The sequence below is a fragment of the Desmodus rotundus genome, chromosome 9 (assembly GCF_022682495.2).
Source record: "Desmodus rotundus isolate HL8 chromosome 9, HLdesRot8A.1, whole genome shotgun sequence".
Taxonomy (NCBI): Eukaryota; Metazoa; Chordata; class Mammalia; order Chiroptera; family Phyllostomidae; genus Desmodus; species Desmodus rotundus.
Window position 1 is genome coordinate 47,835,362 of NC_071395.1, and position 101,225 is coordinate 47,936,586.

General features: G+C 49.3%; 4 protein-coding genes and 1 pseudogene across 7 annotated transcripts; 2 read left to right on the forward strand and 3 right to left on the reverse strand.

The window, feature by feature from the left end:
* Nucleotides 1-3,649: 3,649 nt before the first annotated feature.
* SLC35E1 (solute carrier family 35 member E1) lies at nt 3,650-16,102 on the reverse strand. The gene is made up of 6 exons (XM_024560690.3): nt 15,648-16,102; nt 15,269-15,339; nt 13,001-13,138; nt 11,381-11,506; nt 7,046-7,291; nt 3,650-6,566 (listed from the first exon to the last, which is right to left on the reverse strand). Exons 1-6 carry the CDS (start codon nt 16,057-16,059, stop codon nt 6,336-6,338), a joined length of 1,224 nt encoding a protein of 407 aa, XP_024416458.2. The 5' UTR covers nt 16,060-16,102; the 3' UTR covers nt 3,650-6,335.
* A 1,983-nt stretch (nt 16,103-18,085) lies between these two features.
* On the reverse strand, nt 18,086-60,458 carry MED26 (mediator complex subunit 26). 3 transcript variants are annotated; one of them, XM_024560729.4, is made up of 4 exons: nt 60,127-60,205; nt 38,266-38,379; nt 21,256-21,330; nt 18,086-20,837 (listed from the first exon to the last, which is right to left on the reverse strand). In XM_024560729.4, the coding sequence occupies exons 2-4, from the start codon at nt 38,308-38,310 to the stop codon at nt 19,182-19,184; spliced, it is 1,776 nt and encodes a 591-aa protein (XP_024416497.1). In that variant the 5' UTR covers nt 38,311-38,379; nt 60,127-60,205; the 3' UTR covers nt 18,086-19,181. The 3 variants fall into 3 exon arrangements, with proteins under 3 accessions (XP_024416497.1, XP_045051558.1, XP_024416496.1); XM_045195623.2 differs by lacking the exons at nt 38,266-38,379; nt 60,127-60,205 and adding an exon at nt 25,269-25,874; XM_024560728.4 differs by lacking the exon at nt 38,266-38,379 and having other exon boundaries at nt 18,087-20,837; nt 60,127-60,458.
* A 3,832-nt stretch (nt 60,459-64,290) lies between these two features.
* Nucleotides 64,291-81,862, reverse strand: SMIM7 (small integral membrane protein 7). 2 transcript variants are annotated; one of them, XR_006655489.3, is made up of 6 exons: nt 81,776-81,862; nt 81,653-81,694; nt 81,163-81,215; nt 79,165-79,255; nt 74,373-74,509; nt 64,291-72,194 (listed from the first exon to the last, which is right to left on the reverse strand). XR_006655489.3 is itself a non-coding variant. In XM_045195658.2 (5 exons), exons 1-5 carry the CDS (start codon nt 81,799-81,801, stop codon nt 74,494-74,496), a joined length of 228 nt encoding a protein of 75 aa, XP_045051593.1. In that variant the 5' UTR covers nt 81,802-81,862; the 3' UTR covers nt 71,442-74,493. The 2 variants fall into 2 exon arrangements, 1 of the variants encoding a protein (XP_045051593.1); XM_045195658.2 differs by having other exon boundaries at nt 71,442-74,509.
* LOC128779187 (large ribosomal subunit protein eL20 pseudogene) lies at nt 74,899-76,372 on the forward strand (annotated as a pseudogene).
* A 971-nt stretch (nt 81,863-82,833) lies between the features above and the next one.
* TMEM38A (transmembrane protein 38A) lies at nt 82,834-97,566 on the forward strand. Its single transcript, XM_024560851.3, has 6 exons — nt 82,834-83,023; nt 91,758-91,914; nt 92,168-92,352; nt 93,350-93,437; nt 95,134-95,251; nt 95,955-97,566. The coding sequence occupies exons 1-6, from the start codon at nt 82,900-82,902 to the stop codon at nt 96,192-96,194; spliced, it is 912 nt and encodes a 303-aa protein (XP_024416619.1). The 5' UTR covers nt 82,834-82,899; the 3' UTR covers nt 96,195-97,566.
* The last annotated feature ends 3,659 nt before the right edge of the window (nt 97,567-101,225 follow it).

Genomic DNA, 101,225 nt, shown 5'->3' on the forward strand with positions numbered 1-101,225 from the left:
GGTTACCCCGTAGCGGGAGCCAGCCCAGAGAACAAGCGAACACAAACACTCCAGATGTGATGCTCAGTCATATGGATAGTATGGGCATTTTTTCATGCTAGTAAAGATCTATATCAAGAAGTTTTAACTTGTGATCAGCCGTGGACGGACTTCAGAAACAGCACAGTATCATGCGTATATGCATTTTTGTGAATTGAAGATACACCACATTTTTCACATTAACAGGTGAACCGGAACAAGTTGATGAATCTGTATTGTCACTTTTTAATGACTGCATGTGACTCTGGTGTGGATGTATGGTAACTTACTGAAGCCAGACTATGGAGTCTCTTGGGTTGGCTCCATTCTAAACAACTTTTAAAAGTGTTGTAGTACGTAGTAGTGTATATAGCAGTATGTAACATAACTTAATATATAGCACAAGTAATGCCTGTTTGTGGTTCATAGGGTACGTGAATGTCTTGCACGAGATGGGCAGCAATTTGAACATTTCACCTAAAATATCATATGGTGTGCTTGAGCCTAATATTGTTATGTTACAGAATTACATGCTTATGGTTTTATAATAAAAGAGTTTGTAATAAAAAGGGGGTGTTATTTGTGCCAGACCCTGTATATAGATCTTGTGGTTAATTAAGGGTGCACATTTAATACAGGTTGTTCCTCAGTTGCCTCCCACAAAGATTGTACACCCATGACCACCACATTCATGATTCATTTCGTAGTGTTTCAAATGCATTTATCTGAGACTGAAAATTTAAGCATCACAGGGCCTCACCCAGGCTCATTTCAGGGAGCCAGTCAGAATCCACTGGTCAAAAGAAAGCAGTAGAGGCTGCTTCAGTGATGGTCTTTAAGGACTTGGAAATAAGACTTAAACAAGTTATCTGCATACCCCTGGGCAAGATGAACTTGCTGAAGAGACCTACCTAAGGAGCAAAACTGGAAAGAAGTTTAAAACCACATGCATGCCTGCTTGGCCCTGCAAATATGCTGTGAAGAATGTATCCCAAATCAGAAGTGTGTTACCCTGTGCACTGTGAACTGCTCCCAGGGTTTAATGGTAGTGCTTCCTTGTAACGGAACACTACACCACCTTGTACATGGACACGCACAGTCAAGGGAAAATGTTTAATGACATGGGGAAATGTTTCTGGCCGATTTTGTTAAAGCGTATTACAATATGCAGCCCTTTCTGGGTGGCTCTGTTGGTTGGATTGTGTCCCATACACCAAAAGGCTGCGAGTTCTATCCCCAGTTAGGACACATACGTAGGTTATAGGTTTGATCCCTGGTCAGGGTGCATATGAGAGGCAATTAATGTTTCTTTCACACACTGATATATTTCTTCTCTCTCTCCCCCTTCCTTCCTCTCTCTCAAATCAAGCATGTCCTCAGGTGAGATTTTAGAAAAATAATATATACACTGTAATTCAAGTGTTTTTTACAAAATGTATGTATATCCTGCCCCTTCCCCAGATGCAACTGCTGTGTTTCTTCTGTAGCTTCAGAGATAAACTGTTTGTATTCACAAGCACACTTATGTATCTCGATATATTTTGGAAATTTTTCCCTCTATACAGATCTTTCTCATTATTTTTGACATTGTAGCTTTAACAATTTTTTCAAACTTAAACAAATATAAACAAAAGTTATTTAAAAAGTAGGGAGTTAGAAGAAATCCAGGCCCAATGTCCAGGTCTGTAGTCTCAATAAAGCCAGAGCTTGGTGTGGCTGTCACCTCATTGCAGTAACTGAGCCCCATGTGTTCAACTAGTCTCAAGCCACAGTAGGAGCAATGATACGGGAACAAAGGTCCTGTCCTATGCCGGAGCACAGAGCATTCCTTGGGCTTGATCACATCACCAAGCAAACCTCCGGTCACACAAGAGTTGCCCTGAGACCAATAGGTATTCCAGTGTCTTGAGTAGGAGTTCAGACTCTGATGTCTGAAAAGTCAGGCCATCACTAAACCTGGTCCTTGTATGGCAGTGACCATATCCCAGATCAGAGCTGCTTGAGGCCCCACTGGAATTGCAGTGGCAGACCGCAAAGCCTCTTGGGTCAGCCAGACATGAGGGCTCCCTCACGATCTCACCGTAGTAACATGGTCCAGGTAAGTAAAGTGACAGGATACACCCTTGATTGCACCAGCTCCTCTTAGGGGTATATGACAAAGGTGGAGAAAAAAGCTCACTGTTGAGGCTTCTGTTCTGGGCAGAGGGCCCTGGGCTTGGAGTCAGAACTGCTGGGTTCCAGGCCTGCTCCATGGGCTAAACTTTTATTTCCCTCTATAAAATAGGGCTGATATATCTCACTTGGGTTCTGGTGGTTAGATGAGGCATGTATAATACAAAATGTGCAAGAATTACCTTGTGAATTATAAATACAAGTCAAAATATTCCCATATGCCCCTCAAATAATTACCTGGCACTTTCCTTCACATTTTTTTCATGCACCTTTAACATAGCACCTGTGTACTACTTAGTGTGATGCTTCTATAAATTAGATGGAGGATTCTGAGGGTCAGCTTGTGTATCTCAGTTTCCTGAATTTGACACAAATTAAATGCTCAGTAAATCATTGAACAGAAGGTTTATGAATTAAAAAGATGTGGGTAGTTGTTTTAGCAGAAACATACCCTTTGAAGAGTGAAGAAATGAGTCAGTGTAGTCAAGCTGCTAAATTACTCAAGTAGGCTGAGGCATGAGGAAACAGTTCTATTCTTGCTTTAACTAGGGGAGAACTTCCACTTTTAGACTTTTCAGTTGTGCATCAACGCCTGGAGATGAATAAATTCCCATAGATAACCCTTTGAAAGGCGTAGTGAAGAATGAAGCACGTGGGAAAACTTACATCCATTGTCCAGACCACACGACTTCTGGAACGTTACCATCACACACCAGTCCAGATGCTTAGAAGGCAGGACCGGTTCTTTTCAAGAATACTTTTTACTGTAAGAACTTTTTCTTTCTTCTTTGGAACACTCTGGGTCGTGCCTAGCTGTATTTCCCATTTGCAAATCCTAAGACACTACAGATCTTAGTCGTTTATTTCTAGCCAAAGCCTCCAGAGCCTCTTGTGAGCAGTTGACACCTTTAACTGCAATTGAAGAGAACAGTTTCTAAGTCATGTGGAGGAAATGGGCTTTGGAAGCAGATGTAAGTAGTTGTGTGATCCCAGACAAGAGACTTCACCCCAGTACACAGCTCCTCTGACTTACAGGTCAAAGAGCCAGCCTCTTAAGAATTCACCCCCTTGGGCCTCATTTTCATCTATAAAGTAATAACACAAAAGGACAAGAATTGTGTGTGAAAAACCACCATGTCTGGCACGCAGAAGGTATTACTCCTCAGAAATACGCTCTATAAGCACAAGCTGCCACAACATTCTTGGGTTTTCCATGTTCTGCTGTTCAGTAAAGGCATGCCATTAACTGTTATGCTGTGATTTCTATAGTTTTACTATCTTATGAATTCACAAATCACAGGTCCTAAATTTGACTTAGGTAAAAAACGTGTGGAATACTCCGGATAGGAGAACCAGGTCAGTTGCTCTTTCTACCTCTCGTTCGCCCTGTTGCTGGGCACACTGAAGACGGGGTCACTCAGAAAGAAACCCTCAGTGACAAACTGGGACCAGGCTCGACTCCCTGGACACCGTCATTTATTTTTGGTAAAATGCCATCAATGAACATACAGTGTCATTCCCACCGAATGGTCTATAGCATTTAAGTTTAAAAATCAGGTGGCAATTAAAAAAAAGAATTCACAATTTCCAGATCCTTTAATAATTTAATGTTCTCTGCCCTTAAGGCTGTTAGACCCTTAACAATCAGGTATGGATGGTTCCGTCCCAGCGGTAATAAAAGGGCCTGTTGCATAATGTATGCCAAATACATAGCAAAATTCAGAAATTCCAAGTGCTTCTTCACTGGAACATTTTCTGGCTTCTCTCCTTTGTAATAGGGATTTTGCTTTCCCTATGACGAGTGACTTAAAATATGGTGCTTAAAAATTCTACACCAAGTCTCAACACAGTGATCAAAACACCATTCAAAAATGCCCTCTGAGCCTCAGGTCCCCCTTCTGTGAAATGAAGGAGTGGGGTTAGTGTCGCAGGCCGACCACACCACAGATGGATGAACTGAACCTGCTGCCACAGAGCCCCGTGGTGAGTGTGAGGAGAACAGCTGCAAGTGTGAACATGGGAGTGCAGGGCGGGGGTGGCAGACCAGGCCATTAAGTGGCCCGAAAACCAGCCTTCATGGTGCTGGTCTCAGCTCTGACCCATCAAGTCTCAAAAGTATGCCTTTTGTCTTTTCACTTGATGACTTGGTCTAATATGATTGTCTCATTTATTCCAGTGTGTGTACTTACTGTACATTTATGTACAGAATTAAATATCCCATTTATCAATTTATAAACCATAATAAAACCAGTCATTCCCCCTCACCAGCAGATCTTGCACTGGGAAAAGAAACCAAACTAATATACAAATTTCAGCAATATTGGCAATTTCATTAAACCCGAGGGGAGGCACAATTCATTTTGGAGTTCAATGATATGTTCAAGGAGTTAGTTACTCTAATCGTAAAGACAAGCACTGTAATATCTTTGCAGTGCAAAATTATCCCCATTTGTGACTCAACAGAAAAAAATTCAGCTGTAGGCCTGACTGCCTCTGGAAGGCGGGCAGTGAGCTCACCACCAGCGACACCCTTCAGGGACTGCCATTTGGGTTTCACATAGCGATCACCTCGACACTTGGGGCCAAAGTAATTAGAAAGCAAGTGAACAGCAGACAACAAACAGGGACTCCTGAGGCTGGTGGTCGTAACCTCACAGGCGAGAGGGCATCTGAGACTCCTCCAGGAGTGGCGCAATGTGAGCGGACAAAATGGAACCTCTTAAATACAAAATTCCAATGATGAAAAACAAACCAAGAGTCAAGCATAAGCTACATTACTTCCTCTCTGAGCAGGAAAATGTCTCTCACGAGGAGGTAAAGGATGACCGCTGTCCCATCTGTTGGGGATAGTGCTAAAAGAAGAAAGCGGCCATCAACAAAGACCCCACCAGCCTAGCCAGTGATCCCTTCTGGGATGGAGGACTCAGTCCTTCACGATGCCAGGAAAGACAGAGACCCCACCCAACCTCGGCACACAGGTCATCTTGACACGAACCTGCCAGAAGCCACTTTTTCCTGATCAAAGCATCTGATCTCACAAAGCAGGTCCTAGCTTGGTGCTTGCCTCTTTCCCCTCCCCCAGGACATGATTCAGACCCAGTGCAACCGTTGCAAGAACAGGCCATGGACGTGAAGCACTCTGCTCTTGTCTGTCACACAAACTGTCGACATGATATTCTTGATTCATTCTGTTTTCAGTGATTGTGGTCATCTGAGAGGGGCTTCCCAACACCTCATTATTTCCTACCAAATGTTGGTACGTGTCAAGATAGGCATCAGCAGTGGGAACTTTTCTTGCTTTCAAACATTTAAAAACAAAAGGGTTTTCAATCTATAAGTCAGTCCTTATGCATCCCCTCCTGGGGACCAAGGCATAAATACACACAACTATAAAACATTCCCTACAAAAAGGAGAGATCTTCCTGACATTACCATCTCCCCGACATCCTGTGAAGTCATCACAGCAGTGAAGACCCACCAGAAAAGACAAAAAAGACAGAACTAGAGCTCGGAACACTGAACATGATTTCCTAACGATCCCTCTCCCAGCCCTGCAGTCTCTTCCTCCTCCCTGCTCTGAGAAGAGAGTGCCCTGCTCCACTCTTCCCTCTGGACCCCAGCACACAGCTCCACTGACTGACAGGTCAAAGAGTCGGCCTCTAAGAATTCAGTGCTAACTGCAATAGCTGTTCACTTGGGAGTGCTTGCTGGTAACTGCAAAGAGCCATGGGGCTGATGGGGAAACTGAGTCCACCTTGCCCACGCCAGGGTCTGTATCCACAACAATTCCACCTTCCCAGAGGGTCATCTGGAAATGCTACCTGGGAAGCAGAACGAGAATTCTGAAATACATGACTTGGGGAGTGAGTCCACACAGAAAAATAAAACATGGCCAAGATATGCGCAGTGCTGACGCCCTCAGATGACAGCCTCCAGGAAGGAAGAGCATGAAACACGAGTGGCGGTCCTCACTGCAGGGAGAGCATCCCAGTACTCCACGGGGCCGAGAACCCCAGGGTCCTCTGAGGGTTGTGCACTGTCCCTCGGTTGGGCTTACATTCACTGGTTGTCAGACGTTTCTGGTACTGCTTGGGACTGGGGTGGGGGGAGTTGCAGAAAGGCCCCCCCCCCCCATCCTCTAGGCTCTACACATCATAGCGGTTCAAACTGTATGAGTTTGGGTAGCTCTGCCGGCTGTACTGGAAGTGGTCTGTTAAAACGTTGTTGCGGCCATATTGATAGTCTCCATGCTGGGGGAAGAGGGCGCCATTGTGGGGCTTCTTCAGGGGGCTCCGGTGGTGCTCCTTACTGCTCAGGTCCCCTGTCGTGATGGGGAGGAGGTGCTTCTGTGCTTGCTGATTCGCATCGTACTTGGTCTGCAGGGTCGAGAGAGCGGTGGGACACTTGGCTCCTTCCCCAGGACATGCACATGAGACGAAGGGGAGCTCAAGATTCACAGCCAAGCAGCCCTTCAAGGCCAATGTTAAGTGTTGACCCACACAGGGCTAGACATGGCCAGTGAACAGTTAACGGACTGGCCTTCCCTGTTGGCCATTCTCTGTCCTACAGGGGCCTAAAAAGGGCCTACGTCAGGAGACAGTGAAATCCCAACAAAGCCCCAGTAGACCCGAGAGCCGTGGCTGGAGCGAGGTAAAGGCCAGAGTCACCCATGTAGGAAAAGAAAGGCCAGGATGGGAGGGGCTGTGCCAAGACCATAGACCAGTCTGACAAAGGTGGGAACTAGAACCTGGGCCTCTTGGCTTCTGGTGAGGCCCCTTCTTTTCCCCCCTCCACCATCTTTTGGTGCCTCCCTGGGGATTGAGGAGACAGACAGCCTCCTCCACCCCCGACTTACCTTGTTGTACAGGAAGACCCCCAGGATGGCTGTCATCATGCCCAGGACATTGGTGCTGGTGACTGGGTTCCGCAACATGATCAGGGACACCGTGATGACCATGATTCTCTTGGTGGCATTGGCAACTGAGTAGCTCAAAGGGCTTATGAGGTTGAGGATGCTGAAGGCAATGACATTCTGGGCAAAGTTACAGAAGCCGCTGACAGCCAGAAGCAGGAGCGTCCAGGGCCACTGGGACACGTAGGTCTACAGATGGGAGCAAGACAGCACCGCGGTCACACACCTGTCCTGGCAGAGGCTGGGGGTACAGAGTGGTGTATTGGGGTCATTCAGTGGGGAGCAGACCCAAGTGGGTTCTATCTAGTGTGATACACAGCCTCTAACCCTCACGACACTGCACGACACAACAGTCATCACCATCACCACCATCGCCGTCTTAAACATTACCATCATCATCACAATTACCACCAACCATCCTCATTACTGCCATCAACACTACCACCACCACCTTCCCTGTCTGCTGAGAAAGTGGAGGTGTGGAGATGGGAAGTCAGGTGTCCAAAGGGCGCAGAGCGTGGTGTGAGCCAAAGCCTTCATCATCCCTGTATAGCGAGGGCCTGGGCTCTGGGGTAAGCACAGTAAGGTCTGCTTACTGGACATGGTCTCAGCCTAATCGGGCTCCTATAACAGACACCACAGGCTGGGGGCTTAAAAACAACAGACATTTATTTAATTCTGGAGGCTGGAAGTCTAAGATCAAGGAGATTCCATGTCTGGCACGGGCTTCTGGGTTTATAGGTGGTGTTTCCTCATGGAGTTCTCAAGTGGTGGAAGAGATAAGGGTGCTCTCTGGGGCCCCTTTAGGGCACTGATCCCACTGATAAGGGTTCCACTGTCCCCATGATCTAGTCACGTCCCAAAGGCCCCACCCCCTAATACCATCCCACTGGGGGGTTGGGTTTCAACATGTAGATTCTGGGGGGACACCAACATTCAGACCATAGCAATGATGATGCATTCTACAATGCACCCGGGTCCTGGGAAGGCTGCCCGAGTTTAAGAAAAACCTGATGGGTGGGAGGGGGAGCTAGAGGCCCTGGGCCTGCCCCATCACTGGAAGCCCCAGGCAGCTGCTTGACCTCTCTGGTCGTGGTTTCTTGTCTCTGCAACAGGGAATGATGCCCGCTGAGCCTACACAATGCCACTGCTGTGGGGATCAAATGTGGTCATGGTTCCCAAAGTGGTTTGAAACGATTCTAAGCCAAACATGAGAAGGTGACGTATCATCGAAACTGCGCGCAGATTAAGGAGGCCTAGCAGTCGATAACTCACAACTAGCACACATGTATGTGTATCACAGAACCCCCTAAAGATCCCAGGCTGACCCTCAGACAGCAGAACGGGGGAGAACTAGGTAGGCCCTGCTGTGGCCAGGCGGCAGGAGACACCCAGCACCAAATATTCATTGATTTGTATCTATTCAGGGCTGGATGCCAAAAAGCACACAGCACGGCCTCCACACTTCCCCACCCTCTGTAGTCCCTCCTCAGCACCAGTCCTCCAGGCTGAGGAACCACAAGGCTATACAGGTGGGGCTGCCAGGCCAGTGAACGAGCTCTGGAGTTGGCACGCCAGCCATGGACAGCCCCGGCTGTGGCCCGGACAGCAGTGCTGGGACAGCGCTGTGTCCCAGTGCGCCAAGGGCAGAGCAGTCTCCAGACCCAGCGAGGCTCCATCAGGCAGCAAAGCCACAGCTGCTGAGTGGCAGCTACTGTCTGCAGGCCACTTCCCCGGCCACACTGGCCTTGGCTGTGGGAGGACACAGCTGGCTCCCCCAGCACAGTGGCCCTGCCAGGATGGGAATGGGAGCAGTCTTAGGATGGCTGCTTGATTCCATCTCACCACCTTCTTGAGAGGGAGGGATCACGTGGTCCTCTCAAAGGTGCGCCAGACACACTTAGGGGACTTGCACAAGGTCACACAGACATTTGCTCCCAGTTGGGGTGACGGCTCCTGTAAGGCCCCGTACAGTACTGTGTGCTCCTAGGGCTGCTGTTAGAATGCACAGGGTGATCTCGAGAAGAAAACTGAAAAAATGTCCTCAATACAAGAAAAAGCAAGAGAAGAGATGAGAGCAAAGCCTACACATACATGTTTGTGCACATATATACACAAGGCACCAAAGAGCTGCAACAGGGCGGTGCAAGAGAACCGACACTCAACCTACTGACAATGTAATGCGGCCAGAGAAAGGAGACAGAGAGGCCTAAGATGTCCACATGGAGTGATCTCCAGGACGTGTTACTTTTCTAAATACCTAAGAAGTCACTTCTTGTGCGAGGAGGAGGGAAGTTATGGATATATCTTTGAATAAACCTTGCCACATCATTTGGCTTTGGAAATACAAAGATTTGACATATTCAGTGGGGGCGGAAGAAAGCAATGCCTAAAAACTGAAAAGAAACACAAGTAAAGGAACCCAATTACACAAGTTGCTGACACAGGCGCATTATGAAAACAGCCCTTAGAACACAGTATTTCAACTGTATAGCAAGTCCTCAACGTCATCGACAGGTTCGGAGACTTTAAGTGAAAAGACATTAACGAGGGTTAAGCTCTAACAGTAGCAATGCTGTAACGAAACGACATTATTCAAGGACCTGCTGTACATTTTTCATGGAACACATTCTAAGGACAAGCAGAGCTGCACAGAAATCTTAAAACTTTTCTCATCGCCCCTGGGGATCCCTCCTCTGGAGCAGCTGCATGTGTGTACAGTAGAGTCCTGTACGTGAATAAGTGGAGTAGGGTCAGCCAACAGAAAGTGGTGCAAGGAACCAAGCGTTTTAGAAAAGATACAAATAAAAACATTTAAGCAGTAATAAGTTCTGTGATGTTAAATGGGAATTGGAAAGTTGGTATGAACTCTCCTTCCTGCCCCCAAATGCTTCTTTCCTGGGTGTTTCTCTGCAAAGGCTCAGAAGCAATGATGACCCAACAGCAGGGAGCACACCTGGTGCTGGGTCGTGTTTCTAAACACCGCTCTCCCCAAAAGCAGCCTGGGTCCCCGAGGAGCGGCCCGCGGCAGGCCTGGGGCGGGAGGTGCACAGATGGAGGAGGAAGTTGTGGTGGGCCCAAAGCCGCTGATGGACGTGTGCTGTCAGGGGGGCAGGGAGCCAACAGGATGGGCTCCATCAGGCCAAGGCAGGCTAATTTGAATATGAAAACAGTAATATGTACAACTGGCATGACTTCGTAATAACACTAAAACACATAAAAGAACTCTCCTTCACCCCCCAAAAAGGGAAAAAACCCTTAACTTACTGGTTAATATTTGCAGTCAACACTAACTCTTCACTCTGAAAAGGGTAACTGAAAGGAAAGAGAAGCACTGAACGGCCTCTCGTGCACTGCACTTCAAGGTAACAGGCTGGTCCTGGTTCATGATGAAAACTTATTCACAGAGAAATCACAGCCAGTCAAGTGTGGAAGGGAAGTGAGAACATGGAGCCCAGTGTCTTATCTGGTAATGGGAGACAAGCTCCACTGCATCCACAGGTGGTGCTAAGGTTTGAAGACCAATGTCAAGAATCCAGTCAGATCCCATTAAGCCCTAATAAACATCCCCTCCTTCTCCCTAACTCAGGCCGGGAAGAACCGCACACGCCTCCTCTTCTCACTGCCGGCTGCAGTAGTTTCTAGGGTACTCTCTGGAGGCCGGCCTGGCACAGGTGGTGGGAAGATGCTATTCCTGCGCTCAGAGAGCTATGGCTACCCCTGGAGTACATGGAAACATGTACAGAAACGACACCAAGAAAGGAAATGAGCACAGTTTAAAAAGTCAAAGTGACATCTGAACCAGGTTATCAGGACAGAAAAGTCCCCCATGCTGGCAGTTTTTTTCTTTCATGCCACTGGTGCAAACGTGACTGCCATCAGCAGCGGGGATCTAGCACGCTAGAGAAGGAAATGCAAAGGAAGCCGACTTGACTTCCTTGACTGCACACAACCTGAGTCCTGACAGAGCTGCGTATTCAAAGACCGGGCCATCAGAGGCCCTAAGTGCCCCCAAGTCAACACAGAGGCGTAACTCCCTGGCAAAGCACCTACTTTTTTTTTTTTTAATTTTAAAATTATTTTATTGTTGTTCAATTACAGTTGTCTGCATTTTCTCCCCACCCATCTACCCCACCCCACCCAAACCCACCTCCCTCCCCTGCTTCCACCCTCCCCCTTGGTTTTGTCCATGTGTCCTTTATAGTAGTTCCTGAAACAAAGCACCTACTTTGGAACCAGTCAAGAAAAGGGATGTGTTCTCGGTGCTAACCAACTCACCAGGTCACTGCTGACTAGGAAAGTCGAGAGGTCCACGAGGACCCACGTGGGGATCATGAAGAAGACGGCATGGCAGCCCAGGATGTTCAGCAGCCGCAGATGGTGGATCCGTGAGTCTCTCAATACCTGAAAAGAGAAAATCTCTTTAAGGGCCTATTGACACTGTAAGTGGCAAGGACTCCAGTTACCCAGTTCCAAACACAGTGACTGTACATTAACACTGACATCCGACCTTGACTGCCAAACCTGCAAGTGTTCATGTGATGAGACACACAGCTCATTCCTGAAACAAACAATGTTTTACATACAAAAGACCTAGTAAAGAAAACAAACAAAAAACCCAGCAACAATCAATGCTGGTGAAGCTGCAGTGAAACAGGCACTCTGACATCCACTAAATTAGTGTATCCCTGTTTTTGCATACAACCAGGTAAAGTATGTCAAGAACCATAAAGATCTGCTATTTTCTGACTCAAGAACTATATGCCAATCATAAGGAAGTAACCTGAGAGAAAAACAGTATAAATTATTGCACTACTTACAATGAATAGTTGGAAATAACCTGCATTTGCATTAATTGTGGTACCTGAAAAGTGTGATTGTTACAGAAGTTAAAAGCCGTGATTTTTAATAATGCAGGAGAATGAGATGTTACAACAGTAAATGAACAAAGCAAAATTGTAAAATGTATGTATAATATTACAACTCTAAAAACTGTGCAAGGAATATCCCTAGCATTACTAGTTCTCTTTAGGGCATGGTACTGGGCCTTCACTCAACAGGGTGGAAACCCCTGGGCAGGTGGGTAGGTCTCTTTCCTCTTCATCTCTAGCACCTACTGTAGTACCTGGCATATAGTAGGTGCTCAATTCTGATTTTTTTCACTAAGCTTTTCTCTATTTTTTTCACACTGAGCACATGCTAACTGTATAATAAAAAAACCAATCTCTTGGCGTGCTCTTTCTCACACCTGTACCTTTCCCCACCCCCCCCAGGGGCTCTCACACACACAGGCTCTCCCCACCCCTCTCTTTGGAGCACACCCATGCCTTGCCCCTCTTTTCCCCTCATGGCAAGCCCCTGTGCTCTCTCCCTCTCTCCTAAGCTCCAAGGGCCCTGCTTCTGCTTCTGTAACTTGCTTCCTGAGCCCATGCAGCCCAGCTGGTTCACTTTTTCTACCTCTGTGACTTTCCGAATAAATTTCACTTGTATTTGAAAATAAATTAATTAATTACTTAAAAACAAACAAACAAACAATCCCCGCCCTGGCTGGTCTGGCTTAGTTGGTTGGGCATTGTCCCTGCAAAATGAGAGGTTGAAAGTTTGGTTCCCGACCAAGGCACATGCCTGGGTTGTAGGTTCAGTCCCCGGTCCAGGCATGTATGAGAGGCCACTCATTGATGTCTCTCTCCTCCCTTCCCCTCTCTCTAAACATAAATAAGTAAATTATAAAAACCCCATAATCTCTTTTAAAAAATTAAACAACAAATAGAAAACCAGCAGAATGACAACACAATTTTTTCTGCTCCAACACCAAAGAAATCCCTACTTGTCCACATTTTCAAATGCCACCCGCGTGCCCCCCAAACACCAAGCATACCATAGATGGTGCCCTAATACCTTTTTAGAGAAAATATTCTGAAGTGAGAAGCACAGTGTGGCAGCAAGAGCACTGATGAGCCCCCACATGTCGAACGACAACTCGGTGACGGTGGCCAGCAGGACGCCGCTGATGATGGGGATGAGTGACAAGTACACCTGTGGAAGGAGAGCGGGAAGGGCTGATGGTGGGCCGGAGTGGGGCTGGGCAGCCCAACAGACGCAGGGGAAAGCCCCAGCTGCTCTCTCCGCCCTCACCAGAGAGACATGACCTGCCCCTTCGGACAAGTGTTAGTTGTGACAGTAACACTGGGAGTTGGGGGAAGGCGCATGGTTATCAGAGTACCTGGGGTAGGGCTCTGTCACTGTGGGCAGCCCTACTTCTTACACTATCACTCCCATTAACAGCCCCTGCTCAGGGCCGCAAACTGGGGCTGCTCCTCACAGATTTATTTAGCTGCTGCCTCCAACACACCAGGGTTTGAAATTCTGATCTTCCACAAGGCTGGCAGGGTCCCTTTTCCAACATGCATTTACCACTGGCTAGAATATTCCCCCAAATGCCTTCTCTAACTGGAGAGCTCCTACCCCTTCAGGCCTCAGTTCACACACCATTCAAGAGGAGAACTTTCGGCACTCACCTTCCTGCACCCCTCTACCCTGTCAGGTTCCTCTGCTGGGTGTTGCTGGGCGCAGAGTTCTCCACCACTAGAAGTCTATGTTACACTGTCTGTGTCCCTGCACTCCTTTAGGGCAGGTTCTTCTTCACTGCTCTATCCTGGTGCTCGGCACACACCAGGCACCTAGTAACTGCTGGCTGAGGGAATAGGAGGCCTTCCACAACGTCCAAGCTTTCCAGGGCCTGGTGCATGGAATGGCTCCTGAGCTCTGCTGGCTCAATGGCTTCCAATTTCCGGAGAAATGGAATCCATTCCTGATGTTTAGCTCTTCTGACTCCCAGCTCATCTCTCTCCTCCAAAGAACACACTTAAAGTACTGTGGAGATTTTAGGAGGGGGTGGTGAGGCCCTGCCACCCCTCCCCCCAGGGCAGAGCAAGGCTCTGAATTCCAGCTTCCCCACTACTGGCTATGGCCCTCAGTCACGTGACCCCCCTTACCTGTCCAATTTTCTCCCCTGAGACCTGCAATGACCTGCCTTATCTTCCTTATCTTCCTCACAGGGTGGATCCATACTTATTCCCTCATTATTAGACTCCTGCCCCAGTCATTCCCTTCTGTTTCCTCCCTGGGTGAAGTTTCCGGCTCCTTGCCCAAGCTGGGTCCAATGTCCTGTACCACGGGGAAACCTGATAAACACGTTGTGATATCGGGTGATGCAGCTGCACACCTCCCGGGCAACTCCGACTCAGGAGACAAGTCACACCTGACATAACTCTGGAGGCAGGCAGCAGAGCACACCCAGGTTTTGCAGGGGAAAAGGCTGAAATAAAAAAATCAGCCAGAGGTGGCCCAGTTTCTATAGGCTGATCCAGGGCACTGCTGCTCTGAGTTACATAAAATACAGAATGCCAGAAACCAACCACGAAGAAAAGAGGAGCTCTGTCCAGCATGAAATGGATTCCAGCTGGGAAAACAGGAGTCCTACTTTCACTTAAAGACATGGGCAAGGCTGTCTCTGGCTAAAGCCACAGCTTCTCTCGCCCCAAGCCAGGAAATATCCTGGCTTGGCATATTGAACAGACACTGGATTGTGCCCAAAGCATCTTCCTTATGCAGTCCTGGATTCTGTGTGTTATTTTAACTTCCATTCTCAATTCTTGGCTGCTCTTATTTCGAATACATTGATGAATTTTGCCAAAATCAGACACCTTTGACTAGCATCTCACTTCTGACCCCAGAAACCTCCAAACTAACCACACTGTTTCTTGCAAAGAAACGAAACGCCATTCCAGCACAAAGTCAGAAATTCTATCCTGGGTCTCACTGGAGGAGGATGAGTGCCTGGCTAAGATGGGACCAAGTCATCATATAGCAGATACTCTGGGTAGGGAATCAAAACAAGAAGGACAATGGGACCAGAGAGGGAGGGCAGCGTCTATGAGACCGCATAGGACAGACAAGTCAGGAACACACACCCCTTTCACCACTGCCCCCAGAGTGATTTGAGAAAGTTAGCAGCAAAAGGGCCACCAGAGGCATCTAAGCTAATTTCCTTATTTGACAGGAAGCCAGGCAGCCTGCAGGCCAGGAGTGTGGACCACGTCACCAGCTGGGCAAGTTCCGGGAAACCCTTGGCGTCCCCACCTGCCCAGAGCCCTCCTGGGTTACCTTTGTGCTCTGCTTCTCTTTCATGATGATCCGGGACAGGAGGACCACCCAGATGGGCATGGTGGCCTTGACTGCAAAGAGAAGCAGGGGGCGCTAAGGTGGCCGCCCTAGACCCGGGATCCACCCTGGGAGCCTGTACCCACTCGTCCGAGGGTTGGGACAGCTTGGCAGGCCCTCAAACCTCTTCAGCCCTTCTCTTTCTATAGGGCTCCCCCCTAACCCAACAGTTGTGGTCCGGCCTGCTAGGCTCTCAGCTCCCTTCTCAGCCCCAACCCCCTCTTAGACACCAGTGCTTGTCCCACCCCTGCTAACAGCCTTGGCGACTGCCAGCCCAGCGTTCCAGGTGGGACACCACTCCACGACCGGTCGCGGCACCCACCGGTGTGCGCGTAGGACACTGGCACCTTCCAGATACTGACGTGCGCCGACACGGACGCGAAGTACTTGCCGAAGGCGAGCGGCAGCACGTAGCGTGGGTAGAAGCGCGGCGGCAGCAGCGGGCCGGACGACGGCTGTGGGCCGGGCCCGGAGCCCGAGACGGGCGGCGCAGGGGGTACGCGCCAAGCGCGCAGCAGCGGTGGAAGTCCCGCGCACAGCGCCAGGATGTGGCATAGCGATACGGTCACGGGGAACGGGAAGGCGCTCAGGATCACCTTGTTGACTACATTGCCACCAGCGCTCAGCGCGTACCACAGCAGGCACAACGCCGCCACCCGTGCGCCCTCGCGCGCCCCGCCGCCGCCGCCGCCGCCCGCCGCGCCGGGGCCCCCCGCGCCGGGCGCCGCCGCCATCCTACCCCAGTGGCCACCCCTTCCCGCCCGTTCGACGGCTCGACGCGGAGCTGGGGCGGGGACGACAGGGGTGGGCACACCAGCCAACGCCGCTCCCCATAGGTCGTCGCCTCGCGTCACCGCCGCGCCCGCCAACACGTAGCGAGCGCAGGACCCGCCTCTCCACGAGTGGGCTTCCGGTGGAGGGCAGGACCTATCCCGGAAGCGGAAGGCGGCGCTGATCGGGACGGAGCAGGGTCTGTAGAACGGTGAGCTGGCCGTGGAACCGAGAACAGGAGCCCGAGTGGAAAGGGTGGGCGCGCGAAAATCTCGCGACGCCGGAGTGTATGAGCCGGCCGCTTAGCTCGGGGGCCACTCCTCGACATCCGCGTTATACCGGCGCCCTCAACCAGATTCCTGTTGGGCGGGCGAGCGGCGGATAACGAGGGTGAAGACCAAATTGTGAAAAGCTAAATCCTTTCTGCAAACTAGGAGCTGACTCCCGTGGCCGGTCTTCGGGAGCACGTCCTGGGAACTGGCGCAACGTGCTCTGTGCAGTAGGTATGACCCTCTCCATTTCACGGACGGACAAACCGAAGCTCAGACATGGTAGCCTCCTAGGGCACTCTCTCCAGGGCTCTGTGGGAGAGAAGTGCCGCGCGCCCTGGCTGCTGATGCCCCAGCAGCGGAGGACAAGAGGTGTTTTCAGCAAGATGATCATGCATTACTTAAAGGACTCTCTCATTTGTCCCCAAAATCATGTACTAACAACTTTTGGGGGGAAAGGGTGTTGAAATTCTTTTAGTGTCCTTGGCAAACTAGAAAGTGGCAATCCTTTCATCTCCAAAATGTTGAAGGGAAACCTTAGCTTAAACTTGGTCTCAAAGGTAATCGGTATCTACCCTGGGACTTACTGGATACTCAAACAGGAGAGGTGGTCCCTGCAGTGGGACAGGGATCAGAGGGACCTGTCCCAAAACCCACGTCTAAGGAGAGGAGATACTCATTGGACACCAGCCTGAATCCTAATGTCTCCCAGCGGTGCAGACCATCTTTTGTCACAGAGTAATGTCACTTCCTCAGACACCAGCATGGCAACAGGGCTGGCCACACTGAGGGTGGAAAAACAGGCACAGTGGAATTCAGGAAGTAGTTATTCCACAGCACAATGGTTCCAGAGGTACTTTTTAAAACTTTTAGTCTTCACTACTGTGGAGTAAGCACTTACATCTCCCAAATAGGGACATGCACACAGGAGTAAAGTGAGCCACACAGCTGGTAAATGGCAGAGCTGGAGTTCAACCTGACTGTCCTCAAAACCACTTCACCCACTGTCCATCCTTTTGCGGGTCGGTGTGTCCTGCACGAAGGCTATTTCAGGTATCACCACTGGCTCTGAAACTATTGTTCTGGATGGACTTAATGTATTTGGACCTCTTGGTTCGTCCAGTGGGGTTTGCCCCTCTTAAAGGGTAGCTGCTTCCTGATCTGTGAAATTTAAGTAGCTATGTCCAAGATGACCTATTCTGGAGTGAAAAAACTAGAAAACAAAGTCAGCGTATGGTTCCAGGGACAAGGGCAGAGAATTAAATTATAGCTTTATAGTCAAGGGAGAAAAGATTTTTTTAAAAAAAAGAAAAAGGCAGCACCAGCCAGATCTAAGCTCCTGACCTGTGTGGGGAGTTGGCAGGCCCGGGCCAGGGCCAAGAGGAAAGCTGCTAGACAGGGCTCTGTACCATGCCATGTGAGAACTACAAATGTTTTAGGGGATAAAACAGATTACACAGCCTTCTTGGGAGGGCTTCTCTCTTGGGCAGGTGAGCCTGGATGGATAGGGTAACATTCCTTGATGTGGACCCTTGGTCTGTCACCCAGTTAGTAGTAGGGAGTTGGGAGGCAACACGTGGCCTAAAATGAATGAAAGGTAGGTGGTCAGTGTTCATGAGGAACACTAACAGGCTGACTCAGTCACTTTGCCTGCCTACTGCCCTGCAGTCTTGCTGTGGGGCCCAAACTGTGGACACATGGTCCAGGTTTTCTTGGCTTATGTAGAATCCATGAAAAGCTAATCTGGCTGTAAGGGAACAATTAGAAATGATTCTCAGACTGGTTTGTGCAAATGTTTTTTTTTTTTTTATTTCCACATTTATATCACAAGGTGTCCACTTACTGGACCATATAGCAAAGTTGCTCCCTTCTGCATCCTGAGAACACAGAAGTCTAGGTACTGTACATTCACTAAGGCTCCTTGTTTTTGCAAATCGCGTTATGACAATAACCATAAGGCAAACGAATCTAAAGGAATGGTCATGAGTGTTTCCAGCGCACAGACAGGTCTCCTTGCCAACAGTACAGCTTTACACACCAGTAGCACCTGCGGGAACTTTGTGTTTTGGGGATGGGACCCTAGAAAGACGGAGTTTTCTAGACATGTGCAGGAAAGGGAATATGAAAAGGAAAATTATTTGGCTGGTGGTAAGATGGAAGAGGATGATAAAATAAACTCTAGAAAACTCAAACTTTTGCAGCATTTCTTTAAAAACTGGGTTTGAACTGAAAACAGATACTAATGTGTGGATGCCCATGGAGTGTGGGTCAAACTGACCAGCCAGGAGGTCCGCTTGATGCCAACAGAAGCTTCTGGCACCAAGATGGAAACACTTGGCCGGGCGAGGTGCAGAGGCCTTGGGACTGCCCACTGCCTCAGACACTCAGGGCCAAATCAGAGAACAGAAAATGCAGAGAGATGAGATGCGTGCTTCTGTTGCTGTTTTAAAGGTAATGTCTCCCACAGGTTTTCTGTGCCTGCCTACAACTGAGGTCCCAGCTCATGGGTGCTGGGACATGTCTGCACCTCTACTGGGCTGGGGGACTGATGCTTTTTATAGCTGGTTTGCTATAGAGTTCTGAACTCACTTTGCCGGCCTTCCTTCCATGTGGTCCTTCCTTTGTAATATTGTTAGTAAACTGGTAGCAGCATTTCACAAAAGAAGGAAAATTTTGAGGGAAGAGCTCGGAGAGACCTCTAGACCCCTGCCCCTCCCTTCTGCCTCAGCTGGGCTCCAAACCAGTGGAGGCTTCCAGGCCCGGCCACCCTCCTGCTAACTGCAAGGTGGGAATGCACTTAGAGGCTGTGGGGCCAGTCAGTCTAAGCAGACATAAGGCAGAATGTTCAACCGCCCGTCATCACCGTGCGGGTCGAGCGATATGCACTGCGTCCAGTCATACCAGTTACCCTGTGTGTCCTGACACCCGTTCACCCCTGGCCACTGGTGGGCCTGGATTCTGTCCAGATCGTCCTGTGTGACCTGGCGGCTCAGCCCTGGGAGGTCAGTGGGTGAGCCTGGAGGCAGTAGCACATGTGGCGTCCTGGCCCCACGCCGGGTGCTCTCCTCCTGCTTCAGGTACTCAGACATGAAGTGGTGGGCCCCTGGGGTCTGTGCGCCTGATGAAGAGAGTAGGCTGCTCTGTCGGCTTAGGTAGGACTGAATGATCTCATTGCGTGACAGCTCTTTCCAGTTCGTCTGCTCAAAGGGGCTTTGGAGGCTGGCCTTGGCCTCGGGTTTGTCCAGCTCTGTCCTGGGCTGCTCCGTGTGCACAGGGCTGTCAGCCCGCACTGGCTCTTTCTGGGTCAGAGGTCTGATCTGTCTTGTCATGGGGTCAAAAGTGAGCTTCCGCTCTTTTAACCGGACAGGCTTGACGCCCGCCTCAGCCACTTGGCCATCCAAGTTCACGGTGTAGTCACGAGGCCGGTACCTCTTCTTCTTTTTGCTGTCCGAGCCACCAGGGGAGGCCGTGTCACTGTCTGCCCTGGAGGAGTCCGGGGAAAAGCCAGCCCGGGGCAGGACAGGCTCAGCCGGTGGCAGCCCTGCCTTACAGCCTGGCCCAGAGAGCCGCTGGTGACCCTCAGGCTGCTCCAGCCAGTGCACAGGGCTCTCAGCGGCACTGGGCAACAGCTCAAGCCGCCGCACAGGGGGTGTGGATGGCTGGGCCAGTGGTAGAGGTGATGGCACCTGCGTGACATCTAGTGACTGGGGCCGAGGCAAGGGGCTGGGCACAGAGCCCTTGGGTGTGTATGGGCTCCGCTGCCGGGCAAAGGAGCCCTCATGCCGTGAGTTCCGGGGACTGAAGGAGCAATGTGGAGGTCCCTTGGGGTGGGGGGGTCCGGGGGTCTCGTCTGCCCTGTCCAGCTGCTGCAGCACTGCAGCCTTGCTCTGTAAGCAGGGCCCAGGGGGCTTGCCCAGTCCTGGGGAGCTGGTATGCGGCCTCACGGCATTGATGGGGATCTTGCCGCTGTGCTTGTCATTCTCACCCTGCTCCAGGCGGCTACTCTCCGGGCCCACGTGCCTGCTGCTGTCCAGGGCACCCAGGAAGCTCTCGGGGCTTCCACCTATCCCATTGGTGGGGAGAGGTGATGAGTTGGGGACCAGGGAGTCATGGCTTGCTTTGGAGACCTTGGGAGGTGGCCCAGGGTGGCCAAGGTCACGCTGATCCCCCCGGCGCTTGCGACTGCCCAGCCTGTCCAGCCGCTGCCCAGGTAGTCTCTGGATGTCGTTGCGGTTCTTCAGGTCATGGATGCTCTTGGGTGCGCCGGCCACCCCCACCTCTGGCCGGCAGTTGTGGGCACCCCCATTAGCGGAGCCAGGAGCACCTGCCAGCCCCCGCAGTGCCGCCTCATTCTGGTGCACAGGCTCAATGAGCTTCTGCCAGCTCCGCAGCAGCTTCTTGGCCCGCTTGGCGAGCTCCTCATTCTTGGTCTTTTTGCGGACGTCGTTGATGAGCTTTCCAAGTCGCGTCTCCTACAATCAGAGAGAGACCATGACACCCTGTGACCCCTAAACCCCAGACACAAAACCCACAGGAAAAATGGGTCCTTTGTGACATCTAAATTCTCAAATCCAGTCCTCAGACCCTAGGGTCTCAGGCCAAAGGCAGCATTCTCAGAAGCACCATTCTGTAGGCTGCTGACTCCAAGGCCACTTTGTTATGGAAGTTTTTAGGGCGAGAGCACTGTGGCAAAGGCAACAGCAAACGAAGAGCCCAGGGCCTGTGTCACTCACTGCAGCCTCCCCGAGGAACCCCTCTCACCTCCAAGTTGCAGAGCATCCTGCAGAGGATGCAGCTCCAGCTCTGGGACTGACTACCCACCCCAGGCTCTCGCAGTGCCCATGGAAAGATGATATTCTTGAGCATGTACTGCAGGCTGGGGACACTCACCTCTAGTGCCTCTTTGGTAATGGGGTATTTCTCCAGGCTGGAGATGACTTCCAGCACCGCCACCATGTTCCGGATCTGTAAGACAAGAGCCATTCATCACATCCCTGCCCTTCTAGCCCGCTCCACCTCTCCCACACCAAGAGCCAGTGGAGCTGGCATCACTGAAGCCCCCGTCCCCACACCTGCTCCAGGGGCCGACATGGCACTCACCCTCCCATCCACACACATGCCCACATGCCTGAGTGGCTATTAGACAACTGAAACTCATGACGTTTATGAAACAAGATCTGCCCTTGACCCAGGAGACGCACTCTACTCTGCCATCTGATAGGGTGCAAGGATAAAGTGTTTATTAAATAAAATGCACCAAGATTAAAAGATCTATATACAATAATCCAACAGATTTGGCTACATTACCAAGACCTTTAGAAGTCATCCAAAGACACCATAAAGTGAGCAGAAAGTCACAAGGTGGGAGACGACAGAAGCCACAGGGCCCCAAGGATCCAAATCTGGACCATACGGAGACCCTGGGCAAAATGCAGTAGGTCGCAGCACCAGGGCTCAAGTCTCCTAGTAATCAGGAGGTGCAGGCTGAACCCTTAAGTGGACACACTGCACGCACCCACTGGCAGAAACAGTACCTGACAATCCAGGGAATCCAGGGAATTCTTGGCACACCCGACTGGGGAACAATGGGCTTTGTCCAGTACAAATCTATGTGTGTATCTTATTACCAAGCAATTAAGCCCCTTTATGATACCTGCTGCAAGCCAGACCCTACTCTACTAATACCTGTTTCCATGTGTTACCACCTTGTTCAGTGGTCACATCAATCCCAGGGTAGGTACTAGCATTATTCCATTTTACAGACAAGAGATGACACGGAAAGTTCAAACGTTATGTTCAGATGTTATGATGACACCACTGTCCTTTAGGAATTGAAGAAACAGAATGAGAAATTCAAGAGCCATAGAAATAAGCAAACCATAGCTTTTGTGCACCAACAAGATGGAGCTCAAACCACGGGGAGGGAAGCATGGCATAAAATATATATGGCCAATTCCACTTACACCAAGCACTACAACAGCATATTCAAAATGAACCACAGACCTCAATGAGAGAGAAAACTCTCATGCTTCTACAAGAAACAAGAGAAGATCTTTGCTACCTTCAGGTAAACAACGAGTTCTTAGGAGTCTCAAAGCACTAACTAGCCAAGAAAAAATATGGACAAACTGGAAAATGGCTTCATAAAAATTAAGAACTCGAGTTTAATACAAGACACTGTTGATGAAGAGGCAAGCCTTGCTAGGGAATATATGTTGACAAAACATTCCCTCTGAAGGATTTGGACACAGGAGAAGTAAAGAACTCCTACCCTGACTGGTGTGGCTCAGTGCGTTGGGCATCAGCCCACAAACTGAAAAGCTGCCAGTTCGAAACCCCGTCAGGGCACAATGCCTGGGTTGCGGGCTAGGTCCTGGTTGGGGGCATGCGAGAGGCAACCAATAGATGTTTCTCTTGCAATTAGATATTTCTCTCTCTCCCTCCCTTCCCCTCACTCTAAAAATAAATAAAACCTCCTGTAGCCCCACAAATCCAGCAGCTACAGATTTCTAGTAGGCGGGTTTCTAGTGGGCAGACTGGCTGGAAGGGAGAGCCCATGCCCAGTGTAAGCCCCCCGTCCCCTCTGAAATCACAGCAAGCATATCACCCCCCACAAACACACACACTAGAGCAGAGCTATGCAGGCACGATACAGTACGGAAACGTACACCTACCACCCAGGCACTGCAGCATCTCCTTGTACCTTTCCCAGAAATATTCCTCACACCCACAAGCCTTATCACATATTTTAAAAAACAACACATGGTTTTATGCCTTGTTCTTTCTAACATCTGACACGTCCAGCAGCACAGACCTCACCTTTTGCTCAGCCTTCTAGTGACGGAAGGCCCCACTGAGCAGAGCCTGTTGGGGGACGCTTCGGTGTTTCCACTGGCTGTTACAAACAAAACCACAATCACCACTCTGACCAGACGTGACTGTGGGCTAACAAACAAGCAGCCAGTGGGGCTGTGGACGCCAAGGCCATGAACTACTGTAATTAGCCCCCAGGAAGCCTTGCCGGCACCATGGCGTATCAGTTTCCTCTTGCTGCCAAAGTGTCCATGCGTGATCACAGACTGAGCAGTTTAAACAGAACTCATGGATTATCCCCGGTTCCGGAGGTTAGGAGTGTGCTAGGGTCTCCCTGGGCTGTGACCCAGGTGTTAGTACACTGTGCTCCATTTGGTAGGCTCTCAAGGACCCGTTTCCTGCTCCTTAAGGTACTGGCAGAATTCAGTTCCTCAGGGCTGCAGACCTGAAGCCCCCATTCTCTTTGTGGCTGTTATCTGAAGGCCATTCCCAGCTTCTGGAAGGCACGGCACTCCCTGGATTGCTGTCCCCACCCCATCCCCACTCAAAGCCAGCAATGTGTGGAGCCCTCACATCACACCTCTGACCAGTCAGGAAACAGTCTCTGCCTGTAAAGATTCCATCGTGCTGGGCCCATCAGGACAATCCAGGTCTACACCCTTAGTTACAAAAGTCCCTTCTGCCATGTAAGGTGCCATGTGCCCAAGTTCTGGGGACTAGGATGTGGACATCCTTGGGGGCTGTTACTCTGCTGGCCTTATGTATTCCCAGGTAAGAAAATTGTGTATTTTCTTATCTGTCCCATTTCCAGCTGAAGGCAGCACGTTGACCACAGAGCAACGACAGTGGCCCTCACTGTGCCTGACAGAGCTCTCACAATGCTGACCCTCTGCCAGGGGCCAACTTGCACCCTGGTAACAATGGCCTCGTCTCATGATGTTTTCGTTTGGGGATGTGGCCATGAACACATCCAGCTGACTCTAAAAAGCTACTCCAAGCTGCACCGAGGGAGTGGGTATGAGAGGAGACACAATCGACACCCTACACAGCTCTAATGTGCCGTGAGCAGGGATGCAGTGCCAGAGCAAACTGTGCGGTGAGGAGGCCAGTCCCACAGAAAGAGCAAGGCCACCAGCTCCCTGTTTCCGGCCCCAACAGGGTCCTGGGCTTCCCACATGGCCTGTCTCTACCCCAGTGACCTCACCCAGGTATATTTAGAGCTCTGGGTCCCCACACAGCAGGCCCAGTAGCACAGAGTGTCCTTGTCCTTGGGCAGATGCTGTCCCACTGCCAGGCAGGAGCGGGAGGCAGAATACCTGGGCAGCCTAGGTCTGGCAGCCACCTGGTGCCACTGACACCCCACAGCCGGGACCCTCTTTGTAAGCTGCACAGGAGCTGAGAAGGGACAGGTCTGTGGGCCCTGCCATAACTCAAGTGGCGTGCAGAGGCCCTCAGACCTGTGGAAAATGCTGCCCTCTGTCTCCCACCTTCTGCTTCTGCTGCATGGAAGTCCAGGAGTCTGGCCCCAAGCCCTGGCCACAGTGGACAGACAGGAAATCATGGGGGTCTGTACAGTGTCAGACCAGGCTTCTGGTCTCAGAACCAGTAGGCAGTATCTCACCCCATCCAGCCTGTTGGCAGGCAGTAGCCCTGACCCCACACACAACCTGCCTTACCGATCTACATAGCCACCCACTCAGGAGTGGCAGGACTCCCATTCTGGATGAAAGAGCCTGTGGGTAGCATAGACACCAAGGTGACATGGCCAAGGGGAGGCTCCCATCCAGGCTCCAGGACTGCAAAGCCCAGCATGGGTCCTCAGGGCAAGGAGAGGGGTGTCAGCTACAAGACAGGCTAGGCACGCCTATGGCAAGGGCATCATCTGAGCAGGGTCTCCTAGCATGGACAGCAGAGGTCCCAAGGCCCTGGGAGATGATGAGATGGCAAGAAAGCCCTAGAGAGGGGAGAGGGACCAGAATGAAGACAATGGCATGAGCGAGGATGCCAGGAGAACACAACCTGCCTTCTCCCAACTCCGGCCCCAGTGGGAGCTGACTGCTGCCACCACCCCAACAGACCAATGTACCCACCTGCATGAAAACACGTTCTCATCACCACAGCGCACACACTGCTCCATCCTGCAGGCCAGGGTAAGGCCCCAAGCAGCCTCCTGCTGTCAGAAACAGCCCAGCACATCGTGACCCCCCACTCCTCTGACTGTCTCCCTTGGGATTCTTCCCAGTAAAAAACACCTCAAAACCATCTGCCAAGTGGCTTTCCCGAAAGAGGCAGAATCCACACACCAGGGAACCTGAGTACCAGCAGCCTTTCATTTCCTCATTAGGGCTCCCTCAACAGATGCAGATTAATTTGTATTTCTTAAACAATTAGTGAGCATAGTATCACCTCCCCTTACTACCAATGACTTCCTGTGTGAACTGCTTATACCACTCCAGCCCACTCATCCAACCCATTTGTTTTCAGTATTTGGCCTCTTTATTGGAAATAAATACTGCCCAGCCGTGGAGCCCACAGAGTGGTGGCATTTGACCCACACACATGTATACCTAAATGTCCTCAGGGGAGGTGCAAGATGGGATGGAGCTACTCCAGAATGGCAGCAGGCAATGGGGAACACTCAAGAGAGGACCCTAAGGTGTCCACTGCAAAGGCAGGGCAGGAAGTCACCTCGGGTGTGATGCAGGTGTCTATGAAGTCACCCATGACTACTGGTGGGACTGACTCCATAACCACCTTGCTGATGGTTCTTATACTGAAGACGACTCACGGGGCATAATCAGGTACACTCGGTCAGACGGCGTGAACGTGGGCGTCCATTTCGGGCAGCCAGTGCCTCCAACGTCACACTCGCAGGCACCCCCTGGCAAGAAGGAGAGAAAGAACCCTCCTGGCGAGAGGAGAGAAAGAACCCTCACTACGCACATCCTCATTAGGGGCTGGAAACGGGATGTTCTTCACTCCTGACCCAATTCCCAGGGCTCTTACGGGGTCTTCTCACCATGTGAAAACCAAGAGCAGGCACCAAGGAAGTAAAACAGCCCTCGTTCTCAGAAAGCCCCACAGTCCCTAAGTCACTAACCCAGCCAGCCTAGCTGGGGATGGCTGCTGCTTTACTCTCAGGGAGCAGGAAGAATGGGGTTGGACATATTCAGGCAACGGCCCCAGGAAGGGGACGGCGCCCCTCAGAGCAGTCTGGGAGAGTTTGGACCATGGCAGTGCAGGCTGCCACCACTCCTGCTCAGGTGATGTCCCCATCCTCCCACATCCTGGGTCACGTGGGAGCAATGAAGGAGCCTGTGCGAACTTCCACAGCACAGCATGCTCCAAATGAACGCTCAAGGTGCACTGCTCACCCTAATCTTTAATGGCACATTTTAGACTCTTCACTGAAGAAATGATGCTGCCTGGAAATTGCTACAAAAGAACCCACTTGGGTGTCTGTGGGGGGTCAGGGTAGAGGAAACAATGTTGATCTGGTAAGTAGGGTTTTGAGTTGATATCTACTGATGCCAGGATGGTTACATTATTCTAAGTTTGTTTGAAATTTACCACAAAACAGCAAACAAACCCACAGGTTATTAAATACACATATTTCCTTACATTTGGATGGGGCACTTCACTAGACCTGGAATGACAGGGCAGCTGTGTGGAGGTGAAGTGAGCAGATATCTGTTTTCCAACTCTTCCCAACGGCTTTGTGCTACACACTTGATGCGTGTCGGGGGAAAAGGCCAAGGGCTGGGTGGTTCCACAGTGAGCCTGTTGCCAGTCCCTTTACTCTCAGCACATGGTGGCAAAACAGCCTGCACTCCTGGAGTAGAAAAGGGCCTGGGGTCCGGGTCTCCCCGCTGAGGAGCACAGAAGGCCAGAAGCTGGCTGTGCAGGAAGTTCATGCAGGAGAGGCCCTCCTGCCCTCAGCCATCATAGGGAGGGCGTGTTCCAGGGTCCACAAGGGGCTCTCCAGAGGGCATTGGCCACGGAGGGGAGAGTTGGCAAGAGAGGTCCCCAGGGCTTTTGATGTTATGGCCGAACACAAGACACACCAAAGCTCTTACCCATCTGTGGATGCCATAGCTCTATTTCAAGGGATACGTAGGTAAAGCCCAAAGCTCTGAATAATTACCACCTGGGGGGAAATTCCACCCTGATATGAAATAAGGAACCGAGACGACAAGTTCAGAGTTGGTGAGGCCCCTGGTTCGTGGCTCTTTTCTCCATGCATCAAAGGGTCTCACTCTATCAGAAATACCCAACCTCTCGCTAATGAAGCCGGACATGTGCAGCCATGGTGAAAATGGGGAAACCTTGCACTCCCTGAGGTGTGAGCACTGGTGGGTCCACCTGGACGGACTCTCACAGGACCGCCACTTGTTGGCTTCCTCCAGGGACCAAACTCGAGCTTTTCATCCTTAAAACCCCACTTAACAGGTAAGGAAACTGAGGGTCCAGGGCTCACCGTGCAGCTAGAAGGTGGTAGACTGTGGCCTTACATCAGCATCCCACCCTCGTCCCCTCCCACCAACCTGCCACAGCAGGGAAATAGGTTACAAAGAGCTCCTCGAAGCCACACGGGGGGAGGCAGCTTCATGCCTAGCAGCATTTTCAGATGGTCTTCAGGCTGCCTTTGCCTTCCTCTCTTAGAGCCAGGGAAACCCTCATCCTCCCACCAAAGCAGAGGCTTCTGCTCACCCCCAAGCTTACCCAAGAGCCGCAAGCCACTTAGTAAACGATGGTGGCCCTGGAGTCTGCTCCCCTCCTGGCCCTAGATGGTGCACACGGAGGGCAGACTCACCTGCCTCACTGTCTGGCCAGTGCCCTGACCACCTGTGGGCCTGCATCTGTGCAGGGCAGCCCGCACCAACTTGTTCAGTGGGCTCAAGGAGGGCTGACCAGCAGTAAAAACCTTTTCAGTTTAAAAACCAACAATGTGCAAGTCACCTTTTTTTCTTCTTTTAAAACACAGAATGGTCTAGACAACAATGATGAAAACCACTTAGCTCAAAAGACTTTGGAAGTGTTCATCAGCAAGCAAGCTGTCCTCCCAAACCAAAACATGCCGCAGATGGCACCCAGAAGCAACCAGACTTTGAGCTTTTCAATGTGCTGAGCATTCTAATGCCATCCTCAGCTGAGTCACCGTTCCCTGCCAGCCACACAGCAGGTGCCGGTCGTGTCTGCTGAGGGTGCTTGCACAGGGTGAATGAAACAGGGCTTTGCTGGGTGAGTGTGTGATTTTTGTCCCAGCATCAACCACTTTCAGCCACTGCAAATCTTCTTGCTTCTGAAAATGCCACACTTGTTCCCTGGCGGATGCTGTCCTGTGACCTGAACTGCCTCAGTCACAATTTGGTGCAAGAGCCCAGCCCATGTCTCATCCAGTCTCCCTGAGTGAGGAAAAGAAGTCAGTGCAGCTTGATCCTCCTACTCAGTTCTGGAAGGTACAGCTTCCTTGGCCCTGCTCTGCCTTGCCTGGTCCCACAGCCAGACAGAAGAAGCAAGGGGAACCTCCCTTGGGCTAATGCCATGCCAGTGCTCTGTCTGGCAAAGGCACCATCCTCCAAAGTTGTGGAAGCCTCACAGCCACAGGAACAGAGTCTCTTGCAGAGGAAGAATAACACTGGGGTGCAGGGTGGGGGGTATCTCTCAGGTGCAGCAGCCAAGCTCACTGCTTGCAAAAGCACAAAAGCACTTCCTCATCAATGGGGCCCATCTGCTCCCCAGGAGCATCCACAGCTGGAGCATGCCCACCGCCTGCATGGCCTGCCTGCCCGCAGAGTACCCACAGCCGGAGCATGAAATTGCAGCTGTAACTGGGCCCAGGGGATGGAAACTCCCGCCTCTCGCAAGCAGCAGACAGAGCACGGAGAAGTGGGCAGGGGAGGCACTACTCCTCTCTGCAGCCCTAGTCCCCAAGCTGTCCCCCTCTCTCCTTTATATCCCAACAGCTCTTTCCAACAAAACTGCGAACTTAAAACTCTCCTGACCCCTGAATTAGGTCAACAGAAAGTACAACTGACGTAATTCGGCCATTTTTGAGAGCTCTCAACATGTCATCTGTGAACTGGTTCATTCCTACACTGACACAACTGAAAAGTCTGAGAGCCAAGCAGAGCACTTATGTCTGCCAGACACGCTCAGAGAAGGGCCTGGCTGGCAGTGTATCTGATGACAGCACGCCGGGGAGGGTGTCTCTCTCCCAGCCCCACTCCTCTAGGAGTGGCCAGCCAGTAAAAATGCCAGCTGTGCAAGACAGAATGACGAGAACTGATGGGAAGGGCATACAAGTGCTCAGCCCACAAGCACATGAAAATGGGCTATCCAAAACGAGAATGAGCCAGCCTTGTAGGAACTGATGGGGGCTGACCTCCAAGAGACTATTAAGTAAAGCAGCAAGGTGAAAACAGTACACTCCAGTGATGCCAACTGAAAATGCCCGGCCGTGGGGCTGGGCAGAGATGCAGTGGGGCCCAACTCTCATGTAAGCAAAATCAGCCACTAACCTGAGCCCCTTCTCCATCTGCTGGGAAGCCCAGGCAGAAAGCTGGGAAAAGCTCAGATCGTGTCTGTAGGCTCTGAATGGTGCACTGACCACCCTTGGCAACTCTGTATCCTCAGAGACCAGGCCAGGCATGCCTGGCACATCACTGCCAAGCCATTCCACGGCCCTAGTGCAGAGCCAGGAGGCCACCCCTCCCCCCTACCTGCTACTCCACAGTCCTGGGCTGTGTGTGGGGTTGGAGTAATGGCAGTGGCAGAAGGACTTTCTCAGTGGTCATTCCTGCAACAGAGGGCACACTGGAGAGAACCAAGGACACCATCACCCATGAACAGGAGGGTGAGCCTGGGCATTCTATGTCAGACATCACATAACGATGGACACATCACTTTATGTGACGGACACACACCAATGTCCATCACATAAGGATGGACACACCCTACAACCCAGCAATTCCACTCCAGGTCACGCACTAACAGAAACAAGAGTATCAAGAATGGTGGGGGCAGCTGTACTCAGAACAGGCCCAAATGTAAAACACCTACATGGCTTAAGTGTAGGTGGTAACTAGATCACAGTTTAGCTATTCAACACAGAATGAAGGAACCACTGCTAAACACAAAGATAAATTTCCAAAATGTCAAGACAGTGAAAAGCCAGAGACACAAGAATACATTCTACATTGGAATGCAAGACTTCTTGATGGTGACAGTCAGGGAAGTGGGGGTGGGGCATGACCAGGAGATAGAACAAGAGTGGCTTCTAGAGAAATACTCTATTTCTTGCCCTGACCGGGGTGGGGTTACTTGGGTGTGTTCACTTCAGAAACATTCACTGAAATGTGTAACTTACGACTCTAGCACTTTTCTGTATGTATGCTATACTTTAATAAGAAGCTGATCTTATGCAGAGGTCATCCTGTCCTGGAAACAAATGCCAAAGCTGCTGCGGTTGAGAGGAGGAAGAGGCATTGGCAAGCCAGCCCTTCACTCCCCTGCCCTACAGAGGCACAGATCCTCTGACTCCTATAGAATAAGGCCTGAGACCGGCAGCACCTTAGGCCTAGGCTACCCCTACGCTTCACAGCTCACAGAGAAACACATCCACACGCTCCTCCTGTGTAGGGGTCAGTCTGGGGAGGAGAAGGGCATTCTAAAGGTTCCAGAAAAGAAGCACTCAGTAAGCAGCTCAGTGTCCCCAGCAAGACCAAGTCTAAGGTTACTAGAGCAAGGCAGGCAGGTAGCACCCACTGCCTGGGCGTCGCCTACCAGTACTGTGCTGGGCGTCTGTTGCCTACCACGTACAGACCTCCACAGTAAGTATTATGCTGCTGCCCCAACAAGGAAGCCAGGACACCTGTTACATACCTGGCCACACATTCATTTCTGACCTCACCTGTGCAGTCAGCCCAGGCCTGCCTCCATGCAACAGGCCATTAGCAAGCCACACTGGTGACCTGGGCAGAAATGGGCAGCTGGCTCAAGGGAAAGCAATGGGACAATTAGGATAAGGAGTCTGCACGCCTGCACAGGAAAAAGACAGCAAAGAAAGGGAGACTAGAAATTAAATTGGGGAGGCAGGTAACACTTAAAAATTGATATAATTCGTCAAAATAAAAGGTGAAAATGAAAAAGCTTTATGATCATTCCAATCAATATAGAAAAACATTTGACAAAATTGTAAATCTATTCCAAATAAAAACTCTCAGCAAACTAGGAATAGAAGAAAACCTCCTTGGCTGATAAAGTGCTTCTATAATGCCCACAGCTAATGCTATACTTGATGGTAAGAGGCTGAATGTTTCCCCCCTAAGAAAAGATACAAGATGCCCTGGCTGGTGTGGCTCAGTGGATTGAGTGCCTGACTGCAAACCAAAGGGTCATGAGTTGGATTCCCAGGCAGGGCACATGCCTAGGTTATAGGCCAGGTCTCCAGTAGGAGCCACTCAAGTGGCAACCACACATTGATGTTTCTCTTCCTCTCTTTCTCCCTTCCTCCCCCTCTTTAAAAATAAATAAAATCTTAAAAAAAAAAGAAAAGAAAAGAAAAGAAAAGACAGGACAAAGATGTGAGCTTACCACTCCCATTCAGTCTTATCAGGAGGTTCCAGCCAGTAACAAAAAAAAGTCATCCAGCTTGGAAAAGAGGAAGTAAAACTGTCTTTATTTACAAATACCAAGTGTATATGAAAACTCTTTCAGAATCTACAAGTTCAAAATATGGCTGAGAGAAATTAAAAGAGGCCTCAACTGATGGAGAGATACAGCAAGTTAATGGACTGTAAAGAAGAGTCAAAATCTCTTAAGATGTCAAGTCTCCCCCAAACTAATCTACAGAGCCAATGCGGTCCCAATCAAAATTCTATCAGGGTCCTTGGGAGAAATTGACAAGTTGATTCTAAAATTTATATGGAAACACAAGGTCCTAGAATAGCCAACAAACTTTGAAAGAACGAAAATGGAAGACTCACATTATCTGACATTAAGACTTACATAATCAAGAAGACAGTCTGGTATTATTTGTGCCAAACAGATCAATGAAACAGAATAGGGTCCTTTAGCAGACCCACACATACAAAGTCAACTGATTTTTAACAAAGGTGTTAAGGCAATTCAATACGGAACAAATAATTTTCAACAAATACTGCTGGAATAATTGGATAGCCATGTACAAAAACCAACAACAAAATATCCCTTTGACCCCTACCTCACCAGATAAACAGTGATACAAAACGGATCATAAACCTACATATAAGAACTGAAACTACAGAACACCTACAGCAGGGGTGTCAAACTCATTTTCACCGGGGGCCACATCAGCCTTGTGGTTGCCTTCAAAGGGCCGAATGTGATTTTTAGGACTGTATAAATGTAACTATTCCTTAACAATTAGGCGAGAGCTTAGCGCTGCTGCAGCATAGAAACAAGGTGCCGGGCCGGATAAAACAAGGTGGAGGGCCAGACTCGGCCCGCGGGGCCTTGTGTTTGCCACCTGTGCTCTAGAGGAAAATATAGAGAAAAATCTTAGTGATCTTGGGTTTGGCAAAGACTTGTAAAATATGACAAAAAGCACAAACTATAGAGACAACATAAATTGGATTTTAACAAAATTGAAAATCTTTGCTCTTCAAAAGATGACATTGTTATAAAAATGAAAAGGCAAGCCACAGACTGGGAAAAATATATATAAATCATGTATCTAAGAAAGGACTCGTATCTAAAACATATGAAAATTGTCTCAACTCAGTAATAAATAGGCAACTAACCCAAGCACGGGGGAGTATGGGCACACGATCTAAACAGGTGTTCAAATCTTTCTCCCAGGCAAACACACACACGGCAAACAAACACTTGATGAGATGCTCAACCACATTATTAGACATCAGGGATAGACAAATTATTGGGTTGGTCAAAAAGTCTGTTTAGTTTTTCTGTAAAATAAAAGATACATTTTCATTTTCAGCAATAACTTTATTGATTTGGATACTGAGTGTGTCAGTTGTCTCCTGCTATTGGCTTTTAGTGGGTAGAGGCCAGGGGTGCTGCTAAACATCTTCCAATGCATAAGACAGCCCCACAGCAAAGAATTATTTGGAAAAAATGTCAATAGTACCAAGAAACTTCACTAACCACTTCTGACATGTTTTATCAGTCACAGCACCTTCTCCATATACTGCGCAAATCTTTTCTTGCACTTCAGTTGTTTTTACCTTTCTTGAAATAATAAAGTATAATATGCTGAAAATGTTACTTATTTTCTTCCATCTTCAATATTAAAATGGCTGCACAAAAATTTACCAATTTTGGTAAGTTTTTTTTTTTTTTTTTACAATGCACGTTATAACAGCTGTCACAATACAATCGAATAAAATTGTTTTGAGTAAGTTAAAGACTACTAAGCACTGCTAGAGCCATCATATGGGGAAAAAACAAACTTTTTGGCCAACCCAATAAAAAAGACTAACCATACCCAGTGATGGCCAAGACATGGAGCAACCAGAATCCTCATACACTGCTGGGTGGGAGTTTAAGTGGTATAATCACCTCAGAAGGTATTTTGGCAGATTCTTAAAGCCCATCAAATTGTGAATGGATGAATTGAAGTATACACATAAAAGAAACTACTACTCAGCAACAAAAAAAAGTAATGAACTACTGACACATACAACATGCATAAATCTCAAAACAGATATGCTGCATGAAAGAAAAGCCGAGACCAAAGTAAAATTTAAAAAAGAATATATATTTCATGATTTCACAAAATTCTAGACTAATCAACAGTGGCCGAAAGATCAACAGTTGCCTGGGGACAAGGGTGGGCTGGAAGGAAGAGTACAAAGGGGGATGACATATATCTATAGGTCAAACTGTAGCAATCTGTACACTTTAAAAGTGCACAGTTTACTGTATGTCAATTACACCTCAATGAAGCTGTAAAACTTCTGCGGAGTCAGATGATAGGTGCAACAAGGTCCTAGAAAAAGTAGGAAGGTGGTTGGCAAAGAGAAGGAAGGCTGTTTGCTGGAGGTGAGGCATCAGATCCCCAAGGAGACTTGGCCCTTCCTGGGGGTGAAGGTGGGGCAGGAAGTTCCTTCTCCCCTCAGTGAAATGAAGAGGACTGGCATGGCTGGGCATACCAAGGGCATCATAAGGATGAACGACAACTGTAAAGTGTGTGTGACACACTCCTCATAGCCGATGGGGCTCCGGCAGGCAGCAGTAAACATCAGCTTTTCCCTCTGGGACATTCTGCATGCCCCCAAAACACCTGTGTAGCCAACATCAGGAGACTCACCCCGGCTGGAGCTGCGTAACAGTGTCTCACTGGTTGTCAAATATTTGTACAAGGCTCACCGACCATCAAGGGCTGAATTTAAAGACACGAGCTCTTCTGCAGGGTTTCGTCACATTTCAACTGGAGACTCAGGAGAGGGTGCCAACTTCCCATGCACATGGGAAAAGCCAGTGCCCACAAATATCTGCACAGAGTCTTAGGCAAACGGCCGTCTGAGTGACAGGTGCCCATCCTCCTGACACGTAAATAGCTTCAGTGCTTCTTTCCCCTCTGACCTCTGCGTAGTTTTTTTCAATGGAAATTAAGCTCTTGTGACTGAATTTCTCTCAAGTCCCAACTTTCCCCTCAGAGAGCTGAGCTAGACCCTTACTGCTCTCAAGTATGACCTAGGGTTCAGCACACCAGTGTCCTCAGGAGCCACCTGGACTCACACAATCTCGGCTCCAGCCCAGACCTCCTGCATCAGAAGCTGTATATGAATAAGCCCATAAGGATATTCACACAGAGAGATGGTGGGCAGAACCACTCTTCCCAAAGCTGTGGGTTCTGCTTGGCACCTCGTGCCCAGCCAATGCAGATCCTCCCCAACAGTAATGCCACAAGGACAACCTTCACCCTGCTATCCAGAGCACAGGGCCCTTCCCAGGTTGACCTCATTCAATGACAATCCTAAATCCAGGCGTGTGATGTACCCAAGACTGGACGTATGTAGGCCAGACAGGTCACCATACTGCCCTGGTGGAGGTGGGCTGCAGAGCCCACCCCCCACTAGCTGTGACCCTGCCCATTCTTTGTCATACCAGAAGAAGGCTTCACCCAGAGATGGTGGTGTGACAGGCCCAGATGAACCACCACAGGTTGGAAAAAGGACAGTTAATGGCTAGGCTGGTGGATGCTGAACAATGGCACCTGGCAAATGTAGGCTCCGAGGCTCTCAGCCCTGCACACTTAGCAGTCCCTCCCAGCAGATGCTGTTAGCAAACTGCCATATGCATCCCTTACAAACAGGGGTCCCACCGCAACAAGCCTCACTCGCTTGACACTTGGAGCCTGTCATCACCCCCCACAGCAGCCCTACAACCTAGGCTGCCAGGACCCCGGCCTCATTCTCTCCCAGAGCTACTGCCCAAAAGGCACCTCTCCTCTTCCAAAGCCAGGGTTTCTAAGATAATTCTGCTTCAGTTCCAACAAGGACCAGACTGATGACTGTTACACCACCAATGACGTTTTTCTAAGGGGAAACCACACTTTTCCATTTTCCAGTCAACTACCTACCTATATACAAACCACTACCTTGGAACACAACTGTTCGAATGACGGCAGCTGTTGGGACATCACTAAACCCTGTTTTGAAAAAACAAGTCAACTGAAATAAAAACTCACACATACACCCCACACTCACTGCAGAGCACTCCACATGATTTAACCAAAGTTGGCCTTGCCTGGGCTGGTGCTGCCTCTGCCAGATTCCTACCCTACCCAACTCCACCTTGGGGCTCCCGCAAGGCCACCAGCACGCGCCTGCAATGAGAATGGCACAAGTCCCCAAACGGGAAGATTTCAACAGCCCTCAGCAACCCTCACAGATCAAGAACCTGGGGCCAGGCAGCCCACCTGGAAGTCACGGCAAATCTCATACGGACCCCTCCTCTGCTGTGCAGAATGACTAGCCTGCTCCTTTACATTGGCCAAGAGCTCTGGAAAGCAAGCCCTCACACCAGCCCTGCCTTTCCCCACCTCTGACACTCCACTCAGCTCTCTCCCTATTGTCTGTCCCACCACCTGCAGGTATGCATCATAAGAGCAGGGACCTTGGTCTTGTTCAGTCACCTCATAGGTGCCTGGAACAGTGTCTGGCACAGAGCAGGGACTCAATAAATGCTAACTGATGAATGAATGAACAGACGGATGAACAGAGGAATGAGGTCCCACCTTACTGTGCTAGGTCCCACCATGTTTACTCCAAGTCAGGGTTTACAGCCACCAAATTAGTATCTAGAGAGCAAACATGTCTTCACCTGTTTCCAGCTGTTACCTGCACTGTTCACCCCGAGGGTCATGGGAACAGCGAGTTGATTCTCAGTGGTCCTAACACCCCCTTGACAAAGGACAAGGCAAAGGATGCCACATTTGAGCAGCCAGGCAGAGGGAAAGTTGTGGCCAGGGTGGCACAGCCTCTGTTACTCATCCAGGCAAACATGCTTGCTCAGCAGGGCCCTATGGCTTTGGGGCAAGTCTTCCATTTTCAACGCAGGGTCTTGAAAGTCACCACATATATCTTCTCCAACTTACCATCTTGTCAACCCTGAAATTATTCAAGAGGGTTCTATAAGGAGGGAGAAAGGGAAGAACCACAGGAGATTTTTGCAAAGCCAGACAGAAAAGCAATGTAGAAAGCAAATCTCACAATCCACGTGGTAACTTGTTGACAAGATTATCTGCCAAGTGACAAGCTGCACTGCTAGGCATGGCAGGTGAGTGGCAGATTGCTCATAGAGGAAGAGGGCACAGCAGAGTCCCCACAGCTTGAGGCTACTTGTCACCAAGAACCAACTCAATCACCTCCTCCCAACTTTCCCTGCTTGGAGCCTGTAGGGGAGCTTGACCTGCTAATGGATTATTCCTTTAGCCTGGGTTCCCCACAATCCGGATTCTGGGAACACAATGGTGATGGTCTGGCCTGCCTCCCGTGTATGCCTTATCGTCCTCATTAACCCAGCGGCACCCGCTGGAAGCATGCCCCGTCCAAGGGTCTAGACCTCGAATTTCTTTCTCTCCAGCTGAGCAAATAAAACTCCACAAAACTTGTTACCATTAAAAAGTCACATCGACCCCTGGCTGGTGTGGCTCAGTGAATTGACTGCCAGCAAACCGAAAGGTCACTGGTTCAATTCCCAGTCAGGGCACATGCGTGGGTTGAGGGCCAGGTTCCCAGTTGGGGGCGTGCATGAGGCAACTGATCGATGTATCTCTCGCACGCTGATGTTTCGTTCCCTGCCTCCCACCTTTGCCCTCTCTCCAAAAATATATATTTTTTAAAGCCACATGGACAATTATCCCCTGCACACCCTCCGATGGCTGCTAAACTGTGCAAGCTGCATAGCACTGGCCAATAAGCCTGGTCTCCTAGACTGCTCCAGAGCTGGGCACCTTGCTTGCCGCCCTGCTACCCTGCCACCCCACAGGTCCACAGTCCCTGGGGCATCTGCAACACTAATGAAGACCACCTCACTTCTAACACTAGTTCATCAGGCCTGCTGAGCTATGCCCATCTCTATAATAAGTGTTAAGACTAATGGGAAGGGAGAAAATGTGCCAAGATGACAAGTAAATATAAGTTCACCAGTAGCTGAAAACTGGAATGATGTTACTGAGTATAAATCCAACAGCTACAGTGAAGTAAAGTAAAATTAAGTAAAGCTACAGCTAAGCAAAACAAAAGTAATAAGAAACACAGCACGATGACTGGGAAAACAACTAATACCTAATCTTCGTACCCACTCAAACCTTCTGATTCTGCCCCACCCCCAATGAAGAATAATACACATCCCCATATTTTTCACTTTACTTCACTTTACCCTTGTCTTAAGCCTATTAATAGTGCCTGGGCTTTGAGGTACACATTGTATTTTTTTAGTGCCATTAAAATAAATACATAATAATCAAAATACAATGGGATCCCCTTCAAGCTAGTAAAAGTCCTTTTGCATGGCAGGCAACACTGAGCCTCCAGCCCATGGCCTTCGTGTGATGTGCTGGCAGCCTCTTCAACTCACCGATGAGCTTGAGTCTCTGCCCCTCCAAACAGATGCCACTCTCATCTCACAAAAAGATCAGAAATAGACGCAAGGTGTCTCCAGGCCTCCAGGAAGCAGATGTGCGAGCCGCAGCTGGAGAGGAGAGCAAAACCATGCTTTCCTAAATACTATTTTTCCTGACCCTAAACCCCACATTGGGGGGGGAGGGGGAGGGCAGAAAAGAACCCCTCAGAGACTGCTGTGTTTCTGCTTCTGCCAAGCTCCTCCCTGACCAGGGAATCTTCTCAGTTTCCCTGTTTCTATAGGACTCGGGTGGGGGCCTTCTCAGGGGGTGGCAGGGGGTTCATCCACTCATGTTCAGCACCTACTAGTGCCAGATTCTGTGTAAACCCAGGAGGACAGTGCCATCCAGCCCACAGGTGCTCTCAGGACTGGAGACAGACTAACCAGTGCTTGTCATAGGGACACTGGCTCTACTTCTGCCCTCTCCTGGCATAATCCTGAACTCCCACTATGCTAGGTGGAGGGACAGCAGATATCACCCTGCTCTGCACCAACTTTCCTCCCAGTGATAAGCCTACAAGCACTGATGTCTGTAGGAGCTTAGCTGAAAGATGCACTAGGAAAAAAGAGTTGGGTTTTTTACAGCTTCAGTAAGGCTGAACAGGCATGACTTTGTTAAGAAATTCTTAAAACTAGCTCTACAAACTATCACCTTGACACTCTATGCTCTATTGCCCCCTTTTACAAGGAGGAAGGTATGGCAGAGAGAAGTCACCTAATTTGCCAGAGGTTATACATCTGGGTCTGGGGCCCAGGCAGCCTTGCTCCCAAACACTGGCTCTTCACTACACGCGCAGCAGCCTCACACAGAAATACAGATAAGGCACAGTTGTAGCCTTGAAGGCGCTCCCAGCTTGGCTGGGTGGGCAGACTGTGATTAGGGAACTTCAAACAGTGTGGGCTAAGGAGGCCATGAGATATTCAGTGTTATGGGGTCTCCAAAGAGGAGGACAGAAGGTGTCTCTGAGGAGGCCTAAAGAGATCACAGTCTGCAAGCCAGACCAGGATGGCGAGGACAAGCCAGGCTTGGAGCAGGGGATAAGGGCCAGGGGCACACAGCAAGTGCTGAGAACACCAGATGAGAGTGGGAGAGGGCCATGGGCAGGCCACGTAATGGATCCCAGGCCATGCTCAGAGCAGGGAGTGACACGGACAGATTGTGGTTTTAAATAGCCAGCTCCAGCTGCCTGGCAGAGAGCTCACTGCTGAGGCAAGGAGACAATTCTGCAGGTGATGGCCAACTCCAGAGAGCAAGATAGTGAGGAGCAGGATGGGGTGGGTGAGATGAAGGGGAACAATGATGCAGGGAGAACCCAGGGGCTCAGGCTGTGGAGCCTGCCACGTGGGGCTGGAGAGGCCATCATCAACAGGAAGGAGGGCAGGGCGGTCACAGAAGCCAAGGAGAGGTGAGGCCTGCCTGAGAGGAGAGGAGACAGGGAAGGAGGCCAGAGCCTGCAACTAGATGCCAGAGAGATGCTGTGACATTGTGTTACTGATGTATGCCCCTAACTCATTTACTCTGCAAGGTTCTGAGCAAGGACTTCCCATGGGTCACCATGTCTCACCCACTCTGAGATGCACCAGCGTATCACTGACCACTAAGAAAGACAAATGTGCCAACTGCAAGACCAAGCCTGACCCAGAGCTACTGAAGTACGACTGAAAGAGACACCTTGCTCCTCCTCACAGTGACCCTGAGTGCTCAGACGCACATGGTCTCCCTTACACTCAGCACACCATCTGGGAATAGATGTCACCCCTAACTGTCCCCTCCCCTCAACCATGACTGAATGGGTCTCAAGACTGGCAGACCCAGCTTCTCCCTTCCCACCAAGACTGGGGCAGTAGAAGTCACATCTGAATGCCATACCTCCCCGCACAGCCCACCCTCAGCTACACCGGCAACCTTTCCAAGCTCAATTCAAAGTAGCTCTGGGGTCCTGGTGGAAGAAGCCTCTCTGCACACTAGGGGGTCCATTTGTGGCCCTACCACAAGGGGCCCTCCGGTGACCCACTTTTGCTGCTCCACCCACCAGCACTGCTCTGCTCCTTTTCTGCAAAGCCACTGTACCCTGCCAACCTGTCCCCGTGCTCGTGCTCACCCAGCACTGTGGCTGGCAGGACCACAGAATTGCTCTAGATCTCAGCATGGACAGGTGGAGCCCCAGTTTTGGGGCAAATGGACGGGACAGACAAAGGAGTGAGGGAATGGGCTTGGAACCCAAAATTTCCTGCTATAAGGTCATGAGCAAGTCACCACCCTGCATCCCTTCCATGTCTCTAAGATAAGGACAGCAATGGCTCCCCTGTGGGACTGTGTGAGAATCTGCCCAGCATGTAGTCAAGTGCTGGCCAGATGGGGTCCTAATCTGTTAATGGGAATCACTGCGTTCACCACCTCTTAGGGCTCCTGCTGACGCAGATGTGATCCTGCAGACTCCAGAGTTCTTCTGAATACTAAGGCGACACTGATGGGAGTTATAGAAGATCCAGCGCAATGGACTTTAGCAGTCTCCCCACTGTGAGCAGCAGGGCCCTAACACTGGCTGCCTCTGTGTCTGGGAAAGACGTCCTCTGGTGTCCCAAAGCTCTGCCCCCACGCTCAGCCCAACAGGCCTCCTGGAACCAAGACCAGCTCCACTTGCACTTTCCCTCACACACCTAACCTCAGATTTCAAGAAAGGGAGTGGGGGTGGCAGTGCTGAGGCTTCAAGGAAAGTCTCAGGCCCAGAGAGGGTCCAGGTAGTGCTGGCAGAACCCTGCGGTCAGTGCGTGATGCTGCCTTCCTGACCCCCAGCCTCTCAGCACCAGCTCTGAGCAGAGCTATGGAGAAGCAGGAGGCACCCATGGAAGTGCCCCTCCATATCTGCCACTGGAAACTACCACTCCACACTGACAGACCTATTCAAAAAGCATCATTTTATTAGCAAAATTCTGGAAGCCCGCTGCACGGTAACAAAACAGCTCCTATCGTGGAATACTAAGCTATAGTTAAAGGACTCAGTCAGACTTGTATGTAACAAGGACAGAGAGACGCTGAGGGAAATGAACTGGCTGCAGAATAAGACATGTGTGCCAGAATTTATTTAAAAACGATGCACAGTGTTCTGCTATGTATCTCTACATGCACAGGAGACAGACTCCAGACCTACAACAGCAGTTCTCTCCAGAGGGACAGAAGAAAGCGCATCAGTGACAGAGGCCAAAGGGACCTTAGCTATAAGTAAGTCAAACATGTAAATTTTTAAAGAAGGATGGTGTATTTATTGTTTGTGAGAACATAAAGAGAAATGCCACATTTTGGGCAGAGAACAGAGCGGAGTAAAGCCCCAGAGTGGACTATAAATTAAGATACCCACCTAGATGTGCAGACTGGGGTGGGCTGCGGGTCTGAGGGAGGTGGGAGACTGGGAGCTGCTGGAGTCAGCTCTGTAGAGGGGCCTAAGGATCTAAGGGGACCACACATGGGGATGCTGGGGTGTGGGAGGTAACCTTAGGCCTAGATGGCCGGTCACACATTTGCACCTGTTGTTGGTATAATTTTTAATAGTGTTTTGTTCACTCTGAGTGTCTTGGTCTCTGTAAGACACAGGTGCCCTGGCTGCGAGGACAGGGAGAGAATAACTGCTGCACCTCCTGATGCACCCAATATAATGCTCCCACGTGTGCTGCATGTTGCACGCTGTGCCACCGCTGTAAGGTCCCACAGAGTCCTAGAGCTGCACTGGGGTGGGGCACTTTACAGATTCAGAAGCTGAGACTCAAAAATTAGATTCTGCCCAAGGTGACACAGCTCACACGAAGTTTGAGACACCAGTTTGAGCAGGACTTTGATGGGGCCCTGAGGTCCTCAGAATGAAGGCCGTGCTACCCAAGTGAATAAAAAGTAGAAAAGGGTATAACACAGACAGATGTAACGTGGATGTTAACACCTCCATGGCGGCAGGGAGCGAGGTGCAGGAACTCCACTGGCTTTTGCTGCTCCCGTCTGCTGTTGTCCTCACGTATCCCCCACACGCCATGAGAAACAGAGAAGGGACTGGCACGAAAGCGCCCTGCCAAGAGGTGGCACCTCTACACCGCCAAGGCCAGGAGTAGAGTCTCCAGACTAATGCTGGTTGGCACGGTGGGAGGAGGTGAGAGGCTTAGATGAATGGTGGGCGGGAGAAACAGGCATGACAAAGGCACATGGGAGGAAGGGACAGGTGGAAGATGCCCAGAGAAAAGGGCACCGGCACCTGACACACAGTTCCGGGATGGAAGGCACCCAGGGCTCATCCTGTAAATGGGAGCCCCTTGGAAAGGAAGATCTGAAGGCTGCGTGGAGCCCTCAATAACAAAGTGCCTTTGCACATCTGTCTTCTTATCCTCTCAGACTCTTGGTGAATCTGTCAGTTGGCGAGCTTCCTTCCTTCCTTCCTTCCTCACCTAACTTGCTCACACACTTCCTCTCTTCCGCCTACTGCAAAGGGATGGGTGTCAGGTCACTAACCTACCAGGCAGCTCAGAGCAAAACTGGGGCTCCACCTGACCTTTATCAGATCACCTGGCACCATGTACCTGGTATGTCATAAGGCTGCAACGTCTGGACTCTCCTGGGCTATTTCCCTGCTGCCTTTGATGGCTTTTGGTCTGGGTCCCCAAAGGTACAAACCCCTTCATCTAATCAGGAATAAAACAAGTCTGCACGCTTAGCTAGTCCTTCCATCTCATTGACTAGCATTGTGACTCTCAGTAATGTGGCGGTTCTGGACACCATCCCGAGCAGGGGAGAGGCTACTGAGACTCTGGATTCTTCAAAGACTGCCAGGTCCCATAAATGAGGCCCACGTGATCAGTACAAAGCAGTCTCAGGATGCAAAGGGTATGGATTTCATTCAATTTGAGGAGAAAGGGGCAGAAACAAATATAGCATTAGCCATGCTGAGATCTAGAGCAATTTCATGGCCCAGTGGTGAGGTCAGCAACAGTGACTCCTCAATATGGAAGGAGAATGCAGTCAGAAGATGGAACTGCTCAAGTTTCAGGGGGTGGTGGGAGGCACATGAGCACACGATGTGAGCATGTGTGTGTGCTCACATGCACACACACGAGGGAACGCTTGTCTCTAACGTCAGGAAAACCTTGGACGTGGAGTCCAAAGCCATCTGGACTACACAGTGCAACCACTGCAGCCAGCAGAGAACAGACACAAGAGTTCATTTAGCAGCTATTAATTTACCAGGAAAATAAAAATGTATTATACATGTACTGAGGAGGAAGATAGGGAGAGAGGCAAAGGGAACAGGTGACTGCCCTGAAAGCTTTGAAAAAAATAATCAGTGTGGCACCTGAGAGAGAGGCTTCCTCCTAACCACTGGATGAGGAGAGGCGGTCAGCTCTGCCCCAGAGAATGGGCAGCAAAGGATCTGTAGCACAGTGGCCCCGTCCCATTCTCAGAGCCGCTAGCTCAGCACATACTCACAGGGGCTCTGAGCATGCCCCTAAAATATTCAAACTAAGAGAACCTTTTAGTAGCCAGCTGCAAAGGCACTGATGACATCTTGGACAAGGAGCCTGTCGCCTACAGCCCAATCTCCAACAGCAGCACTGCTCTTCTGGGGTTGCTGTACCCTACACACTAGGGCCCCAACTCGCCAGGGGTAGGGACTCCACCCAGAGCTGTGCTGGAGCCAGTTCACACCAGTCCACGAGAGCTCAGGGTTAAACTTGAGAAATCCCACGGTGACATCATGTTAGTGGCTTGAAATTAGCCTGGGTAGAAGCATTTAGACAATTGAAATTGACACACTACAAATCAGGGCTTGATTTATTGTCAGATTGGTGGGCTTTATACAACCCAATACCTGTTTTTATAAATAAAGGGCCCCCCCCCATTTTATATGTATTTTTGTTGAGGTGAAATTCACATACTATAAAATTAATCATGTACTGGTAAATATATTATTATTATTATAACACAGCCACATCCATTCATATTGTCTCTGTATGCTTCTGTGCTATAAATTAAGACAGAGTTGTGGCAGACACTGTATGGCTAAAAATATTTACTATCTAACCCTTTACAGAAATAGTTTGCCAATCGCTGGGGCTTAGATTTTAAGAAAGTGATGGAGAAAATGTTAATGCAGATTAAACTAACAGTGTGTCATGCCTTAGCTGTTATCTCAGGAATAGTGTAACTGAGGAAGTATTCTGTCACTGTTTGAAAACTATTACCTGATTCAACAAAGACATCACTTAACTCATTAACATAAACAAAAATATCAACTGATCTTCAAGTCAGACCTATACTTGTAAGCTGACTATAGATACAAAGGTTCAGCAACAATCAAGGAAAGCAGTCTGTGAGAAGCAACAGGCTGCATGGAATTGACGGCAGTGTCATGCATATCATTTTTTGTAAACCGTATGCTATCCATCCTTTGTATCAGTAAAATTTATAAACGTACATGCGTATCTATATGCATATTTCTTCCTAGAAACATTTACTGAACACACACTGCACAATAAATTAGAGTTCTTCATTATTTCAAAGTACTTAAAATAACATTTGAATGAAACTAGAATCCATTTGCCTTACTGTATTTCAGCATCACATAAAAATAGAAAGAGGGAAGAACCACGATTGTAAATTACTAAATGTTTACTAAAAAATGGTTCCAAGTTTTATCATCTCCGCATGCAAACAGAATTTCTCCACAGTGATTACCAAAGCCAAGCAAAATCTAACCTAACATATAAAAGTTATGTTCACGGACACAGCACCCCTCTTACAAAGAGTAAACCATATTTGGAAAGTCCACTTTATACTTCATTTTTCTTATACTGAAATATAATGCTCCTGTCTTTCCCTCCTGTCCTACTCTACTTTCCCAGGGCACTGTCTAGATGTCATAATCTCCTATGTGCGCCAGGACATGAAATAATCTGGAGTTAGGGGGTCAGCAGGGAGCGGATGGGGCTCTTTGCCATGGTTGGCCAGCAGAGGCCTGAAGGAATCTGATGATCACAGATGTGAGAAGGGGGCCTGGACATGAGCAAGGGAAAGTATAAACTGAGATATGAAAGGGAAGGAAAGAAGGGCCCCAGTCACAGAGCATCCGTGGGTCATGACAGAAGAAGTGGGGATGTCTATTCTAAGTACACAGGGTCGTAAGTAACAGAGTAGTGTGATACTGGCTTGGAGGGGACAAGAGGAAAGTTTTCCAAGAGGGAGATGACCAGGCTTAGACTAGAGCTGGAGGAAAGAGAATGAATGGAGAACTTAGTTTTTGGCGGCATAGCTACTACTATGAGTTACAGAGCTGGTGAGCTGGACAAATATGAGTCCACAACTGGTGGACTTGTCCTGGACTTGTCCAGCGCATCCCTGCTCTGAACCTCCCAGGAACACACAAAAGGAAATACTTCTCTCCTCTCCACTGGCTGCGGTACGGAGGCCCCGCTATCACCCCCCCCCCCCCCCACCTGATTGCTCTCAGTGGTTCTCAAGAGCTCTCAGGCTAAAAGCAGTCTTTTTCTTTCTTTCTTTCTTTCTTTCTTTTTCTTTCTTTCTCTCTCTCTCTCTCTCTCTCTCTCTCTCTCTCTCTCTCTCTTTCTTTCTTTTAACTGTTTAATTGAAAAGACAATGGAGAACAGGAAAAATAAAGCCAAAAACTGTTCCTACTGTCCCAATATAACTGCTTTCCATTTTACCCATAGTTTTAGTTTTTGTGCCTTCCTAGTGTGTTTGGCTATCAATAATGTTCCTTTTCTTTATCACTGCAAGGCTTGTCCATTTCTCTACAGAGCCTCAGGATCATTCTTCATGGCTCTGTGCCACCCCACTATGCGGATGCACTGTGCTTTCTAGGCTTCTCCCATGCCTTTTAATGAATTACATTAGCAATGATCATTACATAAATATATCCATTAACATTGTTATTAATTTCTAAGAGTAAAATGAATAGACCAAAGGACATAAACATGGCCATACCTCTTGCTACATAAATAGTTTTCAAAAGGGTTAAATATGAAGTAGCTCCTGGGTCCTGCCAGCAGGGTGGGATGGTGTGGGTTCAGTGGGGTGGGGTGAGAGATAGGTCCAACCTAGATTACCTGTCAATACCATTCTTCCCACGTGTTTGAGTACGAGGTGTATGTTCTGATTATTAATGACATCAACATTTCTGTCTGGGAATGTCTGAGATCTTGCAATTGCTAGTTCTGAGTATGTTCTGCATTCAGAAAGGATACTGCTTCCTAAAGGTCATTTTGCACAAATTTATTGTGATCACTCTCATCTGCAACTGCAGTACAGAAAGACGTGGAATAGTGCAGGGCAGTTCCAACCCAAGCCTCTCTCCCAAAGAAATGTGCCTTTCTTCCTCCACAAGCCTCAATTTTGCTCTACAACCAATTTCTTCCTGTTTCCCCCTAGGGAGCTTTTAGAAATGTATAAAGTTATGCAATGTTGTCTGGTAACTGCTCATTGTTCACGTTTCTCCAAGAAAGGGAAGACTATCTTTGAAAAAGAATGGCATCTGTGAAAACCAAAGTGCAGTATCTACAAACTCCATGGATCTGACCTCCCCACCCCCACTACCAAAGAAGTGGGGAGGAGACTGATATGTATTCAGTGCCTACTATGTACCCAGAAATTTCCCTTCAGACATTATTTACCCTTTGGCAGGGTGGGGCTTGTCCTCATTTTATGGAGGACAGCAAATCTGACAGATTGACAGCCAGTAACTGATGTGATTTGTTCAAGAACAAACATTTCAGAGACAGAACTATAGTGATCTGAACCCAGGTCTGAGTCAAACCCTTGCATTTTAAATATTTTTCTTTTTTTCCCTTCCTTTCTGTCTGTCCATCAGTCTGTCTTAAACTGTACTCATCAACCAACAGTGGAGAAATGCGAAGGCTTTCTGCCTTACAAGACCAGAATTGTGAATGGAGCTGACATGGCTCAGAGGCTCTCATGCCCAGAGACATGGGAGAGCGAGCTTTCTGGTCAGGGAAGGGTTGGGACCAGAGGGAGCTGGGAAGGCACAGGAGCCCCATTCAGCATTCCCATGTCAACCCAGGCACAACCTCCTCCCCTACTTCCCATGTGGAAAAGACAACACAGCCCAGAGCTCTCACCCACACAAAGCACAAGTGATCTGAAGGCCTACAAGTGCACTGTCCAACTCAGGTGGGCATTTCAGTTAAATAGAAATTTAGAAGTCAATTTCTTGAGTCTTACCAGCACATGTTCAGTGCTCACTATCCACATGGAGCTCGTGGATACCATATAGGACAGCACACACAAAGACCAGCTCCACCAGCATGTGGTGCTCTGGGAGGAGGGAAAGAGCTCTGCAGAATTCTTGCATTCCCCTCTCCTGTCTGCAGTGGGCACCGTGTTGCCTCATGATGAAAACAAAGGTTCTGAGGTCAGCTAACAAGCTATTTAACCTTGCTAAGCCCCAGTCTTACTTATCTATAAAAGGGGTAATACCTAACACACAGTGAGCACAGTAAGAGTTGGTGCTGTAGTCCACCTGTTTTTATAGCCCAAAGATGAAGTCCCTGCACAGACAGCTCTCAAGAAGATGAAACCAGAAGACACTGAGCAGCTGATTTAAGTATGGTTGCTCAGTGGACTGAATGAGATCCAGGCTGAACTCCACCTGCAGGACTATTAACAACTGATAACTTTAAAATCCCCTTTCTGCTCCTCCCAGCTGCATGGCCTCGGGCAAAGACAAGTTCCCCTACTCTTTTCCTCACCTGTAAGGGAGGTAGAACCAGCTCTCTTAGGGTCATCTTAGTTGACTAAACAAAACAGAAGCTGGGCACTTTATCAGGCACCGAACATGCCCAGCCCCTCAGGGGGGTACCACCAGATGATGGCACCAACAGCCCCTAATCACAGATAGAGAGGCTCAGAGACATTGATTCCTCCCGAGGCGACAGCACACCTGGGGTTCAGGATTCAGATCTCCCTGCTGGTGGTGTCCTAGCCCAGGCCTGGCCTGAGGGAGAAGGCTTGTGTGCTCCTATGGGGTTCCCCCTGCAACCAAGAGTGGCTAGGCAAGTGCCGCAACACCTACAGCTGCCCACCCTCCTTCCCCGGGTCCTGTCACCAGCATCCAGAATCTCCACACTCTCCAGAACTGAGCAATACACTCAGGACAGGCGTGGTGCCCAAGTGCTGACCATGCCACTGTGGCTCAAAGAGAACCCACAGCCAGAGGGGGACCCCCAAGAGCTGAGGTCTGGAGAAAGCCAAGCAGCTATCACAGGAGGTGGCAGGCATCCTCCAGAGGAACCAGCCACCCAACCTCAATACTCATGAGCTGAGCAGCTGCCCTGCCCAGGCCCACCAAACCTGAACTCTTACTCAAACCCACCTCAGTGCTCAGGTGTAGCTTGAAATCAGAGAAGACCACGTCTGTTGGTAACCTGGCTCTAAGAATGAACAGCTCTCTAAGCACCAGCAGGAAAAAACCAAGTGGGGCAGGGAACACAGGCATGTCAGACAGGTTAAAGGTACTGTGGGAAAGATAAAACCAAGATTCCAGCAATAGCCAAAAGACAGTGCTCCTGGGACAGCTGGCACTGGCTTTGCTGGGGGAGGCACGGAGGGAGGGTGGGCCGTGTACAAGTGGATCAGAACTGACTGATGAGCAACTGAGCACGGCTAGGGGGAGAGGGTGCAGGGGCCAGCCGAGCCAAAGGCTGTGTTATAATGTGCTCTGCTAATTCTCTCTGGACTTTCTTGGTTGCAAGTGACAGGAAAGCCAGTTCAAATGGGCTTCATCAAGAAAAGCTGCTGGCTCACCTAGTTCTGCTGGTGACTTAGTACTCCCTACCCCTCCCGGCTAGTCTCACTACTGAGCAAGCTGTCCCCAAGCAGCAGAACCCAATAGTGACCTATTAACATCCTCTACCATTTGAGTCTCCCCAACTATCCCAGCAGAGTGCTAAAATTTTCATGGGCTCTGATTGGTCATAGGCTCACCCCTGAACCGATAATAATCAGGAACATGCAGCCCCATGATTGCCTAGTCCCTGGTCACTAACCATCCACTGGACATAGACCAGAGAGAGGGCAGGTCAGGAAGGGAATGCAAGTTGGGTGCATCAAGCCTGTGAACTGTTACCTGCCACACAGGTCAGCACCCAGGACAAGTCAGGCCCAGAGCCACAGCCTCCCTAAGGATGGTATGTAACCCTCCTGAGAAAACCATCCTGAGGAGCAGAGCATGCCAAGAGCAGCAGGGAAGATGCAGCATCCACTTTGGAACAGACTTCTTACACATCCAGGACAGCAGTCAGCTGAGAGCAAGGGTCGAGGTGCTGCTGGCAGTCACGGCTCTGAGAGCACCGGGGGAAAGTCTTAAGAGTCATACAGGGGACAAGCAGTGAAGGCCAGGGTGAAGCCAAAATGCTCAGGGGGAAAGAGGTACGGTGCACAAGGGATTTGGAGAGACCAAAAAGGCCAAAGATGACAAGTCGCAGGGGATCATGGGATGGCAGGCACTCCTCAGTGTTAGGCCTCAGGCCTCATTCATTCCATCAAAGCACCTTCAGCAGTGACTGTTCAGCAGGCACTAAGGATGACACAGTAACCCAGGAAGACAGCCTGGAGTGGCAAACACAGCGCATTCATGTGCCCAAGATTGGCTCATCTTACAAAGCAGACGCCACTTCCTATTTCCCAATTTGTGGGAGCCCACCACTGACCAGATAAAAAACCCTGTCTCCTCTATTCCTGATGCAGGAGTGTCATTTCCAGGGCACAAGCAGGTGCTCAGCTCCTTAACTCTGAGCAGGGCTGACAAGTTCACCAGAAGCCCTAAGAGAGCCTGACCCCCAACCCCAGACTAGTGTCCCCAACGTTTCTGTCCTACCAGTTTCTGTCCTACCACACGGGAGGGCTACAGCAGCTAGGGGCACCTATTGTTTTTGTCTGCACAGCAGACCCTGCTTCTGTTTGCAAGCTCCTCCCTGACTTCCTGTGAGCACCTTCACCCTACCCTCAGGTCACCCAGAGCGCTTCTCCAGTTTTCAAACTGGAAGCAAGTGAGTGACTCCCTTCTTCTTCAGTGGCCTAGCCTTCAAGAGGTCAAACAGAAGAGCTATTGCGTTTCCCACATCACAGAAAGACAGACAGACACACACAAACACACTCACAGGAGGACAAAAAACAGAAATAGTTTCCGTCTCAGCTCTCCTACCCCAATTTCAATGCCAATGGCACTTTGACCCAGCTATGAGAGGCGGGGAAAGGTTACAAGCAAAGGCAGCATTATGAGCTCACATAATACATTAGTGGGGTGTATGTGTGGGCGGGGCGGGGAAGATGATGCTTCTTTAGTAAGAAGTTGGCCAAAACTCAAAGGCAGCATTGGCTATTGACCAACCTTCAAAGCCAGATATCTAAATGCTTGAAAACACTCCTCTAAAATAGAAGTGAAAGTGAAATATTCACTCATGAACCCTTTTCCCCAATCTTGCCTGAAACTTAACAAGTGGTCCACTCCTACCACTGCCAGGCTGTCAGCATCAGCAAAGCCCGAGCAGACATCACCGGCTTCAGGGTGTTTGCTGACAGCCAGGTGGGAAAAATGGAGAAGGCTGTGAAAATCACCTGACCGTACCCCTCTTAGTTACCTAAGAGGAAGAAGCCAGGCCAGGATATGGTTACCCAGGTTAACCGGGGGAGGGGACAGACAAGAGGAAATGGGCAGGACATTCAGATCAGAGCAGACCTATCAGACCCCAGCCAAGGCCTGTCCATGTCTCTGAGCCCAGAGGACATAAGTCTCCAGAACACAGAGCTTGCCTGGGTCACAGGCACTGCCTTCTCATGGCTATAGGAAGCCTGGGTGGTCTAGGCCGCCTGGAATGAACCACTTCCTCTGCACAAGACTGGGCCAGGCAGTTACTGCAGCACCAAGAGAGCCCATGGAGACAGGAGAACAAGCAGCACTGTGGCAGGCTCTCCTGGATTTCTGAGTGCTACTCAGCCCATGATGAGAATCAGAAGCTGAAACCCAAACCTGAGCAAACACAAGGTAACAGCAAGGTGCCCAAGTGTGAATACAGGCAAGTCAGAGTCTGTGTGTTCAACCAAAAGTAACGGGTTACTCAGAACCCAGTGCTGTAACCTCACACCGCCCACACCACCCCATCGATTACTCTGGACTTCACATTTCAGTTATGCCAATTTTACCATCTGGACCCAAGTCTCCCAGCCCCAACACTTCATCCAACTATTTGACGGTGCTTCTGCACCAAAGAGGTGATTATACAAGCATGCATCCAGTGGACATTGCCAGCTTGCTCCCTGCCCCACCACCTCGTTCATCTACAAAGGTCCCTGATGTCTCCTGAGACATCCCCGCCAACATAGCCTGCTAATTCCAGCAAAGCCTGAAGGCACCAGGAAATGTCTGCTGGGGTTTCTGAGAGAGAATCACTTGCTCTTTCTTCCCTTGGATGATGCTCCACAAAGGTGAATCCTGAGCTGGTGGAGGGAAGACACCACACTGCGTGAAGATACCGCACTGAGTGACATGAGCCAATCAGCTCCCTTACTTTCAAGCTCTTGTCACGAGCCCAGGGCTACCCTCCCTCTGTGGGAGATCTGCCAACAAAATTAGTAAAGGAAGTAGAGGACAGGTGCTCTGCTGGCAACTATCTAACCGAACACTGGAGGCAAACAATGTCAAACAATCAGCAGAAAGGGTCAACTGTTCCTATAGCACATACCTACATACCAGTGTCACTCACTCCCACAGACAGCATGAAAAAGCCAGCTTACCACCTGCATGCCGAGCACAGATGCAAGATGAACTGGGGAGGTAAAGTTCAAAGTGGCTTCTAGGAGGGCTGGCCTTAAGAGGAGGGCAGTTAGCTAGCTACCTGGGGATCACCCAGGGGGAAAGAGGATGTGGCCACCACCCCACCTCCCAACCTGGGTTGGGCCAGAGACCTGATGGCAAAAGGGGTCAAGAGAGCTAAGTTGGGATGGGGGGAGGGGGTATCAAAATAAACCACTGAGGGGACAAGAAGAACCCAGTCCCCAGTGTATGCAGGCAGAGCTGTGGTCAGCCTGGTGGGTCAGGCTGCTGCCCAGAGAGCCAAGTGTGACCACGGGTGTGGGTCAGGGATGGAGCTGAAGATGCCAGCAGGACAGTGGGGCCACCTACTGGGCTCTCAGTGTGAGCCACAGTCACACACACCTGAGTCCTCCATCACTAACTCACCTGACTGCTGATGCCCACACCACAAAATCAAGGCCAACCCCTACAACATCAGTCTGTGCACCCAGCAGATGAGCGGCCAGGGTCCCCACAGGAGCCACGAGGCTAACCCATCGCAGTTGTGTCCTAGAGAAAGCATCTCTACTTTCTGACCCTATGAATGAAACCCAGTGGACAGGAACGTCCAGAAAGGGTCCAGTTTGTCACATGACCAAAAAGGCCAAAATGTCCCAAGGTGGCATTTGAACAGTATCTCCTGGAAATCTTGCAGGCAGGGATCTAAGATCATGAGCCATCTTTTCTGTCAGGAGTAAAAAATGACAGCCAAGAAACAAAAAGGAAGAAATCACCTCATACTTTTTCCTCAACCCGTTCAAGAGAAGCACAAAGCATTTCCTCCCAGCCCAAATAAAAATGTCCACAGTGGACTCCTGCATAAGGCTCCAAATCCTGCCTGGTACCTCTGCGCTGTCACACTGACATGGGAGGCCACGCAGGTGGGTGAGGACTGGGAGGGGGGCTCCAATCCAGCACAATCCCTTCTAGCAGTGTGCTCGCTGGACGTCAGTTTCCACACTAGCACAGTGCCTGCCTCACTGGGTTGCTGTATTGATTAAGTTTTGAACACGCAAGAAATGCTGACAGTACAGCACCTAATACCTGCTCAGTGTTGACAGGCAGTTCCCAAGATCAGTCCTTTTCACAGAAAGATCAACAAGCATATGAGCACCCAGTTGCTACAGAAGTTCTAGATACATGGGGAGGAACTCACGGTCCACTACTACCAGGGAGTCTGCAGGCCAAGGACAACGCCATCAACAACAAGACCTGTTATCAGCAGGAATGTGGTGCCTGAGGGAATGTCTTGGATCACAGAAGGAAAGGTTTCTGGAAAAGGGAGGGTAGTATTATGTGTGTGTGGGGGGGGGGGGGGGGGCGGGAGGGGACCGAGCAGAGACAAACAGGTGGTGCAAGGTTCCGACCCTAAGTGTCATCATACACACACAAGTAAGGTCAGCTTGCAGATTTAAGTAGATGCTGTTTGGATGACAAGATACAACTTCATTTCAAAGCATGACTAGATTAGCTTCTGTCCTTGAATTTTCTCAAAGTATACCTATCATTATGTGGGAGTTCCTGAATGTTTCTGATCATAAAAATGGATCCTGACAGACAAAAGGTTAGGAGCAGCTAGGCTAGAAGATTTGAAAGGGGAAAAGGCTGTAGGAACTGGGCAAGGAATAGAAACACAAAACTTCACATTTAAAAACACTTGGTGTTTGTGAGGTTAAACCTCAGAAGATGCACTGCAGTCCAACTTTCACGCAGGATACTGCTTGTGTGGGGGTGGGAGACTGCTGTTGTTAAGCCTGCTGGCTTCTGAACCAACCTGCACTGGGTTTCGGCCCCGAGCTTCCAACAGCCTCCTCCGCAACAGTGGACAAATCACCTCTGAAGTGAAGTTCAGAGAAGCAACTAGGATGTGAAGCGCTCCACATTGTCCCTCAGCCACAGCAAGTGCTGAGGAAGCGGCAGCTGTTCACTTCCTAGCCTCCAATGGATGAAGACAGGAAACTTGACTGCAGTGCTAGGAACATTCCAAGGCTTTGAACCCCATCTGCCTGGCAGCAGCACTTCACCTGACATGACCCATCTCCTTCTTAGTGGGCACCACATGCAGGCACAGAACCTCACAGATCAGGAGTCTGGGTCCAGATGAAGGGCATGGGTGTGCCTGCACCCCAACCTGGCACGGTGGTCCCAGACTGTCTCCAGCCAGCTGCAGCAATACTCAAGAGCTCCCCAAAATGCAGTGAGGCCTCCCTCCCAGCAACTCTGGCCACTCTCCCCTGGAAAGTCACACAGAGCAAACCTAACGCTTGAGTACGACAGCACTCCAAATACCTGAAACCAGCCCCCAGACCCTTCACAGAACCTGATGCCTGCCCCTTTCCCATCCCACTGCTGAGGGGGCCAACTACTCAAGACCTGCCAGCTTCACTCCAAACTTTCTGATCCCCTGGGATCAGAGACAAACCAAGAACTGGCTTCCTGCACCTGTACAACTTTTCATTATGAAAAGTCAAATGATGAAGTACTCTAGAAAGCCATTTCTCATGCTCTTAAGAATTCTGAACAATCTTTGAATAAGATGCGTGAAGAACCGTTCCATTCGGACCTAAGAGCTATAGCCTTGTAAGGCTGCCTTGACCCCAGATCCCCAGCCCCAGCCCAAACAGCCCATGTGCGCACTCTATGCCTACCCTCCTCCCTACAAGGGAGGTTCCAGGTCCCCAGAAGGTAAGGGGCAAGCATGTCCAGGTCTGCACCCTTCACATCCAGAACACAAGCACTGGCTTGAAATGTTTATTCAACTGCTGAGCCACCATTTCCAGTTTTACCATATTTGTCCATAAACAGTGTGTATCAGTTAGTGATTGAGATGTAAGTATATTGCCTCCTAAGACCTGGAACTTGTTCAGAGTGTAATTTTAAATGTGGCATGCAGAATACTGATAGGCCTTCCTTATGCAGGAAAAGCTCCCCAGTTCATGAAATTCCTGTCAATTCTTGCTCCATTCTACACCTGTGCCTCCAGAGCGAAAAGGAGCTGTTTCAAAAGGGGCTCTGAGCACAGGCACTTTGAGGCTGGACTGAAAATGCAATGCCTACACTGCCACCCACTGAACCACAATCTCAGTTACCCATTAAGACAACTAGCTGCCCCAAGAGGCCCACATGGACTCAGGACAGCCCAACACCAGGAATAAAGAGAAAAGGCACAACTTCTACTGACAGACAAAGCCCCCAGCTTCCAGAAAACAATTTACAGTTGGGGGCTGCGCAGGAGACCCACCACCAGACTGCAGTCACCTGGAGATCAGGCTGGGGCCTGGTCTGGTTAATCTGGAGCTCCACCTCACAAGATACCCACATAGACACCAAAATCAAGCCACATAGTCGAGCCTGCTCCCCTCCTACATCTAAATCCGAGTTTGGAATCCTTGACGTGTGTGTTTTGCCACACACAGCTGCGTCTTGAGCCCAAGAGCCCAGGTGACCATGAGGCCTTTTAAAATTGTACCAGGACAACACCCTCCCCCCCCCCCCCCCCCCACAGGCTAATCCTGGACTGTCCTCCAGTCAGGAAAACCCACTCCGAGGGAAGCCACCTCGGAGGACCAACCAGAGACCTCCGTGAAGATGGAATGTAAAGTCCACCTTTTTCTGAGGGAGAGAGAGTCACAAGGACACACAACTGCTTCACAACAGACACTTGTTACCTGCCTATTTCCCACAGTCATAAAACGCCACACTGCTCTCATCGAGCCTGACTACAGTATGATGAGCAAAGACAGGACCATCACTAAATTTGGGAAGTTTAAGTTAACATCAAAACTGCTGTAATCTGGAAGAAGAAAACAAAGCTGGAACAAGACTCATGAACATTCCATGACAGCTGGCAGTTGCCACACTATGGTGTGGTCTAGCCCAGGATTCTGTCCCTGATAGAAAACTTAAGATGTTTCTGGGACAGGCTGCCTAATATCGTCGCCCTGTTTGTTAGATCCGTCACAGGCAAATCTAACCCAACTGGGAGTCACATATAAACTTGTGTGGGAGAGAAGAGGCTCCCACATCTTCTCTTGTTAGTTCAAGGACGCTGTCTTCTTGGGCCTCTTCAGAAGCCATCTCACCATCTTTGAGAGCAGTGCGGTGACATTTAGAGTTGGAAGCATGTCACTCAATAACTTGGGGCAAGGCCCTAACATTGGGGCAGTCACCTCACATGAAGTCAGGAAGAAACAAAGGCATCTCATCTTCTCCTGGACACAGGACACACTAAGCAGCACATACTGTCACAGTGCAGAAAGGGGAGACAGCTCGCTCAGACCACCTCCCTCACAGGGCTGGTGAGGGAAAGCAAGAGACACGATTAAAGCGCCGTACAAAGTCACGTGAAGTGTGCATATATTTGCTATTTTAGAAAGTTCACACGTGCGCGTTGCATCAAAAGAAAAAAACTTCAAAACAATTCACATCAGCCTCAGCTGCCCTTTCCATACCCCGAACCACGGATGGGGAAGGAGCTTTATCGGGTGTGTACTCCAGAGTTCCCAGTTCTACTTTGCAGGTGAGGAACCTGCAGCCCGGGGAACCTAAGCAGCACTTTAACTTTCAAATTCCTAGGTGGGAAAATTATCCTTCTTGCATGTCTCTCTGCAGAGTCCCCTTGGTCACCTCTTCTTGGCGCCTGATGTCTGTAGAACTGTAAGGAAGAAAGTCATGTCTGAAGTTTCCTGCTGGAAAGCCTGACTTCTGGGAGGCATTTACAACGGTGTCCAGGGTGAGTTCAAGTCCCTCTTCCTCACAGTGTCTTCTCTGGCCTCTCCCTGCTCTGAATTCAGGAACGCTCACCTGCTTTGACCATGGCCTGCCTCGTGCTGTCACTCAGCTTGTCACGGGGCTGCAGTACACACTCCACCATCTCAGTCAGACCTTTTCTCAGATGCCCAATGAACATCCCTGTTCCTTATGGCTCTACAGAGGTCCACATTAGACTATCCCATGACTAATCCCCGGGCCTATAACAGTCGCAAGGGCTTTTTCGTAAAAGAAGACTCCAACGTAAGTCCACAGTCACACGTCCAAGGATTATTCTAGGGGTCAGTCAGTTTAGCCTGCACTTAAAGGTACACCTAATGCTTCTGCTCTAGAGAGAGACGATAAATGAACCGTGCTCACGAAGCCGGCATTCTGGTCAGGAAGACAAAGCCTGAACTTTCATGAAACAATGAGCATCTCATACAAGCGGGAACCTAATCACCTGCTGAGGAGACTGTGCTGGGGTGGACTGACTCTGATTTCTGAGTGGGAGAAGACACCACCCTCAACTTTATCCATAATGAAGCAAGATTAAGCTGGGACAAATGCCCACACTGCACATCAGAGAGACTGTCAACACTCTGGACTGACACACTGTGAGAAGAGTAAAGCCTCGACTGTTCTGGAAAACTGTTAGTAGCTTTCTGAAAAGGAGCGTAGAGGATTTACTTCAGTGCTGAGTTGGGAGAAATTATTAACTCAGAGATTGCTGCTATAGAAATTCAAATACCCTAGAGGCCAGAATTTAGAGCAAAGACATAACTTCCCTCGTAAGAACTCTTCTGTCAGTAAATGTTACATCCCCAACTTTTCAGATCCTTGTGGATAATACGTCGACTCCCTGACATTGATTTTTTAAGCAGAAGCTGTTTGTTAACCATAACTGCATGTCTATAAAGATAAGCATTACATGACACAATTCTGTGTCGCTTCTCTCAGAAGAGGTTTAATTTTAGTGTTGGCTCTTCAACTCTGTCCCCGTTTTTTTTCCATGAGTATCTTAAATATGTGTCAATTAACTATCCAGAAGTGGAGTTCATACCTGGGCAACACAGAGAAGAGCAGCTGTGTGGCAGCAGTGCCTTGTTGAAGCCACCTCACTCCCACCCGGGCCCACGTCAACAGAGAACGACTATAACCCAGGCATACTGTTGCGCGTTCTCTACCAGCAACCTATTCCGCCATGGCTAAGTTTCTCCACGAGGTTTACTCCAAGCCCTGCTCCGGTCAAACGGTTTATTAACGATGTTCATGAAAACTAACAATGCTAAACAAGGCACTTTCTTCATCGCTCATATTCAAAGAGACAACTTCCCAATTCCATTTATCACTTACATTAGTAGGGCTGTTTGCACACCTATCGCTAGAGTCCCCCAAACCAAGCCACATGGAACATGAATTCTACACAGCCATTGGCTCACATGGATGGAATGTTCCTGCATGCGCCAGGATACGTGAAGCTGAGCTTTGTTCCCTTCTCCAGCTTCTGTCTAGCCTCTCTTCCTCCCCTATTCCTAGGAACCCGTCTAGATCAGACCCGTTCATACAATGGAACCCCTGAGGTCACTGCCCCACTGAATCTACAAAATCATGACCACCCATCGAAGCACCTTCTGATCCCAAAACTAGCCTGAGTGGCATTAAGGATCAGTGCTAACATCTCTCAGATTCTCTCGAAGGCAAATGAGCACATGGCATTTTTCATGTCACTTGCTTTATTCTCTAATATTTCAGTCTTGAAAATTGTAGCGGCACCAGTTACTGCAAAAATTCTGGAAGGTTTTATATAGCTTGTGCCTACTCCACCCCCAAAATCCTAACGAAAATGTATACATTTGTTAAAGGCAATTTACACCAAGTAATCTTAATGGAGCCTGAAGACCAGCCCAGGAATAAGAGAGTTACCTATCATTAAGATAAAGGCAGACCATAGCTCCTCAATTTCTACCAGAACTGCACAATCCAGCGTGAAGATTTTTTTAAAGGCTAAAGCTCACTAGGATTAATTAGTCAAGCTGACATAAAGGAAAAGCAAAAGTCCCAACACTGAGAGAAACCCGAGTTACCTGGCCAAGCCCAAGTCGGTATTTTCTTCTATCCCCATCATGTTAAAAAGTGATCGCAATGGCCACTTCCTGGTCTCCCAGCAAATGCAGGGGCTCACTTCATACCTGGATACCATCTATCCATTGCTCAACCTGCTCCTGCCACAGGGGAAAATGACCCTTATCGCCAACAACTCCTTGGAGAGTATGTGAAAACAGGATGAGTCTTCCCCTACACACACGGAGGGGGCAGGGGAGATCCCTATGCAAACAGTAGCCTCAGTGGAGGAACATCTGAGAAAGCAACACCCTGGGGTTAACCCTGACCTTCTAGGTCACAAACCACCAGGCTAGGACCTCCAGGGACGGAAAAAGGACAGCGGAAACAGAGTCCTTGGGGGAAAGAGATAGAAAAGAATCATCTCTAATTCACTACCAAAAACCAGGGCTCTGGCTTGGTCGGAGACGCAATAGGCAGTTGAGACCAGAAAAGCAACATGAAGGATACCTCCTTTCCCAATATCATCTTCCGTCGGCAGTGACACCAAGAGGGATCCGGCGAAGGCATGTCCACTCCCAAAACCCAGGGGCCTCTCCAGGCGCCCTGGGCTCCCGTCTAGGGTCAAACAGGACCGGGGGTTTCCCTCCGAAGCCAAGGTGCTTCCAGCCAGGAGAAGAAGGAAGGAGGACTTCCCTGATCACCCAGAAGGCTTAGACACGGGTGGCACACGGGCTCCCCGAATTCTACCCCGAACACCAGTTGCTCTCAGCCTTTCTTCCTCCCCTCCCCCCCTGCCCCCCGCCGGGAGAGCTTCCCGGGGGTCTCGGGTCTCTGGGGAAGGGTGAGCCGGATACTCTCCATCAGAAACAGTGAGGGTCATAGAGCTGGAGCGAGAGGGGAGGCAAAGCTGTGTCCTCAGGTCCGTCTGCTCCCTCCGACCAGGCCTCACGGAAACCTCGGCCTCACGTACCGAGCGCCCCCGGCCCGGGCCCGGGGAGCGAGAGGCTGAGATGGCAGCGGCCCTCGTGGGAAGGTGGGCCTCGAACGGGTCCCCGGGAGCCCCGAGAGTGAGGGATACTGGGGAGGGGGAGGGTCACGGGCCCACGAGGCCTTGGTCCCGGCCTGCGCGGTGACTACTTACGTTGCTCTGGGTGTCGATGGCCTGCAGCAGCCGGTCCCTGATCTGCTGCGGAGACGCCGGAGCCGCTGTCATTGCCTGGGCGAGGCGGGGGGGAGCGGCCGGGCCAGCGGGCGGGCGGGCTGAGGCGGGGGACGGGGGTCACTCACTCGCCGGCCTCCGAGAGCGGAGCCTCATGTTCCCTGCGGCACCGGGGGAGGTGGGGGCGCGCGGGGCGGCGGAGAGGGGAGCCGGAGCCGGGGCTCAGGCCCGGGGCGCCGCCGCCACCGGAGGAGGAGGAGGAGCTGCCGGAGCCGCCGCCGCTGCTACCGCCGCCTCGAGAACCAAACTCCAGTGAGCTGCCCCCGCGCGGAGCACTCTGGGTAACCCGCGCCGCACGCAGCGTCGGCGCCACGCTGAGGAGGTTGGGAGATGGGGCGGGCGGAGACGCCAGACCTGGGCGGGGCCACTCAAGGGCCCGCCCCGCACCTGAACGCCTGCGCACGCAGGCGCACCGCCACCGCCCGCCTAGCCGCACCCCCCCGGCCTGGAGAGCCGTTGGGAGGCGGTTGGGCGGGGTAACGGCTGCTGCCTAGAGGCCCCGCCCCCGTCCGTGTCTCAGGCTGAGGTTCCCGACGGAAACGCGGGGTAAGCGCGGAGTCCTTGAACAAAGCACTGTGGGCACTGTCTTAGAGCTGCGGTGCTAGGAGGGTGGCGGCAGGACCCCTTCCCAGGGAGGAAAGCCTTCCCCCCGCTGACGGAGGTGACGGGGGTTGCGGGCGGGAGAAACTGCCGAGTTTTCCGAGCCCAGGGGTTGGGTTTTTCCTCGTCCTTGGATCAGCATTCCTGGGGGCGAGGGAGACGGAAGTCCACGTTGTGACGCGCGCAGAAAGGACTGCCAGGGGGCCCCATCTGCGTCCCGGTCCTGTTCGGAAAATCGTGAGAAGCCTCTCTCCGAGGATCCGCCTCCCCAGCTGCAAAAGCTTGAAAGCCAGCCTCCCGAGCGGATCCCACGGACGCAAACCTGTGCCCCAGTAACAGTTGAGACTGGGTCATTGTATTGTAGGGCCGTTCTGTTCTTTGTAGGTGTCGAGCAGCATCCCTTGTCTCTACCCACTAGATACTAGTAGCACGCTCTCCAGTGACGACCACCAGAAATGTCTCCAGTCATTGCGAGCTGTTCCCCGCCCCCCGCCTCCCCCTCGGGCAGGGCAGACAGAATCTCCCCTTGTAGAGAACCAATGGTTTAAAAAGACCCTTCCACCCTGCTTGGCGTGGAGGCTGGAAACCCGAAACCGTCATTTTCTGAACCAAACACTTCCCAAAGGGGGAAACAGGGCCGAGGTCACCCAAAGTTATAGGTCAAACCCAGAATTGCTAATGTCAAGTCTAAGGGCTCCCAACCCCTCGCCCCGCCCCCTTACTGCCTTCTTTCATTGCTGACTTCCTCCCTCTCTGAAAGCTCTATTAGAAATACTGTTCTGAGAAAAGGGGTGGAAAGGCAGACTGAGTGGATTATTGGCCGCAGCCTGGGGAGAAATAACATTTTTGGTTGTTACACGAAGACCTAGATTTAAAACAGGAGAGAGGCAGCTGATGAGAACCACATGTGCGCCTTGGATCTGTGCTACACCTGTTAGTCTTGCATTTGTCATGCTTCTGGGAAGCATTTTTATTTGCAAAAACGGCTGTTCCAGCACGTGGTTGTGGCTGCTTCTGCAGATGTGAAAAGTTTTACATCACAACTGTAGGAGAAAATAAACACAAGCAAAATGCTTCTCTTTCAGTTATTCTTCGAATGAGGTGCTTTGTGTACATGGTCCCAGTTGGAAACCCGCCCACTTTGAAATACTCTTTATCTCACTTGAGATAAGCAAAATAAACAAGCTCTCCGCAAAGTATAATCTAGTCCTGCCTCTCCTTTTAATTTTTAACTAGATGTACAGTATCTTATTTTTAATCAAAGATTATACTGGGGAACATTGGAGATCTTCCTTGCTGGCAATGTCAGTCTGGCTCAAATAAACTCATAAAAATTCTCTACCAAAAAAAAAAGAAAACAAGCAACATTTTGCATGGGTCAGGTTATTTAAGAAAACGAAATCAACTTACCTACTCTTTTTAAAACTAAAAAGCAGCCTTAAGATGACAACTCCATGTCTCCAGTATATAGATAAGTGCTATTAAATATTTGTGAAATAAGTGAATGAACATCTCATCAGACATACTATAGCTGTACACGAGTACACACCCCCAGACACATTTATGCAGTTCAGCTCCACAGACCTGGCACACAGAGGGGATCAATAAATATTTAACGAATGAAAAAATATTTTATTAAATGTACATATGAGGCTGCATGTGTGTCACAAAAAATTTTTTCATTATAACAAGATGCCAGTAACTTGTTATCAGCCTATGGTAAAACTGGTTTTGTTACACATTTCATTTAAAGTTGCAGAACCTATCAACAACATTGAAAACTTACTGATATACAAAGTATGCTTGTCACGGTTAAGACCACCATTGAACAGTCTCGAAAATGTTAGAGCACAGCTTCTTTTAAGTCCATGATAGATAACCGTAGTTCACCTAGCCAACTTTCTGCTTTGAAGAAGAGATACTTGAAATGTTACGCAAAGGTGGGGCTCAAGGTAAATCCTCTTGCTATAATATCCCGGGTGATATGTCCCTGAAATTATTACATACAGAGAGCACTGGCTCCACCATCCTATGAGGACAAGATCTTTTGTGCTTGCAATGTCCTTGGAAAAGCTGTCTCATCTTTTAGCAAGGTGGCCCCCAAACAGTAGGGAGAGGAAGGTAGTTTCAGGAGCGTGAGCGCATGCCCATGCAGTCTTGGCAGAGAGGGAGTGGACTCCTCTCTTGCCAGACAAGGGGATCACAGCTACCACAACTTCACTGGACCAGTCTTCAACAGCGACACCAAGTGGTGGCAAGGAGCAATAGCAGGGAGACGGCTGACTTCTGAAGTGAAAGCAGCTGTAGTTTTTGACACAAAACTCTGGGAGGTGGGCAATTTAAAGGACAGGAAATTACTGGAGTTACCCAATAATGTATGTGAGTGTTCCAGTGATTAATAGGAAGGCAAATGTGAGCAAATCCGCCACCCCACTTTGACCTACGTGTTAGCTCTGAGTTTAAGAGTCTGGTGGAAAATTTTTAAAAACACCTTATATATTAACTCATTCAAATGTATTAATGATCTCAGAGTACCTAGAAATGGGTTTCAGAGTACTGCCTGGTTTTACAGCAAGTCCTGTTTACTCTAAAAGTGAAAACAATTTCAACTGATTTTGAAAAGCCCTTTGGTGTCACTGCTTTTAGGAAGGGCTTCCAAGATAGACAGGAGAACTCAATTTTTATCGTGCCTCCAAGCAGGGGTATACAAAGATGAACAAAGCCTGCTCCTGAGGATCTAGTTTTGAAGCCAAGCACTGGAATCAAGCTGGGGGGAGACCCATTAATACAATACTCTAATTGTATTCTCCAAGAAAAGTGCAGCAGGAACCCCAAGGTGGAGAAAAGCCATTCTGGACAGGAGGACCCGGAAAGATGTTTGACAAGAAGGCATTCAGAGTGTTTCCATATGTTCACACCCTCTGACCCAGTGTTTCACAACTTCCAGAAATGTATCCAAAGGAAGCAATCAGATGCAGACACACGTGTATGTAAAGGGGAGTTCACAGCAGCATTATTCATAAGAAAAGAAGGGTGGAAGCAACCTAAGCGTTTGGAGTATGTAAATAAACGGGATCAATTTGTGGAAACAGGAAGGTTATGGACTGAGAGAGACCACAGAATTATGTAACTCCAACTGGGGCAGTGGTCTTCTCTTGTGGGTGTATGCCCATGTAGAAATTCACCAAGCTGTACATTACTGTAGATTGAACTTTGAAAATATAAATAAAAGGATATGTAGACATAGATAGATGGATAGTAGCTAGATAATCTAGCCACAAGAAACCAGAAAAACCTAAAAATGTCCCCAATATTAACTGATAAATGCAACATATAAACTATATACATTATCTTAATTTTAGTTTTATTAATTATATATACATATATACAGTGTTGCATAGAAAAAATACTGGAAGGAAAGGAACAAAAAGATTTACATAAACTGTCGGTGAAAGGTAGAAAGACAGGTGATTTTTCTTCTGACACTTCTGCCTGCAGGTCCACATTTCCTAGAACAAATGTGGTGCCTCCTGGTTCCAGTCTGGGATCTTACTCCCTTGTCTCCCTTAGCAGGGAGAGACTTCCATCCCTGTGCAGGCAGGGACCATGGACCTTGTCAGCAGGAAGCAGTTACTAAAGACCTACCATCCTCCCTCATCATCCCTAAAAGATTTCAGGGATGGAAGTATCAGCCGTGGACGGGGAAGGGGGGGTTTGGAATGAGGCAGGCTAGTAAGCCAGGGCAAGTGGAATAAGGAAACTGACAGTTAAAGGGCCAAGGAGTTTACAACCATCTAGTAAATTGCAAAATCCTATCTTCTCTAACCAAGGACACTTTAGAGTAAATGGTTTACACTTTTCCTCTCCAACCAGAGGGTAAATAGCTTAAATCTAATTGGTGCCATCTGTGCCAACCAAACCCAAGGATGGATGAAATCAGAAGAATAAATCTCATTTTGGTGCAGGAGCATAAAGCTGATGAACATTCTATTGAGATCTTCCTTTAAGACCTCCCCTAAACTCCCACCCGTTAAAACCTAATGCTCCTTAGTTTGTTCAGTCTCTCTCTCCTTTCCCTTCCCCCTCACTATCCCCAAGGGCTTTACCTTTTCCTTTGTCTCTCCCAAGCTCCAAGGGCCTTTCTTTTGCCCCTGTAACTTGTTTCCTGAGCCCATGCAACCCAGCTGGCTCACTCCTACCACCTCTGTAACTTTCTAAATACACTTTCTCTTATAATTAAAGAAGAAGAGGCGGCAGCCTGGGAGCATCTGTCTTTGCAGTCCTGGGAGCACTGAGCCACCATGTCAGAATCTGGTGGCCTTGCTGGAGGGCATGTGGGAGAGGCCCAGAGCCTCCATGGGAGAATGAGGAACCAGAAGACAGAGAATATTGAACCCCAATCGTCTAACCCCAGGCTGCTGGACCATCCTGGCTGAGATGCCAAGCATGTGCCTTGTCCAGTTTCCTGCCCACAAAAATATAACTAAATAGTATATTTTAAGACACTTAGTATTCAGGTCATTTGTTATGCAAAGCTAGCTGAGACACTGCTATTCAATCCTCGGATGACACACATGGAGGAGCCTGAGGTTGAAGGGTGAGGAGACTCACCCATGGCTACTTAGCCCCCAGAGATATCCTGGGATTCCAGGCCGGATCTGCTCTGAACTGCTCTTTCTGCTTTCCTGGCTCCTTAACTCCTGAGCCCCTCGTCTCATGTTTGTCTTTGGCCACGTGTCCCCTGCATTCCTATCCTCTCTTGAGCCCATGCCCTGCTCCACTCCTCTCGCCTGCTGACTGCTCTCTCCTCCAATTTGCTATATACATGTATCCAGGCAGTTCTTTTTCATGTTTTTTTTAATTTTTAAAAATATTAAAAATTTTTATTCATTTGTTCTTAGAGAGAGGGGAAGGGAGGGAGAAAGATGGAGAGAAACATCAATGTGGGAGAGATACATGGATTGGCTGCCTCTCACATGCCCCCAAGTAGAGACCTGGTCTGCAACCCAGGCATGTGCCCTGACTGGGAATCGAACTGGTAACCTTTCCATTCACAGACCGGCACTCCACTCCATCCACTGAGCCACACCAGCCAGGGCTCTTTTATTTCTGACTTTGATTATCTTCCCTATTACAGTGCCCTTCATTCAGTGAAGTAGAGGATAAAGAAAACCATACATAAAACAACATAGCACACATAATCAATCACACACATACAGAGGGGATAAAAGATCAATCCCTCTTTCCACTCTACTTTCCCACTGCTGTCCTTGCTTTTTCTAGGAGCTATAGGAACATTTGTATCCATCCCTTTTTAATTTATATTTAATTTCTCAGAAAACAAACCAGGTAATATATTTTGGAAATTATAAAACTAATTTGTCTATTTTGGGTCTATAGTCACAAAATTATTATCCTTTTTTTTTTTTTAAGAACTAAAGAAACTTGCTAAAATATCATGAAATCTATTTACTCAAATAATCCAGTCACTTTATTGGACTGCTCCTGTGATTAGATTATGTCGCTGTGATGGTCTGCTTGTTACAGGCTTTCATCTTGCTTAGTGCAGTTTTCTGTTCTCTCAGTTACTCTCATGAAGCAAAGAAACAAAATCAGTAACTTCTAATTCTCTAGAGAATGATTTTTATAAACATTTTAAGTGTCTACGGAAACAAAATAAGATCACTTTTTTCTCAGTAAAGAAACTGGAGGATAAACCATGATTTGTTGTGGCTTTTACCAGGATTGGCCTCTTCGGCTCCAGACAGCCCTCTCTGACACACGGTCTGAATCTTCTTGACCCCTGATCTAAAGACTCAGTGGTCTCCCACTTCCTCTCACCTAAGCCCTTGGACTTTCCGGGTCCTCTCTCCACATACCACCCACCGCACGCGTTTCACACTCTGAAACGTGCCGTACGCGTGGCTGCCCACGTTCCTGGCCAGCCTTATTTCTCACCATCCCTAAGTAACTTTTCTACACTCTTGTCACACTGGTCACCTAACTATCCCACTAGGTGACCTGGTTCTTGCTCCTAGGAGTGATCTTGCCAAATTCACATGGCTGGATATTTGGCACGTGAAGACCCTGGCCCAGAACCCAGGGTTCCCAGATTTGCAGGGAAGCACATGAACCAAATCAGGTACGAGCCATTTCTCTGAGGAGCAGACAAAGGTCAAGGGACATGTCAAAAAAAATCAACAGGGAGGTTGTAAAGAGGACGGGAAAACGGAAGCAGACAGAAGCCATGATAAAAGACCCCAAACCGACCATGGAACTTCTCAGAAACAGAGGTACCAAACTGAACCCCAAAACAGGAAGCAAGATGATGAGAGGGAACATGCTCCACAAGGCATTTCCTACAAACACAAAGTAGGCTTCAGAGAGAGGAGGGAGTCAAATCCTGGGCAGTAGCTGGGCCTAAGCCATCCCTGTCACAGAGAAACTGATGTCCAGAGAGGATGGCGACTCCCCAAGGAAAGACAGGACAAAGACTGACAGCACAGGCCCAGGGTCCCTCCCCACCATTCATTCCAGAATCTCAAAGCTCTGAAGCCTACGTCTTCCCTTAAGTTTGCAACAAAGCCATTTGGTAGCAAAGCTTGTCTTAAGCCATTTACAGTTTTTGTTTGTTAAACTTTTGAGTGAATTTTGGATGTTTTGCAACAGAAATATCACTCTGATGGGCATGCACTAGCCCACACACCTCGGGGTGTCCTGTCACATGCAGGACATGTGGCTGGAAAGTGCGAATTCTGAATCTGGAACTGGCTCTGGTGTTTGTGCCTTGGGGCAGGCCACAGCAGTGAGGACGTCCTGTGTGCTGGGGACATGCCACCTGGCTTGGATCACAGGGGAAGGAAGGGGCCATAAACTAAGGAGGTGTTTGGGTGGCCTCCAAACATTGGAAAAGGCAAGGAAACGGATTCTCCCCCACAGCCTCCAGAAGGAACAGACACCTTGACTATAGCCAAGTGACACCCATTTTCAATTTCTGGCCTCCAGATCTGTAAGATAGCGAGTTCACGCTGTCTTAAGCTGTGAAGTTGGTGGCCACTCGTCATAGCTGCCCCAGTGAGACTGGGCAGGCCGTTGACTGAAAAAGGCTTACATCCTCTCCTCTACATGCAGCACTGCCCAGTTAGAGCTTTCTGCAATGAAATGAACTTAACATGTAGCTACTGTGACTGAGGAGTTGGGATTTTAGTTTTAGTTAATTCAGACAGAAACTGAAAGAACCACATGTGGTTAGTGGATACTTAATGAACAGCATAGCCTGTCGCTACTCAAAGTGTGGCCCGGGAACCAGCGGCACGAGCAATCCCTGGGTGCTGGTTAGACATGCAGAACTGCAGCCTGCACCCGCAGCCTGCTAAATCCAACCCATACCTCACCAAGACCCCCAGGGCACTCATGGGCCACCGAAGTCTGAGATGCCAGGGTAGAAGCCACCATCCACTTCCACACAAATACTTTACAATGGAACATCAGGAGGCAAATCCCTTTGTAGCAGTTCTCAGGGTCAGCTTCAAAAAAAGGTAATGCCTCCAAGCATACTATTAGCCAAGGAGATAACTAACAGCTGCTGAATAGGTCAGACCCTTGACCATCTGTTATATGTAGACTGAATTGTGTGTTCTCATAATTCATGTTGGAGTTCTAACCCCCGGTGTGACTATATTTGAAGACAGAGCCTTTAAAGAGGTAACTAAGGTTAAATGAGGTCACAAGGGCAGGCCTCTGAGCCAACATCACAGGTACCCTTACTAGAAGAGAAATACCAGGAATGCACAAAGACGAAAGGCCACATAAGGACACAGCCAGAAGGTGGCCACCTAGAAGCCAAGGAGAGAGGCCTCACCTTAACCCTGCCAGCTCCTTGACCTTGGACTTTCAGCCTCCAGAACTGTGAGAAAATACATGTCTGTTGTTTAAGCCACCCAGTCTGTGACATTTCATTACGGCAGCTCAAGCTGCCTAAGACACCATCTCATTTAAGCCTCATAAAACCCTGTCAGGGATGTCTTTTAATAAAAGTAATGAAAACAACGCCATTTACTGAGGGCCTGCCCTGTGTCAGGCAGGTTAGAGGCACATGTCAAAGCTTTCTCCTTCCCTGTCACATACCACAGAAGAGGACGTGGAGGCGCAGAGAGGCCACGACGTTGCCCCATGCCGCAGTCTGACAGAGTGCGAGTGACAGAGCCCAGGCCTAGGCCAGACCTGCATCTTCCTTTTTGCCACAACCCTCTTTTCCACTTTTCCTCAATTTGCACACTAAACTCTAAATAGATGCAATGAAGCTTTATTCCCCCTAAAATAACTTCTACAACTTCCCCAGCACAGTCTACAGTCTAGACTCTATACTCTGGCGCCCACATTTAGCCTGACAAGCTCAGGGCAGGCCTGCATAGTGGGCCTTACAGACTCAAAAGCAACCATATAGGATGTTCTGAAATTAAAACTTCCCAGGCAAAATTGAGTCTTGGCAGATAGTCACATCCTAGGCCAGTATCTTTCTTGACAAAGGTCAATCTTTACCTTAACTAAGCCTGTCTATTGTCTTTTTGCATCTACAATAACAGACCTTTGGAATGTCAAGGTAATTTCCTTTTACCAGACCTCTGGGGCACAATCTCCCACCAGAGCAGGACACCCCAGAGCCCCTCATTGTCATTGTTATCCTGGTCATTGTTAACTCACCTATGTAAAAGAAGTGTCTATTCCAGAGACACCCACCCCATTCCCTTTCTCCTGCCTTCCCAATCTATCACCAATAGACTTCATGTAATCCCTTTATGTCTTCGTTGACTCTGATGTATGAAATAAAGAGGTAACTGCCATTCTCTGGAGCATTTTCTCAATAGAGATTTTGCTTTCTGGCAACTGTCATCAGTTTGGCTCAAATAAACTCATTAAAAATTCTTACAGGTTTGGACATTTCTCACATTGATTTAGTTCTGTTCTTGCAGCTCAAAAGCAGCCACTGATGATACAAAGACTACTGGGCATGGCAGCGTTCCAATAAAACTTTATTTACGAACAAAAACCCCATGAATTCCCTTTCATTTCCCCCCAACCATTTACAAAGGTAAAAACCATTCTCCCTCCTGTGCTGTGAACAGGTAGGTGGTCAGCCAGACACGGGCAGCAGTTTGCTGACTCTCGTAAGTCAATACAAAAAGAAAGCCACATAGCCCCATGCTGAACTAATTCTTGCCATTTTTTTTGTTGAAAAATGTGGACTTTGAATTTCTGATTTGCTACAGACCCTTTGCCCGATGCCTCATCCATGAACACTTGCTAGTACCGAACCCTTACTTCCAGGAATGCTCAATGGCCAGAGAGGGGCCTGAAGCTAGTAAGTGCTTTCCTCTGCATAATAATCAAAGTCAAGGGAAGGGTGAAAACAAAACAAGTCAAATTTACATTAAAAAAAAAAAAGCATGCCTTTTGCTTTAAGCACAAAGAGCTTACATCTTTCATCAACACTGGACAACATCAGGAGGTTTGTCAATATTTCATAAACTTAAATTTGGTTAAAAAGAAAATAATGAAATGGTTGAAATGAAAAGAAAATGCTTCAGTAATGAGTCTTGCTGGCTTTTCAGATCTAAGCACTTCAGAGGACAGCCAATCTCATTATCACTTCGAGCTGCTGCTCAGAAGACTCGCAGGGAGTCCAGGAGGGACCTTGTCCCTAACCACTGAGAGACACAAAATTGGGTTTTGGTTTATTAACCATATCACCTGAAAATGGCTGGCTCGATTTTCAGCAAGTCTGAAAAACATGTTTGCAAATGTCTTTATTAAAATCCAGACCACAAGGCACACAAATTATTCCACCTGAGTGGCTTTGGAGAGATGGGGCACCTTGAGATTCTCCATCATTTCCTTGGCTAAGGGGCTGGCAAATTTGTCTTGTAAATGGGTCAGATAGGCCATACTTCCAGCTCTGTGGATTGGATGGTCTCCAGTAGCAACTCTCCCCTTATAGCAGAAAAGCAGCCAAAGTAGCCACAGACAATACGTTCCCAAAGGGGCATGGATGGCTGTGTGCTGATAAAACTTTATTTACAAAACGGGCTGCCTTGAGGGTTTCCAATTTCTACTCTAGAGCAGCTGGAACTGATGTGCTATGAGAAACCCACACAAAACAGGGAAGTGTTTCATTCTCAAGATGGCAAGGGTGAAGGAAGCAAAAGGTTTCCAATATGAACCCCCAAGGGCAGTGTTCAATGTGAACCCTAAAGTCTGCAGCCAGGCTGGGTGCTGCAAACTGAGGCCTTCTCTTTGTTCTCCACATACAGCTTCTCACCTCAGCAGCAACTCCAGGTAACAAATTCCAGGGCAAGCAGCAGTGAGCGCTTATTATTTAGATGTTGGTTAAGATTCTTCTGGGCCAAGGTGGAAAGCCAGCTGGTGTGATGTCAACTGCTGTCACTTGCACAAAGAAACAGTTATCTGGATGGAGCTGAAAACCTCCTTATTCACAGCTTAAACTGAAGCAGCCTAACACCTAGCCTGGACAGTGCTGATAGGAATCTAGAACCGAGTCCTTTGGTATGTATATATGTATAAACATAGGTATGGAGAAATAAATGATTGAACGAATGAACAATAAATAAAAACAAGGATGCAGGCTGTCCAAGATACATTTTTCTTTGGCATTTTTAGCCTAAAGTTGTCAAGGTGGATCTCTTGTTAACAGTGACCTCAAAAAGCCACTAGGAAGGATACAATGAGATGTTCACTGCAGTGTTATTTACAACAGACCAAAACGGGAGACAACTCAAGTCTCCATCAGTTAGGCTGGTTAAATTAATTAATACATCCTTACAATGGCTTATTTGCAGTTATTAAGAATGGTATTATAGGGAAAATATAGAAACAAGCTGTATCATACAATTTTTCTACAATAAACGTGCATTGGCAGTTAAGAAACTAAAACAGAATAAAATAAATGAAAGCCACTAAAGCCATAGTGGTGGTACATAATACTGTCGCCTTCTGGAGTGCTCCTGGAAGTGCCAGTGAGGGAAGCCACGGAGGTCCTACACTGGCGATGGCTGTGACATTTGTAACAGTGGACAAAGTACAACTGAATCAAGTGAGAAGGCCCAGCTTAAAGAGAGATTTATTGACTCTGCACGGTAATTAAAAATGAGAAGCAGGAAGCCTTTCTGGCAGCCCAGGAAATAGGAAGGAAGTGACGCTGCAATGGCAGCAGCAGAGCCGGAGCTGTGTGGGGCGTACCGACGGGCATAGGGAAAACACTGCATAGGGAATGGGAAGATGGGGAAAGATTTTCCATGCTGCAAATTGTTTCCAATTTTTTTAATTGTTGTGATCGCCCCTTCGTGGCGCAGGTGTGGACTGAACGAATGAATCTAGGTGAGAAGAGAGAAAACGCGGCAGTGAGCAAACCCACAGGTATCGAGCGCTCACCAAGTGCTGGGCATCTGCTCAAGAGCCCAGACCAAGTTCAAATTCACCAAACCTTATAACAAACCCAAGTGAGTGTGACTTTCAAGCCCATTTTAGAGATATGGAAACTGAGGCTTAGAGACGGGAAGCAGTCAGCCGAGGTCCCTCCAATAAGGAACAGAGGTGAAATCTGACCCCTTATCTAACTGACCCTGAACAAGAGCACTTACATGCTGTGGGATCCTATGCACCCCAAATCCAACCTCTGATAAGCTTTTGTACCAGTAAGCATTCCTGAAAAGCTTCCTAAGGAATCAGGATTCGTGGTTTTAAAATGTACCACAGGCTCCAACATGCATCCCCCAAAGCCACCCTGCTTATAAGAACTTAACAATGAGATAATAGTTCTCTGGAAAAAAATACAATTATTGAAACAAAATCTCAATGACACCATTGTCTTCTCTGAGAACAATTCATTCCCATTAACACACAAATGCCTTGCCTCACTGAAACCTCAGTGTGACTCTGAATGAGGCGGAGGTTTCCTCGCACCATTCACACAGCTTAAAGAATGACCGGTCAAGATCTTGGCACGTGCACGTCCATTCTTGCTCCAAGAACTCAGGCCTGGGCAAGACGCGACTCAGAAGCTATGTACCCTGATACTTACAAAGCATGGGGAGATGCCTGGCCAGCTTTGACAAGAGAATAAACTACAGAAGCAACGAAGTAGAATGACTGTTAGCTGAGCAGTAGTACAAGTGGACTTGACCCTGGTCTAGCGAAATCTACCGTTACCCATGGCCCTTTCTGTTCTAGGGACAGCCAGGTCAGAATCTTATTTGTCTATCCTTGTCCAACATTTATGGAGCAGAATCCAAAAGGGAACACTGTTTCTTTCTGACAGCCTCCAAAATGAAGCCTAGGTGTTTCACACAGCCTAATCAAAACGACTCTAGTTGGAAGTCAACTTCTTGATGGAAAATGTAAAACAAAAGCTCTTTTGGGAAAATGAGCTTCATTTTCAATGCTCAATGCTTACTTAGATCTAAAAGCCTGTGTGTTTGCTTTTGCCTCCAAACAAGGTTTACCTACAAGTCAGGATTTCAAAAACCACAACAGACAAATCAAACACCTATGGGATCCAGGTGCTGACCACCAGCGTTTCAGTTAAACCAGACTCTCTTTCAAAGCTTCTGTGCAAAATGCTCAAGTGAGGCTCATTGTTTTTTAAACCTTGAAATCCCCCACTTAAAAAAATAGACCCAGAAACCCCGAGCTTTCAGAACTAGGCCCCAACATTACCACATAAATCATTCTCACTCTAAAAATTGTACGGTCCTGGCTGCTGTGGCTCACTGGATTGAGCACCAGCCTATAAAATGAAGGGTCACTGGTTTGATTCCTGGTCAGGGCACATGCCTGGGTTGCAGGCCAGGTCCCTGGTTGGGGGCGTGCAAGGCAACCAACTGATGGATGTTTCTCTTGCACATTACTTCCCTTCTCCCCAGAAATAAATAAATAAAATCTTTAAAAAAAAAATTTAATTGTACAGTTAATGGCTCCTTAACAGAGTGCTTTCAAAACCAAGCAAAATTTCTCATAAAACACTTGTTGCCCCTGCCAACTGTTCTACACCTCTTTTCCATGGGAACCAGTAATACTTCATTCTTAAAGTCCTGGGGGTGACAGCTGCACTGAGTGGCCAAGCAGAACCTACTCTGACAGAGAAGGAACTTGGATGCAGACCTAGCAACAGTGAACTTTTGTTATTCACAATCAGAGTCCAATAAAGAGGCTGCATCAAAGTTAAAAGCCAACCTTTCTGCTTCGGATCCTCAGAAATAAATGATTTCTAAAAATCTGTATAATTCAAACCAAAGCAATGGTTATTAAAAATACAGCAAGAAATAGCCAGAAATGTGTTTCTAGTGAAAGCCTGGTGGAAGAGGGATTCCACTCTGATAAAACTACCTTTTGTATGGGGAATGCAATGTTATCACAGCCCCTCACTCCCTCCTGAAACCCCTTAAGTAGACAATGTTTCAACGCAGAGACCAATGTGAAAATGTCTTTAAAAAGAAAACAGTGATGTGGCCAGGAAACCATGTGCATCTTGGCGAACATTTTTTTCCACCCACCACAAGCTTGGGCTTTCTGGGAAGGTCACCGGTTTTCCAGTCAAAAACATTCTTGAAGTTGTCAGGAACGAAGACAGACTCAGCATCTGGGAAGGCATGTTCTTAGTTCCGTATCTGGAGCTCAGGAGCCAAACAGCCTGGAAAATTCAGAGGGCAGAAATGTCTGTGAGAATGGAAAGCTATCACTCTGAAAGCACCTTTTATTTTTAAAAAGATTTTATTTATTTATTTTTAGAGAGCAGGGAAGGGAAGGAGAGAGGGAGAGAAATATCAATGTGTGGTTGCCTCTAGCGCGCCCCCCACTGGGGACCACAACCCAGGCATGGGAATCAGATCGGTGACCATTTGGTTGACAGGCCGGTGCTCAACCCACTGAGCCACACCAGCCAGGGCTGAAAACACTTTTAGAAACTATTTTGGCCTGGCTGGGTAGCTCAGTTGCTTAGAGCATTGTCCTGATATGCCAAGGTTGCAAGTTTGATCTCCTCCCCACACCCCCAGTCAGGGCATACACAAGAATCAATGCATAAATACGAGCTCATAAGCGGAAAAACTAATCAATGTTTCTCTCTTCCCCTCCTCATTGAAATCAAAAAATCAAAAAATTTTAAAGATATTTTATTTTGCTTTTATTAAGATTGTTATATCATTTTCTCATTTTATAAGTAACTCATCTGTTATACAACACTATGAATATATTTAACACTACTGAGCTATATACACTTAAAAAAATAAACAAAATCTTAAAAAGAAAAGACCTTTGAGTAAACAAGTGATTATAGTCAACTCTGTTAACTGGAGAAAATCTGGAAGAAGAAAGGGTATGGGTAAGGGTAAGGGTAAGGGAAATGGGTGTGTAGGTTATGACACAGGCCTCCTGGGGAAAACCACAGAGCTGTTAAATAAAGATGCATGTGGGAATTCTCTGTATTATCTTTGAAATGTTTCTGTAAATCTAAATTCTTTCCAAAATAAAAAGGTTATTTAAAAAAAAGACAGTGAAGGAACAATTGGATCACCACATGCCAAAGAACGAAGATGGATCTCTACCTCATACCATACACAAAAGTTAAGAAAAAACAGACTGGACTGCATCAAAATAAAAAATTTTGTGCTTCAAATGATACCCTCAAGAAAGTGAAAAGACAACCCATATAGAAGGGGAGAAAATCCTTGGAAATCATGTATCTGATGAGGGACTGGTATCCACAGTATACAAAGAACTCTTACAACTCAGCAATAACCCAATTAAAAAATGGGCAAGGGCTTTGTGAATGCAGAGGGAACACCATGAAGGCCGTGGGCACACTGCGAGAGTACAAGGCAGTGGGGCGCTGCCTGCCCACCCCCGAGTGCCGCACGCCACCCCCTACCGCACGCACATCTTTGCACCTAACCATGTCGTTGCCAAGTCCCATTTCTGGTACTTTGTGTCTCAGCTGAAGAAGAAGAAGAAATCTTCAGGGTAAATGTCTCCTGTGCGCAGGTGTTCAAAAAGCCCCTGCTTCAGGTGAGGACCTCTGGATCTGGCTGCAGTACAACTCCTGCAGCAGCATCCACGCCCTGTAGCTAGACCTGGCCCCCTCAGCTGCCGTCACCCAGTGCTGCTGACTAGCAGCCAATCAATTCCCCAACTCCAAGATCAAGTTCCCTTGCCCCACTGGGTCTTTTCTTGCCAGCACAAGCCACACTTCACCATCGAGAGGACCAACGCCTTCTTTTTACATCAGCTACTTTGTAAAACAGTCTGGAGTTCACTCAAGAGAATAAATACAGTTACCATATGACCCAGCAATTCCATACCTGGGTATACACCAGGGAGAAATGAAAACTTAAACCTGTACAAAAACTTGTACACAAATGTTCCTATCAGCATTATTCATAATAGCCAAAAAAGGAAGCATCCCAAATACCCACCAACTAATGAACAAATTGTGGCATATCCATACAATGGACTACTATTCAGCCACAGAAAGAAATGAAATCCTGATTCACGCTACAACGTTGAAGACACCAGAAGACATTATACTAGTGAAAGAAGCCAGGCACAAAGGCTACATATTCTATGATTCCATTTCTATGAAATGCCCAAAATAGACATAAACTACATCAGTGGTTGCCAGACGCTGGGGAGAAGGAGGAACAGGAGAGACTGCTTAGTGCGAATGGGGCTCCCCTTTGGGGGTAATGAACATATTCTAAAATTAGATTGTGGTGATGGCTGCAGAACCCTGCAATTCTACTATAAAATCTTGAACTGTGAAAACCAGCTTCCATTTTTTCCATATTTACCGTTCTCTGTGGTTTGCCACCCTCATTCTCTCCCTCTCTTCCTTCCAATATTTTGCTATGAAGATTTCAACAAATAGAGTTAAAAGAACAGTTCAGTGAACACCCACATACGTACCACCTACGTCCTTCAATTAACACTTTGCTTTACTGCGCATCTATCCATTTACCTACTACTTTATTTTTAATGTGATTGAAAGTTAAGTTGCAGATATCAGTACTCTCAGTCCCTAAACATTCAGGCACATTTCTCCATATTTAAAAGTTCTTCATGACTTTTAAGTGTGTCCAAAGTAGCCCAGCTCAAACAATACAGAAGTGGGTGCGGGGAATGGCAAACCATTCCTCAGGCCCTGCTACAGTCACCTCCATGGACAGTCTGGAGTAGATCCTTCCAAATCCCTCACTGGAAGTGTTTCCATCTCAGACTTCAGCACCCAACCAGCATTTATTCAATGTTTACTGTGGGCTAGTCACAACTGAAGCCACAGTATGCATACAGGTAACAGCGGCCTTCTTTATTCTCAAAACACTCCCCAGTGTAGACATAACCTTCTGGCACACCATCACTCACAGCTGACAGTTGGTCATATGGATGTTCTTTAAGTGACCTGACTCTCCCTGTTCTTGGACATGTATGTGATTTCCAGCGTTTTAATATCCTGGAAAAGCTAGTCACTGCTTGGCAGCTCTTTCTGGAGAAAATCTTCCCTCACTCATGACCCCTGCAGGAAGAGCTGGCCTAGGTCAGGGGTCAGCACGCTCTGTAAGAGGCCAGAGTAAGCAGTTCAGGCTTTGTGGGCCCAGGCAGTCTCTGCTGCAATGCCCCAACTGCTACAGCGCAAAAGCAGTCACAGATGTGAGCGTGGCCGTGGGACAGTAAAACTTCATTCGTGACAACAGGCAGGGAGCAGCTATGGCCCACGGGTTACAGTTTGCGGAGCCCCGACCTCAGCAGATAGGCTGGAATGAGGAACCTTCAATCCAACTAGAACTGGGTGACACCTAGCTAGGTCAATCAGACCTTGCTCATAGGAAATGACATCAGGACACTGGGCTACTGATCAAGCCTGCCTTGGGCTGAGCTGGGAAATCACAGAGCCCGAGGCTACCATCCTGGTCACAGGCCAGAAGATGGGCAGTGAAGGAAGTAAGGACAATAAAGCCAATGGACAGGGGAAAAAAAAAAAAAACACACCAGTTCTTCCCTGGACCAACAACTTTGCACACACGGCTTCCGGTACTACCTTGCTTCCCCCAGCTCTGTAAATTGGGCTTCCTGTCATTCTGGATTTAAATGGAACGTTATCGAAGAGCCTCTTCCTAACTGCCTCCTAAACTGCCCTCGCTGTTGCCACCTCACAACTGACTTGTTCCTATTTGTTTTCTCTCTGTGTTTCACCCGTTACACTGTTCATTCGCTAAAGGCAGGGACTATGGCTGTCGTGGTCTCAGCTGTGACCCCAGAGCATAGCCCACAGTGGATAGCTCTGAATGAATAAATGAATGGATAGGAGGTAACCTAGGGAGACAAAGGACCGAGGAGCTACCCCCATAGTGTTCTACTTTCAATGAGTCCTAGTTACACTCCCCGTACTCATCTGCAAATTCCTTGATCTCTTCACCAGCCCTCTTTGCACCTGAGCAGGCTTCATCTGAGCTCCCAAAAGGGGCCTCTCTGGGCAACCATCACAGCCCTCATTCTGGACCCAAAAATGCTCCCCAGTGGCGCAGTGAACCTCTCTCATCTTCTGACCTACTAAGTCCTGGAAACTGCTCCTCCAACAGCCAGTTGGCACAAGGACCACCCAGCAACTCCAAATTTAGCATCTCAACTTCTCATTCTCTTCCTCTTTGGAAGAAGCATACGAGACGGGCCCAGCAGGACCCAGAACTCTAGATTCTTCTGCTGTTTTGACCCTGAGTCTGTTTACTTCGAGTCTCACAATTCATTAACAGCAGTATTGGAAATATGGCCTGAGGCTGGGGGGAAAACCAACCCAACAGGATTATTTTAAGACTAGTAAGAAAATAAAAAAGGGCATAAAAACAAAAAAAAAAAAATGTAAGGCATAAAAAGAGAACTAAAGTCTGAATAAGCTCTGCAGGATTCCAGCGAGGCAGGAGCAGGACCCCTCAGCACAATGGCCGTCCAACCATTTTCCACCTTACATGCCCCAAGTATATACTAAGCACAGCAGACCTGGCAAGAGGTGACCAGGCCACAGGCTCGGGGAAGGCATCTCTTGGCAGCCCCTGGCGACATTCCAGACACAGCCAGGACTTGGAGAACACCATGTTCCAATCTAAGCTCCAGCCTCGACCGCAGTGACATAGCTTAAACCCTGTAAACCCGTTTCTCCCTAGCTTGGAGAGTTCTTATTTTGAAGGCAGAAGGTGTGACACCAAAGTGCAGCTCAGAAGACAGAGACTGACCATCAGGTGCGTCCTTCTGGAGAACGACGCAGAACAACAGTAAAGGAGACGGGCAAGCCTGACTTACACGATCATGCAGAACATCATGAAAACATTCCACAGGGCGATGAAGATTCGGAAGTACCTGAGGCTCAGTAAGAACTCCCGGATGTTGTCACCTGGAAAGTCAGAAAGCATGTTTACAAGCACTGCTAACATCACTGCCGTCACAGCTGCAGGTGCTTCTGTGGTCTCTTCCTAGTCTACACCCACTGCTCCCATGTTCCAGTGCCAGCTCCCATTTTCCTTTGGGTCTCTTCTGCTCTCCCATCCTCAGGACTCAGGCTGTGGCTGCCACTGGCCAATCCTGGGAGAGCACCAGGATCCCAGCCTCTGATTGGCTCAGGGAAGAGCACATGACCCAAGTATACCCAGTGAAAGTCAGCCTTGGGACTTTTGCTCCAACTAATGTTTTCTGCCAGGCTTCCTTGGCTGGGCTGGAAAGATATAAGCAGAGTCCTCTAGGGCAGGGGTTGGCAAACTACAGCTCAGGAACCAAAACCAGCCCCTGCCACCTGTTTCTGTGTGGCCACAGAGCTAAGAATGTTTTTCATTTCTTAATAGTTAAAAAAAAAAAATCAACAGAGTATTCAGTGAGATATAAAACTTAAAGTCAAATTTCAGAATCCACAAACAAAGTTTTATTGGAACACAGTCATGATGTGTTCCAATAAAACATATTGCCCATGGCTGCTTTCTAGTTCCAATGGTAGAGTTGAATTGCTGTATCAGAGACAGCACGGCCTGGAATTCAAAACTATTTATAATCTGGCCCTTTACAGAAAAATGTGCCGAGCCCTGCTCTAGGGTCATCTTTGCCAACACAAGCCAGCATGACAGTAAAACCAACCTAGAACAAAGACAGCTGGAGACAGTCATGCGCTGGAGGGCTGCTTTGAGCCTTGACTCCAGGTGTGCCTGAAGACAATTCTACCCTTGGATGTTTTAATTTGCTTTAACCACTTTGAGCTGGGACTTAAGTATTTGCAACTAAAAGTATACTAATTTGGGCAAGTAAAACAGGAGTTCTGCTTTGGTGACAACTTACTCCAGTCCCCTCTGCTGCCAAGGAACAGAAACCACTCCAAGAGGAGACAATTTGGTACATTAAAACTCCAGAGACCTGTGTTTCAGAACCTTCCTCTGGGGTTTTGAGTCGATCCACACAAACGCCCTGCCCAGGCCTCTGGAATGAAATGAACTCGTCCAGACTAGGTGACCTACATGGATGTTACCCAAAGTGTCATCTAGAGACCACAGCTGTGAAGTATGTACAAAATACCAGACAAGAGCTCAGAAATTGTCACAGCAACCCATCACGACAGCCACCTGTTACTGCTGCACCATCCTAGTGTTTGATCAGCACACGGTCTTGTTGAATATGCTTTAGATGAGTCCAGTAGTATCCACCCCATGGAGTAAGCTGTATGCGGCACAAACTATGTAAGTGTTGGCCATCATGGACTTCAAATGACAGAGATGGGTCTATCCCCAGGATTTCCAAGAGGTGCTGCTTGGCAAGGCCCTTCTCTGAGCTGAGGATCATGTAAATGGACTCTCCTATCATCAACAGATTCTGATTAAGGCCACCCATTCGTTCCGGGCAGGAGTTAAGTGTGGGGGACACAGGGAGGACAGACACAGGGGTCCCTGCCCTAAGGAGCTCTCCAGAGGGACAAATACTAAACAAGCAATCACACAGCAGGAATGAGCCAAAACATGCTGGAGCCTCTTTTCTGCAGTTTAAGGTCAAGTGCGAAGGGGAGACGTTAGCCAGATGACAGCATACTTAAAAGAAAAATAACTGTAGGAAGTGATATGAGTGCTGATCTATGCACCAAGTTCTAGCAGTAGAATGAAATGGGTGGCAGAGGTGGGCAGAAGGAACATCACATCCTCACGCCTCTCTCTCTCTCTCTCTCAAATACACACACACATACACATTAAAAAGAAAACTGGAGTAGGACTTGAGAAAGAACTGTCCTCTGAAATGAACCAATTCCAGAATCCAGAAAGGAGGCTTTACCTGTGCCAGGCTCCCTGGATTCCTCTCCAAAGCCTTGTGTGTCCTTCTTTTTCCTACAAAGAGAAGCAGCATCCATTTTCGATGGGACACAAGGACCGCACAGTCCCCCGGCTTCAAAGGGCCACAGACAGCCCTACTGCTGACTTGCTATGTGATCTCCGGAGGTTCGATGACCCTTTCTGGGCGCCCACCTGCCCCACCAATTACAGCCACCGACAAGGAGAAGAAGCTAGTCCCTGGGTACAGTTAGGGATAAGTTTTTAGGGCCTGGGGCTCTTCGGGATGCGAAAAAAGGAATCCCCAGGGAACGGTGAGTCACGATTTCAAGTTGCGGTGGGGCAGAGACCAGGCTGCAAGCTGGGACAGAGGGCGGAGTGGGACTTGCGAGCGGGACTTGCGAGCGGGACCTGCGACGTGAGGCTGGCTCGCGCTCGAGGAGGCGGGGCTACGGGTCCCCGGGTGGGGCCACGGCCTTTCTCGGCCTACTCACAGCTTAAAATTAAGCACCGCTCCAGCGTTCATCAGTAGCGTCCTGCGGAGGGAGAATACGGTTACCTAAGCCGCCCCCAACCCCGTCGGGCTCTACTGCCCAACCTCTAGTCCCCTTAATTACCCGAAGAGCAGGATGTCTCCGATCATCTTTACAGCCGAAACGTCCGATAGAACCGGAAGCGGAAGTCCCGAGGAGAGAGGAGACGAATGTGAGCCGACCAATCGCAAGTCAGCGCTAGTGAAGACTGAGCCAATCGAAGGCCAAGGCAGGCAGAGTCCTGTCCTTTGCAGGCACGGCCCCCCTAGGGAAGAGGTAGAGGCTGTACTCGCCGGAGAGGCCCAGAGCGTAGTGGAGTAGGACTGGGCGGGTGTGTGACGTCTCCGAGGGGAGGGACCATCTAGAGGTGGGATTAGGTCACGCACTGGAGGCGTGCCGCACGGGTGTGAGCGACCCACCCGCTGTAGAAGTAGTGCTGCGGCTTTTTCTTCTGGAGTTTCAGCTGGGTCTTCGAAAGAAACGGGGCCCCTGTCTACTGAGCTGCACAGGGGAATGGGTCTTGATGCAGTGGGTCCTCCGGGGCTTGGACTGCCCGACTGATTAGGGAGGGTCCTCCTGGGCCCCTTGAGAGGCGGGGGTCCCCGTTACCGGTGGCGGGGCATCCCTACAGAGCAGTCTCTTTGGAGGACGGAAGTTCCCGTGGGGAACAGAGGTCATGACTTACTGAGCCACACGGAAGACTGGGGTAATGACAGCTGCACAGAGAATGAGTTGAAGGGACCACCTTCAGGGCACGGGCGGATGGAGTTCTCCACTGATCAGGCCCCACGGGGATGGAGGTCCTGATCCGAGGGCTCCACAGATGACGTGGGTCCTCATCGAGCCCTATCTGGACGGGGTCCTGACTAATTCGTCCCACCTGGGTGCGCTGCGTGCATGAGGGACCTCCTCTCCCCAAATGCACGGCTCACCGGCCCAACTCACTCCACAAGGGTGAGCACCCCGCCTCTCTAGGCTGAATGGGGTCGTGATGGCCCAGAGGAGGGACAAAGTAAGGGATACTTGACTGGCCGGGCTCATTGGGACCGGACTGCCGTGCAACAGCTGTCGCCCCTCCTCCCGCTCGGGGCCGGGTTGGGGGCGGTGCCTGGCGGGTGGGGGCGGGCCGAGCGGTGGGGGCGCAGTCGCCGGGCCGCGGGCGGCGGGACGGTCCGGGCTGGGGGCTGGGGTGGGACCGGGCGCACGCAATGGAGCTGCTGTCCGCTCTGAGCCTGGGAGAGCTGGCGCTCAGCTTCTCTCGAGTGCCGTTGTTCCCCGTATTCGACCTCAGCTACTTCATAGTCTCCATCCTCTACCTCAAGTATGAGCCAGGTGAGCCAGAGCAGGGGTTTGGAGGGGGCTGGCATCGCGGGGCCGGGGGCGGGGGCGAGGAGCGGGATGCCCTGGATCGTTGGGGAGACAGCTCCCAGGACGGGTTCGGGAGAACAGACAGACAAGGTGCTGGGGTCGTGGGGTTCTCCAATACCGGGGTGGGCAGGAGGGAGAACCGTGAGGTAGGGCACGAAGTGAAGAAGCCCCTCGAGATGGTAGGGCTGGGGAAGGCGAAGTAGATGGGGCCTGGAAGGAAGGAGAGGGACGTGATCAGTTCAGAGGAGGGGGAACAGGTGTTGGAGAGGGGGCAGGGAGAGAAGGTCAAGGGTCCTAATAGTGGAGGGTCGCATGAAGTTCGGCGAGGGGCTAGGTCGAGGTGAGGATGCAGGCGGGTGTGGGCGCTGCCGGCGTCGCAGACGTCTTGGCCGCCCGCAGGAGTGACCTCCCTCCTTGCCCTTGGCTAGGGAGCAGGAGCAGCAGCTGAGTGTCTATATAAGGGCCGGTTGTGCTGGGGTCAGGTTCAGAGAAAGTGACACCAGTACCCCCTCCCCGCTGCAGTCAAGGGGCTACCTTCCCCTCCCTCCCCCTCAGCGAGGCTGTACTGGATCTCCGCTCGCTGCGGGAATTCCTCCAGCCCTGGCCCCCACCCATCCTTTCCACTTACTGAGCAGAATCGGCCCTGGGACCGGGTAATTTGGGGTCAGCTTTCTCCCACCAGCTCCAGACCCCCATGGAGAATCGCAGAGTGGGAAGACCCAGCTTCTAGGATTTAAACACACACACGTTTTTAAAATGAGGGTAAATGGCCTCCACAGAATGTGTTCTATTTTTATACAAGGTTCACTGAATATTCCTCATACTCCTAGTATTCTAATTATTCTAGTACACCAGCAAACTAAATGAAATGGACAGTAGAATTAAGCTTCTGAAAAAAGGTCACCCAAAACTGTGACTGTTTCTCCCACTTAGATGTAAATCACCCTTATATTCTCTTCTCATAATGGAAATAGCTTTTTTTAAATGATAAAAATAGGTGCCCCTGTATATTTTAAAATCAAGCCGAAAAGCACAAAGGAAAAAAGAGGATTACAGCTGATGTGGTGGCCACCCTCTCAAGACCTCTCTTCTCTGCATCGATACCCCCAGAGTTATGAATGTGTGCAAATGGGATCATATGCTGCTTGCCAAATGTTTTGTCCAGTTTTATTTTTGCCATCCTACAAGCCAGAGCCTATTTTTTTTCAAAAGCTTTTCTGTAGAGCAGTTACTTTGCAAAGCAAAATAAGCTTTGTATTGCCGTAAGACAACCGCGGGGCTGTATTTCCTGCTTGGTGACTCAGGCCATTCCCAACAGAAGTACAGAACCCAGCACACCTTGGGAAATCTCAAACTGTGGAGCAGGAGCCTCCTAGGCATGCAGGTGCTTGGAGGAAAGAGGTCTCCAGGCTGGTTGGGAGTATGCAGGAGGGGTCAGGACATTCCACAGAGTAAGTCCTCTGAACTGGAAGTGCAGGAGCCTGAAGGTTCCTGAACGTTGAGAGAGTTCAACGGATCTCACCCCTAGCTGCACATTAGAGCCTCTCAGGGCTCTTAAACCCTCCAAGTGATTCAGAGTATCTGGTAGGGGGCTCTGGTATCCTTATGTTTGAAGTTCCCCTCCCCCAGTGATTGCTGTCTGCTGTCAAGGTTGAGAACTGCAGCGCAGTTCAACCCCCTCCTTTTGTAACTGGGTAAATTAGGAAACAGAGGCTAAGCTAATTTACATAAGCAATGAGCCTCTGGTCCTGTGGTTGGTAAATGCAGGCCTTGGGATTCCAACCCAGGCCTGCTTGACCCCAGGAATTACTAGGATTACTCTGGGGTACTTGCTTCTCCCTTAGAAAAGGGAGGTGTTGGACTTAGCCATTAGCAGCCCCCCTAACCTGTTTGGTGGTCCTGCTAAGCCTCTCTGTAAAGGGTTTCCTCTCAGAATCCGTGTGCTGATTGCAGGAGCAGCTTCAGAATCTGCAGAGTCCCTTGTTCAGAAATTAAAAGTTTCCAGACAGTGACAGCAGAACAGCTAACCAAGCGTGGGGCCCTCTGAGCACTGGGCCACGGGGCCACTGCATGGGTAGCACTTAGAAGAAGAGAGCCGAGCTGCCTCTAAGGCAAATCTCCAAATTGGGAGTGATTCTGCCTCTGGCGTAAGCTAGTAATGGAGTCTCCATGAGCTTCAGTTTGCTCCTCTGTGAAATGGGCTCATTGGTAAAATAACCCGGGATTCCCTTTCCTGGCTGTTGTGAAGATCTATTGAGATCCACTAAGAACTGCTAGGGTCTAAGGCACTTGGGAGAGGTACTTATGATTATTTTTAAGGCAGTGAGGGAATGTGTTTCCTGGGATGCAGGCATTTTCTGGGGCAGGATTTCCTGAGAATGAGAACAAAGCTCAGAGTGGAGTCCTCAAAGTGAACAGCATCTGTGTCCCATGGGAGCTGGTTAAGAAATGCAGAACGCCAGGCCCACCCCCCACCCAGACCTGCATTTGAATAAGGTCCCCATCGGCACACTAACATTTGAGAAGTGATGAACTGTAAGAGGCTGGAGCTCCTTGTTAAACCAGGAGCTGATTCATGGGGCTTGGGGTTTGGGTCTGGTTCACTTCCAGGACCCCCAGCTCTTATGCAAGAAGTCAGGAGGAAGCAGTGGGTGCTGGGCTGCATGATTGAAGGAATGAAGGAATGAATGAATTACAATCCTGGTTACCTTAAGCCTGACCCATCCAAAGAACTTTTCAGACCAGTGGTCCTCAAATTAGACTGATCCGCGGAGCTTTTAAAACTCCTCTTGTCTAGGCAGAGCCCCTCTGTCAATTAAATCAGAACCGCTGGGGGTAGCACTAGCATCAGTGTTTTATTTTTTTGGACTGGGAAAAATGAATATGTCTGTTCCTATACTTTTGCCAATAAAATATGTTTTATAAAATGGTTTTTTATCTTAACTTTTTCAGAAAGATTTTATTTATTTATTTTTAGAGAGAGAGGAAGGGAGGGAGAAAGAGAGGGAGAGAAACGTCCTTGTCTGAGAGAGATATCGATCCTCTGCCTCTTGCACACCCCAATCTGGGGACCTGGCTCACAGACCAGGCACATGCCCTGACTGGGAATCGAACCTGAGACCCTTCGGTTTGCAGGCCAGCACTCAAACCACTGAGCCACACCAGCCAGGGCTAAAATGCTTTTATCTTATCACACCACTTAAACATTTTCTAAAATGTATTTTTCAATTATAGTTGGCATATTGGGTTGGCTAAAAAGTCCATTTAGTTTTTTTTCATAAAATAAAAGACACATTTTTCATTTTCATCAATAACCTTGTTGGTTTGGATATTTTGAGTATGTTTGCTATCTCCTACTATTGACTTCTAGTGGGTAGAGGCCAGGGGTGCTGCTAAACATCTTCCAGTACATAAGACAGCCCCACAGCAAAGAATTATTTGGCCAAAATGTCAATAGTACCAAGAAACTTTGTAACCACTTTTAACACTTTTGATGTGTTCCATCAGTCATAGCACCTTCTCCATACACTGCATAAGTCTTTTCTCTTTTTTTGCATTTCAGTTGCATTTTTACCTTTCTTGAAATACTAAAGCATAATACACTGAAAATGTTGCATATTTTCTTCCATCTTCAATATTAAAGTGGCTGCATAAAAATTCACCAATTTTGATGTTTTTTTAAAATACACGTTGATATGACAGCTGTCACAATACACAATGTAACACAATTGTTTTGAATGAAGTTAAAGACAACTAAGCACAGCTAGAACCATCATATGGAAAAGACTAAATGAACTTCTTGACCAACCCAGTGTAATATCATATTAGTTTCAAGTGTTTTAAAGTTCCCCAGATGAGAGCTGGCTCTCCGCCCCAGGGTTTCCCAACCTCGGCACTAGGGGTGGTTAGAGCCAGACCGTGCTCTGCGGTAGGGGCAGTCCTGTGCATTTGAGGATGTTTTGCAGCATTCTTGATCTCCACCCACTGGCTGCTGGTATCACAACCCACTGTGACAACCAAAAATGTCCCCATACATTGCCATTGTCCCAGATTTTTGCTTTGAATTGAGAGCTGTTGATCTCCAGGGGTGTCCAACTGTTTCATGTCCCTGGGCCACGCTGGAAGAAGAGTTGTCTTGGGCCACACATTAAATATACAAACACTAAGGAAAACTGATGAGCAAAAAAAAGGTTTTAAGAAAATTTACAACTTTTGTGTCGAGCCGCGTTTATAGCCACCCTGTGCGGCCCGCGGGACTCAGGTTGGATGCCCCTAAAGGTGCTTGCAAGGACCAGGCAGGTGGGGAGCATGCCCGGGTGAGATCCAGGCAGGCTCATCTCCACCTGATTGGGCCTGGAACCACCAGAACTGGTTTTTCAAGGGAAGCTGGAAATGTGATTTGGCTGTTAGAATACTTTCTTTCTTCTCTTTTTTTAATTTAATAGACTTTATTTTTTAGAGTCATTAGATCCAGATCAAAATTAAGCTGAAGCTACAGTCTCCATATACCACTGACCACCACTGCCACACACCTGCAGCCTTCCCCCATTTGTTACAGTCAGTGAGCCAACATTATTATCGACACTGTCATTATCACGTCACCATCCGTCACCATAGGTTGTCAGCATTCTTATCAACCAGGCTCTAGTTTACATTAGGAATCTTTGGTGTTGTACATTTACGAGTTCTGACAAACGTATTCACTGTATGGTATCATACAGAATAGTTTCACCGTCCTAAAGATCCCCTGCGCTCCACCCCTTCATCACTCTCCCTTACCCCTGAGCCCCCACCAACCCCAGATCTCTTTACTGTCTCCGTAATTCTACCTTTTCTGGAAGGTCATAGAGTTGGACTCATACAGTCTGTATTCTTTTCAAACTGGCTTCTTTCAGTAATATGCATTTAAGTTTCCTTCATGTCTTTTTGTGGCTTAATAGTTCATTTCTTTTTAGTGTTAAATAATATTCCGCGGTATGGCTATACCACAGTTTAATTATTACCTATTGAAGAACATCTTAGTTGCCGTTTGAACATTTTAGAAATTCTGTGTGCACTAAGAGAACAATTCCTTGATCTCTGGTTTGAACTGAAAGCTTTTCTGAGGTTGGGGGTGCTGTTCATCCTACAATCTTGCAAGGCAGGGACTACCAACTCCTACAGGGAAGGAAACTGGCAGAGGGCTGTGCTCAAAGGCTCAGGGAGAGAGTATTTAGAGTCGCTGAGATACTGTCAGTTTACCTCATCTGCAGACCTCAGACGAAACGGCTCGGAAGGAGGGACAGTGCTGAAAGTGCCCCGGGGAACCTTCTAGTTCCCCCCTGCCATCCACAGACTGCACACTGAGCCCTGGAGACACTGGAACTCAGGCACTGAGCAGAGTTCCTCCTCCCTCCTGGGACAGAGCTGATTTTCACAAATTCATCCACTAGAATTTGCGCCCACAGGTACTTTCCATTTCAGTTCAGTTCCAGGAATAACTCTCGCACAACTGCTAGGCACTCAGCAATTTCTTTTCATCCTCATGGGCGCAATGGGGTGACCAAGTCACCCGGGTTTGCCCAAGACAAGAACCCAAAGTCCCTTGTCCCGGAACTCCCAGGTCCCAGGCAAACTGGGATGGTCAGTCACTCCAGACAGCTGCCCTGTCATACACAGGAGCAAACTGAAGCCGGCAGAGGGGACAACTTCAGTGGCTAACCGGGGTTTGAAACCTGTCTTCTGCTGCTTCTGCGTGCTGCTCCCAAACCAAGGGTGTGGCAAAGGGAAGGAGCCAGGGGGACAGCGTCTCAGCCACTGCCTTGCTCTGGGTCCTCGGGGCAAGTTGTCTCCAAAAGCCTCAGACTTCCCATTGGTGGCAATGGGGAGACTCTTCCTGTCCTTCCAGGATTGCCAGGAGGGTATTGACAATAATAGAAGCGTAATGATTATCAGGTGCCTTGAGTCATCAGTACGACTCAGCGAAGGGGGTCCTCTCACTCTCTTTTGACAGCAGAGGAAACAGGGTGGGAAGGGAGCAGTGTTTGCCCAAGGCCACGCCTGAGTGAGCAGCAAAGCCAAAAACCCAGGCATGTGACTTTTTAAAAAATCAGGACTCACCCCTGGTACAAACACGGAGCCTGCTTTAGTCCTGCAAAACCCAGGTTCCCCGCCCCCAGTCTCAGCCTCTGGGGTAGCCTCAGAGGGCATGAGAAAAGCCCTGGAAGGAATTCAGCCCCTGAGGGTTATTTTTAAATGCAGAGGTATCCATTTCTGCAAAGCATGGGTGCCTCACCTGACCCGGTCCCTGCAGAACCCACCAGCTGCTCTGAAGGATTATCGCTAGGCTGGCAGCACTCTGAGAGGAGAACACTCTGCTTTCTTCAGCCCCGCAGGCCCTCGGTAAATGCTGCACCTTTCGGATGACCCGAGGGCAGGGAGAGGAGGTACTTGGTGCTGGTACCTCCGTGGTGAGGTTGCAGAGGGAAAATTGAGTCCCAGCCATTGTTAGAGGAGTTGGGCAAAGAAGGGGTTAAGGGCTCACACCTGACAGAAGGAAAGGGAAGCAGAGGGACAAATAGCTTGTCCAAGATCACGTGGTTAGTTGGGGGGATGGCAAAGAGAAAGGGGAGTGTGGTGATGACTTCCTCTAAAACAGCTTTTGTTAGGCATGCTTTCCGATTGTAAAATGTGTAGCAAGAGAATGAGTGAATAACTCGTGGCCTATTTCTATGATGGAATACTATACAACAGTAAAAATGAGTATTACTCTTAAAAATACTGTGCTCAGTGAAAGAGACAAATGCAAAAGGCCGTGCTATACAATTCCACCCACACGCAATACAGAAGTTCTAGGATTTTTCATCACGCCAAAAGGAGACCCTGTCCCCATCAGCAGTCACTCCCCGTTACCTTCCCCCAGCCCCTGGCCACCACTGACCTGCTTTCTGTCTTTACGGATTGGCCCGTTCAGGACATTTCATACAGATAGGACCACACGATGTATGGCCTTTGTGTCTGGCTTCTTTCACTTAGCATATGTTCAAGATTCATCCATGTTGTAGTATCTATCAAGATTTCATTCCTTTTTTAAAAATTAATTTATTTTCCAAATACAGTTGCCATACAACATTCATTATATTAGCTTCAGCTATACAATATCGTGATGAGATGTTTGTATACCTCACAAAGCGAGCACCCCAATAAGGACTTCACTCCTTTTAAGGCTGACTGATGCCCACGCTGTGGGTGTGTCACATCTTGTAGCCATTTGTCGTCTGATGGACACTGGAGTCGTTTCTTCCCTTCAGTGATTGGGGAGCATGAACATGGACTTTTAAGAGTCTCCTGGAACTTTATGGTGGGTTCTTACAGATAGAACAGCATGGGACACCCCACTGCCCACCCAAGGTGTGAGACCTCCTGTTCCTGGACCCCCATCCACAGCCATCAGGGAGGGACAGGCGGTGAGGACCCACGAGGGGGCTCAGTACAGGCTGTGGGGCCTAGTTCAGAGAGGCGGGAGAGTGACCCATGTCCTTCCTGCTTACCATCTTTCGGGGGGTGGGGGTGCCCTTGTTTTTTCTGAGTTTGATGACTAAATATTTCAAACACAATAAATATCACAGTCTCCTCTGTCCCCTCCACTCAGACTTAACAGATGTGAACATTGATTTGCTTCAGATATGCTTTTTCTTTAAATACAGTGACAGACACGGCCAACCCTGCCCCTACCTTGTCTCCCTCTCTAGATGTGACCACCGCCCTAAAGTCAGCCTGTAGCCTTCCCCTCGCTATGTTTATACCTTCACCACCGCCCATGTGTCTGTAACTACAGTAGTTCCCTCCCCGGCCCCCCCATCTGCGGTTTTTCTTTTTTGTAGTTTCAGTTATTTGTGGTCAAACAGGAATTTATTCTTACAGTTCTGGAGGCCAGAAGTCCAAAGTCGAGGTGTCAGGAGGTTGGCTCCTTCCGGGGGCAGTAGGGGAAGACCCTTCCACGTGTGTCTGACTGCTGGTGTTGCTGGCAGTCCTTGGCAGTCCTTGGCTTGTAGACACATGGCGTCGATCTCTGTCTCCATCTTCACGTGGTCTTCTGTATGCATTTCTTGAGGTTCATGTAACAAAGTACCACAAACTAGGTGGCTTAAAAAAACAAATGTGTCATCTCACAGTTCTAGAGGCCCGAAGTCCAATGTCAAAGTGGCAGTGGGGCCGTGCTCTCTCCAGTGCTTCTAGAGAGGAGGCTTCCCAGGCCTCTTCCTGGTTTCGGGTGGGGGCTAGCATCCTCTCTGTCTCGGGCTCATAGCTGCAGCTGGCAGCCTCTGCTCCAAGTTCACAGCGCCCTCCCTCATCTCTGCTCTGTATAAAGGCAGGAGGCATGGGATTAGAGCCCACCCTAGCGACCTCATCTTAATACTTCCAAAAGAGGTCACATTCACAGGTACCAGGAGTAAGGACGTCAGCATAATATTTTGAACACCACGGTTCAACTCACAACACCTTCTCTGTGTCTGTCTGGAATATTATTCAGCCTTAAAAAGGAAGGAAATTCTGACACATGAATATTATTCAGCCTTAAAAAGGAAGGAAATTCTGACACATGCTACAAAAAGGAATTAAAACGGAGGACATTATGCTGAGCGAAATAAACCAGTCACAAAAAGACAAGTACAGTACTTTAGGATGCCGCCCCCTCCCTCCGCCCGCCCCCGCCCAGGAGCAGTGGAGCTGTCCCGGCGCCACCCCATGGCGTCCTGGCTGTGTGCCATGCTGCACTGCTTCGGGAGTTACATCCTGGCCGACCTGCTCCTCGGGGAGCCCCTGATCGACTATTTCAGCAACAACTCCAGTGTCCTGCTGGCCTCAGCCGTCTGGTAAGCATCGCAGGCTGGCAGGGCGCGGGGGAGCAGAGCCTGCGGGCAGGGGTGCCCCATCCACCAGGGAGGTGGGAGGTCAGAGGAACTGGGACCCAGCAGCAGGACCTCCACAGTGTCCCTGAAGGCACCGCCCTCTGTGGCCCAGCGCTGTCATGATACAGGCTTATGGGGAGGAGGGGTTTAGATACAACCTTCCCAGGGGCCCCCAGAATCTGTCTCCCCGCTGATGCTCAGCATTCTGTCCCTGAAGGTACCTGATTTTCTTCTGCCCCATGGACCTCTTTTACAAGTGTGTCTGCTTCTTGCCTGTGAAACTCATCTTTGTGGCCATGAAGGAGGTGGTGAGAGTCCGCAAGATCGCCGTGGGCATCCACCACGCGCATCACCACTACCACCACGGGTGGTTCGCCATGATCGCCACTGGCTGGGTCAAAGGTAAATAACGGGACCACGACGATGGCGATGGGAAATCACCCAGTTGCGAACCCCTGTTCAATGGCACATATTGGGCACCCCAGCTGGCAGAGCCATTGTTCTGGGCTAAGGGGTGTCAGGACTACTGCCGGAGTCCAGGCTCCCCCTTAGCCAACACTTTAGAGCAGATGAGAAGGTCCTTCCAGGAATTTAACTGGCCAAGGTAAATGACAGCTGATACCTCAAGCAGGGTTTCTCAGCTGTGGCACTGCTGACACTTGGGGCTGGGTCACTCTCTGGTGAGGGCCGTCCTGTGCATGGTCAGGTGTTGAGCAGCAGCCCTGGCCTTCACCCACCGGCGGCACACCCCCCTCCCAAGTCATGACAACCAAAAATGTCTCCAGACATTGCCAAATGCCTCCTTGGGAGGCAAAATCACCTCAGTTGTGAACCCCTGGTACGGTGGTTCCGGAGCCCCAGTTACACAGCTGACCCTGGAGAGGGCATCCCAGCCTCCTTAGCGAGTGCATGTGGGATAATTGGGAAGATTCTGCCTTGAAATTTAACCATGACAGCTCCACATGAGTCTCCTTACTCTCTCCAGCAAGCCTGTACTAATTCCCCAGGGCTACAGCATGCCTCCCCGAGGGCAGGTGGCGTGAGAAAGATTGAGAGCTCAGAGCACTAAGGAGAGAGGCTGTGGGTGGGGTCACTCTGCAAGCACAGCTCAGGGTCCTGGATTGGGACTGCCAGGGTAGACGGCCCAGAGCGTCCAAGCCTTCCCGGGGGATAGTAGCTCGATTCCTTCATGCTTGGTTTGCTCCAAATGTGCTGTGTGTCCTTCAGCAAGACTCTGGCCACTCTGAGCATGTTTTCTCACCCGTACTGATCATCATACACCCTGGGCTCATTGTCCCCCTGGAGAGGATTCCAGGAGCAGAGAGTCTGCTGCTGTGGAAATTCAGCCAAGAAGGAAGCTGGGGGTGGCAGGCTCGTTCACAAGCCCCCTGTTCCGTAGGTTCTGGTGTCGCCCTCATGTCCAACTTCGAGCAGCTGCTCCGAGGGGTCTGGAAGCCAGAGTCCAACGAGATCTTGCACATGTCCTTGTGAGTACCCCGTCCCCCTCACCTGTTCCTCCTGTGCCCCTGGGCCTGACCCTGGGTGGGATACTTCTGGTAACTTGGAGGTCTCAGCTCTTGATTCTGGCCTTCAGAAGCTTCCAGAGGACATGTCTGGGGAAACCCAGAGAGGAGACTAAAGCTCTGCCTCGGGGAGAAGGGCGGGCAGAGATATAGGAAGATCAGATCGTTCATCTGGGTTTTGAAGAGTGACTAGGAGTCTTCTGGCAAAGAAGGGGCCTCTGGACAGAGGCCATCACCTCTGCCAACTATCAAGTCAGGAAAAGACAACAATTCTGCCTGGTTCTGCAGGGCAGCGGTGGGTGGGAAGCTTGGGGCTCGGAGTGTGGGTGGGGAGTGTGGCTGGAGCTAAAAGTGGAGAGTGGTGGGCAGAGCCAAACTGCGACGTCCAGGACCCACCCAGAACCCCACGCTGCATTTGGCCTGATACATTTTTAAAAGACTTCACAGATTGCGGCTGGTAAAATTTTCTCCCAATCTACAATAAGTAAAACTATAGTCATGAAAATATGACAGAATTAAAAGGCTGACCCATAGACCAATGAAAATTACCTCTTGTTTTACACTTTGGAAAATGTGGTTTTATCTTGTTTCATCCCACCCCCAATGTACTGACCTAGAGTGGGCCCCAGTTGGCTGCACCGCCTGCTGCTAAGCGGGCAGGTGGCTTCCCCTCTCAGGTTCTGTTCCTGCCTCATCAGCTGAGGATGAGGGTCCCATGGACTCACAGGCATACCCCCGCCCTGGTGCCTGGTGAGCGCTCGGGAAATATCAGTTAGAACCATCGTGTTCGAGTGTGTGCAACGAGTGACTGACCTCAGGAACAGGAGTCGTGGGTCTGTCTGGAAACGAGGTAAAATCCTAGAAGCCTAGTCTGCAAGGAAGAAAAGGAAAGTCAAGAAAAACCGTGTGTTGTAATCCCACCTCCTGAGGGAGTGTGCTGTTTGGGGGTCCTTAAGACCACCCTCAGGTTTGACGATTCGCTGGAAGGACTCACAGAACTTGGCACAGCCCTTTCACTCAGGGTTCCAGTTTATTACAGGGAAGGATACAGATTCAAATGAGCAGAGGTAAGAAGCACGTGGGGCAGCGTCCAGGAGAGACCAGGCTTGAGCTCCCGGTCCCCTCTCAATGGAGCTATGTGGACGGTGGCTGTTTCTCCCAGCATCCACGTGTGACTATATGCATTGAATGTGGCCAGCCACACTTCTCCGAGCTCTGGTGTCCAGGGTTTTTACCGGTGCTCAGTGACACAGACAGCTGTCCACCTGCGTGACTGACGTCAGCCTCCAGCTCCTCCAGCGGCTGAGCTGAGACCACATGGCCCAAGACCCCTGCTCTAAAACACACTGTTACTGTCTGGTGTGACCCCAAGTCCCCAAGTAAACAAAAACTCCTGTCACATAGGATATTCCCAGGGCTTGGAGGGCACCTCCCAAAATCCAGAGGCAAAGGCCAGATCCCTCTTTGAGTCAAGTTAGCCCTTTACTGCACAGAGAGACCCCACCTCCCCCTCCGTGCCATGTGGGCATCTTCCATTTCACACTCCGAAGCCAGAGGGAGCTGGGGCTGGCTGGGCGCAGGCGGGGAAGGGGGTCTGGGATAGAGGTACACAGGCCTGAGCCCTGCCATGCTTCTTAGTAACCATGGTTGTCCCCTGCAGCCCCACCAAGGCCAGCCTGTACGGAGCTATACTCTTCACCCTCCAGCAGACCCGCTGGCTTCCGGTGTCCAAAGCCAGTCTCATCTTTATCTTCACCATGTTCATGGTGTCCTGTAAGGTAAGGCTTCCTGTCCTGACCCACACCCACACACACCTCCTGGGCAAGGGGCTGGGACTTGCAGCCTCTGGTGTCCAGGAAAGGTGAGCCCTAAGTGCATGGAGGGTAGGAGCTGGCCAGTAGGTCCGTGCATGGAAGAGAGTCTGAGAGAGCAACGTCCCACAGGTGGAGACTGGAGTGAGGAATTGAGTCCTTCCCAGCAAACGGTCCACCCTAGGCAAAGGCCGAGATGGGGGCAGGAGCATGCAGGGTCTGTCGGGCTGTGTGCCTTGGGTGTGGAGAGCAGAGGGACAAGGTGCAGGGAAGGCGCCCTCAGGATGCTGGGGACTTGGGCTAGACCAACAGGGATGCAGGTCTGATCGTCAGGCCTTGACTTGGAGTCACCCCACCCTCTGGGGAGGGTTGAGGGGCTGCGTTCTCCCTCTCCACAGAGCTGGGGAGCTCGGTTGCTGGCTCCCTGGAACGGGACAAGGGCCATCAAAAGGGAACAAGTGACTACAGGCACCAAAAGTCCCACATCCCGGGACAGTTGGTACCCTCCTAGGGGTGGGGGGCTGTGCAGCCAGAAGGCTGAGTCTGGGCTACCTCTGACTTTGACCTGGCTAACCTTCTCTCCCCTCTCGCCTCCCCTCCCTTTGCTTTCTCTCTTCATCTTCCTCTGGCTCTCTCACTGTCTCCCTGTCCCCCTTCCACCCCTTCTCAGGTGTTCCTGACAGCCACTCACTCCCACAGTTCCCCTTTTGATGTTCTGGAAGGTTATATCTGTCCTGTGCTGTTTGGAACAGCCTTGGGGGGTGACCATCACCATGACAACCACGGTGGAGCCCATGGAGGGTCCCACGGTGGCGGTGGGCCTGGCTCCCCGCACTCAGCCATGGCCACCAAGTCCAAGGAGGAGCTGAGTGAGGGCTCCAGGAAGAAGAAGACCAAGAAGGCAGATTAGGGGGTGGCCCAGTGGGCCTGTGGGGTCCTGGGGAGAAGACCCGGACCCAAAACCCTCAGAGTCAGGAGTAGGGAGGTGTCCTGGGCTCAACTGTCCCCTCTTGAGGCCTCAACTTCCCCATCTGCAAACTGGGGTCATTAGCCCACCCTCCAGGCCTGATGTGAGGGGTTAGATGAGATATGGGGGTAAAGGGCATCTGTAGGAATGGGGGTCCCTCCCTGTGGGACCCCTGTAGAGTCACAGATATTTTGGGGGGTGCACAGAATGCTGGCAGTGTCTCTAGCCGGATACACTGGCAGTTATATTCTTGGTTCTATTATTTCCTCTCTAAAATGGTTTTGACTCCAAATTTCAAGCAGCATTGAGACTCATTCATTTGATGGATGATTCCTAAGTACCTCCTGCGAGGTCACTGCTGTGATTTTCATGTCTCCTTGCTGACTCCTCCTGGGCATGCAGGGGCAAGGTGCCTCCTTCTCAGAGCCTTGCGTTCCCCACCTGTGTGATGGGGTCCCCTGGCCCTCCTCTATACACAAGGGCTGACGTGAGGCTGGGCGTGAACCAGCCTCACAAGCACAGAAGCACAGCACAGTCAGGAGGAGAGCCCATGACGGGAGTTCACTGCACTTGAGAACCGCTTTGAGTTTTAGATCATTTGTGTTTGTGGACTGGAGAACCTCATGTTACCTGGTGTGAAGGAGGCCTTCCATAGACACATCTAGGCCAGACTTGAGAGCTAGGGGGGTGGGAAGGCTTGTTGTGATCCTTGGCTTTGAGCTACCCCTAATCCAAAGAAGTGCAGCTGGGTGGGTGGGGGTTCCAAGGTCCAGCTCTGCCCGGGGCTCCAAGTGCTTACTGTTGGACCCTGGAAGCATCAGGCCTTCCTCATGCCAGCATCCTTCATTGCCGCTCATTCAGTCATTCAACAAACATGTTGTTGCCTATTCTGCCAAGCCCTGTGCTGCTGCTGGGCAGGCTGGGAACTTACTTCTGGGTGAGCAAGGGGGTTGGCAGCTGAAGGCCGCTCCCAGCTATCTTCATCTCATCCTAGGTCACCAGGATGTCTGAGAGGGGTGGGCGGGTTCAATATGGCCTGTTTCAGGTGGGGTTGGGCCCAGACCAGGCCTCCCGGAGGCTGCCCTCTGCACATCATTGCTCAGAGGGGTGCTCGGGAAAGTGTTCTGCAGCTGCTGCGAGATTGGCTTGGGGTTATTGGGGTCCCAGGTGTTGCCCAGCTGTTGGAAAAGTGCCTTGATCTGGTGATACCTGGGACCTGGGTGGGTTCTGAAGCTGTAAGGCCCTGAATTCGTCCTCTTGCATGTCCACCAAGGCTCGGCATGAAGGTTCAGCAAATATATCTGTTGTGAGAGAACCTTTTTGGCTTGTCCAGTTCATTCCTGCTCTTCTCTTAGAGAGGCTCCGAGTTTCCAGGGGAATGAGGCTCGTGACAGCCCTGATGACCGATGGGAGATGATGGCTGCGGGTGAGGTCTGTGGGATTCGGGGTTAAACAGACCTGGGTTCAAGTTCTTGCTCTGCCACCAACAGGTCATGAGACCTCCCCTCTTGCAAGCCTGTTTGCTTCTTGGGAAGGCAGGGGGTTGATTATCACTGTCCTTCAAAGATAGGGGCAATAGTGGAGTGGTTGGGGTTTGCAGCTAAGAGTCTATAAAAGATTCTGTTAACAGAAAAAGACAAGCCACAGACTGGGAGAAAATCTTTGAAAGTCACATATCTGATAAAGAATTGCATCCAGCCCTGACCAGTGTGGTTCAGTTGGCTGGACATCCTGCAAAGCAAGAGGTCACCAGCTCAATTCCTGGTCAGGGCACATGCCTGGGTTACAGATTCAGTTCCCAGTTGGCAACCGATCGATATTTCTCTTCCTCTCTTTCTCCCTCCCTTCCCCTCTCTCTAAAAATAAATAAAATTTGTTTTTTAAAAAATAATTGTATCCAAAATATATAAAGAATTCTCAAAACTCAACAAATATAAGAAAATAAACAGCCCAATTTTAAAAAGAGCAAAGGATTTGAGTGGACACTTTGCCATAGAGAATATCAGGTGGCATAGAGATAAGCACACAAAGAGACCCCCAACTCCTTGGCCGTCAGGGAAATGGGTGGGAAGGTGTCACTTCACACCCCTGAGGATGGCTAAAATTAAGACCCATCATACCAAGTGCTCGCGAGGATGTGGAGCACCTGGAACTCTCACACTGTGGGAAGCGCAGCCCCTGTGGAAGACAGTTTGGCGGTTTCCTAAAAAGCTACATGTGCACCCACCACATGACTCCGCACTCCTCACTTGGGTACTTGCCCAGAAGAAATAAAAGTGCATGTTCTCACGAAGACACGCCTGCGACAGCTCTTAGCAGCTTTGCCTGTAACAGCCCCAGACTGGAGACAAACGCCCCCAGGCGGTGGATGGATGAATAGCTGCCCTCTCCGATGGAATACTGCTCAGTAATAGAAAGGAACCAAATGTGACAGCATGAATGAGCTTCAAATGCACTGTGATGGGTGGGGGGAAAACGCCATCCAAAAATAAGGTGTACTGTCTGAATCCCATTATATAAAGTCCTAGAAACAGAAACCTCACTGACGGGTGCTTGGGGAGAAATGGAGGGGGTGGGTGGGAGGGATGGCAAACAAGCACAAGGGAGTCCTGGCTGGGTGGCTCAGTTGGTTAGAGTGTTGTCCTGTTACGCCAAGGGTTCAGGTTCAATCCCCGGTCAGGGCACATATAAGAATCAACCACTGAATGCATAAATAAGTAGAACAATAAATTGATATTTCTCTCTCTCCAATAGATAAAAATTTTTAAAAAGCACCAGGGAACTGGGAGATGGATGTCTTCACCATCCTGATTATGGAAATGGTGTCACGGTCTAGATACATCACAGTTTATCAAATTGTATACTTATTAATACGAACAGTTCACTGTAGGGCTCTGGTACCTCAATCAAGTTGGAAAAAATCTTCAGTAAGAAAAAAAAAAGCAAAAGGTTTGAACAGACAGTTCTCCAAAGAAAATATATGGACGGCAAGTAATCACAGGAAACACACTAAAACCACCACTAAATGCCACTGCATATCTGTCATGGGCTGAACTGTGTCACCCTCAAAGTTTATGTGTTGACGTCCCAAGCTCTAGTACCTCAGAATGTAACGATATTTAGAGATAGGGTCTTCAAAGGGATGATTAGGTTACAATGAGGCCGTTAGCGTGGGCCCCACTTCAGTACGATCACTGTGTAAGAAGAGAGACGAGGACACAGAAACGCACAGCAAGAAGACCAGGGGAGGACGCGGGGAGCAGATGGATGTCTACCGGCCACAGAGGGAGGCCACAGGAAACCAACCCTGCCAGCACCTTGATCTTGGACTTCTAGGTGCCAGAACAGTAAGAAAATAAATTTCTGTTGTTTTGTGATGGCAGCCCTAGCACACTAATGCAGTAAAGCTCAGAACAGATAACATAAACATAACTGCCCTGACTGGTGGGGCCCTGTGGTTTGGGCGTTGTCCCACTGACTGAAAGGTCCCTGGTTCGATTCCCAGTCAGGGCACATACCTGGGTTGTGGGCCGGGTCCCCAATTGAGGGCATGTGAGGAGCAACCGATTGATGTTTCTCTCTCTCCCTCCCTTCCCCTCTCTCTAAAACATAAACAAATAAATAATCTTAAAAAAACACTAACAGTGCCAGTTGTGCTAAAGATGTGGAGCGAATGGAGCACTCACAGAGTGCTGGTGGGAAACGGGCAGCTTCTCATGAAATTAAACATTATTTACCATATGACACACCAATCCCATTCCTAAGTGAAACACAAGCTCATGGTCACATTAAAAATGTTGAAAATAAGCTAATTATGGTAATTGCCAAAGCCAGAAGCATCCCGAATGTCCGTCAGCTGGTGAGTGAATGAACGTCATATACATTGTTCCCATCATGCAATGGAATACTCAGTGATGAGAAAGAACAAACTTCTGTTACCGCAAAGTGGATGAATCTCAAATGCATTTGCTAAGTGAAAGGAGCCAGACACACTACATCCTGTGGGCTCCCACCAGAGGATGGTTTAGGAAAGGCAAAGTTGTAGGCACAGAGCACAGGTCAGCGGGTGCCAGGGGCTGGAGGCAGGAGGAAAGTTGGTCTGAAGGGGGGCCAGGGGGATCTGGGAAGGGTGAGGGAACAGTTCTGTGTCTTGATTGTGGTGAGGCATCCACACCTGTGTCCTTGTCAGAACTCACAGAACTGTATGCTGAGATTTCTCTTTAATCTAAAATGAAAAGGATAAAACAATACGTGCCAAAGCTTCTCAGACCAGTTCACATCCTGGCTTTTCACTTGCAAGGTGTGTGGCATTGGTCAGGTAACTCCCCTTCTTTGAGCCTCGGTTTCCTCCTGGGATAACTAGCAGGAGTGGCTGGAAGGCGCTTGGCCAGGCGGAGGTCTGGACCGGAACACCAAGCCCAGCTCGGAGAGTACCTGTAGCACTTCTGCCTCGGCTCACTAGCAACCAGGGGGTGTTGGCGATAAGCTGGCTCCCTGCCTTCTGGCACAAATGTTCTGAGATCTCATTTTATGAGAGCACATATTGTACCAAAATAGCCTCCCAGCCTATTTTGGGAAGAGAGTGGGCAAGCCCGCAGCAGGCTGGTGGGGGATGATTGGCAGGGCAGGCTCACCCGCGCCCACTGCAGGTGTGAAAGCGCCGAGGGCCGGCTCTCGGGTCTGGCCTAATTTTAGCTGCAGCGGTCATGCTCAGTGGCTTCTTTGGTCATGAGCTGAGAGAAAGATTCTTTTATTGTTATTGTGAAATATACAACGTAAAATTCACCACCTTAACCATTTCTAAATACGCACAGTCCAGTGGTACTAGGTACGTTTACCTTGTTGCGCAGCCGTCCCCACTGTCCAGCTCCGGACTTCTTTCCATCTCGCAAAGCTAAAACTCCAAACATTACACACCAACTCCCCCTCCGCCTCCCCCTCCGGCTCCCCCGCCCCTGGCGCCCACCCTTCCAC

Coding starts and splice junctions, on each gene's coding strand:
- SLC35E1 (XM_024560690.3), bottom strand. CDS start 16,059: ATGGCGGCGGCGCCCGGCGCGGGGGGCCCCGGCGCGGCGGGCGGCGGC. Junction 11,507..13,000: donor AGAATATTTTCTCTAAAAAG/GTATTAGGGCAC, acceptor TTCTCTTTTCAG/GTATTGAGAGACTCACGGAT. Junction 7,292..11,380: donor TCCTAGTCAGCAGTGACCTG/GTGAGTTGGTTA, acceptor TCCCATCTGTAG/ACCTACGTGTCCCAGTGGCC.
- TMEM38A (XM_024560851.3), top strand. CDS start 82,900: ATGGAGCTGCTGTCCGCTCTGAGCCTGGGAGAGCTGGCGCTCAGCTTC. Junction 83,024..91,757: donor CTACCTCAAGTATGAGCCAG/GTGAGCCAGAGC, acceptor GCCCCCGCCCAG/GAGCAGTGGAGCTGTCCCGG. Junction 95,252..95,954: donor TGTTCATGGTGTCCTGTAAG/GTAAGGCTTCCT, acceptor ACCCCTTCTCAG/GTGTTCCTGACAGCCACTCA.
- SMIM7 (XM_045195658.2), bottom strand. CDS start 81,801: ATGATCGGAGACATCCTGCTCTTCGG. Junction 81,216..81,652: donor GCGGTGCTTAATTTTAAGCT/GTGAGTAGGCCG, acceptor TTCTCTTTGTAG/GAAAAAGAAGGACACACAAG. Junction 79,256..81,162: donor ATCCAGGGAGCCTGGCACAG/GTAAAGCCTCCT, acceptor CTGACTTTCCAG/GTGACAACATCCGGGAGTTC.
- MED26 (XM_024560728.4), bottom strand. CDS start 60,198: ATGACAGCGGCTCCGGCGTCTCCGCAGCAGATCAGGGACCGGCTGCTG. Junction 21,331..60,126: donor CCATCGACACCCAGAGCAAC/GTAAGTAGTCAC, acceptor CTTGTCTTACAG/ATCCGGAACATGGTGGCGGT. Junction 20,838..21,255: donor TTACCAAAGAGGCACTAGAG/GTGAGTGTCCCC, acceptor CTCTGATTGTAG/GAGACGCGACTTGGAAAGCT.